This window comes from Pezoporus wallicus, unplaced genomic scaffold (assembly GCF_028554395.1).
Source record: "Pezoporus wallicus isolate ANWC-B61680 ecotype Strahan unplaced genomic scaffold, APGP_CSIRO_Pwel_v1 contig_4816, whole genome shotgun sequence".
NCBI lineage: Eukaryota > Metazoa > Chordata > Aves > Psittaciformes > Psittacidae > Pezoporus > Pezoporus wallicus.
The window spans coordinates 1,145,920-1,259,739 of record NW_026640990.1 but is presented as its reverse complement, the minus strand read 5'-3'; the positions used below and the strand labels follow the sequence as shown (position 1 = coordinate 1,259,739).

General features: G+C 39.9%; 2 protein-coding genes and 1 non-coding gene across 4 annotated transcripts; 1 reads left to right on the top strand and 2 right to left on the bottom strand.

Annotated features, from left to right (window-relative positions):
• Positions 1-1,642: 1,642 nt before the first annotated feature.
• TIMM23B (translocase of inner mitochondrial membrane 23 homolog B) lies at positions 1,643-20,614 on the bottom strand. The gene is made up of 7 exons (XM_057421609.1): positions 20,451-20,614; positions 19,882-19,940; positions 16,800-16,893; positions 16,500-16,584; positions 14,116-14,174; positions 11,004-11,114; positions 1,643-2,301 (listed from the first exon to the last, which is right to left on the bottom strand). Exons 1-7 carry the CDS (start codon positions 20,545-20,547, stop codon positions 2,186-2,188), a joined length of 621 nt encoding a protein of 206 aa, XP_057277592.1. The 5' UTR covers positions 20,548-20,614; the 3' UTR covers positions 1,643-2,185.
• Positions 14,786-14,985, bottom strand: LOC130605830 (small nucleolar RNA SNORA74). The gene has a single exon (XR_008973800.1). It is a non-coding gene; the product is annotated as a small nucleolar RNA SNORA74 (small nucleolar RNA).
• A 135-nt stretch (positions 20,615-20,749) lies between the features above and the next one.
• PARG (poly(ADP-ribose) glycohydrolase) lies at positions 20,750-89,600 on the top strand. 2 transcript variants are annotated; one of them, XM_057421596.1, is made up of 18 exons: positions 20,750-21,139; positions 24,222-24,288; positions 27,242-28,222; positions 30,448-30,631; positions 31,730-31,852; positions 33,181-33,264; positions 34,245-34,319; positions 51,404-51,496; positions 53,580-53,737; positions 64,102-64,181; positions 66,111-66,171; positions 66,839-66,914; positions 69,071-69,218; positions 74,913-74,991; positions 75,793-75,901; positions 79,161-79,266; positions 85,329-85,457; positions 86,191-89,600. In XM_057421596.1, exons 1-18 carry the CDS (start codon positions 20,962-20,964, stop codon positions 86,352-86,354), a joined length of 2,895 nt encoding a protein of 964 aa, XP_057277579.1. In that variant the 5' UTR covers positions 20,750-20,961; the 3' UTR covers positions 86,355-89,600. The 2 variants fall into 2 exon arrangements, 1 of the variants encoding a protein (XP_057277579.1); XR_008973795.1 differs by lacking the exons at positions 74,913-74,991; positions 75,793-75,901 and having other exon boundaries at positions 86,191-86,375.
• Positions 89,601-113,820: the final 24,220 nt, after the last annotated feature.

Below are 113,820 nucleotides of genomic sequence, written 5' to 3'. Positions count from 1 at the left end.
AAGCTTCTCGTAGCCCTAGAAACACAGCTATTTCAGAAAAATGCACCAAGCTCTGCCCCTGAGGCAAGCAATTCCAGGAAATCTGAGATTAAGGCAGACCAGGTAACATGCTAAGTTGTCTAAAGAGTCAGCCTAGCCTTAAGGTCATGGCAACTTTGAACTTACAAAAGCTTGTTCCTACAAGATCTCCTGTCCACCATTTGTTAAGCTTCACAGTTTTCCCACTTCAGCTGGTGGGAAGAGTATTATGTTATGGGTTACATCTCAGTCCTGGGTTATGTTTCAGTCCTCAAAAAGTTTCTAGAAAACTTTAAAATATCCTTTGCTAAGTTCCTGAAACTTAAAAGGCAACCCCTGCCCATCAGCCCCCAAAGCAGCCATCAGTCCTTCATCCAGCAGTCAAGCACGCACAAGCGTAAGTCCTATTAACAGTGATGAAGATATGGGTGGGAAGGAACTCACTGATGCTGATGGGGGAGAAGCAGCTCAGGAAGAAAGTGCACATGTCCTCCTAGTGTCCCAGGTGACAGCATTGCACAACTGGTGGCTATTTCTCCTTTCTGCACTCTGTGAGGACCACTACTTGGGTGGTACAGCCCTTGAAAAACGTGTGCTAGAAGATCTGGCTCTAATCCACAGCTCACAGAGGAACACATGGCTTAACAAGAAACAGCATTTACAAAGTGGGTGAGAAAAGGCCCATTTTCTTTTCTTTACGCTACATCTAGTTAAGTGTGGCATAAAGCACCTGCTGTGACCTGGTATCCAAGGGAAGCTAATTGAGTTCAACTGTGAAAGTTCATTTCCTACAGCACTTGCTCCGTAAGAAAAGCTTTTCTCAACAGCTATCTCTTCCTGAAAAGGCTGTGCTTCTTTTGGGAGGAAGGTAAGAGCTTGCTTCTGCTGTTTTTTTTTTTTTTGTTTTGATTTTGTTGGGTACAATGTAGTTCTCGAGCTGTTTCAGTAGGCAGAACTCAAAGTAAACACTCTGGTTTTGCATAAAGCTGTCTACTGAGCATCAAGTTTCTTGATTTTTTTTCCTTTGCCCTGCCTTCATTCATGCTGTTTAATTATTTAAAAATGAAAGGAATGAGCTGTTATGCAGTAACTAATCACCGAACTAATACACAACTTACTGTTTAGTTTATCTGCAAACAATGTTTGATATGTATTTTTACACTGGAGGAGGTGTAGGTTCACATGACTTCATTTTGCCAATAACCTACAAACATTATTTGGGACAAAAAGCTTGCCACTAATTAAAAATCCTGTAACAGAGAGTGAGAGAGGAGTCTTTATATGGCTTTGTATGTAGGTCTTGGCTAAATGAGTTCTGAGATCCTGGAGCACCCAAGTGTTCTGACAACCCACTGGCAGCTCCCCTACATCAGCAATAATACCTCATTTAGAAATAACCAGCTCCTTACTTACTAGAGCGAATAAGGGAGGGGAGTCAAGCTCTGGTATGCCTCATCACAACCTCACATCAGGAGACAATCAGCCTGACAGTTTGCTTCCCCTCACCCACTAACTCCCCCAGGATTTTATCACATTGGTCCTTCAAAACAAAACTAAACAAAAGTCACTTGATCAGGCACATTTGTCTTATCAGTAGTAGGAATAGCAAAGCACAGAGACAGTATTGCACAAGTACCACCCTTTTTATTAATGATTATGTCCCTTTTTACAGCTTACCCTGTGCTGTCAGAGTAACAGGCTTTGCCCTGTGCCAGCTGCCACTTAAGGCTCCTGCTGGCTCCAGCTGCTGGGGCAATGCATGTTGAAAGACTGCAGTGAATAGCTCTATGGACACAAACTTTATTATGCAGCGCTATCGTGGCAGCACATGCAACCAAACCTGGTAGCGCAGCAGTACAGCTATGGGACTTGAGCATGCCTTGTAGCTCTGGCCCAGGGCTAGCTGGTGAGCGTGTCAGGGAGACTATCTCGGTGGCCACTCTGTTCGCTTGCAGGTCCAAGAAATATTGCTGCCTTTCCAGCAACTGGCTGGCAGGAAGGAAAGGGCCAGTCCAGTTACGTGGTGTCAACAGGTTCTTCCCAGCATAGCTTCCTTCGGTTTCACACTAATTGTAAATAAAATAGGAAGGGGCACCAGACAGGTCTTGCAACTGATTTGATTGGTGACTATGCAAGCATGTCCTCTGTCCCACAGTGGCTGCCCTGCTCAGAGGGACTGCCCAGCTATGGAGTCCTTCATGTGCTCCCAGTTGTTGTAGAGAGCGTAGAGGCCAGTCAGCGTCAGACCTGCAATACCACCTCGTGCTATCCCACGCACTCCACCTGGAAAAGAAACACAGATTGAAACCCATTAAAGTTACATCTGAGGGAATGGTCAGCTACAGTGGCTTCCTAGAAGCTGTTCAAATGCAGAGGCACTTCAATGAAAGTTTTCCTTTTTTAAGTATCTTTCCAGAAAGGGTACCTGTGCTAATTCTATCCCCCCCGTCAAACCTACCTCCAGACTTGAGAAAGGTCATTCCTGATCCTGACACTAATTCTGCTGGTATGACTTCCTCTCTAACTGTGTTAGCACTACTGCCTCAGAACACTACTGCTGCAGAACACTTGAAGCAAAGGTGGCTTTTCCCAAGTCCTACTTTCTGTTCCATCTGTTCTCAGCACAGGTGTTTACAGATAGATATGATCTCTTCCTGGTTCAGGAACTCCTCCATTTGGTATTTCAGATGAGGAATAATAATAATGGTTGTCAGTTACAGTAACTGGATTTGGGGAGAAGGAGAAAGGGACAGGTGGGAACAAGCGAACACAACAGCAGCTGATACGGACATGACCCTGGGCTCCAGAGATTCTTGGAGATTCTTGCACAGAACTTATCACTGCTTTGGTGTCTTTGTAATTTTAAAATCTTTTTTGGGAAAAAAAAAAGTAGATGAAAGGGATCGATGGCAAGAATTTACTGGTGAATTCACTGAACACCTGCCTTTATCCTTGCTGCTATTAATATTCAAAATGACCATCCTGCAATGGCACAAATTGAGTCACCCAGGTGATCACATTTTTTAGTTATTTTTACTGCTCACTCAAGACTTGAAGCTTGGGCAAGCTGTGAAGGTAAAACAGGGCAAGTTTGGCTAATACCAGCAGCCAGTGCATCTGGCTGGAGCTGGGAGTCAGATGGCATCACAACTCCATTCCACCAGCAACAGCTGTGGTGTACAGGGACAGAAGTAGAGACTTCTGTTGCTATTCCTAAACATCAAAATGTCTCTATCCCTCAGTAACAGGAGTGCCTTGGTAAAGCTCCCAGAATGCATATAAATGCACAGGAACCCTGACAGTATGACCCTCAACACCAGGAAAACTTCAGAGTTTGACTCTGCAATGTTTAGCAATCATAGCTGAAGCAAGTTAGATAATGTGTCCAGTATACAGAACAAGGCCATGTTCTGCTTACAGCCAGATAAAGCCTTCCTGCTTTACTGGGAAAGCCAACTGGAACTCAGGTTCCTCAAACTTGAAAAGAAATGCATCTCAGTAATCAGTGATTATTTGTTTTTTCAATTATGAGTCATAAAGTTGTCTCACAGAACGGCAGTTAGGCTTTTAGTGGGGCAAGAAGCTGCTGGCGTCAGCTAGACCGAGACTGCACTACCTGTGCTGCAGGATTAAACAGATTTCATCAGAGCTGTTGAACCCACTCACATTGCCCAGGCATGCAATGGTACCAAACAGCTGCAGAAGCGATAGCAGAAGTTGGACTTGGTACCCAAAGTCATGTGTAGCCATAGCTCCAGAAGTTTCACTCTCAGACCAGCTGTGATGATTCAGGAGGTTTTTTGGATATAAGCCTGAGTTCACTGCTCAAACTGTTGAGAACTCAGCAGCTCTAAGAAAAGGCATACTGTTTATGCACCTACCTGCCTAAAGGATTTAGGAATGCAAATATAGACTTCTATTTTTGATAATTCATCCTGAATTTGTTGCATAAAAAGCTTTTCACATGAAGGGGTTGCAGCTGGGTACACAGAGCTAACCACATGCAAGCAGCTTCTGGCAAAAAGCCACAGGTGAAATTCAAAGGATACTTTGTGCAAGTATTTGAGATAATCTGTAAAAATACTTAGTCCTTGTTACTTTTGGGAAAAATGAATAAAACATTAGGGAGACTGATTTTCTTGCTGCTCATATTTAGGAAACAATTGCTCGCAGAAGAAACCCCCAGAGGGTCCTAACCATTATGGTATACAGGGAAATGCACAAGATGGGGGATATCCTTATAGGGTGCAATGCAGTACAGAGGTATGACGATTCCTGTAGACTCTTCCCTAAGCCCCCAAGTTCCTCTTCTTTCCTGCTAAAATCCTATTCTTCCTAGGGAATAAAGGTAGGCTGAAGGCTGATGAAGGATGGTTCCAGACTCTGTGAAGTCAGGATTGTATGAAAAATGTATCTTCTTTAATTTTCACAGCTAAGCACCTCTGCACACTTAAGACACAGTGCTGCTAAGAGGTACTGCTCCTAACACAAAAATGTTAATGCTTTCCTGTGCTGGGGTTAGCCAGGTCAGGATGGCAGCTCTTATCCACTTACAGTGTCAACCACAGGGCCAAAAGCAGTCTGCAGGTCTTGCAGACAACTTGGGGACCTTGCTGAAGACGTTTCAGTGAAGTCTGCTTCATGAACAGAAGCAGTCACTATAGGTCTTTACAGGGTTAGAAAAAATCCAAGAAAAAAACATGCAAGAGATGTTTCTTACCAGGTTCCCTTCTGCTTTGTTTCTGCTACATACATTATCAGCAAATTGTTCTGTAGCAGCTACACCTGGTTTCTGAACCACCCACAGTAATTACAAAAAAGGGAAAGAAAAAAACTTTTTCTTTCCCTAAGTGGTTAGATTTGCATTTGAGTAAATAGCTCCAGGTCTGTGGCAGGCTTCAAGCAGCAAAGCACTGCAGAATGCAGCCCAGTTGCTAGGCAGAAAATGTTAAACCCTCTGAGAAGATTACCTTGTTAAAAAAGTAAATTAAGAATTCTCCACTCCCACCCCAGCTGTGTTTGTGAGATAGAACATATTCCCACCCCTCCTCTGCAATCACTCCCTGCAAGCCTCTGATACAGAGTCTGCCTTGACAAACCCATGGTTGTAACCCTCTAATCTTGCATGTCTGAGCAAGATAACTTAAAAAGTTCCAGCTGATAGACACTTCTGAAAGCAGGTATTTTTGAGATCGGGCAACTTGCACAATAGTTGAATATTGCTGTGGGCTTCCAAAGCTATGTCTGATGCTCTCTAAGTGATAATTTAGTCCCCCGGTTTTAGCTGCTGCACCCTTTCACCACCCAGTATTGCCCTCTTCTATGCATTTGAAATACATTTCAGAGTACACTGTGTAATGACACAGCATTCTAATAGTGCAGCTTTGTATTTCTTCATGGCATGATCCACTCCTAACACTGAATTTGACTTGTATAGCAGGTAAAACCATTCTCTGTATCACGTAACATGAGGGCAAAACCTTCCATTTAAGACCTTACTGTCTCCAATTTCAGAATTTGTTACTCCACTATGCTGGGAGAGTTCCTGGAATGTTTAAAGCAAGAACCACCCAACAGCAAACATTAGAAATACCTTAACTGAAAACCCAGGCTAGGCCCACATATTTATGCCAAACAAAGTAAGCGTAATAGTCAAGTTGTGATTAGTTTTCTGCCTTCCAATCTCTCTCTGTTGCTCAGAATGCAGTTTCTTTCCATCTAGGGCTTCAAGAACAGGGCTTATCTTAAAGGTCTTGAATTTTGTACAAGGCAACATCAGTTTTGGTCCAAATTCAAGCACAGCAGTAGCTAACCAGACCCTCTGAACCATCAGGCAAACTTTTGTTTCAACATCTGTGGGTGGTCCTATGTCAGTAGAAAACTTGAACAGTTTCTTCCTGCTCCGAGGAGGGGTCATCTTGTGAAATCTTTTAAGTGTGGACAAAGTCTGTGGGTAGAGAACTTACTGAGGAAACTGATGAGCCTCTTTCTGGAATTAAGATATATTCCAGAAAAGCACATTCCACTTTCATACTGCTACAGCTAAAACAGTACTGTGGTTAAAATACAGAAACAGCAAAGCCTGAAACAGGGAACATTTCTTGTAGTTACGGTGGTGTGAAGGCTAAATTAGAAAACAAGTAAGAATTTACAATTTAATTTACAAGTCCACAAGTATCAAAGCTGTTGGATTTACTTTGCAAACATTATTAAAATTGCCTGTCTTCTGAGTGAAAGCAGCAGCACCTGACTGACAGGAGACTGCTTCAGCTACTGTAAATGGCAGTAAGAACCCTGCAAATCCTTGCAGCACTGAGAACTTGGTTCACTGTTTCTGCTTAGCAGAGCTGGGCAGAAAGCAGCACTGCTCTCAGTGGCCACATGTATTCTTAGTCACTAGCCCTCCAGTAACTAAGCTCTGGAGTACCTGCTTATACTTTGCCCTTCTTTCTCCCTTATTTCAGACAGAAACAAAATCCCTTCACTAAACAGTATGTGATTAATAGTCTTACAGACTACTTATAGTCTGTATTTGATTAATTGTCTTACAGACTATTTAAGATAGCAATCTATCTTAAAAGCAGATTTTAATAGAGGTTCTTAATTTCTAAAATGCCTGATAGCCCTGAACTTCAAAGTTCAGAAGCGAATCCTTTACTTCCTTTCCTCTAAATAATGCAGAAAAATAAGATATCCCAGGGCCATACCCGCAGAAGTCTACAAAAAGCTCCCCTTTCCCCCTCCCCACTAAAAAGAAACAAGAAAAAATACCAACTGTCTAGCCCAAAGAAAAACACAGGTTGAGCCCCAAAGGAGGAGGCTTTTAAAGATCAGGAAGTACTTAGCCAACACAACTGCCCTGAACTCCTACCCACTGAATGTCACAAAACTGATCTTTAGCTCTGGCCATGTTTTACTGCTAGCAATTAACCATTTAGCCCTTCTTAATTAATTCATAGCATATTGACTTTTCAGGGTTGTGTTCTGAGGTTAAAATGACAAGTACTCCCTTCAGCTACTGCTATGCAAGTCCCTTCTTTTTCAGGCACACACTATTTTATACTGAATTATGTAACATCTATTGTGCAAAAGGCATGAGATGCTCCATCTAGTATCAAGTTCCTACTGTCAGGAGTACAGTAATCAAAATAATTTAGTTTGTCCAACACAGTATTTTTGTTCCTGTTTTCCCTAACCTCAAGGGGGGTGAAACTATCTAAGAAAGAGTATCTATAACCTGTATAACCATCAGGTAAGAAAGAAATGTTATTTAACTGCCTTGCTTACTGAATTCTCTGTCAGGAATTTCAGTGAGAAACTACAGCTGTCACACTGGGTCAGATCAAAGTCTCACCTAGCTGAGGAGCTGAGGATATTTTTCCTGAGTGATCGACCATGCATGCCTGAGAAGGAGTGCAAGATCCTCAGCCAGCCCTACCTTTGTGACATGATGACTGGAACCATATGTGTTTTCAAGGTGGCAGGGAATATTAGTGACAATAGTGCATTTCTTGCTACTTTCAGAAACTAATACAATTATGAGAAAACAAAATGAAGATGCTTGAGTTAGGAAAAAAAGGTTGAAAACGCATGCAAGAGAACTAAATATTTGTTTAAGTTCTATTAGTACGTGTGCTTTGTAACATTTAGCAGAAAAAATCTAGCATAACAGATCTTAATTTTAGCCTTTGCTTGAAACTAAAGAATAAAGAACAGTATTAAATAGAAAAGTCATCCTCGTGGACTCAGAATATCAGACTGACTTTTAGCAAAACTCAAACAGGACTGACTAAGTTCAACAGCATTTCTACTACATATGTCACTGGCAAAGGAACATAAAGGTGTTTCTTTCACCTATCATTCACCTTTTACGCAGAACATTCAGTTTAAGTTGTGAATTCAAAATACAGTTTCCATGAAGTTGCAAGTTTAGTGTAACAAGTTAATACTGTACCCACTTTGCTACATTTGGGTTAAAATCTAGTAAGTAATCTTGATTTTAAATTTCATTTCAATAAATGTGAAACCTAGAGAACACTAGGTCAAAGGAATCAGCTAGTATGCTGTTTCAAGGCTCCTCAAATCAGTTTTACTTTCAAAAGCAATTGAAAATCTGTTAACCTAAGCCATACAGAATGCTGAGACAGATCCCAGGTAACACTTGATTTATAATGGCAAGTTAACAATATCTGACTAATTTCGAGGACTATCAGAGGTCTTGGGGACTTAACTGCTTTAGTCACTTGCAATGGGCACCTGATAGTGATTAAAGCCACTTCCAGTGAACACAGGGAGGCTGAACTTCCACAGTCTTCATCTGCAGACCTTTTAATGCTCTTCTATCTTCTCTCACAGAAGCTGTGTGTTAAGTAACCTTGCACAAAACTGCTCACAATCTAATGGTTTTAGAACATGCATAGTTTGGAAAGTCTTTTTTTGTTTGACTGCTGGCATTTTGGTAATGATTAACATCATTTCAAGGCCAGGTTGGATGGGGCTTTGAGCAACCTGGTCTAGTAGAAGGTGTCCCTGCGCATGGCAGGTGGGTTGGAATGAGATTATCTTTAAAGTCCCTTCCAACCCAAACCATTCTATGATTCTATAACACTTCTACAAGGATAAATTGTGAAAACTGGGACCAGTTTGGGGCAACAAACCTCAGCCTTCAAATTTTTCCCACTACTTTCTTCCATTCATTCACGCCCCTCAACAAAAGCTTAACAGTTTGTTTCAGAAATTCAGTTTAGGCTTTCTGGTGTACACAAGAGTATCTTTCGGAGCAACAGGGCTGCTGATGTGATTCTTCTATCAGTGCTATGTTTAAACACGAACCATAAAGTCATAATAAAAAACCTGTCATACTTTATACAGTTTCTTCTTAAATATATTCCTTATCTCTTTACAAAACAGAAATGATGGAGGTGGGAAATCTGAGAGTATGAATAGCACTGCCTCCAACTTTGTAGATTATGGAACAGCCTTGGTTTGAAATGGTGCGTTTCGGGGAGTTTGCAGCTGATGCGAAAATGTGGGGATTTAGAAGTGTCCCTGATAGCTTACAAATTTTCCTTTTTCTGTGCCAGCATGACATTCCATGTAACACAGGAAATGATTACAATCCTGATATGTCACAACTGTGAACTGATCATTTGCATGTGGCTGAAATATTCAAGGTTTCTTAGGTAGAGATACATATTGATCCTGCATAAAGGCATAACTTAGATGGAAGCTTTAACCATACAGAATTAGGAAGGGTATTCTGGCATAAATTGACAGGAGAAGAGGCATGGGAGAAACAGCAAGAAGGACAGAGCATGAAAGAAAAAAGGAAAATAAGACTGGAATTAAATTCTCAAACTGATGTGAATATAATCTTGTTCACTTACAGAACTAATCCTTGACCTTTAAAGGTATACTGTGCCACTCAAATTTCCTGCATATGGCGAAAACCACGTTTCTTTTGAATTTCTCTGCAATACAATTCATATGCCTGACACATACTTGAAATACAATACAGCTACTGACTACATTTACCTTTATCAGCACTACTATTGGCTGAGTAGATCCTATGTTACAAAACAAAGTCCCACTGTGCTTTGGCAAGAAAATTTTTTGTGGTGTCAGGTGACTGTGCATATGACTGGGGTAGTTATCCATGGTTGCACTGCGCCAGGAAATGAAGAATTACACATAGACAGCTCTATACTTCTCAGAGGTAATGGGGAAGCCTCTGCTGGAGTGCAAGATGGCAGTTCTCCTTCTTAATAACTTCCTGTAGGAAATGCTAGGCTTTTATGCTGCTACCCTACCCAAATGTCATTGGCCATCTCTTATATCACTCATGAAATTCCAAATAACAGCTATGCGCTCGTGCAAGGTTAAGTGCACAAGCTAGTATTTATGAAGACTACTCGGGCCAGTTATTTTTCGTTTCAATTAGTCTAGGACAGCAGGAAAATAAGACTTCTCAAACTGCTTTGGCCCAGACATAAAGCTGAGCTTCAGAAACACATCTAACTGAGCCTCGGTGTCTTAGAGGCTCAGTTAAATATGTAAAAGTACATAGGTTAATTCTAGAATTATCTCCTCAGTAATGAATCATACAGCCTAAACCTTTATTAAGGTACTTAAAACTAGTGTTTTTTTCCTGTGGGTAGTCAATCCCTGGTACCCAGCAGTCCTCTAAAAAAGATGAACCCTCCAACTCTTGAGCTTGGAATATGTGTTTTCCTGAAGAAACTCAGGCCCCCTCCTCTGCCAACAATTCAGTCTGCATTAGTAAGTAACCTTAAATCCATGCTGTTCTCAAATAACATTGTTAGTTTTGACCACTATGCAAAGATTAGAGTCCTACCCCAAGACAACTGTTTCACAAACAGTTAAGTAATAACTTCATACATGTATCAGTTTCTCTGTGTGTAGGGCTTGTTTTCAGCTCTGGTACTATCACATGAATCACCTGTAGTAAGTTTCACCTTGATGCATTCAAGCTGTGCCCTGTGTATTCCTCCTCAACCCCATTTCACTTTGGAAGGTAGCTCCCATTTGCTTGCGTCCACTCATGGACTTGAGAAACTATTGGTTTTATTCCTGCTGTACTTAAAAAACATGGCTAAGAATGAGCTGGGTATGTATTTTATACAATCTCACTATAAATCTGAGTAAATATCTGAATGTTAATTCAGCTTATATGTGTAACAGACATAATCTGGCTCTCATGACTGTTAGTCCTGTGCAAGTTGGAAAGAATCTGATTTAATTCAGCTGGAACTTCTTAAGTGCATGTTTTCCTTAAGTGGTCTTAGCTGGGTGAAAAACAATGTGTGGGTTAGGCGACATTGAACTTAATAGGTCTTAGTTCCCACTGCACCATTTTTACACTGCAGTTTTCAGAGCAGGACAGTATTTAGTAAAAGTAGTGAGAATCCTAATAACTAGGATAAAAGTACAAGAGAAGAAAAACTAGAAACATTTAGTTACTCTACCAGTGCTTTTGTACAGCATTCCCGTCAAGGTTCCAGCACCTATGGTATTCAGGTCGTCTTCTGCACCTCGTGTTTTTTCAATGATAACTCCAAATGCACTGTAAAGTAGAGCTGGAAAAGAAAAACATATTAAATTCAAGTTAACTGAATCTCTCATTCTCTGAGACACAAGGCTTAGAATCCAAGCTTGGTGTAACTATTTAGCCCATGCTTCTGAAGCACAGATTTTCTGTTTATTTAAAGAGGGGAAATCCTCAGCAAAATTCCATCTTTGGTGCTTTTTTTCCAGACCTATTTCTATTTTACAGATAATTTTTCTTTCTCCAACTGTAGTTTGGTTATAAAGTAGCATTCTTCATGCCTTCTAGTACTGCCTCAAGATATGATAAATATGTGATATAAAGAACTGACTGAAGTTTAAGCCCATTTTACTAGTTCAAATTCATCTGGAAGACTTTTGAGGGTTAAACTCTGTACTGGGAGGCTTTATACTGTCTTGTGTGGATGGCATGAAACTAAACTCAACACCACTTTCTAGGTAGCAGAGAAAATAGTTTCCCACATGTGACTGAGATGAAATATAAGTTAAGTGCAGCATTCAGATCATGTTATTAAGGGCTGGAATACAATGTGCCACATTTCCCTTACAAATGACTATTGAATTGCTTGGGATTTGACATTTACAGCTACTCCATCTCTGCCTGCATGTGAAAATTTTGTCCCCAGAGGGCCTTTTGCTTTCGGAAAACTTTGGGGACTGTCTGGAAAGGATTAGAAATGTGTGGGTTTTTAGTATGAATGCATATATAATCTATTGTTTTGAGGAAGGGTAAAGGCACCTCCATCCTCTCTCCTCATAATATATTCTTATTTCATGCTGACATGGAACAGTAGAGTATGTCATCATTTTACAGTGATAAAGACACTATGCCACTTTAATTCATCACTTGTCCTCCAAAAATTTGAAACCTCTGCGTCTGTTCGAAAGCATGCAACTCCTTCATAAGCAACTCTATTAATGTCAATGAGTTGAATGGTAGCATCTTTCTGCATTCAGCATAGGCAATGGTATTTTACCTTGTCTTAGTAGCATGTAGTATTAACAATGAGGGGAGGAAAAAGCTGAAGTCAACGTTGTTTAAAATAGTTTAACACAGATGTTGCTACCTCTATTCAGGAAGTGAATGACACAAATTGTTGGTGTCAAAAGGAATTCCTGAGGTACATAAATACTGTACAAGTGAAATAAGATGAAAAATAATACTTCAGCTGCTTGAAAAGAACTTCTCTGGTAGCTAGGACAAGGCACAGCTATACCAAATCCCAAAATACCAAGTTCTGCTTAACTCTATGACACAGGAGGCCATATTTTATAAGCAAAATAACAATTTGTTACTGGAATGCACAAACATTTTCTTGAGTAATCTTTCTTCAAACACAGCTGAAAAAACTGTTAATGTGTCACTTAACTTGGGACCTTGAATTGCAGTGTGCCTGCATCTCAGTTTTCAGCTATGTTTTGATTAGATTTGGAATAGAAAATAAGAAAAAAAAACAATCCCATCATAAAAGTCACTAGGCAGTATGCGCCTCCTAGAAGTGCCATTCAGAATCCCATCTCTAACCATGGCCTCTCTCTGATGCCTCAAAAGCTGACGTCTGAGTTAATCAGAAGGCTAATCTACTCTTTAGAAAGAAGAGTGAAACAAAATGCAATAAATGCAACTTAGCCTATGTTTTGATGCACTTCTCAAAATTCAAATATGTGTAGACTGGGTTATAACATGATGTTGTATGTGTTTCAAATATTGCTAGCTTCTCCTCTCTGCTACCACTTTGTGGAGCAATGAGTCCCATCATTAACCTTCAAAATATTTTTACCAGTTTTGGATTTCTCCTTTCAAAGTAACTGAGCACCCTTTGGTCTTTTAAGATTGAAGGGGGAGGTGGAGTGGGCAAAGAGCTTGTATTTTCTATGGCATCAAGTTACTGCACTGACTTTTATGAAATCATCTGAAGTTGATTTTCTAAGGCAACTGATGGGATTTTTATTTTCTGTCCCCACCCAAACCTTGGTTCACAGTTTTTCTTATACATCAAGCTTTTGTTAATTTTCTTTACTCTTTTTTTTTCTAACCCGTACTAGTTATAAGCAATGTTTATATTTAAAGTAGGTGGTATAATACGTGATTTTTCTAGCTAAGATACCATCATAAAAGGATAAATCTCTGCAGTCACTATCACATTTCTTCTTGTCCTGGAAGCAGAGATGGGACGCCTGGCCCGGGCTAGCCAAAGAGGTATTCCATACCACAGCACGTCATGCCCGGGGTGGGGGGTAACTGGGAGTTACCCGGAAGGACACGGGCTTCCGGGTGGGACTCGTTTCTTGGCCGGTGGTATTGTATTCTCTTCCCTTGTTATTTTCTCTTATCATTGTTGTCGTTGGTGGTAGCGGTGATGATTTGTGTTGTACATTGGTTGCTGGACTGTTCTTGTCTCAACCCGTGGGAGTTGCACTCTTTCGATCCTCCTCCCTGTTCCTCCGGGAGCGGGGAAGGGGAGAGCCCCGGGGGAGTGGGCCTCGATTGCTGTCAGCCCGGTACCACTCACTGGGAGTGAGTGAACAAGTTGTCTGGCTGGGTTTAAACCACGACAGTTCTACAGATGAACTTTTTATTGATGCTTTAACTGGAAACAGACATCAGGCAGTTGCTCACATAACCACTGAGTCTCTTCTTAGATTATTGAAGTTATTTCAGAAGTATTCAATTATATTTTTTGCCTGAAGTTGTGAATTACCTTCAATTTATTAACAAGTAAGCATTATCTCTAATTTTCAGGTATTCCTGTTATTCCATAGCTGTAGTTTTTTGTTTTAATATACTACAAATTTTGGTGGTTAATTATAGGCTTCTGGCCATGAATATTTCAAATCCTGTTTCAGCCTTTAATTTCCTTTACAATGTCTACTGAAATGCCTTCACATCCCAAGTAAAAAAACCTGCAGCTTTTCCTGATGGATGTCATAATGAAAATTTAGAGAATAAACTTCCCCATCAAACAGTTACATCTTTGAGTTGTTTTCCTACAAAGTCATGACTTTACTTACCTAGAGATCCCAGAGTGTTAGCCCATAATGCTCCTTGCCGTGTCACCATATTTAGAATTCTATAAAGGAGTTAAAAAGGAATTAAAACTTTCAGCTGTGTTTACACTGAGGCAGTATTTAAGATAGGTGTAATGTGTCTACACTACACATTTGATTAATAAAACTGGAATAATGAACCAAAAGCCCTTCAAAACAAAACAGTAAAGAAAAGCACGTAACTTATATACACGATCTCCTCTATAACAAGTACTACAAATAGCAATGAAGGCGATTATGAAAGCAAAAATTTTGTTCTGTCAAACCTTATGAAATTTTTTCTCTCTTTTCAAGTCAAACTTGCCCCTTACCAAGAATCCAATCTCTTCCCTTCAAATTACTTTCTAACCCTAGATGATAAATGCTCCTTATGTGGTTACTGCATATGGTGACTGAGAATGACTGGTACGTTTATGCTCACTTGGTAGAAGACCTCCAGGAAGGCTAGACTGATCTTCTAGAAGGTGCAAGCAATACAAGGACCAATGTCAAGGTGCATGGTGATGCCTGAATAAATGGTATGCTATTAAAACCAAGTCTGAACTAAAGCAAGTTGGGAAGAAAAGTAGCAATCTTATGCACTTCCATTTGTCACACTTAGCACTCAAAAGGTAAAGTACCCTAAGTATTTCTGTATGTATGCTTCCAGACTAGCACTAAAGAGGGAAAGCAAATCTTTAGTGCACTCTCAGGGAAGCACGTTGACACTTCTTTTTGGCATTAGCTGTCTCCAGAATGGTGACAACAGCAGCAAGAAAAAATGAATGATTTTTATCTCCCAGCAGTGTAACACTATCACAGGCATACTGCCCTGGACAGCTGACTACCACTGGAGTCCAGTTTATCTTTTAAAGCAATGAAAGTGTTCCACATCACATTCTTTCTGATTTGTATTCATTTTACGCTATCTTCTTTTTCTAATAATTTTCATTAGGAGACCTAGGCCATTACTGAATATGGTTAGGCAATGTACTAAACAATAACAGAAAACACTTTAAAACATGAGAAAAAAAATAATCCAAGAGACTACCAAATTGACAGCTTCCCCCTAATTATAACCCCAGCCCCATTTTGTTAACATTACATCAATTCTGAATTGATATTGATTATAATAACCATGATTTAATGTTTTATTTAATTATTGATTTAATAACCATGACACATTTTGTAATATTCAATGACAGGGAATTAACAGCAAAATTCAAATTAATAAAGAAAAATACCTGTGTACATTAAGTATAAATTTGAAGAAAATCTACCTAGGCAAGTATTTTCCCTGCATCTGATTAGGAAAACATGGAACTTAATACACTAGTTGAAGGTGATGACCTTCAACAGCCTTTTCCCTTGAAAAGCGTGGACTAACAGCACCATGTGCAGCGACTGCCACCTACTGGGCTCGGCCCATCGAAGGTTGCACTAACAACTTTTTTGCCTGATTTGGCTGATTCTGAGTATGTAAAATACAATTCTGTTCATCTAGAACATTATGGAAGAGTCAAAATTATGGTTGGGAATACCTCTAATAGCTCTAGAGAAGGTAAGGAAAGGAATGACAAATACAAAAAGATAATTTTAAAAGGAGCAGAGCTAGTAAAGCTATACCAGGAAATGGTAAATTCTTCCGCTAAAATTCCTTTTTTTCAAAGTTCTGTGGGAGTGAAAATGGTTTTCCCCAGTTATTCCACTCCTCTAGTTTCCTATGTCTTTTTCACAGGCACTGAAGTTTTCTCGTAGTTATGTCTAAACTACTAATAATTTTAAAAGAAGCATACTGCCAACAACAACAACAAAAAATCATTCCTATCTTAACTGCATTCTTTCAAACTATCAGGTAAGGCAAAACCATGGGAATGCCACAGGCATCCATGGATGCTGTAATCCAGAACTACTTCCGCCATTCAACACTTGCTCAGCAGCACGCGCCAATGTCATCCCTAATGCAAACTCAGGCAGGCACAGCTTCTGCATTTTTATCTCTTCCTGCTTTTGAAAAGTTTGGGAAAGAAGAGTGAGCTTGCCCTCAGATAAGCGACAGCAAAAAAACAGCTCAAAGCAAAGCAAGCTGCTTTGGCCGTGGGAATATTTCAACCAAACCACAGGTTTGACTTTGAAGTACATTTCTAGTAAACATCAAAGTAATTAATTCTCAAATATTTAATGTAAATCAGAGGACATACAAATTGTCACCAAATGCAAAGCAAAAAGCTTGAACTGAGCATCATTATAACTAAAACCATTTCATAACTTGATGAACACACTGATTCTCATTTGTCCCCACTAAAGACACAAAAATACAGGCTGGAGGAAACAACAAAGGTGTACTTTTTTTGAGACTGAACACTTACTGTACATTTCTAGGTTTTGACCACGCCATATTCTGTGTTTCTTTCAAGCCAAGTCGCAAGCCATTCAGTGCACCAAATGCTGCTCCTAGTTTGCATAATACCAGTTATTACTTTTGAAGAAGAAAGAATACTAGAAATAAATACTGAGGATAGACTTTGGTGTACAGACTGAAATAGCTCTTTTATGTAAGACAGGACTGCAGAACAAGATATTTACAATCTTATCAATTACAGTAGTACATGCATAGTATAGGTGTTAGTTACCCGGGCAGCTGGGAAAAGTGAGAAACACAAATCTACCTGTCATACAACATCCTCCAATGGTAAAAAAGGCCAGCTCAAATCTGCCTCGAGTTTTGTTGGCTCCTGTGGGCAAGATAAATTCATCTGTATCCTAGGGGGAAACAAAACAAAAGCTTTTGTATTTTCCAAGTGTACCTGCCTCAGAATGTAGGCCATATAAATTTTTTTCTGTACTCCATATAGTGAACTAAAGAAAAGACAGATACAATCAGTGCTTCTGGAAAACTGCTGTCTATACTAGCATTCTCTACACAGAATGGAATAAACTACGTGTATACTTTAAAAAGAATTAAAAAAAACCCTTGGAGCTGCTTTCCCCCCCCCCCCCCCCATATTTCATAACTTTTTATAAACGACACCAGGCAGCCAAATACGTGAGATGTTCGCTGTTTTTTAATAATTTGCTTAATTATTTCTTACATCCTGCAGGAGGCAACATAAGACTCACTGCTCTCTAAAAACCTTCATTGCCTGATTACGCAGCACTGAGCAACCTATACCGATGCAGTAATGCGTTGAAGTTTCCTGCTATTATGATACTAAAGGAAAACTGCCTTTGTACTGAAGAAGTATTTCCCTGCACTAAGTGACCTATTTTGAAGACATGAAAAAAGCAAGGAATACATTCAATACTGGTAATGATCAGGCATGAAATATGTGAGGTTGGTAGTTGTTTTTACTTGTGTATCTTTCTCCCATAGGGACAGGCTTGTGTTCTCCTAAATCATATTGCTCTAAAAAGCTGGAGAAAAGGGCTGAGAACTAGCATTTGTGGAGGGATAAGGTGGGCCAATGCACTCTCGGTATGAGACATTGACAAGATGCACACGTGCTAAGGTGCTAAAGCATTAAGATCTCTTTCTATGCTTCCATGCTTTCCAGTCATAGTATTATTCACCCCCAGTTTAACTGGTACATGACTGCAACAACTGCAGGCTCAAGTAATTACATTCTAAGGGCCTTCTTAGTCCATACTTGGCACTAAACATGGATGGCAATACAAAAAAAAATATACAACTTCTAAAATTCTACTTTATCAATAAACTGAACCTATAATGTGGTTTCTATCTTCTCTGTCACTAATTATTTGGAGAAATTCTATGTGTACACTGGTTATCAGCTTCTAACAGTTTTCCCTATTGATCAAAGAGTCAAGATGAAGCAATCATTGTCTGTATGCAACTTCTGTGTTTCTATACAGACAACAACCTAGGAAGCCCATCCTCGAGATTTCTGACAAAGGCTGGCATGCTATTTTATAATGCATATCTACCAAAGGTAACAAAAGCACTGCAGAAAACATAGTTTGCGCCTGCATCAATGGACTAATGAATAAAGTGGGTTTTAAAGTCATGAGTAGCATTGTACCATTTGCTGTTATGGGAAGGCCAGGATCAAAATGTAAGGTCCTCAACAGTAAGGCTGACTTCCCCTCTGCATTCTGAAAGCAAATGGATGGTCTTCAAATAGAGGAGACTCTCAGCCCTCCATGTGCACCTCCACATATAAACTAATTTTTAAACGCTCAGAGATTCTAAAATATTAGCTACATCTTTTTCCTTGAGCTTTTGGAATCACAGAATAGTTCAGATTTCAGGGGACCTGTGGAGACTGTGTAGTGCAACCTCCTGCAAAGCAGGGCCAGCAAGTGCTGGTTGCTCAGGGGTTTTTGCTTCTCCAAAGATGGAGACCCTGCAGCTTGTGTGGGCAACTTGTTCAAGGAAAAACATTTCCTCCTCATGTTTAAATGTAACTCCCTTTTATTTCAATGTACTTGCTAGTACTAAACATAAAGAGCAGTGAAGTGTGGCAACATAAAATGCAGCCTTTAGTGTTACGCCAATAGGTGTTTTTAGAATTGTTTTATATGTCACTCATGACACTAATGGCAATACTTTCTTTCCTTTTAAAGCAAGTGTAAAAAAAACCCCAAACTATTAGTACACACACAGTTTGTTCTAAAAACTGTTTTACCATTTTTAACATCAACATGTTCCCAGATGTACTGTACTAACTAAACAAGGCAACTTGAGACGGTATTTTTGGAAGAGGTCTAAATAATCACTAAACATTTTCTGACTACTCAACAAAAGCAGGCCAGATAACCACTACTGAATCCACTTCAGAGGTACATTCCCTATTTTATTACATGTTACGCTGTAAGCTTCTAGTGAAAGAGAAATATAAAAACCAGTCCCCACTAGTAGCAGTGACCAGGTATACCATGAAACAAAAGGTATCCAGATTAGCAGATACTATACAACTGTTTACCTTCAGTGCTACTTCTGCAAAATTTCACCTTCTCAGGTAATATAAGCCATATATTCATAAATGTATAGGAAATATTAACTAAGTAAAACCATTAAGACATGCACCCTTATTGGTTTAACTTACACCATTTCAGCTATAGTTAATATTGTTGAGAGGAAAACATTATAGGATTTGAAATTATTTTATTTTCCTTATGGTGGCCTATGGGCCATCATGTAATGTCAACTAATATTAAGCTGTGTATGTAAAATAGATGCATTATTGTGCAGCCTAAACCAGAAAGCTCCACTTTATTATGTTCTCCCTTCAACTGGGAAATGACATAAGGAAAGTGATGTGAAATTTGTTGCTGCTGTGATGACAGCTTGCATGATGACAAAGCCTATATAAGGTCTGGGGTTTGGCTGAACACCTCTGTAAACAGAAAACTAACCCATCAAGTGAGCGGAGTTTCTGGCTGCTGGTGCTGATTGAAGGAGCTCAATGGAGGATATGACAAATGACAGAACTTGTACACGCATGTGTTGGGGCTGTATGCCTCAGGACAGGGAGGAAGACCTCTGTTTTTCAGTAGCAGCAGGCTTACATTAACACAAGTCTTATTTATCCTCTATATTAAAGCTGGTTTTCTTCTTCCAGACACCATGGCACCACAAGATTTTATTAGGAACAATACTAGAAAAATCATTCAACTGTTCATTACTTCAAGATTTCAGTACACAGTATGCAACAGTACAGCAAGGTCTTCACATATGGCCATAAAAATAATGGAATCCAGTTCAAAAAATAGAATAAGCCACCTTCTCACCTGTACTAGATATCTGGGGTCCAAGTTTAAATATGGGGACAAAGGGCTCATTCCAGTTACTGAAAGAGAAAAAACAACAAACTTTAACACTACTTTTCCCAGTAAAAATGTCACATCCGGTAAGTTAAAGGGGGACTGATATCGTGTCTTGCGAAAGAAGTGAAAAGTCTGCTGTTAAGTTGCACAATTGATTAAAACGGCACCGACGGACACCCTCCGGCTGTCCAGGCAGCGCTACAGAGGCAGCACGGATGGGATGGATACAACGCCTCTGTAGCTGATGCCACTGCCGCGTGACCGGCCGTGCCGAACCCGGCCTCTTCCAGCTCCAAGCGCCGGCAAGCGCGGCTGGCGGAAGCGCTGCGGCCCCTCAGGACCCGCGCTCTGCCGCACCAGCCTTTTGTGCAGGCTCCGCCACCCCTAGGCCCGCAGGCATCAGCCGCCAGGCCCTTCTGGCTGACGGGAACTGGATACTGGCACCCACCTCCCCAGCCCTAGCCCCGCCACCTGAGCCGAGGGCGGGCGCTGCCGCAGGCCCCGCCGGTCGCCCCTTTGCCGCCGGTACTCACGTGGCACCCCGGCCAGGTCGGCGTTGGAGTACCCGACCCCGCCGGTGCCGAAGAGGCCACCGAGGCCGGTGCCCTTGGAGTTGCTGCCGCCCTCCATGGCGCCGCGGGGCCTCGAGCCCGCCGCACTAACGACCTCCGCGCAATGCCGTAAAGCGCGCCGCGCTGCTTTCCGGCCCTCGCGCCAGAGGCTGGCGGGGGTGGAGCGTGGTCGCCATGGTGAGAGGGGTGAGGTGGGCGGGGAGCCATTTTGCTGCGTGCGGCCGCAGAGCCGCTGGCAGCTTGTGCTGGACGCGGCTCTGCCTCGGTTTCGTCGTTCCTTCCGCGCCTCCCGCCGAGGGGGCGGCCGGCGGGACGAGCCCGGTGCTGCGGGCCGGAGGATGCGGAGGAGTAGAGCCGCTGCCGCCGCATTGTCGCACCGTCCCCGGGGGGCGGCTGCCGCCTGGCCCCGGCGGCGGCTGGCGGGCCCGCGCGGCTGAGGCGGGCTGGGCTGGAGGAGGCGGGCCCGCCGAGGATGAGTGTGGGCTGCGGGCAGGACCCCCCTCGGAAGAAAGCCCGGTCGAGCACCGCAAGCCCCGGCGGCGGCTTCCAGGGAGAACGGCAGCTGCCGCCGCCGCTCGGTCCCCGCCAGGAGGGGCCCGGGGGCAGTAGCTTCGGCGGCGGCAGTACCGCCACCGCCGTGGGGAACAAAGGTTTGTACTGGCCGGGGCTGCGCTCTCCCTGGAGCAGGGGCAGCGGGCAGGCGAGCGCTGCAGCTGGGCGCGAAAGGGGGCTCGTTGAAGGCCCGTGTCTGCCCGTCTCCCTTCCCTGCGGCGGCTTGGGCGGTTTCAGGGTGCCCCGGGGGATGGGATGGCTCTGCCCAGAAAGCCTGGGCAGTGCTGAACTTGCCCCAGCTTGGCCGGAACCTTGGTTGGCGGCTCTCAACGGGCCTGCGTGAGCCGCGGTCGCGCCTGGGGCTCGGCGGGAAGAGACGGCCGGGTCTAGTGGGGGCTCTGCCGACCGCTGTGTGCGGAACTAGATGCTCACTGCATCTCTGTTGTGCTTCTGTTCCCGTGATACGCTTGAGGGGGGGCAGTGTTTAATGGCGAGAGGCCGCTTGTGCCGGCGCACCTAGCCTCGCTGGAGCTGGCCTTCGAATCGTCTCAAACTTGGCTTCCCGGTGACAGCGTGTCTTGTGTATGCGACCCCAGTGGTGTGGGGCAGTGCGCGTTGCTTCCCTTTGGAGACGGCTTTGGGTACAGGACGTTATCCTGGCTTTGTGCCTGATTCTTTAAAAACTGTCAGTGACAGTGAAACCGTCCAGGTGAGGTGTGAGCTGCTAAAGGTAGTGTGTTTCGTATGTGAGAGCACAACTACTTGCTGCAGAAGAAATGATGTTCAGCCGGGCTATCATGGTAGGTAGAACTTAAGGGGGAGGACAGGAACCCACATGAGCATGTGGCTGCAGGCCTAGAGCGCTGCAGGTGGCGTGTGGAGCTCCTCCCACTGTGTAACAGTGCTGCGTAGAAAGTTCCCACAAGGCTTCCTTATTTTTATTTAGAGCTAAGCTTGTCAGTATAAAATTTTAATGCACAATACAGTACCTGTTTCAGGAATAGAAAAGAATTCAGGGAGGGAGGGGAAAAAAAAACAGATTTGCTATGGTCTTTGGTTGATGTGTTAAGCCTCAGTAACCTGTAATGAAGGTGCAACTTTGTATAGGTAATAGTGTAAAGTTATTATCTACACATAAAGTGTATGTACTCCTACAGAGAGAAAAATTCAGTTGTTTTCCTCAGTGGCAGTTCCTGAGGAATGGTTTGTCATATGGGAATGATTTGGGGAATCTTGAATAGAAATTTAGACACTACTTAAAAAAAAAAAAGAAAGAAAGAAATTTATGCCAGAGCCTGGGTTTATTGTTTACTCTGAGTGTAAGCAAATGTTGTCTTTTTGTTGCCTCTTAGCTTTTTACCACTTTATCTGTAGCAAAAAGAGATGTTAGTAGCATTAAACAAAAATTATGTGTGTTGGTCATAGAGCTTGAATGGCTAGTTGAATGCTAAAATTCAGACCAAAGCCATTTTAGTTCTGTTCTGCATCTGCTGCTATCCTTCTTTTTTGTTGTGCTAATGAGTAAGTATGCCTTCAAGTTCACAGCTGAAGAGATAGTCAGCTGCTTTTGAAGAGTCTTATTTGTCTCATGTTTTAACACGTCTCCTCTTTTTTTTTTTTTTTTCTGGCTGCTGCTTTCCTCTTTAGGCAATATGGGTTAACATGTCAAATAGAAGGGCTGACATTTGGTAAACAGACTAATAGACTTCAGTTTTAGTAAATCTTTAGAAATAAAGATGTTTTCATAAAAATCCATCAAGTTGTTGGTTTTGTCTCTGTGGGATGAAGCTGAGTGTTGAAAATTTGGATGGCTGAATATGGCACAGGTATCCTTGTGCCTGTAATCCACATGCACTTTGCATTACTCCCTGGTGACCTAGTCATACGGTAGCAGTTCTGCGCTGTAGTTTGTGCAGCTTCAAAAGAACTTAAAACAATGTAAGCATTTTCTGTTGATTACTTTTTCATTTTAGAAATTGATAGGGATACTTGGTAACCAGCTGTGGAAAGTTCAAGGCCTTGAATGGTAGCATTTATGAAACAATGTCTCTGAAGTTGCCCATGGCCTTAGCTATCTGTGCTACAAGTTACATAATTTCCATTTGCAGTAAAATGCTGAGTCTTTCCATTGTGACCATTAATAAGAATAGTCAGATCTGCTATACAGGATAAGTTTGCAAAACTATTGTTGCAGTTAGGGGGGTTACACATTTTCCTTACCCATTTGAAAGCAGTGAGAAAACACCTTGCACAGTCAGCAGCAGCAGGTATATAATTTCTCTTGGAAAGGGAACTAAAGTTAGTTGCCGAATTTTCAAAATTACCTTTAAATAACACCACAACTAAAAAACTCTTCTTATACTAATGAAGACTACCTTGCAGTTGTGAAATAACTGATTTTATTTTTTTTTTTCTCCCTATCCTTCTCCCAAGCCTTTAAATAATGTGCTGCTGCTGTATTGAGCACTTATCTGAACTGCAACATCAGAGAAATAAGACTGATCACATTCACTGGAGCTCTGTCATTGGCAGTAAATCTGAGAAAGTTGTGTCTTTCACATTTCGTTGCTACTTAGGGGAGTAAATGTTGATAAACTTTACAAGTTTATGAATGAAAGGGAAAAGAAAAAGTCATTTTTCTCAGCACTTGTTGCTTCTAGTGTGTACAATCTTTATATTAAGCCCCATGTTTCACAGTATGCTATGTACAAATAAGGTTCTCAGGTGGACTCCTAAGATGCTTAGTTGTTAGATTTTGGGGTTTTTTTTTTTGCTTTAAGTTATGTCATGTTGCCTCTTCATTCCAAAATTCAGCAGAACTAAAGGTGGTAACTAGAGCTGGAAAGTTCAGTTTGCCTTTTTTTCTTTTAAACTAGTTATTCACTATTTTGTTTAACCATATTGAAAAAAAATGTTGGATTAAAAAAACGCCACCACACACCAAGCCTGGCTTTTATAAAGATTATGACAGAAGCTATGGTTGCTGACTGATGTGAATTAAATATTGCATCACATGTAGTTTTCATAGTGTTAGTGCCTTGATGTTCCCTATAGTAGAGATGTTAATGAGAACTTGAGGTGTTTTTGTCTTATTCAAGTACAAGTTATCTTACTCATATGCAATCGTTTTGCAGTTTTATCATGTTTCATATAATAATGTAGTGAACTGTGGTTTTTCAGTTTGCAAACAACAGACAATTACCAGTTGGTTGGAGAATAAAGGACCCAAGACAACTGACTCCAAAAGGTAAAATGAACAGCGTATCTATGAAAAAGTTGTGTTGAGTGGGCCTGTGGGGAGCTCAAATTGCAGGTTGTTGGTACAGCTAGCTACTGAAGAAAAAGGCAACCCCATTTCTGCTGCTTTCCTTACCTTGGCACATCATCTTGAATATAAATAACTGACAGAGTTTCACTACAAAGTGCTAACTAGTCGCTTATCCCTCCCCTCTAGCCCCAGAACTTTATTGTTGACTTAGCTTCCTGAAGCACCTCATTGTTTAGGTGAATAAATACTGCTGCTCCTGCAAAGAAAAAGATTTGAACCTGTAGTGAGGGAAGGCAACTGCTGCATCCCGTGACAGTGAACCAGATAGCTGTAATATCAGACTATGTCCTTTAGTCAACAGTTGTGCTTTTATTTTTGTTTAATGTAGGACAATAACAATTACAGATTTTGGCTGGTGGTCCTGTATTTAACTCATAGTTCTGTTGTTAATTTACAGACAAAAGTCTGTTTTGGTCCATCTCATTGGACTGTGATTATAGTATAAGCGTGTGCAGCTTGACTTAGTTTGGGCCAGAATTTACAGGTGCTCAAATGTGTCTTCAGGTTGTTTTGTGAAGGATGTTAGAAAAGTTTTGCTGTTGAACAGCACCAGGTCAAGTTTGGTATCTTCTGCTCATGCAGCCTGTCAGGAGAAATATTTGCAAGGTAGCATTAAAGTTAAGCTTCTACAGAAGTACAAGGGGCTGAGGTACCAGCTTACAGGTTGCAGAAAAACAAAGATGTTAAGAAGGTGCTTAAGGAGGGAATGTTTTTGTTTTTATTTTTTTTTTTAAGATGCTCTATAGGGTATTTCTTTTATATGCCCTCCTCAGCCTTGCTGACAGATTACAGCCTAGCCAATTTCAAGTAGCAGGTTAGTCATGTAAGCATTTCATGTGCCTATCTATTGAAGTTAACATCACGATTTTAAATTGTCATAGAATCGCAGATTTGCTTGGGTTGGAAGTGACCTTCAAGTTTATCTAGTTCCAACACCCCTGCCATGGACAGGGACACCTTCCACTAGACCAAGCTGCTCAAAGCCCCATACAACCTGGTCTCAAACATTTCCAGGGATGAGGCATTCACAACTTCTCTGGGCAACCTGATCCAGTACCTCACCACCCTCAGAGGAAAGAATTCCTTCCTAATAGCTAATCTAAATCTGCTCTCTTCTAATTTAAAGCCAGTTCCCTTTGTGCTGTCACTGCATGTTCTTGTAAAAAGTCCCTCTTCAGCTTTCTCTTGGGCTTCCTTCAGGAAATTGAAGGCTGCTCTAAAGTCTCCCCAGAGCCTTCTCTTCTCCAGGCTCAACAAGCCCAACTGTCTCAGCCTGTCTCTATAGAAGAGGTGCTCCTGCCCTCTGAACATCTTTGCAGCCCTCCTCTGGACTCGCTCCGACAGGCCCATGTCTCTGTTGTGATAGAGGCCCCAGATCTGGATGCAGTATTCCAGGTGGGGTCTCATGAGAGTGGAGTAGAGAAGGAAAATCACCTCCTTGATGTGGCGGTTACAGTTAATTTGAATTTGAACACTGTTAGGTTTGGTGTTGTCAATACCTTTAAACAGTCACTTACTGAGATGGCAGCAGTAGCATAACTTTAATTTTTGTTCATCAGAATTTTCAGTGCAGTAACATATGCATACATGGGGATTTAAATTATCATAACATAAGCCCCTCTAAAATTGTTTTGTTTTTAAGTAATCTTCCTGTGGATAAAGTTCCAAGCTATCATCTGTTGATCCAAGCCCCTTTATTGTTTGTTTTCTTTTTGTTCTGTAGTGGTAAAGTTGTGAATGCTATCTCTTTATCCAGAGCACTCTTTTAGAAAAGAATCTGTTATCATTCAGGGAGGCAATTAGTGCCTTCAGGAATCTATTAAAATGTTCAGTTGCCTAATTTAGGATTGTATAATAATTGAATATTTTCCTATCTAGTAGATACGGGAATCTGGGCAGTGACCAGATATACAGAGTTCTTAGCATTCTTAGCTTGCACTGTTGATATAAAATGTTGTCAGAATACATTCAGAAAAAGGTATTGACAAAGTGATATATTCACCAAGATTAGTCAGGGATTTTTTAATATTCATATGGCATCTAAGTATTTTCATCAATACACTGACACAAAAAATTAGCAGGTATGTTGGAACTGGGTGATCTTAAGGTCCTTTCCAAGCCTAACTATTCTATGATTCTATGACTTTCTAATGCTGTCTTGGAAAGTTTTGTCTGCTCATACAAAACTCATTTAATTTCCCTGTGTAACCATTAGGACACATTTCATTCTTTGTGTAAGATGGCACAGGGCAAACTAGCTTATTTTTCTTAAAAATAATTATAATTGATTTAATGTCATGTAATTTTTATAAGAATTTCTTAATATATTTTGCTCTTATGCTTTTGCATTGTGAATATTTTTGAAGTCAGGGGCAGCTTATTAAAATAAGGAAATAATAGGATGGTTTTGAGACTGGACTACTGTGTCCTGCTCTTCTAAATGATGAATTTGTAGCTCTCAGGGAATGGCTACAAAACCATTGATTTTCTTGCTCACTCTATTTAACTGATTAAAATGAAAGCTAATGAGTACTTTATCATGACTTCTAATTTTTTGTCCGAAGAAAATAACTAAATAATAGCGTAATACTGTTTAGATTTTGAAATAAGGATAAGGAATCACTGGAACATATATCTAAGGTAAGCAACTGATTCATCATCCTTTGGAGCTTTGAAATAGAAATAGGTTGTTGCTGAGCTGCATTCCCCAGTAAAGTAAAACTTGTTGATCCTAGTAGTGCTCACATAGTGTAATGAGAAAAATTATGCAGTCTTTATTGTATGTTTATAATAATTCCTTTAAAATGCAGGTATATGTACAGGAATTCCATTTGGAGATAAGGCATTTAATTCTTTTACTTGCCTTTCACAGCTTACACAGCAAAATTAGTAACAATACTGAAGCAAATTCCAAGATGACTTCCATTAAAAAAGAGAACTTTTGTGAGCATGATGTGAAAAAGCTAGAGAATATTTGTCAGCAAAATTATTCAAAAATTTCTGTGGAAGTTGGTGCAAAGCATGTAAATTTGCCTCAGACAGGCAGCATGTATAGCTGGGAGGCTGAGGACAAAGATCCAGTCTTGGACACAGAACCTGTGAAGCGGATGCAGTCTGGAGACCTCTTTAAAAATGCCAACATTGATCAGATGCACAAAACTGGCAAGCAGGTTCAGAGAGGCTGTGAGGAAAGCAGTGATAACTGTACTCAGAGGAAATCATCATCTAGCCGGTCTTTGAAAATGGGAAATACAAAACTTTCTTCAAAAGACACTGAGACAGATGGACAAGTGTCTTCATGCAGTACACAGAAGCTGAAGACTTGCGATTCTGTCTGTTTAACGGGTGAACAAGAAGGGGATGTAGTTCCAGAAAGTCCACTTTCAGATGCTGGTTGTGATGCTTGTATATCTGACCTTGGGGGTCCTGGGAAACTGAGCAAATGTCAGAGCAGTTCAGGAGATTCACCTGCTTTTGAGAAAGAAAGTGAACCAGAGTCACCAATGGATGTAGATAATTCCAAAAATAGCTGTCATGGATCAGAGGCTGATGAGGAAACCAGTCCATTTCTTGATGATCGAGAGGAAATTAATATATCAAAATCCATAAACAAATCTTTTAGAATTCAATATGGGGATGCTGAACTGGAGTCAAGAAAATCGCGTTTTTCTGCCAAGGGCTGCGAAAGTTTTGAGGAAATAGATAATTCTGTTAAAGAGGATGGTCTGCATACAAAGTCACCTGGGATCTCTCCTGCTCCATCATCAGAACTCAAAGGTGCAAAGCAGAGTGTGAAAAGGGATTCCAAAATCACCTCTCACTTCATGAGGATACCTAAAGTTGAAGAAAAAAGGTAGTGTTCTGTCTGCCTCTTCATCTTTTTTTCGCGCTTCAGAATTTGGAGCCTGGATTGTGTAAAGCATTTTGCAAAATGTATGTTAAGACACAAAGACAGCTTTGATGCAAGCTTGAAATAACTTATTTTTTAGTGGGAGTACTTGTGTGTTGTTTTTTAAGGGATCTTTATCCAGTGCAGTTAATTTTATTTTTCTTTAATCATTAGAGATCTGTTAGAATTGGGAATTAAAGACACTGTAGAAAGTTATTTTCTTTTAATAAAGGAGTGATTTAAGACCATGAGGTTTTTAATACTTGAAAGTGAATGATAGTACAGGAATGCTTAATGGAGTGTATCTCTGGCATCCATTACTTCATTCAGAATATCTGAGGAGACCGACGTTTTTGTGGTTTTTTAAGTTTCATATGTCAAAAATACTGAATCTAGTTTGTTAAAGCATCAGTGCTACGTGAAATGAACGGCAATGGAAATGGAAGCCCTGAGCATGACCCAGACTTCACATGCTAGGTGTTGTGCAAAGACAAAAGGATAATCTCTGCTCTGAACAACTCGGATTTCAATGGGAGCTGAGAAAGTGAATAAACAGCAAAGGAGTAAGCAGAAACAAGTGAACTGTGTGTGTTACAGAACCATAGAATAGTTAGGGTTGGACAGGACCTTAAGATCATCTAGTTCCAGCAAGCAATTATCTCAGTAGAACTAAAATAGGTCAAGAAAGTAGTTTTTCACATCTTTACTGGGAGATCCTTTCTGGATGCAAGGAGCAGCACAAACCATACTGTTCAAGGAAATGAAGAGGGTGGCTAACTCATGCAGGAGCTTACATTTGAGAAATCTTAAGAGATGAGTAGGCTGATAGTGGAGTTGTTGGAAAACAAAAAAAGGTAGTTCCTAGGAAAAAATTAACGGATAAAGAATTTGCTAACAAAATATGGAAAAATGAGTCATAAAGTTAAAAACAATGGATTTACTCTTTTCACTAATTTAAATGAATTGCTGTTGTAGCAGAGCAGCAAAGGTTGAGGCTTATATTTGTCAGTGCTAGAGCATTGTGTATTATGATAAATCATGTTTCAGAAGGGAAACTCGGGCAAAAGTTTTGCTGTATAGCTAGATGGGAATCCTAGAAGTGCTTTACAGAATAATTAGTAAGATAGAGTATGAAGCTGTCAAGAGATTACCGTTTTCCTTTTTGGGGCTAAAATAAGATTATGTGAAGGTTATAAACCTCAGTGCCAGATGAAATAGTGGTACTGCCTACCGTGCTTAAGAGGGCAATTAGAAAATGTTAAAGCTTTTCTCCTGGTTTTTGTTAGACCAGGTCTACAGCAGGCAATAGTGTATCTCAGATCTTAACTTGTTGAGAAAGAAGCAGTAGAGTATCAAATACATTTCAGTCATCAGTAGTGCTATGCCAAAATTGCCCTCTGGCTCTCAGATGAGCACTTGGACCTGTACCTAGTGTCAAGTTATGTGTCGCCATTTGCATGTGATCGGCCAGGTTGGAGGCATTGTCCACATCTGAAGATACCAGTATATGCATAAACCGAACAGGTTGGACAACGTCTTTATCCAAGAGTGGAGTAAGTTTGCTAAAGGGAATTTAGAGGTCAAAGCAGTACCTCAAAGTGTAGGCTTTTAACTTGTTTTGCATTTCACTCTGAGAGTTTTGTCTTGCATGAGAAATGTGGTATATTACATCAGACATACAGCAGATTGAGATTTATCTTCCCCATATCATCTCAGGTATGCCAAATACCTTTGATCATTAAAGAGGATTAGATTAGTTCATCTGCTCTTGCATATATTTGAATTTTGCAAGTGTTTTTTGGATTGCTTTTCAATTTCTATTTCCATTGCAAGTATCGTATGTCTGGTGTGAAAAATAAAATCCTAGTGCGAAAGGGTGGTTAAGAAATTGGAATTCTTTTTGTTGGTTGTTTGTTTTGTTTTCTTCAGTTTGAAGAAGGAATATGTGCATCTGTGTATGCAGGTGTGTTTTCTAACAGTTGAAAAGGGCCTGCAGAGGGTATCCTGACAAATGCAGACCAGTGACATCCTGACAAATGCCTCCTGTCCCCAGGGAAAGCTTTGGCCTGGGATCGCAGCAAAGGCTAGCAAATAAACTGTTATAACTCTGGAATGGAAATTTGTGTGTTTGCCTACCAGGTTTTTTTCAGTGGAAATAAAATTTTTCAACATATTTTGTTTAACAACAGGAAAGAGAAGTGTGAATTCGAGCCCCAGAGGCCAGGAAGGAAGATTCCTAAATATGTGCCACCTCCTCTTCCAACTAATAAGAAATGGTTTGGGACACCTATTGAAGACATGAGAAGAATGCCTATGTGTGGGACTCGTCTGCCACATCTGCGACCCTCAGCCAATCATACAGTAACCATCAGAGTATGATCATTCAGTGTGTTACCTGAAATCAAATTTCTTACTGAATTGTTCGATAATATGAAATGCCAAATGTTAGTCTGGTAGTATTAGCAGGTTGTGGAAATCAGTGTATGCCATTCCTTGCAAGCAGACTGGCTGATTTTCCTAAAAACTGGCTTTTCTGATGCACGGGATTTAGGATATTAAGATCCAGAAGAAATGTAATTATGGTTTCACTGCCTCTGGTTTGTTAGGGACAAGTATTTTTCTTTTGCATAAGAGTATGTGTACTTCCTCGCCTGAGTTGTAAACTGGGAATTTAAATATGTCTTCAACATTGTCATGTTACATTCTCGTTTTAATATTCCATTTTGGGTTCAAGATACATGGAATTTTCAAGACAGTCAAGATATGAAAAAGACAATGAAAGATTTTCTATTAATTTTACCACCACATTTTAGATCAGATCTGATATATTTGACTTTAATATTTTGGAGTAGTATGCAGTCAGATAATTGTTGAAATAAAGCATGTGAGCAGAAACCTATGGAGTCACAGATAAATCCCAAACAAAAGAAAAGCACACTAAGTTTAAATGCAAGTTTTGAGAGAATCTGTGCTGCTGGAAGACCATATAGCAGATTAAGTCTGTAAGAGCATCATGTTATTTATTTTTACATTTCTGATGTTAAGTGTGGAGTACACTTGAAATACTGCTATATCTAAAAGGATTTCTCATCCTCTTCAGAGTTAGCTAAAGAATGTTATTTCTGCGCATGACTATAGTTGTATTTTAAACTACATTTTGAAAATATTTGGATGAAACTATGTAGATACTTAAATTCATAGTTGAGGAAATCTAGCTGATAATTGGACATAAAATAATTGCATATATTGCCTTTATTTTAGTGTGTTTCAAGAGGTCAAATGATAAGGTGGTATTCTTTTCACCAAGTATGACACAAGAGTTAACAGATTTTCTAACTGGTCAGTTAGAAGCTTTCCCCTTTTCAGAAAGGATGACTGTAGAGGAGAGCTTTTCTACCTATGTTTTTGTTTACTTTTTATTTATTTTGTTTAAAAACTTAAGAAGTGAGCTCCCCTCCTTCTCTGTTGCAGGTTGATCTTCTGAGGGAAGGAGAGGTGCCTAAACCTTTTCCAACTCACTACAAAGATCTGTGGGACAATAAACATGTTAAAATGCCCTGCTCAGAACAGAATTTTTACCCTGTAGAGGATGAGGTAAGATGAAGTATTTACAGTTGTGTAATCAAATAAGTTTGTTCACATATAGGTGAGTTTTCAGTTCACTGCATTTGTTCAGTTGGCCAACTGTGTGTATAGAATTGGAAAATCAAGTAGATGAACATACCTGGTCTGAAAAGCTGGATTCTGGGTTATAATGCTTCAGGCAGAGCAGAAGACTTTGTGGTGCTTGTTTTGTTACTGTTCCTTCTTTGTTCTGGGTTTCTTTTTCCTAGTTATTTTACCTAGTCGTTGATTATGATGTACATATTTATATATACTTGGAGTATAAACGTATACTCTGTATGTATTTCTATACTTTGCTGTTTATATGTTATATATATTGTGTGTGAATCAATTTGGAATACCAAGAGATGTGAATGAATTCGTAACCACATTTTGATTATAATTCTCTGTCAGGTATTGCTGATAGTGAGGTGTACCTGCTGTTCTGCTAAAACAGTAGTTGAGAGCTTAGAGCTGGCCTTGTGTGGCTTGTTGATGTGGTATTTCTTGTCACTGCTTGAGGCTTAAACATACAAACTGAAAAACTTTACACTGTGGCGAGTAAAATCAGTAGTGTGTTCTATAGCAAAGGCTGTATAATGATTGATACTTGAATCTGGAACAGAGAATTTTTATAGCCTCTAGGAAATACTCTCAGTCTTTTCATTTATCTCTTTTACAGATACTGTATAAATTGAATTTAGTTGATGTTTCAGAGAGAAAGTGCCGATAAGATTTTTGTTGTTGCCCGTTGAGCAAGAAGAGTTGTCTCTGCCTTGTGGTAGTCTAATAAGAAATGTCATTATTGCTTGCAATGGGCAATAAGACTTGTGTTGAGGAAAAATATCACAGAAAATACAAGTCTTAAATTTGGGTAGGTAGAAGAGTCAGCCACAGCTATATGCTTTTATAATCTGTGCCCTTATTTTTATTATGTTTTTACAAAGTCTACTTTATATTTTTGAGTTGTAGATTTTATAACTGTGATCATGTTTGGTCTGCAAAATCCACTTTTTTCACAAAGAATATAGAGAATGTCATTTGTCCTTGAGAATGCATGAGGAAATGCGCTGCATATGTGAAAGGCTCTTCATGAGATTTGTAACTTCTTCAGTTAAAAAGGAATTCAGGGAAGTAAAATGCAGTGGACTAGAAGTTGAAGTTCTTTAAAGTTACTCAAAATGTGGTTTATTTTTAAAGACCTTCACAAATAAAGCAAACTTTATTTAAAAAACTGTCAGGGAAGATAATTATTAGTAAATATGACTTGCTGTTTTGAGTAACTTCATCTGACTTTGTTTTGGGCTTTTGTTTTAAAGAATGGTGATAGAACTGCTGGAAGTCGATGGGAACTAATCCAAACTGCCTTACTTAACAAGTTCACTTGCTCGCATGATTTGAAGGTAACCTAGTCAATTTGAAATTGTCTATATACAAGTACATTCAGGTTCTCTGTGTACTATTAGTGATTCTGGCTCAGTCATGTTTTTTGAATCACTTACAAAAATGAATTAAAAAAATATCATGTTGTTCAAGGTATTCTCTGATGAATTAAATGTCTTAATGAGTCTCAAGTGTTACCACTGAATATATTAGTTATTTTTTAAACAAATTGTCTTTTATAAATCTACATAAAACTGTTTGTCCAGCAATATCTAATAGTTTGTGGTAGGCATAGCATGTAGGATTTTCGTATAACCAGATGGTAGGGTGATGCACAGGTGTGAGAGTTTGAAACGTTAACTGCTGACATCACTAAAACTGCAACAATTTAAGCTGCTGACAAAAATCTGTAAATCATGGAGATTAATGCTCTGTTGAAAACCCTTATAGTTCTCATTGGCTTTTAATGAATTCTGATTTGGATCAGCTTAGAATTGCTATAATGTTTTTTGTGAAGAATAATATAATTTAGATTATACCTGAAAGGCAGGGAAGGAGGAGGATGCAAAAGCTACAGATAAACTTTAAATGAATACTTTTTTTTAGGGTGATTGTTGTTCTAAAGGGTCTATTTAATTTGTTGTTCAAATTCTTTAAGCTCTTAAACTGGTAAAAAAATCTGCTGTATTGCTGAGGAATGCTTTTTTGGTATTTTTAAAGACTGTGAGCACAGGGTGAGTAATCTTTATGTTGTAGGCAGATCCAAGCATGTCTTGTCTTGTTTTGTGCTAGGAGGAAAAACCTGTAGACTAAAGCTTATTCAATGCTAAACGTAAAATAACAGGATTCAGTATTATGGAGTTGCACTGTATTAATCCAGATCTATGGATTTTGGTGGGCTCTGTGACAGGTTTTAGCCACTAGATGGTACTGTTCCTTCATAGAGGAAATTCTCTTAATAAGTATGTCTAAGCTTAATTTTGTTATGCTCTTTCCCCAGGAGGCTATACTGAGGTACAACATTGCTTATTCCAAGAAATGGGACTTCACTGCTCTTAACGACTTCTGTGAGAAGGTAAACCAAGTTGACTTGAAATAGGAAATAAAACAAAAGTGACTGCTTTGTCTATACATCTCAATGCTTTTGGCTTTATTTCCCTTTTCAAGAGTAAAAGTTTAGCAGTCACCTATGTGGATGGTTATTTGGCTGGTAACTTCAGTTGAAATGCTAATTAAGCTTTATAAACTGGCTTAATTTTAAATGTTAAGCAGATAATTTGAGTGCTTTAGTAACACCTGAGGTTACTGAAGGCAAGGTGAGAAATGCCTTTATGAAAACCAGACTTATTAAGAAATTGTATAATATTTTCAGTGTAATTTTTTATGCTTTTTTTAAAGTGTTGCTCTTTTTTCCCTTGTTTAAACAACTTTTGTGTTACAGTGGTATGTGTATAGTCTGTGTTTTGCTGGTCTAGCAGTAAAATTTTTCTGTATACTGAGATAATGAATTTCAACTTTAGAGCCTTTGAAAGGTTGGTGTGGTTTTCATGACGTCATGTTACCTTCTTGAAAAAAGAAAAACAAATAGTAAGTGATAAATGCAAGTTGGACTATTATTAATGTACATCCTGACTGAGGATGAGAAGCTATGCTACCTAAATCAGTATGGGAGATTAATGTGATGCAGTAGAAATTGTTGTATTTTTCTTCCACCAGCTCAGAAGTGCTTTTAAAACACGTGTGCTTGTTTTCTTGGAAGGGGCTTGCTAAACTGTATTGGTTGAGAGAGCAGTGGGGATAGGTATAACTGTATTGAGGTTCAGCAAAACTAAATTTGGTTTGAAATTAATTTCATTACTTGGTGTGTTTAAAACAGATGTCTTTTTAATTCATGTGATCAGAGGAACTGTTTTTTGTATTGCCTGTTTCCATTGCATATAGGGACTGTTTTGCAGAATGAGTTTTGTTTTGCATGCAACATGGTGGTGTTGTTACAGTAAAGTACCTATATGCCAGTGGTATCATATTTACTAGCTATGAGAGCTACTGCGTTCACTCATCTTGCCATTTTGGTGTTCCCTCCTCTCCTTGTGGGGGTCTCTGTTTTTCAGGCTGCAAAGAATGTCTGGATGGTTGAGGCTGTGGACATTTGGCCTCTTTGCTCCTGTTGACTCTTGTACTGATTGAAATGAACTTGCCCAGCTCAACTGTTAATAGAGAATCATATTTAATTTACTAGAATGTTTTAAAGTACTAGCACTATTTAAAAATCTGACTCAGAAATGTACCAGATTTGCACTGTATTGCTACAAACACAACTGAGCTTGTCCTAATGTGATCATATTATGCATCAGGGAGTTCAGAAACTATGGGTGATTAGACTCAGAGATCATCAGCCAGGGAGAGTAAATGATATCAGCTGTCTCCAGAGAGGAGAAGAATGATAGGGAAATCAACTATGTATTGGGTATCAATCTTTCACTGAGGGTGAAAAGGAAATTTCTGTCACCTGGCAATAGTGATGTATTTGTGAGGTTCCCAGAAGAAGTGAGGAGACCTGTTTCAAGATACAAATTTTTGGACCAAGGTGAAAAACATGTAGCCATATATATTAAATAGGGAACAGAGAAGCACTACAAGACAGTGGCTCCTTGTAGACCACAGGAGCAAAATCTTACCCTGGCTTTATCAAATATATTAAGTTTAGTGAACAGAATATGCAGAGGGGATACATTTTGTAGAGAGATGTAAACATCTTTTCTATTATGAAGGGATAGGTGAACTCTTCCAGTTCTGTAAATTAACAAGGCATCTGCTATCAAAGACTGTTCACAGTCTGCTTAAGTGAGCAGCTTTTGAGTGAAAAGCTGAGATCCTCTGCGGAAATGACCTAAATATACTAGCTGTAGTGCAGTGAGGCTTTTGAAATGACTATATTTGGGAGTTAACAATTAACGGCTTACAACTGGCTTGTGTATTTTCTTGTTTGTCTTAGGGTTTTGAGGGAGCAGGGTAACTGTTTCAGATTATGTTTGCTCAGCAAAAGTTGAGAGGGTTGGTTGAAAGAAAAGCTGATTTGAGTAATCAGCCCAAAAGGGAGGGGCAGCAGCTCAACAAAGGGAGAAATAATCACAAGTACTACAGAGTTTATGATCCTCAAATATCTATGTATATTCTTGGGTACTGTTGACTTCCAGTGCATTCTAAACTAAGAATTCTGTGGTCTGATTTAAAAAGGAGCTGGGTCTGATGTTGTCTATTTTCATGATTTTTTTGTATTCAGATAATTACTTCAATAGGTCAATGGGTCTGTGCTTAGTAAATTATAAAGTAACATTTGTTATTTTAAATTCTGATTCTGGGCAGATCTTACCTTATCTATTAATCTGTTAATGCTTTCATGTTTGTCTTAGGTTGTGTTTCTTGTTTTAGGCAGTTTCCTTCAAAAGTTACACAGTCAAAATGTGCATTATTTTAAAATCCTACTTATAAGATTAAAAACAGTCCTCTCATAATAATTACCAGTTTCTTGGATTGAAGTTCATTTTCCTTTAAGATTAAAACACTCTCAGATTTCTTAAAAAATCCTGGCTCGAATATATGATAGCTATTTCCTGTCAGCTATTTTCAAAATGTACCGGGACACACACAGGCTGTTCGAAGTGTTGTCAGGAGAGGGAGCCCTCGCACTATTTTAAAAAGGTTCTGCAGTTAACCAAGTGGAAGTAAAATTCCTGTTTGTGCAGTGAAGTAAATGTGGAGCTTGGAGGATTTTTAATTCTTTAAGTTCATAGCACCCATCAGTAATGTATGTAAAGCTCTTGGTGGTTTATTTGCTTGAGACATCTGACAGTTCTGTTGTTCTCTATAGAATTTCCACACTGTTGTATTGATTTGTTTTGCCATCTGTTTGCTTATGTTTGGCAAACAGGCTTAGGATTTATTCAAGTTATTGCTTAGTGGATGCAGATTGTTAGTGCTGACATTTTTCTTATTGTTGCAAAATTCTTGTCACTTGTAAGTCATCCTTGTGTCTGTTTCTCTAGAATTTACCTAGAAGACAGACAGCAAAGAGTAAACAACAAGCAGAAAAGGAATGGTGAGGAAACTGCTCTGGATGGAGCTGTCTTGAGACCCACAAAGTGTTGTAGATGAGCTTTATTTATTGTGAATGATAATAGGCTGGGAATGTATTACATGCTTTGGATCAATAGTGCTATGTGCTGTGGAAGTATTTTTCTTTCTCGTAGATTTGCCCTTCCACTTCCAGGCAGGAAAACTCTTTTGCTTTTTCCAAGTGCATGAAATAGTGTCTAGTGGGGTCATCAAAGGTTTATGTCTTAGACTAATCTGCTGCAAGAACAAATTTATTTAAAGGGAAAAGTAGAGCTTTATCATTTAAGACAGTCACATGGTCTGCTGCTTTAGATTGGGCCTGCTTGTTCTGGGCATGCTTTGTGTTTTCTGTATCGCTTTAAAGTCTCTTAGAGCTTAAGCATAATTCTTGCTAATGTTGTTTCATGAACTCTTCCTCTTATTGCTGGCACCTGTCTTGCTCTTTCAGGAACAGAGGAGTGTTTAAACCTGAAAATGACATGACATTGTATAAGGAGTGCATAACTTTCTTTAAAGGTGATCCTTCTTTTAAATTCAGGTTTAGTTGCATAGTATACAGGAACTTAAGTCATCAGGATTTATGTTGTGTGGCTTCAGGAACCTTCATGATATAGAACCTGTGTTGCCATTAAATTCTGAGCTCTCATGAGGTAAACCAGTTGGTGAACAGCCTCATAACTTGTTCTTGCCCTTTATAGTAGAGCAGTTTTGAAGAGTTACTTGGTCCCATCTAAAACTTGTAAGATTCAGGACAAATATTTAAGTTAGAAACAAATTACTGACAAAATATGTAAGGCAGATGCTTAAAGTGACAAAAAAGGAACTCTGCAGGCAATGAAACAATGGGCGCTTTTATTGGTCATATGGTTTAATTTCCTTTGTCTCAACTCCTTTGAAACCTGGAGCAAGAACTGTACGGTTACATCATTTTAGTATTGGAAAACAAGAACAATGCTCTATGCTTTTTAATTCTTACTTGCAAGCTAAGTTATACAGGCTTTCCTGACATGCTTCACTAAAAGGAAAGACTCAGATCCAGTCATTTGGTTTTTAGCCACTCTTCCTGCTTTTTTTTTTTTTGTATATGCAAAGCAGAAAGAGAAGGACTCATTATGTAAGGACTGCTGGCATTTAGAATCCCCTAATATCTGTGTTTAAAAAGCTACTTGGTGAAATTATGTCTGTATGCTATCAAGTGCTGAAAATTACTAGAGGCTGTACTCCAGTACTGAGGCATATCATTAAAAGACATGTCATCTCTGCTTATTACTGATGCATTGAAAACGGCAAATAGTTTAGACGTAAGTTTGATCTGTTAAGCATAGACTGAAGATTGGAGTTTATGTAAACTTGTGTGGCATACACAGTGATTGTCTCTGAGCTTCTGTGAGTCATCTGAAAAATGTATCGCAATACATCTTGCAGATGTTCACATTGTGTCCATAACTATTTTTATGTCTGTCTGAACTCTTTGAGCTTGAACACCTTGGTGGGAAGCTTGTGTCTGTGAAATGGAGAAGACACTATGAGAGGAGTCAGGAATGGTGTAAAGGTATGTAATAGCTTCCATATGAGGAACATTAAATAAGCTAGTACTGTTTGATCTTTTTATCTTGGCTAAGAGACAAGTGAGGATAAGTATAACAGTGCCATCCAATATAAATGTAAGAGAGGGTGAAGAGAAAATGACTATTCATTTGTCTAGTGCAACAGGGACATCAGATGGGTGTCTAGTTAAGGGACATCAGATGGGTGTTTCTAGCCAGGTAAGGGTTTCAGAACTAGACAAAAGTACTTATCTAGATGCTGAATAAAAGGCTGTGGAACTCCTTCTCAGTGGATGTAAAGGATGCTATGACTTTACATCAGGTTTTGAAGGGATTTGGAGAAATTATTGGTAGAACGACACCAGTGACATCTATGCAGATACTGTGATGGGCTCTGGTACTGAAATAGATTACTGCAAGTAAAGAGCATTGTAAGGAAGTGCTGATAATTACTTGTTTTACTTGCTGTTAGACTTTTCCAGGCATCTTTTGTTGATGGGGTTTCATGAACTTTTGCCCATTTTTGCATTCTTATGACTGTGCTGGATTGAAGATGAGAGGCAGAAGTTGCCTTGTCACGCAAGCCCCATTGTGGCACAGTACCAACAGGAGATGTTGCTGACAGAAGGGCATGGGGATCTGTACACTAACCTCTTCTGGGAGGACAAAATAGTAATGGTAACTGACATTTTTAGCTGAACCTCACTTGAAGGTACTTACACCTTTTAAAATGAACTTTTTCCAGGCTATGCAGGACTTGGTGCCTACTTGATGCAAGTCAGATATGCAGATATTCTCCACTGTGTAATGCCCAGTTTGCAACTGTTAGATTTGGCTTTTAGTATAGGAAAAAGCATGTGTGTGTCTGCAGTACTTGTTTGTGGATGTCTTGTGGTCTTCTTGTCTACTGAGAAAGCTGTTTGAAGCCAATCAATGTATTTAATGACCAGGATCTGCATATTTGCTCTTGATTCCTATATACATTCATCATTCAGGAAATCCTTTTCTCTTATGAAAGAAGCTCTATAACTCTTAAACTTGAATTTTTCTAAGAGGTTGAAAGAAACGTGATAATGCTCTTTAAAAAGACCAGTGTCTCTGCTGTCTAAACTGAACTGCAGAGAAGAGGCTTTGGCATGAAGGAAGAATGTACCAGACCACTTTATCTGTGCTCCTTTTCCTCTTGTTCCAGCCAAGCGTGAGCTCACTCATTTTATGGCTGTTAGCTTTTTTTTTTTTTATGGCACAAATACCAGCTTATCCTAGAATCTAATAAAAAGCTATGTAGCAAGAAAACAAGGTCAGTTGTCAAGCTGAAGGAATATATTGCTATTTTTCTTCACCCTTTAGTTGTGCTTTTACACGATATAGGATGTGGGCTATTAGAGTTTGTCTTACAGTTACAGCTTTAACTAATTTTGAAACAGAATTGGAAAAGAAGTCCCATTTCTCGCTGCTTTGTGTTAAAACTTGCATGACAATTATACTTTCTGGATCCTAGGTCCTTTTAGAAGTCCGAAACAGTCAGGATGCGAGGCTTGTTGCTGGCTGATTTTACATGCAAGTGTCAACCTGAAAATTTCTACAACCTCACTTAGTACCTTTTTCACATTTTCTATAACTTTGATTTAGAAATACCTAAACTTACATAATATGCAATACAAATATGTAAATAAGTTCATTTATAAACACAACTTTATATTTTCCATAAATATCACACATCTCTATTGCAGATGTTTTGCTGTTCCAAAAGTCTGGCTTCCTTTTCTGGAAAAAAATTGAAGTTGTATGAGAAGCTATGTTTCAGTTGGACAAATCATTACTATTTAAATTTTGGCCTAGCAATATTCATATGGACATGTGTATATGCTTTCTAAGATACTACTTTTTCTACTGCGGTTATTCTGCACAGATTCCAGAATATAGGAGAATATTCTTAAAGTGAGGAGTAGTGAAGCATATTACAATGAGTCTTGTTTGTGTTAGTCAGTGCGTTGCACTTAGGAATAATTAAATAGAAGAACAATCTTATATTTCACTGGACTATGTAACAAATGTGTTATTACTGAATTGCTAAATTGTGGCATAAACCTAGTGAGACATGGGGTAATACCTGCAGAATGTGCTTAGTGCATTTTTTTCCCAACTATATTTTCTCATTTAAATGTATGTTACTACATGGTATGACAGCATATTAAGCCTGAGCTAGGTAATTTCAGAAAATGTGTCAGATGCAAGTAGGTGAGTTAAGATGGAACATACTAAATGTTGGAGAACTGAGCGTAAAAGTCAGATGTGCAAATATTAGCAGTATGTCTGCTTCCTCTCTAAGAAGACTGGTTAAGCTTTGAGATCACTGAGTGGATTTGAATGAAATTAAGAGCTGTCTTTTCAATGAAATACTCCAATTGTAAAATTTCAAGCAGCCACAGGGCCACACAGCCTTTAAGTGTGTATGTGTGGTTTTAAGCTTAATAACCTTAATTTAATAACATTAAACTTAATAACCTTAAGAAATTTTGGAAATTACCTGGAAAACTCTGGAAATTATACTTCAATATTTTTTACCATTATTTCCCTTTTTCATCTAAAGGAAGGACTATAAATGCAACATCTGAAGATGATTTGACTGTAGGGTAGTCTAGATGGTTTATATGGTTGAGCTCCGGGTTTTCGCTCATTTGGAAAAGCCTGAACTGTTCAAAACCACCTGCTACTGTTAAGTATTGTGCATAGCTTGGGAGAATTTTATGTTCTAATAAGGTTTTAACCCACTCTTGTTTCCTAGCAGGTCTTATGAACCATGACAGTCTTTCCTGTATGTTTTGTTGTTTGAATGACTTGCTTGAAAAATGATTGCTGTAATCAGTGATCCTGGAATAGAAGGAATTTTAAAGTACCAAATAGTTCTGGTGACTGGGTTTTTGATAAATCATTTTTATAATTGTCTGGACAGTATTAACAGAAGTGAGCATTGTACAGAGATGTCAGCACTACAAATGTAGGCTTTTAAGCAAGAAACAAAATGTCCCAAGGCTGAAAATAGCCTGTCCATTGCTCCTTGCTGCATTTCATTTTAGTCCAGATGTTTTCAAACAATTTTCATTGCATCAGATTACCTTTTTAGAAATCTCAACTGAAAAGGTCCTTTGAGTGTGCCATGAAGGATTTTCTTTTCACAGTAGCAGAAAGGAATTTATTCCCATATTGAACAAAATATGAACTCTTCTGGGGTGGGGGAAGTATGCATCTTGTACACCTTCAAAACATTAGAAGGTAAGCATTATACAGGAGAAATGGCATTGAGTGCTGAATTACAGGCTTATTTGTAGTTTTCTGTACTTTCTCAGAAAAATAGTTGAGTATCTTTAAGTGATGTTTTGTAAGCACCATCACAACGGCTATTGCATCAGACTGACTCAGAATTACCAGGCAAAGGATGTCTATAGGTACTAGGTGCAGAGTTTTAATTATGTTGTATCTTAAGTGTTTTGAGATAATGTGGATACATCCTGAGGATCTCTTTCGGTTTTTCACTGCATTGAGAATATTCCTGTTTAAGAAAGAAAAAAACACATATTAAATATAATTGTTCTGGTTTTAGAAGCTATTTTCTAATATTTGCTTTTTGTTCTGTTTTGTGGGCAGGGGGATGATGAACAGATTTCTTTGCTTCCACTGGGCTATGTGTAAATCATCATCTGTCCATGCTCACCTATTTATCCCAAATGACTGAAACTCATTTTGGTTGTAGGACTTCCCCTACCTGCTTTGCGCCTTTAGAATTTTTTTCCCCATTTATTTTATATGTCTGGAGCAGTTAAAAAGTTAAAATAAGAAAACTCCGATGGTCAAAGTTCTCAAGAGATGCTCTGAAAAAGTGTCTGTGGAAGTAGGGATGTTGTAAAGAGGCATTGCCGCTGTTAGGATGACTGTGAAGGCATAAATGGAGTGTATTGTAACTGTATGCCTGATTTTTCTCCTGCTTTTTTTTATCTGAAAAACTGTATTTGTTTCTATTGCTTCCTTGTAGAGTTGGTTACTAGGTACCATGCATTCTTTATTTAAAGAGTGGCAAAGGTGGTGTAGTGTGTACCCTGGAAATGGTCTCAGGGTGTTATTTGGCCAACAAAATATTTTTTTCTTAAGATATTGGTTATTTTGAGTCTATAAAACTCACACGCAAAAAAATAGTCTATAGGTTTGTTGAAAATTGCAATGCTATTGTGTTATCTTTTCATCCTTCTTTTCCCCCTTCTGCCTGTGCTTGACTTGGTTTTTGGGTGTTTTTTATTTTAATGATTAAGAAAATAAAGGTTTCATAAAGGGCAATAGCTGTATTGTCTCATGAAGCTTTTAGTGCCAATGTTATTGGTTTCAGAAACGGTTGAATAAAGTTTTGTAAAAGTTAATTATATGATGTAGTCAAATACTACACTATGGCAGATGTTTTCAAAATCATGGCAGTATTTAATATTATCCCCCTCTACCCCCCCCCCCCCCCTTCAAGTACTGTGTTTAGAGAGCTAAGAGTTTTGAATGAACCTAGAAACGAATAATTTCCAGCCTTAGCTTGTGTCAGTCAGATGAACGGTACTTTTTAATCCTTGTTACAGCCCTGGTATAGAAACAAGGTCATTGTCCTTTTCACTACATTGTACTTCCCAAGAGTAACTCAAAAAGTATTTAGAAAGCAGTATTTAACTGCTCTTCCCAGGACTGTGCCACTGCTTTGGAAATGCTTGTGATGCTTCTATTTGTGATAGAGTTGCTTCGCAGGAGGGTACAGGTAGAACCTGTTGGTGGCCTGTAGAGTATGAGGATTGAGTTTTCACTTACTTGTAGTGAAAATGACTGAGGTTAGATTTCCAGTGCCTTGGAAGTATAAACTTGGCTTCTAAAACCATTGAGATGAAAAAATAAACATACTTTTTTTTTTCTGTCACATTTTATTTACAATGTTGAAAAGTTTGAGAACAAACCTGCAGTTTGAAACCTGCAGGGATGATACACCCGAGAGATCATTCCAGAGCTGGATTGGCATATGTGAATGAGCCTTCATGGGGGAGGGGGGGAATTAAACAAAATTGAATTAACCTCTGCCTTGTAAGCTGTCTTCTTTTTTTCTTTTGAAGTGTCAGTTTGTGGTTTTGATAAATGTCAGAGACATTCTTCTTCTCAAATAAGATCTTTCTCTGCATAATCCAGCATTACGAGCTTTTTTCTTCTTCCCTCCAAAGATTACTTTATCCTTCCTTTGGTTTCTAATCACACAAGTGCTTGAGAAATGGGATGGATTTGACAGCTAAGTGTGTTTCCTGCTGAATTAGTTTTATAAGGAAACTGAAAGAGGCAGATGAGAGTATTCTTCCCTGCTGTTCTGGTCATTCATTAACCTGATAAAATGGGAACTAACACACACTTCCCACCCTGTGCTTTGCTTCTAGATTCCAATCTTGTTTATATGTATAATATTTGACATTCTGACATAGTCTGTTTTACTTATCCATACAAGTTAGTGGTCTGCAGCCTAGTATCTCTGTCTAGGTATCAAGTACAGTGATAGTTGTGGCAGAATGTGTTTAATTCATCTACTCCTTGTCCAGAAGAAAAGGCTTTGTAGAGAGTACAACTTAGTGAAGCTTGGTTTGGGTTATTTTTTTGGGGGGTGTATTAGCTTAAATATATTAATTAGGTTTTGAAGTTGCTTGATAACAACTTGTTTAGGCTGTCCTCCTCCTCCCCCTGCCCCCAGCTGAACCTGCTGAGCAGTCTGACACTGATTTACTTTAAGGTAAAAGACATAAAAGTTATAGAGAGTGGCTTGGTTGCTTTTTGGGGCACTGAGGAGTTCTAGTCATGGATCTAGACAGCACCATGTGTAAGCAGTACACAAATAGCATATGAAACGCATGTGACTCCTGTATAAGAGAGGAGAGCATGTGCATAGAGGCTGCTCTGGGAGGAAAAGAAAATGAAGGCAACATTACCTAGTGCAATAAGGAGTACCCACATATTGTGATTGCTTAAGTATGCTCAAGTTTTTATGTAAGTGTTTTTTCAAAGGAAACTCTTAGTTGGGGGGGAATAGTGAAGGAGACGCTTCAGGCTGCCTGAGAGGTTCTTCTGTGGGATCCCCTAGGAAAAAAAAAAGTGGGAAATAAAATTTGTTAACATCAAAAAATGCACAAGAACCAGTATCTTATATAATAGTGCTAGAGCACAATTGAACTCTTATATCTCATTTGACAGTGACATGGGAGCCTTTTGGAAGGGAGCCACAGTCCCTTTGTTTCTGAATGAAACAAAGCATTTTAAATGCTTATGGGTAGAACATGACTGTTAACGGTTTTATAAAGAAATTAGTCCTTCAAACCTAGGTTCCTATTGCACTTGTTCCTCAAGTATATTTTTTACTTTTTTTCCTCAGTTCCTTGCTTTTCCAGATATCCTCACCAAAACTGCAAAATTACAAAAGCTGACCTATGTTTTTTCAGGAGACCATTCCGAGTTGTCTTGGACTTCATATCATGTTCCGCCTACATATTCAGTGTATGTGGCACTGAGCAAATCTTTCTCTTTGAGAATATGGATAGTATTATTTTGTTCACATATCCTTATTTTCTTTGAATTGCAGACTTGATTGCTACAACTCTATTTGCAATCCAGTTTTTCAGCTTGGAAGTATTTATCAGGTGGATCTTAACTGCCCTGTAAAAGTACACAGATACTATTGTGTTGTTTTTTTTTTAATTTGAGACAAATTGGAGACAGTGAAAAAAGAAAAAGAAAAATATTCCAGAAATGAAGAGAATGAACTTACTGTGAATAGAGTACATAAAAGTTATGCAGTTTGCCTAATTAGTTAAGGAGGCCATTACCATGTATGATATCTTACATTAAAATAATTAGGAAAGCTATTACTGGAAAGGCAGATCAGTATTACAGCTGATGGTACAGAGCACTTACAAACCGAAATAAAGTCATTCTAAGAAACTGCATGAGGCTTACGGCAGCTGGGAAGGAAAAAGTCAGAAGGTCAAAATCCATTAGAATTAGGAAGTAAGACACAATCTGAAGAAGTAGAAGTACTCTGGTGTTCCCCTTTATCCTTAAGAATGTGGTTCAGCTGGTCCTTGACCTGCCACATAAGTTAATATGGGGAAATAAACCCAAACAAATTGAAAGCGTTAAGACATTGCTGTTTTAGCATGCTGGTTGCCTGTTGGTGTGATGACTCTGCCTTCCCATGTGATAGATAGAGCTGTCCAAATTTGTGTTCTCTATGTGCAGTTTGTTTGGTTTGATGAGCTGTCAGATCTAGATTTAAACTCTCTACCATCACTGTCGCCCTGTGCTACCTCAGGTCCTTCTTATTAGGATGGTCAGGCATACTTGTTCATTACATTTTGGAAGACTGGTTTATAGTGACAAGAGGACATTACTTACGGCTGTGTTTAGTCAGGCCTCTTTGCTGCAGTATCAAGTGTTCATTTTGCAAAATTGCAATGCAAGTTTGGCCAAGAGCTCTTACCTCTGCTACAGCTCGCTGAATCATTTGCGTCTTATGAATTGGAGCCCTAAGTCATGTTCATTTAATCAGTCGCTCCAGTGTAAGTACTGATGAAATCACCACATGATTTCTTTGGCAAAAGGCAAGTCATGCTTTGTAGCTCTGATTCTGTATACTTTTCATATGGGATTCATATGGGGTATAAACCCAGCTTTTATTTCATTCCTAAATAATTTTTTGCATGATTGCAGGGCTATGAATAAAGTCAACAGTATAGGTTTGTTTTTATTTCAAATCCTGAAGGAAGCTGCAAAGGATATGTATACGTAATAAGGAAAGGAGAAACTGATCAGTTGTTTAAAATTGCTGCGATGCTTAAAATATTTTCCTTTATCAAAAGTTGACAACCTTTTAATGTAGTGGAATTCCTTAAGTTATAAAACAAATCTTAAGAATGAAAATCCAGTCCTTTCTCCTGCTGTTTGTGTACTTACAGCCTTTAAAAGAATTGTATCCAGTTTAAAGCGCGTTACTAAATCAATAGAGATTCCTGTACTAGGAGATTGACTTCAAAGTGAGATGCTTGTTGTAACAGCTTCATACTAACTAGAATATTACTACTTTTTCAGTGAGAAGAGTTGCAACTGGTAGCTGCCTTTGTAGCCCACTGACAAGGGGTTTGACTAGTTCTGTTTCACATAATGCTCACCCTGCACAACATCTATCAGTGTATGACTCTGGTAGGCTAGTTTGACTTAATGCAGAGGAAGACTTGCCCTGCCTCCCCCCTCCAGGTTATTTTCCTGTAGCATTAGCAAGCTGAAGGATCTCGGGAAATTATCAGATGAACATGGGTGAAAAATATGGTTGTGTGTGTTTGAGGGGGGTACAACACCACATCACTCTTTCAGCAGCAACAGGCGAGTATGTAATGCGTCTCTAAGTACTCTGGATTTTACCTCAGTAGAAATCACTGCTTTTTGAAGAGAGTTCCCTTTAATAAACCTTAATTTGATTCTGTGACCAGGTATTCTTTGTGCTTATGGTAGGCTCTTCCAGGTTGGCATTTGCATCGTGGGATGACTGTCAGATACAGGTGTAGTGTCAGCACTCCCCATCCTGGAATCCTCTTGCTTTCCTTGATGGATTGCTCTTTCTTGCTGCTTTTGAAGTCTGAAAAGACTGCCACAGATAATATCAGGCTCTGTGTTGCACTGAGCATAGCTGAGAATATGCAGTGGTTGGTTTACAAAGCTCCAGCTGTGGTGGTGTGTTGGTTTAGTGGTCAAAAGAGGATGAGGGCCAAGCAGCCAGGGGTTTGCAGGTGGGTTTTTGGTTTCTTTTTCATAGAAACCTGATAGGAATTTGTCCATGGGCAGAAAGGGTAAGTTATGATTACATGGCTATGCCCATGACTGAAGTTACTTAGGTTTTTGTTTTAGAAACCTTAAGCAAGGAAGGTTATGTATTTCTGGCCTACTGTTCAATAATGGGTTATAGCTTCAAGACGTAAATGGGAAGCATGGGACAGAATACTTGCCCAAGAAGTTGTTGGGTTTTTTTTAGGGAGAAAGTTTATTATGGAGAAAGGTTCATTTGTTTCTTTAGGGCTTTTTGTTTGTTTTAAATACAGCACCTGTAGTTGAACAACAAGTTCTCAAGTTATGTACTGCAGCAGCTATTTTGTGAAGCTGTAACATATCCAGGAAGAAACAAACTATGTTTGACCCAGAAAACTATTGATGTACTTCTCTGCAGTATTTAAGAAACCTTTGCCTAAATAGGGGGAGTAGTTAAAATAAGGGTGCTTGGGGTGTTTGGTGGTTTGATTAGAGAGCAGTCATAGTTAAGAGTTTCTTGGCAAGGTCTGTGAACTCACAGAGATCATCTTCTTAAAGCTGTGTGGTCCTTTAAGTGACTTGTGAAAAACGTAGTAAGATTTTCATGCACCCAACACTCTTCACTAACACACCCCCCTGCCCCCCCATTTGTCATTTCCCCATAAGACTAATCTGTCTGAAGTCAAATGAGAGCACTTCAGGGCATTAACAGTTCCAAAGTTTTAGGATTCATTAGTGAATGTCTAGTAAAAATCATGCATAGAAGTAATGTAGAGAGGAGAGTATATGCTGATACAACATCAGGAAGGTAAGGAGAAGGAGAAGTCAAATTTCAGAGTTTAAAAAATGACCTTTGTTTAACAAGTGACCTTTGTAGTTATGCATTCAGCATCAGAGCTGAGCTGTGCAATTGCTGGCCCTGCTTCTGTTTTGGGAAGAAATTGTCTCATACTATTATTCTGTTGTTTTCAAAGAAGCATAAAGAAAAGGTTGAAGTCTTGACAGCTGTGACAAAGTCCAGTGCCATAATGTGTCACCAGATAAGTGATACTGTATAGTCTGTGGCAGTCAGCAAAGCATAGCAGCCACTATTTATATGTCAGCTTTAAAAGAGAGAAAGTGTTACCCGAAGGGGAGAGAATATCAGAATTTGACAGCCTGGTAGACATCTGAGGTTAAATGCCATCTTTTGATTAGATTTAACTTACATATTCATTTTCTGTATTGAGATTTGAAATTCCAGCCTTTAAAAGCTCACTTTGTTACCTTATGGCACTTAAAAACATTGTGCCTAAGAACAAGAGTTTTCTGCTAGAGCAGATGATGCTAAAGGTTTAGGTCATAATTTTCAATTAGTGACTTATACTGTGTAAATATGTAGGTGCATATGCAGCCAAAAACAGGAAAGAGAGATGCATCTTGGTCATTTCTTAACCTTAAAAAAAGAAAGTTTACATTCAGTAATAATTTGTGTATTACTTAGATTCCTCCTCTGTTATACCAAATGACTTTGTTTCCTAAGCTTGCTGTTCTTTGTAAGTTCTTGTTTCAATTTAAAACTTCTAATCAAAACCTTGTTTGTATGTCTCCATGAGCAGCATACATAATGCATGGAAAGGAACTGTGTAGGTATTTGGGATTGTTTTATTCCACCACCACCCCCCCCCCCCCCCGCCTTCCCTATCATAAGTTGTTTGTCCTTTGAGCATTTGTTCATATTTTAACTTCCTGAGTAGTCTTACCACTTTGTATCACTTGGAATGGGAGTGAGTAGAGCAGAGATACTTCTATATTTATTGTAGTGGTCTTAGAAGAATAGAAGTTGGTAGTCTTCCAACAATACTTTGTTTGTGGGAAGCAGTATGCTTTGAATTAGAGGCACTGTATTTTCCTCTTCTCAACAAATTCGTTAGTTTTTTACATTCTGAAGTCTGTGGGAAACTTTCCATTGACGTATGAATTACAAAGCTTTGATTATATGACCAAAATGATCGCTTTCTGTGACAATTAGTCTTAAGTGTTGAAGAGACTAAGGTTGATAATACCCTGATGTCATTTCATCCATTCTGTCTGCTATTGGTTTTGCGTGAAATTGGTAATAAATCCAAATATTTTCTAACATTTTTACTTGAAAAATAATATTCTGTACCTTTAAAGCCACAGTTTCAGAATTTTAATGATTTTAAGGTAGAAGCGGGTAGCAGGTAGTTGTCTCAAAGACAGATTCCAGGGATGCAGGGGAAAGAGGGAGGCAGAGGACTGACCTGTGACCTTCTGTTCCTTAGCTGTAGTGCAAGTAGTGTGTTCTCTTTCCCTCTCCCTCTCTGTTTCCTCCTTTTTTTCTCTGTGTTTTGCCTTAAACACAGCACACGAATTTAACAGCCAGTCACATCTGATGCCTGGATCCTTAGATCATGGGAAAAATGTGCCACTGCACAGGAAGATGGAGAATGGGCATTTTTCTCCTTGAGTTTACTTCAGCCTGTTCACTGGTCAGGATATGGGACTTTGGAGGATATCGCACGCTTTTTTGCTGCTTTGCATATTGCAAAGACACTGTTTTATGTTACTTTTCTTTTTGCAGCCTCCCATTCATGTGGCTGTCCTAGCTTTTCTTAGAAGAGCACTGTCCACTGTAAAGAACCATTTGTATCTTTTAAAAACAGGGGTATGATATATGAAAGGGGATGTGAGTTCATCTAAACCCTGAGTATGTGATATTGAGCTCAGATCTGGCAGTTACAACTCAGATCAATTTTGGACTTTCTCTGAATGCCTTTGTTTTCTCTGATATGCTTTGGCAGCCAAACATATCAGCAGTGGGCCAGGCAGTGTCAGAAAGAGAATTGAGAATAGGACATGAAGGGTTTGATATGACTTGGTCTTGAGTTTAGAAGCTTTGAAAAGCCTTTTGAAACATTGGTGTGCCTGTTTTTTTCATCATTGTCAATTCTGGTGTTCCTTCTCAGGAAGAATGTTAGAGCAGGTAGAGAGGGGTAGCTAAAATAGTCATGGGATCAGCTATCTTACAGGGAGAGTCTGAAAAGATTGCAACTTCAGCATGTGGGACCAGACAGGCTGCACCCTTTAAGGTATGTAATCCAATGGCTATAATTTTTGACAGAATGGACAGTAAAAAGTGCTCAAAATAGCTTGCGTACTCTTCTTAAAAAGCATTTCCTGCTGCTGTGGACCACTGATCTGACCCAGCAGTGTTTCATATGTTCTTAACAGAAGAATGTCACAAGTATTTGTCTTGGACTATGACCTGAATATGAAAGTTAAGTAAATCATTCCAATACTTTTATGGATAGGTAGCGATTTTTATAAATCGAGAATTTGGTTCATTGCTCTGGAGAGTCAAGTGATAACTTAATCAGTGTTCCTTTATAGGGCATCTGGTGATCTGTTTTCTCAACTGCAACTGTGAAAGTTATTTCTGTGTTTCAGTTAGTAGACTATTGCAAGGTAAAATGCAGTGAGGTACTACCATAAAAAATGCTACAGATTTGCATGAAATTAATAGGACCTATTTTTTTCTATCACTTCTTTTGGATGGGTCCTGATCTCACAAACTTTTTGTACAGTTGTTATTTCTGAGGTAAAAACCTTCTCCCCCTCCCTTTATCTTTATTTTTAACAGGTTCTTGAAGATGCAGAGGCTCAACATTTGTTCCAGTCCATTCTTCCTGATATGGTCAAGCTGGCACTCTGTCTCCCTAGTATCTGCACCCAGGTAAGCAAACACAGCTAGCTCTGTGGCAGACCACTTTTCTGCAAACTGCAACTAATGCCTAAGGTCAAAACACCAGGATTGTGTTATGTTCTTAATAAAAGATAGAGTTTTTGTGTTGAATGTAGCTGAGGTCTAGGGAGCAGAATGGACAATGCACATCTATAATGATGTAATAGAACGTAAATATATCTCACTGTCATATTTTAAGCCTGAACTTTGGTAACACTTCCTATATGTTGAAGTTGCTTCTTGCTTTTCTTAAATGAGATGACTATGCAACCTTTCAGATTTGAAGATGACAGTTAACTGAAATACTTAAATAATCTTAAAGCATCTAATTTTTCATTTTAGAATTTTTTTGATCCTAGGAGACAGTATTTTCATTAAGCCTTCATATTTTATCTTAGCTGGAGCATCACAAAATTTGTGCACATACAAACCTTAAGTAATTCTTCATGGTTGTGATGAGAATCAGTGCTGTAGGTAGTAAAACTGATAAAAGTGAATAGGGCTGATCAAGTAAGTGAGGATGTATGCCGGATAACACATTAGCAGGATAAGGACTTGAGTTTGTAAGCTCCTTTGTTACAATTTTTTTAATTGATTTTGTTGGGCAGGGGTAAGGAAAGTTGCCAGAGTCCTGCAACAGATACATAATTTCAAACAGTATGAACATTCTTTAAAATTCTTTTACTAGTCACTTGATGGGGGATGTTTTTGAGAAAGTGACAAAGTTTCTGCACAGTCAAGCACAAGACTCGCAAGTTCATGTAGTAATCCCTTTTATAAAGATGATGTACTGTTAGGCAGTGTAAAATTATGAAAAACATGGTTGGACTCATTTTTTTGGTTAGGCATAAAACTGAATTTGTTCCAGTATAACACACTGTCCAAAATATTCCATTTTTATAGGCATGTAGAACACATTAGAAAGCTTCTTAGGCTTTTTTCCCCCCTCTAGCTGTGTGCCTTCAGACATCACAATAGAGCTTATTAATTAAATAGCCAGATGATGGAATGAGAATCAGTGAATGTGAATGTAGTAGTTATAAGAATGATGGAAAACTTGTTTGCTTTGTGGATTAAACAGGGCTGTATATTCAACAGTCTAAATTAGTAGCAATTTCTGTATTCACAACTAAAAAGATTAAAATGTAGCTGCTCAGCTTTCCTGGAGCTAGGCTAATGGTGATGGCTGAGAATACTGGAAGAAGCGAAAACTCTGTTCTCTTTCTCCTGTCAAGTGGCTTTACTGTAATTGGTACTGGACTTCTCAGCAGTCAGATTGATATCCCTCCCCCCCCATCCTGTTTTATGACATATTTTTGAAAATAAGTAAAATGCCACAGATGTGGTGAGCAAAAATTCTGTATCAAGAGGCTAAAGCCTGGTAAAATGGAAGATGTGTAACGCTTCCGGGGATTGTTTTTTTTTAGTTCCCCCAACTCCTTTGTTTCTTTTTAACTCCTAACTGAAGACCAGAGTGAAACTGAGCTTTTTGTCCATACTGCATATAAAAATAATAGATAATCATGCACTTTCTGCAAATATTGTCAGTGTTATTTCGTCAAGTAGGATGGAAAAAAAAATTCAAAGCAAGTCATAGAGTGGTGATCTTTAGTATGACTTCTGCATTTTTTTGTAGAGTATTAGGCATGGTTATTGTAGCTGAAAGCATTCCTTTAGGATTCTTAAGTATACAGCTATTGAAAGTGGGCTTTTATGTCAGGTTTTAGGATTGCCCAAGATTTGCAATGCCCCATCTATATTTTCCCCTCTCTATTCCCCATGGTATTGTTTGATAAGTTCTGTTTTCTTGGTCTTTTGTTTTGTTATTGATTAGAAATCTGCACTTCGTCAAGCAAGCTTTTCCTGAATTGTCTTGAATAAACTGTTCTTGACTTTAATGGTGCTGCTGATTAAAGGGTTCACCCATGGCCTAAATTACTCGTGCTCTAATTTAACAAATGTAATTTTGTGCTCCTGTTTTTTTCAATTAAAAACAGGTAAGCTAATTATTTTTCTCTCTCCTTCCCTCCTTTCTGCCATGCCCCTCCCTCCCCCTCACTTCTTTTTTTGGTAGCCAATACCTCTACTGAAACAAAAGATGAATCACTCCATCACAATGTCACAGGAACAGATTGCTAGTTTCCTAGCTAATGCTTTCTTCTGTACTTTTCCACGTCGCAATGCGAAGATGAAGTCTGAATATTCTAGTTATCCAGACATTAACTTCAACAGGTATGGCACTCTGGAGTAAATGAAGCTGATAACACTTCAATGAAAATATTATTGTTGTTATTTAGAGGAGAAACTTACTGTTTCTTTCATGTTTCTGTCAGTAATTTCAGTAGTTTGCTTGCTTTCTTTTTGCTTCTAAGTGACAAGAAAACTATGCAACTTAGTAAGAAAGGATGTCGTGCACAGGGAAGGTATGCTTAGCATTCCAAATTTTTCTGTTTTTCATGCATGCATATGTGCAGACATGTTCTTGCTCTGGCATAATTAGGCTGAAAGAATTCCCAACCTCCTCAAAAGCCATTCGTCTGCAAATGGGATATTTCAGTTGTGCATCAAGTGTCCTATATATATATATATTCAAATTCAACTTCGGTGTTTCCCCAGCCACGTTTCTGTTGTCTCCTTTGTGTTAGCAGGTCATGATCTGCACATAAAGTCAGATCAGTAAGACTTCCCTCTTCAGCATCTGTATAATCTCTTGTAGTTTTAAAGCAGTTAGAGCTGCACGTTAAAATAAGTTTGTCCTTTTCCTATAAGTTAACCTAATAAGGTTTCAAGAACACAGTAAGAATTTAATTAAAGATACTGATTTCTTAAACAAATGCTTACTCTTTTTTCCTCAGTGCTACAGAACTTACATAACTTACAGAAATTTTTCTTCACATCTTTTATTTTTTAAATATGCTTATTTCAATTTTAAATGGGGGAAGAGGACGAAGGTATTTCCTGCTGCAGAAATATTATGGTTCACATAGACTTGAAGATAGGAAATAAGAGTTTTTCTTCTGGGCATGTCCATACAAGTCTGTATAGATCAACCTTAAGTTTATTAGGCTGGAGCTTGGATTGGTTATTGATTTAGAGGCTTTCTTATTCCTCACAGTTAACATATGTAGTGTGTATGCTCTGAAAACTGAGATGATATACAAAAATACTGTTACCTGTGATCCAGCACACTCTGTGTGTCATAAGAGCAGTATTAGACTAGAACTTCCCAGAATAAATTGTAAGGCACGCCCATGTGCTAACAACAGTTTTGGTGCTTGCTGTCTTTAAGGGCTGGGAAAGGTCTCTATGCTACATATTTCAGAAGAGAGACTAGGGTGACCGTCTTGGTGTTTATTCCAGTAGTGCAGTGGGTTACAGAAGAGAAATGTGGGTGGGCATTACCGTACCATACAATTCAGCATATTTTTCCACCATTAGTTCATAAGAACAAATAAGTGAAAAGTACCATCAATGTATAAAAATGATCTATGTTCAAAGCAGTGAAAGAGGACAGTAAAGTTCTGGAAAGAGTTCTCTTTGGCTGCACCACCTACACACTTTTAGCTGAATTTTACGGTTGGTTTTGGGGTTTTTTTTTGCTTTTTTTTAAAGTACTTCAAGGTACCAGTGTTTGTAACTTAAGCATATTATAAATTGAGCAGTTAAATTCTTGCCAACTATGGAATAAAATGCTGTTAAATCACCGGAGTAAATTCATATTCTCTTCTGTGAACATTACACAGCAATGTAAATTCACAGTAATGCAGTGTGGTACTAGTGATTAACTTGGGACATACTATTTTGGGCTACTTTTAAACAAAAAAGTGTTGGCAAATTGTTAGGAAAATAGTTTCCTGTCATAGACTTAAATAATGACCAGTATATACAGGATTTTTTGCCCTATTCCAGTCAGTGCTCCTTTGTTCTCTGACTTGGCTTCCTAGCACTATCATTCATAGGAAGTTCCAAAAATGTTATTTAAAAGGAGTAATACAGCAGACAACCTTCAGGCCTTCCTCTTGCATTATGATTGAGGTAATGCTCAGCTTAGTCGCATAGTGTAGAAACTCATGTAAGTGCAAAAATATTGTTGCCAAACTGGAGAACAGAAAGGAAGCTTATGTCCTTTGGTTCTTGAGGGTTAAAAGTGGCTCTTCTTCAGTGTTTTCCAATTTAGGTGATTTTAGTAAGTTTCCTTTTTCAGTCCTTTTTTCATGTAACCATTTGTTGGACCAGAATCATGGTACCACACCACCACACCTGCTCCCCATGTATTTTGCATTTGCTAATAAGCATATTATTGAAGTATAATGTATGGTGTAACAGGCAGTGGATAAGAGGGGGACTGGAAGGATATGTTTGACAGAATAACAGAGAATCAGTGCAAGATATTGAGAATTTACTTTTATTTTTGGGTGTTGTTTTTTTTTGTTGTTGCTTTTTTTTCTTCTTGTTTTCCTTCTCCCTCTGTTAAGCATTTTCTGGTGCACCAGTGCTTGATGCTGTTACCACAGTGGTGATAGCAGGTTGTTTGAATGCTGGTGGATGAGCTAATAAGTACAGCTGATTGGAAGGAAGGCTGTTGTATCTGTTAGTGTTAATGTACATAATCAATGTTTTACCTCTCCTCTCCTGCCTGTTGGTCTTGCCAGATGAGAGGAGAAGAAAAGTGAGCATTCTTCCTTTGACACTGAAGCACTTAGTTTAGTAGTATGTTTTGACATTAACTGTCTATTTTGATTGTTCATCATGTTACAGACTGAAAGTCACCTGTGTATAATGAAATACTGAGTAATTTAATTGAATTCTTCCCTTTTGTACTTGGCAAGGATGGGCCTACTATGATTAAGTCATTAATAATATAATTCATTTCAAATCTACTTAATAAAATGGAATTTGTACTTTAACTTTGAGAGCTTTGGTATGTGTGAATACTAGTAGACAATACTAAATAGCATAAAATACTGCTTCTGTTCAAAGTATCAAGCTAAATTTAAAGAGTTTAATTCTTTTTAAAAGCACATTTATGATATATAAGATGGAAATAGATTGGACAGCTTTATGCAGAAATACCACATCACAAAAATGAAATCCATCCGTGGGTCCTGAAGGAGCTGGCGAATGAAGTTGTGAAGCCGCTGGCCTTCATATTTGAGAAATCATGGCAGTCAGGTGAAGTTCCCGGCGACTGGAAAAAGGGAAATATAACCCCCATTTTCAAGAAGGGGAAAATAGATGACCCAGGGAATTACAGACCAGTCAGTCTCACCTCTGTGCCTGGCAAAATCTTGGAGCAGATTCTCCTGGAAGGCATGCTAAGGCACATGAAAATCAACAAGGTGCTTGGTGACAGCCAGCATGGCTTCACTAAGGGGAAATCCTGCCTGACCAATTTGGTGGCCTTCTGTGATGTGGCTACAGAACTGATGGACAGGGGTAGAGCAGTTGATGTCATCTACCTGGACTTGTGTAAAGCGTTTGACACTGTCCCACACGACATCCTTGTCTCTAAATTGGAGAGACATCAATTTGATGGATGGACCACTCGGTGGATAAAGAACTGGCTGGATGGCCGCACACAAAGAGTTGTGGTCAATGGCTCAATGTCCAGCTGGAGACCAGTAACGAGTGGCGTCCCTCAGGGATCGGTGTTGGGACCGGTCTTGTTTAACATCTTTGTTGCTGACATGGACAGTGGGATTGAGTGCACCCTCAGCAAGTTTGCCGATGACACCAAGCTGAGTGGTTCGGTGATACCCTGGAGAGAAGGAATGCCATCCAGAGGGACCTTGACACGCTTGTGAGGTGGGCTGATGCCAACCTCATGAAGTTTAACCATGCCAAGTGCAAGGTCCTACACCTGGGTTGGGGCAATCCCAGGCACAGCTACAGGTTGGGCAGAGAAGAGATTCAGAGCAGCCATGTGGAGAAGGACTTGGGGGTGTTGGTGGATGAGAAAATGAACATGGGCCGGCAGTGTGTGCTCGCAGCCCAGAAAGCCAACCGTATCCTGGTCTGCATCAAAAGGAGTGTGACCAGCAGGTCGAAGGAGGTGATCCTGCCCCTTTACTCTGCTCTTGTGAGACCTCACCTGGAGTATTGTGTGCAGTTCTGGTGTTCTCAGCATAAAAAGGACGTGGAACTGTTGGAACAAGTCCAGAGAAAGGCCACGAGGACGATCAGGGGACTGGAGCACCTCCCATATGAAGACAGGCTGAGGAAGTTGGGGCTGTTCAGCCTGGAGAAGAGAAGGCTGCGTGGAGACCTCATAGCAGCCTTCCAGTATCTGAAGGGGGCCTGTAGGGATGCTGGAGAGGGACTCTTCATTAGGGACTGTAGTGATAGGACAAGGGGTAACGGGTTAAAATTTAACGGGAAGTTTAGATTGGATATAAGGAGGAAATTCTTTCCTGTTAGGGTGGTGAGGCACTGGAATGGGTTGCCCAGGGAGGTTGTGAATGCTCCATCCCTGGCAGTGTTCAAGACCAAGTTGGGTGATATGATTTAGAGTGAGGTGTCCCTGTCCATGGCAGGGGGGTTGGAACTATATGAACTTAAGGTCCTTTCCAACCCTAACTATTCTGATTCTATAAAAGAAAGAAATAATGAAATTTGTTATTTTATTCTTACTGATAAATTTACCATGGAAGTTGCATGGTGGTTGAATGTAGAGCACGAATTGCATTGACTCTTCTGAGGTCATCTTTACAGTTATGATGTTGGTTGCACAGTTTAAAGTAGTTTCTTATGGGGATGTTCATAATTGATCTTCTTTGTGAATAGTTTGTGGTTTATTATAGCACTTTCATAAAAAATACCTTCCTCTTGAAGTTTGTTAAAGAAAAGTTTGAACTATACTTTCTTGCATTTATTTTTTTATAAGATGCTGGGATGGATGCTATCCACTGTCACACAAGACTTTGCACTGTGGAGGTTTTTCTTCCCCTCCCTGTTGACCAAGTTATCAGACCTTTATCTTCACGCTATATAGAATTTGGTAATTTAGGAAGCTACCTAGGTTGTTATATGTAAAAGTAAACTAAAAGGAAAAAAGCTTCTCTTCTGCTGTTTTGAGTCAGTATTCAGGTTGACTTTCCCTTTGAAAAGGAAGGGTTTGTCAAGTACCCACTCTGCTTTTGCTGTGACTTTGACCTGCTACAGATCCATTCCTAGCTGTTTTGTCAAGTTACAATAACTCCTCTGTTTGCCTTTTTCAAAAACCTGCTGTAGTTAAACAGGACATGCTATGCATCTGTAGTAGTTCCCTTCAAAACAACTGAAGTCTTAACTAAAGTTAGTGTGTCTAATGACATAAGCATGGTAGATCTTTTTGGCACATACATTAATGCATGTTCTGGTCTGTAACCACTAGTATTCCACTAGGACTGAATTGCTTTGTCTAACAAACCTTTAAAGCAATCTCAAGTGACTGGAAATGAGGTGGGAGGAAAAAAAAAAACCCACTAGTTAAGATATATGTCTCTTATGGCATGTATAATGTATGAAAGGAAATGGGCAAACTATAGTATGTTTATGCAGGAGAATTGAAATTGAATTTACCAGTAATGCAATTGTCTCTTCATAAACAATATCAATTTTGCAACACTAATGAGTTTTCTTTGGGGAATAAATTATCCGATGACTTCGAGAGAACTTGGTTTTGGCAGAGAGATGCGTTGCTCTTCTCATGAGCGGTTCTAGATTTTCTGAGTTTGCAGGTACTGCTCCTGATTCTGTTATGCCTTACTTGGGTATATTTCCTAATTAGCCTTGAATGGAGTACTTTATTCTGAAAAATTTAAAATTTAACATTTGTGTGTGGTAAATGATGAAATCGTTTTTAAATAGACAACTTTAAAAGGACTTTATTCTTAACAAGTCTGGTATAATTACTTTGCTGTAGTGATTAAACCCATACTTAATCTGAATATTTTATTGTTAGTTTAGTAAAAGTAGTAATTTAGCCCAAAACGTAGCTGTACCATGCTGTAGGATGTCTCTTGGTTTAGGTCCTCATGGTAGAACATTTTACACTGCTTTTCTTTGGTGCTGAGTACTTGGAGTTAGTATCTTGTCATTTCACCAAAGTCAAGTATCAATCTGACGTATCTTAAGACTCCTAACTCACCAAGAGTTTTTCTTAAACAGAAATAAATACAAAAAATTATACAAGTGTATCATCAGCTATAGCAGTAAAGAAAAACACACTTTCTAATATCTGTGGTAGTCAAGAAATAGCACACATAGTTAACTGTGGAGACTGTAACTATAAACTTGTGTATTCACACTTTCGCAAACAGAACATGTGAAATGATGTGGATTTATGAATGGGAAATATTCTGTGAAGTATAATCCATATTGCAAATTTTTGCATATTATTACCACATAGATGGCTTTCTGAGTTTTGTGATAGGTTCCAAATTCAATATAAAGACATGATTATATCCTTTGCAAAAAAACAAAAACATTCAAAGGAAACCCAGCCTGGGGATGGGAAGATAAAGACTGGGGATGGAAATACCGGTATGGAATTATTTAACTGGGAGTTTAAAGCATATGACTGTAATGGTTCCTTCTGCTTGTAAAAATTACTGGAGCCAGTTCTTCAAGTAATATCAAGGGATCAGTTTAGCTCCTTGGGAATTAAATTTTACAAGTAAACTACTGTATTTTAATTATACATTAATCGGAACCAATGAATTTCAGAACTGTTTACTTAAGCTGGTTCAGCTTTTCCCCAGTAAACTATGTGCATGCCGAGGTCACTTTTGTGTAGCTCTTAATGTTATTAAATCATGTTGATGTTGAGTCAGTGGAAAATGCAGCCTTTGAAGTACTTTGCAAATTTGCTGCTTGCCTCAGCACTCAAAGGATTAGGAGCAGGTTCTTTAGAGCTGTTGCCTCCAGCTTTCTAAGGTGGAAATCTTGGTTTAAAATAAGACAATCTTGAATTTGTATTCAATGAGACTGTAAAAAACAGACTACTGATTGCACTTTAAAAATGCATTTTTCCACCCTAGAATTTTAGGGAAATGCTAAAGCAAAACAAATGCACACATTTTTGTAATAATTTTTTAAATAGCATAAACTATTGCCTTGTAACTCTACTGTATGTTTACTGACAGTTGATGAGAATTTTTTTAAATTGTTTGTTTTCCCAATCTATTTTATGTTTGACACTGTTCACATATGTACTTTCTTATGTTTTGAATTCTGACTTTGATTCCTCAATTCCTTGCGTGTATCTCTGTAGAGGTTTTTTATTTGATTAACATTGCTGCTACCCTGGCTGGGAAGCCAGAGATAAGTTTGCAGCTGTGTTTGGTGATGAGCCCTGCAAGCTTTCTTAGCTCCTGCATCTACTAAATTGAAGTTAGCTGCATGGCAATGGGAACATCTTGTACGAAGCAAAACAGCTTACATATGCAATTACCTGTAATATTTCAATTACTTTGACTGAAAGTGGGCTTGCAGTGCAATGCATTTGATTTACAGTGCACTTCATTTGGATGAGTTCTTTAATTGGAATTAATGGGTTTTGGCCTTGAGTTATTCTGTCAGGAAATTGATTATGTGGTTTCCACTTATTTTCGTGTGGTAGGTTGGTGTTTTTTTTAGAATATATGTCTCAGAGCTTGAAGTAGAATTTTCTTTATCTAGCTTTGTTCTTCAAATTAGAGATACTTGTTTCAGAAATAAAGGTTCTCCTGTTGCCTAATTGATTATTTCAGAAGTAAGGTTCAAGGTTAAAATGTTCATAACTTTGTCATGTTATATCCTCACTTAAGCTTTTACTGTTGCAGTCACATAGATGACTGGTTACTCTGTGCTGCACTTAAGGGAGCTTGGCTGCTTGCATGTATTGGGGGGGGAAGTGTTTGATTTTCTCCTGTGCTTCTGACTTTAGTATAGCCTGATGAAAGTCTTCTGAATCATTGATGTCCTTCTGTCCTTCTGATACGATTTTTCTGTGGAAATTTAAAAGACCATACAAAGCAATCAAATTCAACTGAATGAATATCAGTTAATCAAAAAATACTATGAGAGTCTAAGGCTAATTTGTGAGGATTTTCCATGGTCTGATTGGCCTTTAAGACAGACTGCTAATGTTTTAAACCACTTCAACTATTTTGAGTTCCTTGGTCTGGTTATATGAAAATATGAAAGCAATATACTAGTGTTTTGTATTTTTCAAGCATATATAATAAAAAGCATGTTTGCAGATAACCATCTGCAGTTTGCCAGTAATTTGCTTGTAAAGGAAAAGTCTAAACACACAAAATATGAAGTAAATCCAAGCATGTTCATCTAAGACTTGGAGTCTTCAACCTGCTGTAAAGGGTGGTCATTTTATTGAGTGTGTTTGGTTTTGGACAAACATAACTTGTGATGGATTCAGTCCTAAAACATGGGTGCAGAACTGGTGTTGCACATTTTTGTTTTTAGTAAATAATTTTCTTAAAAAAAATATTTTCCTGTATTTAGCAGTGGATTTTTGAAGAGGAAGTACAATTTCTGTTATGTCATAGTGAAGCAGTGAGCACTGTCAGGAGGGGGAGGTGATGAGAGCTCTTGGGCTAACTGCTGTATAAGATCTGATGCATGTAGTTCGTGGTTTCATATAGGTACTGGATCGAAATACAGATAATTTTGAATGCCGCAGTATTCTTCTATCCCCATTGTATGGAGTATTCCTCTGCAGCAAGGGATGCCTGTGCCAGAACCCAGAGCTTTCCAAGTTCTTCTGTGCTGCCCTGTGGTTTTTGCCCAGTTATATAGGGCTAGAACAGAAATACACAATACAGATATCTTTCCTCACTAGTAATTATGTAAGGTATTTTGGGAAATGAGATTTGTCAGAAGCAAATGAGCATTACTCTAGCTTTGATCCCAGAGGAGAAACAAGATAGGTAGTTATCACAGTGCTTAACAAAAGAGAAGCCCATACTGAATACTTCATATGTGAAAAAATAATAGTTGAAATTCCCTACTTGGCAGAGAGAGTTCATTTTAATGAACAGTTGTGATGCATTAACTTTGTTTCATCTGCCTTGCCATTGCCTTTTAGCTTGATGTGGCTTATTTCAGGCATAGTTTTTCCAGTTCTGGACTTCTGCCTGGTCTGCTAGTTATGCAGAATCATGTATCACCTTTGTGACATGCAGAGCTCTCTCCCAAGAATTTGCAACATGAGCAAGATTTCAGTTTGATGTAAAGAGGCAAAAAACTAGTAAAAGCATGACTGGGATAATAGGTAAATTAACCAGTTTAAAGGAGTTACACCAAATGAGACTTTCAGGTAAAAAGTCAGAATTTACCTGATTAATTGCATTTAGGCAAGACCTGCACACATGTGCATGCATGCCCACACACACATATCAAGTCTTTATTTTATGAACCCCTTATTATTGGCACAAGCACAGCCCCTTGATAGAAATTACATATTGGGCCATTTAAAACGGACAAAGTCTGGAGCTTGCTGCCTTAAACTCCTGATTGAGTATTCAAAGAATACAATAGTTTTCATAAAACCTTATTAATAAAAATTAGCTTCTGTGACTTAATATAGATTTTTGAATGAAATTGAACTCTTCAATGTGTATACTTCATAGGAATTTTTAAATACTGAAAAAAAATCTAGTTCACTTTGCTACTGAAAGCTACATTCATCTGATAGCATTCTGGTTTTAAAGGCAGGTTGTCATTCCAGTACATGGAAACAAATGAATAATGTTGTGTCATTCCTTTACTTAGACTGTTGCAGAGGAGTCTTACATCCTCGGGGCTTTCACTGTATTAGCCATCTTTTAGTGAATTTCCTACTCAAAGGATATTATTTCTGAAGTTGCCGCTGTTCTTCCTTGCAGATAAATTCCATTATGTATTGCCAATAACAATACCATGTCACTTTGTTAGAAGGGAAATTAAGTAATGCGTGTTCCAGTTGCTGGAGGATAGATGATGCAGTGAAAGTATTCCAGCTAACCTTAAAAGATTACATTCGCTTAATGGCTAAAAATAGATGCTTCTTTTTAATGCTTAGGTTTTTACAAATGAATGTTAGAATGCTGGTAGTAGCCCAGTGGATGAAGCCACTTCTGTTGGGGGTAGGTTCTTTTCTTTAGGAGCACTGCTGGTACAGTGCATCTCTTGAAAGTAATGTGTTTGCATTAATTCTCCACAACTCACTGAGCTGAAAGTAGGGTAAGACATTTGGATCTTGGAGTATTCAGCATACATGTCTTCACCCCTTGGTCACTTACTTTAATCCAAGCCAGTTTGTTGCAAGTAAGAATAGTATCTTTCCTGGATGTTTATGTTGAAATTACATTCTTTTGATATTACGAAATCCATGAGTGAGATAGACATTCATGTAACATCTTTGTCAGAAACTTAGCAGGTGAATGAACTTGTTACTCCTAAAGACCCATGGTAAAGAGGGTCTGTCTAGAGGGTGCTTTCCACAGCAGAGTATTTAATTACAAGGCTAATAGAAATACATGCGTAATGCTAAACGGTGTAAATGGCAGTAAGTAGCTTAATTACTATGGATTCTATCCCTGAAATCTAATTAATTGCTTTTATTTCTTTTTCAGATTGTTTGAAGGACGGTCACCAAGGAAGCCAGAGAAACTTAAGACCCTTTTCTGCTATTTTAGGAGAGTCACAGAAAAAAGTAATTTTTTTTTAACTACAAAACAGATACATGAAAAATTCAATCCCATTACATTTAGAAATGGCTGTGCAGCATTATAATGGAAGTGTCTAACAAAAGCCAGCTTGCTTTTGATATTCATATTAATGTCACTTCTCATATAGATGATACAATTAGATCTTTGGCACAGAGCTTATTGTATATTTTTCTCTGAGATATGTGGGGGTGTGTGCAAAATATATACAGATATATTTTCACCCCTTCTTATGCATATAAGTGCGTGTGTATATAAATGTATGTATAATGTTTGTAATATATGCAACTACTTGCTGCACGGCATCAGAGTGAGAGTGCAGAGGAAACTTAGCACCATATGTAGTCATTAAAATCACAGGCTTAAGGATTATGAACCAAGCTTCAGATTTCCTGCAGTATGCACATTTAGTCCTTTGACTATAATGTTTTAGTTCTGAGGGATTTCCCCTACTTATGTTGATACTTTAGGTTTTTTCTCTTCTATTGTCCCAAAGCAAAGCTGTTGTGAAGTTTGCCTAGTTCAAATAAAACAAGTGATAGCAAGACTCTTAGAAGTTAGCATGGTATTTTCCTTGGTGTATGTAGTCTTACCTTCTGTTGTTACCATGAATTTGAACATCTGCATAAGCCTTCAGAGATAATTTATTTTTCTGTGAACTGTATCAGAGCTTATATATTGTATTTTGGAGGAGAAGAGGTTTTACTGCAGTAGCATATTTCACATCTGTTTTAAGAATTTTTTTCTTTACATGTTACTATTTCACCATTGGCATTATATTCTCTCAGGAAGGTTTGTTTTAGAAGAAACGCAGATTAAAGCAATTAAACATAAAATTCCCCTTACTTGGTTCAGCCCTTCTTCAGTTCATTTTAGTTCACCACAAATTAAATGCAGCTGTATTCTGTTTAAGCTAGCAAACTTTCAGCAATGTCAATAGAACTAAATCTCTGCAGTAGAAAGTAAATCGACCTATGTGTGGAATCGAGAAGAGCGATATTGTACTACCTTTTTCTTAATATTCAAGTAATAATTATTTTTCATATAAACCAAATACTAAATTTATGCAGCTGTCCCTGACCACCTGTGCAAATGAGATCTGTTAGGAACATGCTTTATAAAACTACTGTATTAGATTTCTTAACTTTATAACTTTAAAAAGATTCTTGAGTGCTCTTTTCTTGAATTAAGAATTCTTATCATAACTTTAAAAGACCCCATTTCTTGTTCTTTTCTGTCCAAGGAATTAGTAAGACTAAAGTAATTTAGCTCTATAAATTGCTGTAATAATTTTGCAACTTTTTTTATTGTCAGCAACTTTTTTTATTGTAAATGGTAATTGAATGAAGGAAGGAGTCTTTTCCCTGAAATACAATGAATTCCTTTAGCACCCTGTTAGGGCTGAACATGGCTTGATTTGGAAATCCACTAACACTGCATCTTTATTGATATATAGGACTTCTCAGAAATATGAGCTGCTGCTTCATCCATCCATAGGTTGAGTACTCTGTGTTGCTTGTTCACCCTGAACAGTAGCCACCTCTATAAAGGTTTACAGTTTCTTTTTTACTCAGTGGCAGCACATTTTATTTCAACTATTGAGTCTTTCTAGTAGTGTTTACAAGTGAAAAATCACATAAGTAGTAGGTTTTTTTCTAGATCTGGAGAAAGAAAAAAATACTCAAACTCCAAAGGGGAAAGAGAAATGAGTATTTCGGTCTTCCCACTAGTTTTCAATTTGAACATGGGCTGTCAGGGGAAGATGCAGAGCTAGTCTCGAGGAAAGTTAAGCTGTTCTGTTTCTGCCAAGAATGTTGTTTATTGTAATTTTAAAAGCTTACCACTTAAAATAATATAAGGATGAAAGCTCCAGCAGTTAATACTTTCTTTTTCCTCTGGGGTTGGTTTACCTGTAGAACCTACGGGATTGGTGACGTTTACAAGGCAGTGTCTCCAGGAGTTTCCAGACTGGGAAAGGTAAGTCAAACATCTTGTTAATATAAGAAATTTCTTAAGTCAATGATAATTGAATCCCATTCATATGGTATTGATTTGGGCCTGGAAGTACTACAGAAAAGAATGTTTCATACAGATTATTATAGAGAGAAGTACAGAGGAAAGTAGGTGAACTGCCACAAGTAGCTCAAGTGTCCCGAGTTTTTCAGTATGATTATTTCTTTTTCTTGTGAAGTCAACAAGTCTTAAGTGAATTTTTAAAACAGCAGCACATTTTTGGTGCTGTTGCTTGAATGGGGAAAAAAAAGAGATGACTCGATTTCAGAAATGACAGGAAATATAATAAAGTATGGATAATAACAAGCATGAAAACACAGGTGTTACAGCTTTCTTGCTGGTTATCAAGGTAATATGGGACAAATTTTTGTGAAAAACAGAACTTCCAATTTCAAATTTGGTATTCATGGTGATAGAGGCAGAGAAACTGAACAACTGACTATGTTAGACCTTTTCAAATTGCTTCTGAAAGGCAGATGCATTTTCTTTAATCCATCAGGGATTTTTTTTAAACCACCTTCTGTTTAAAATGTGTAAAAAGTTTGGGTTTTAATGGGTTTGTTTAGAATGGATGTCTTTGTGTGGAGATTCTATAATCGTTGTTTTTGTACAATATTTTTTTCTCTGATAGATCTCAGAAGAAACTGTCTCGATTGCATGTCACGTATGAAGGCACCATTGAAAGCAATGGACAAGGTATGCTACAGGTAAGCACATATAACAGTAACTGTGACTTTGTCATGTTTTTGTCATACTTTTATGATATGCCAGCTTAATAAAGTCATTTGTTTATCCTCAATTGACTTAAATGACAAGATGTTATGCAGTGTAAAAGAAACATCAAAATTAATTCCATGGGCAGTCTTAGTACTGTCAGTGTTCCCCAGCTTGTCTAGATCTGCACATGTACCTGGTACAGAAAAGGCTGACAGAAAGTCACAAGTTCTGGACAGCTTCAGGTCTTTTGGTTCAAAGCAGTATCAAAGATTGACAAGATAAAAGTTTCAGGTTGTGATCTTGATGAGCTGTCAAGGGTTTCAGTTTATTTTTGAAGAATTATTCTGATGCCCTGGACAGTGACCAGGTCAGTGGTTCAAGAGATTTTATTGCTGCTGCCAGCACCACTGTTTTGGTCTGGGAGGCAGTCAGCAAAAGAAATGCATAAGGAGGATGTACTGTCTGTATGGAAAGGAACACATCTGAGTTTTCCATTTAGTTGTTTAGTTTTTGCTTTTCTAGCAGAAAAAATAAAAAGGAAAAAAAAAAGTCTGCCTTCTAGAATTCATTTACCAAAGAAATTACAGCTTCTTTAGTCAGGAGAAGAAGAGCAGGAGAGAGAATTGGAAGACTTTTCTATGATGCTTTTTGCTCAGATTATTAAGAACTCAACAACTGCTCCATAATAAACTGGTTTTGTGCTGTCTACCTTTTCAATTCTCACTCAGTGATGAGAGAAGGTTGAATTATGCCTTTTTGTGTACTGTTTCTCTTGCATTCTGTAAAAGAGTGTAAGATTATAGCTAGGAGGAAAATTATCACATCCTACACAATTTCAAGTCTTATCAAACAAAGTATCTCTCTCTGCTTAGACAAAGAATGCTTACTCCAGGAGGGAGCAGGATGATGAATGCAGTGCAGGAGTTCCCAGTGACCCCAGCCAGCCTCAGTAGGCTGGCTGGGACAAACAGATCAGGGGTGGTGACAGAACAGTTCCTGCTGACAGGCTGATGGACATAATTCAAAAACAAGGTGATGAGTCAGGTTAATCCTAGACAAGGTCAATCCTAGAGATCTTATCAGCAAGTGGGAGTCAGCAGAAGACAGGGCATGACAATGGTGTGTGTTTGTACGGGAGCCATGAGCTAGGAGTGAGGATGGGGGACCAAGGTGAGGATACTTAACACAGTTAAAGTGCATTTGGGATCCTGATGCACTGAACATCTGGGTAGCTTTCATGTTACTGTTTTGCTCAAGTTCAGCAAGTGTTAAACAACTTGTTTAGGTGTGTTGGTATTTCCAGGACAGAATTCAGGACAACTTGTGCTTTTAGTGGCTGGATTTAGACTCTGAATCCTGAGTCAGTTTTTAATCTACACAGATGTTCATGTCATTCCAGCAACTTTTGGTCACCTCCTGTAAATGTGCTTTCATAAGCTATATAAATAAAAAACAGCAAGAAGCCAACAGCATTTGAAAGATTTAAGTGGCTTAAAAATTAGATTTATATGGCCAGTTAATTTGTATAAGACAAATTCTTAAAAGGAATGTTGTCTATTTAAAAATGTAATTTGCAAAATATGCATTATTGCAGCAAAAAATAGTATCCAGAGCTGCTCTGTTTCAAGCAGAAACCTCAATGATCAAAATTACTTGCCTTGTTCGAATGCATTCAAAGAATTGATAGGAGATTCTTTAAGGTACAGAACAACTGGTATGGAGGCAATGCTAATCTAAAAATCCTTCAGTGTGGACCGCTGGGGCAGATTGCTATGACAGGACAACTTAACAGTTCTTCAGTGTCCAAAAAATGCATAAAGAGTACTATAAATTTTTTTCATTTTTCACATTTACTGAAGTGTGTTTTATTCTTAAATGGGTGCTCTTCAAAGAAAACTCACAGAACCTGGATTCAGAGCATTTGAGATGCAGAACTGTTTTGCTGTGTGATTTCTCACTTGGTTTAAGTTTTCTGAGAAGTAGAAAGGGACAAAAAGGAATGCTGTTAATCAGGTTTTGTATTTTTTAGTTATTGCAGTAGAATTCAACAGTTACTGAAGTTTGTACAGGACCACTTCCTTTGGTAAATGAAAGGGGGTTTTGCTGTTTGCTTTATATCATAATCCTTCTGAATATAATTTTTTAGGTTGATTTTGCAAACCGTTTTGTTGGAGGTGGTGTGACTGGGGCAGGACTAGTACAAGAAGAAATTCGTTTCTTAATCAACCCAGAGCTGATTGTATCGAGGCTCATCACTGAAGTCTTGGATCACAATGAATGTCTCATCATCACAGGTTAGTCTTTGCAGAAAACGTTTCACATCTTACTCTGGTTTTGTATATACAAAATATATTTAAAGTTGAAGTTTAAAATGTTTAAATAAAAGCATCTTAGAAGGAAAAAAGGACGAAAAAAAACGAAGCCAGTACTCATTTGACAAAGAGCTTCCTTCTTCACCCTACCCCTTAAGACCATAGGGCTGCTGCTATAGATCTTTTGTGTAGGACAGCAAGCAGACAGAATTTTTTACCCTATATAAATGTGTTTGTGGTCCTTAGTCCTAGCTAAAGAATATTGTGGGAGATACAGGTAAAAGCCACAATTATCAACTATTAGGTGGTCCCAACTATTTGCAGGTAATGCTCTGTAACATTAAAGCAGAGTTGTTTTTGTTCCTGTCTGGAATTTGTAACATTTAATGTCATCAGTGGGACTGAAAACTGAGAAGAGGAGCAGCCTTCTGGTTACCAAAAAAAAAAGTGGAAAAGGAGAAAATTCGCATTCATTAAAAGGGGTAGAAAGTCAGGAAATCCCTTAAAAATTTTGATTTTGTAAGTTACAACCATGTGGTTTTTTTACTTTTAAGTTAGTTATGGGTTTGTGATTACAACATCAAAACCTAAAGGCTCCTTCCATATGTTGTTGAGAGGCTGTGTATGGAGCTGTGCTGTCTGTCCAGTGCTTTGCTGGAAGTGTTTTTGATCTTGTTTCCACCTGTGTAATAGAACTTGGAATGTTTTATCATCCATTGGATCGAACAGCTAGCACCAAAACATGAAATGTCACTATTAAAAGTGGAGAAGCACAGGTCATGCTGTGTCTCAGTTCTATACCTGGGAACACAGCGAGCAGTTGTCATAACTGGCAAATGAAATGATGCTATAATGTTTGTTTGTTTACTCTAAAGGACAGCTACAATGAAAAGTGTTTGATCAGAGAGATCCTCTGGGCAAATATTGTAGTAGAATATTTATATTTTATATTTTTTGGTCTGCTATAGTCAAAATGTTGAATTTAGTTATCTGAGCTGCCTCAACCGTCAGGTATTTGTGCAGTTATTAGAACAGATTTCTTGGAAGAGTCCTTCCAAAGCACTTCTTTCTCTCACGTGCATGCACAGAAGAAATTTAAGCTTGGATCTTGCAAATCTTACTCTGTCCTGAGCTATTGATTGTCCTGGACAGCACATCTTTTGTTTTCAGTTTTATACTTGGTAATCTTTTTTAGACAGTGTTTTATTTTGGTTTTGCACCCTGTTTTGCTTTTTCTGTGAAAACTTTTTGATAAATTGGCTTTTGTGATTACCTTTTAACAAATGAGTCAGAAAATTCATGGCCATCACTGATTTCTGTTGTGTACTTTGGATATGATACTATAACAAGTTTAATATGTTGGAGCATTATCTTCTGGGTGAGGCTGTTCTGGGGAGAGGGTAAAAACACAACAGTTATAACTCTCTGTAGTAACTGATTAGGAAAAACACTAAATGACTGTTTTTAAAGACCTTCCATTCCCCTGGAAAAAAAAAAATACAATGATTTCACATGAAGGAATAAAGGTGAGGATGTTTTTTCACTGCAGCAATATTCTTTTAGTTTTCTTCAGTACTTTACAGTGTTTTGCAATCAGTATTTGTGATGCGGTGCTCTTCTCTAATGGAAATGGACATTCCATCATTTTCATTTCAGCCCTGGAGTTCTTCCACCTTGGTTCTTAGCCAAGTCTCCGCTGTGTGTCTCACAATCCTCTTGATAAATTACATTCTGTGTGATGCATCTTGATTCAGTGGCCTAATGGGTATAACTATGTAGCTTAAATTTGCAGAAGAGTCTGAGAAATTGGAGAGAAATTAAATTTGTTGTGATTGCACAGTATCTGGTTAAGATCACTGCTGTAATGAGTATGGAACTGGTCATGCAAACAGTTGAGTTCTTCAACACAGACATCTATGTACAGAAATGTCCACAGCTATGCCAAAGACTCCCACAGCTGCATTTCTGGTAGAGCTGTGAATAAGTGTCAGTGTGTTTTTCTTTCAGTTTGTTTTCAGTTTTCCTTTTCTTTTTCTACTCCTCCTCTTTGATTTCATGTTTACTCAGGCAATGCTGAGAGCAGATGAAGCTGTGTTCCATGTTTGCTTTAAATCTACAGACTGAACAACAGCCAGTCCTGACTGCATCTCAGCAATGCTTTTTCAGAGACCTCTAAGTGTATTAGCCATGCAGTAAATGGGATCAGATAATTGGTTCAGCTGAAAATTTACTCAGAGGGGAAAAACTGATTTTCAGCTGGATTTAGCACTGTGGCTTCCCAGAGGGTCAGAGCCACCTTGGGGCATCCACCTGCTCCTCTCTCTTGAGGGCCTCTCTGTGCAGGTGGAGATCTGCTCCTCTATTAACCTACATGTGCTGCAGGGGCATAGCCTGCCTCACCATGGGCTGCATCACAGGCTGCAGGGGCATCTGGTTCAGTGCCTGGAGCACCTTTTGCCCTCCTTCTTCACTGACCCTGGTATCTGCAGAGCTCTTTCTCTCACATATTCTCACTGTTGTCCAGGTTACCCCCCCCCCCCTTAAGTACATTATCCCAGAGGTGCTACCACCGTCATTGATGGGCATGGGCTTGGAGCTGGCTGGCATTGGCTTTATCAGACACAGGGGAAGCATCTAGCAGCTTCTCACAGGAGCCCTCTCAGCTACCAAAACCTTACCACACAAACCCAATGCAAGCAGGCTGATCATGCCACTGTGTGGAGAAAGCCTGAAGACTAGTGGTGACACTAGATAAGGATCAGAAGAACTGACTGAAAGGAAGAGAAGACCTTCCCTTCACTTTTTGCAGTAAATGTGCCTTTTTATTAGTGCGACTCTGCCATTGTGCTTTTCACATGTACTCTTTTTCATTGAGTGCTAGTGGTACTGCCTCTTCACAGGCATAATTACTGTTTCTTAAGAAATACTCGAGGAGCAGTATGGTTGAGTTTTTCCCTATCCCTGGGAGCTTTATGATGCCATGCAGGTCATATGCAAATGAAAAGCTAGACTATGGAGTCCAAGAAAGTTATTTTTAATGACAATTGCAATTCTTTCTAGATGGTGAGGTCCCATAAGCACTAACACTTGGCAATTTCACTGTTTGTCTGATGCTGTAACTATTACAAGTTTCACAAAGGATGTTATTTTTGAATGATATGTATGTTACTTTTGACTTTAGGTAGGCTTTTTCAGGGCTTGTAGCTTGATTTTAAAGTTCTAATGGAACTGTGCTATTATGCTGTAATTTTGGATTGGGTTTTTTTACCCCTTTATATTTTTATGGGAAGAAAAAAGATTCACCAGAACCATTAGCATATCCAATTTATCTTGTACTGCTTCTGTTTTCCCAGCAACTGCACTTTGTATCCCAGTAGGTCACAGGCGGAAGTGCTGCCAGTTAAGTAACTGGTTTTGTCTGACAGATTTCCAGAGCTTCACTTATGAAAAGATATCAATTTTCAGTAACTTTGGGTTTCTGGGACACGAGTTTAGAGTTTGTGTGTTTTTGTTTTTTTTTATTTTATTTTTTTAATTTCTCTGTTATTGACTTTTATATATTTAAAATCTTTTGTGTGTGTATTTGCTTGTTTCCTGGTGCTTTTGTCATCAGCCAGTGCACTTCCATTAAAATTAATGAAAACAATGAACCTTGATAAAGTCATCTTAATACTTTGACTGTCATTTAATCTATCCTGTTACAATGTCTTGATAATATCATCTTTTTTTTCCACATGCTAGACACCAAAGGAAATGCTTCCTTTTCAAATTTGGGAGTTTTACTAGGTTGTCCTATAACAAGAGCTCTCAGTAAAGTCACATATTTTCCTAGTCTGTCTTTTCTTACTTATTTGTTCAAACACTTTTTCCAAGCATGTCAGTCTTACAGAAGGTTGATAGCCTATAATTTGTTTAGAAGACTGACTTGTGACTATTTAAACTGCTCACAGTTGTTGTTTGTATGAGGACATGGATGTATGTAAATATATAGGCATATTCTGCCATCACAATTTTGGGGACTTTGATTTTTGTAACAGGAAGCAAATTCTTGAGGAGGAGTCTTTTACCATCCCACTCATTTCACATAGCAACTTCTCAAAATAGCCTTGAGTGGAATTTGTGTGTCCTCAGTATGCTTAATCATCTTGACAAATGTAAATAACTAATGAGTGGGTAGTAAGGCAGATGAGTTAAGGAAGCGCTGATAAGTCTCTTCAGTTAAAATGAATTTGGGTAAATGGGGAAAATGTCTTGAAGCATATGCATCATTTTAATCAGGTTTTAACAGCTTGTGTTTCCTATGCTTGAGACTACTGAAAACAGACATTCATATTCCCTTGTCTGATGAGGTTAAAATTGAATAGTTTTATGTTTCTGATTGTTCAACTTTTATTTTTATTTAGAGATTGAAAAACTTAAATTAAATTGAAACATTTGTATTTTCAGGGTATCACTGATATATGCAATAGTTGGCACTACTCTTGTCTTAGTAACCAGATGTTTTATGCTGTCAGTTTAGACACCTAAATGCTATTTTTCTGTTATATTTATAGGTGTAGATGGTGTCACTGTTTGCAATTAAAGGGTTGCTTAACAGCTGGGATAAACCTTTGAAAGGGAGATGGCATAGCACAGCATAATAGCTAAAATGACTATAGGTCTTAATGAGCTACTTCGTTACAGTCCTTAATGCTTGCCAAAATATTCCACTGGATTTTTTTCAAGGGGAAGAAACGTATGTTCCAGACCATGGTTTTATGGGTCCTTGAGCTTTCACAGAAGTAGCTTCTTGGTACCACTGTTGCAGCTGATAGCAGTGGCCTTTTGGTCCATTCAGAGCCATTAAACTGTGCCATCTTAGAATTCATGTCAGGAACCATAGTGCAGAAATCATGCTGATTAAATGAAAATAAGGAGAAGAGGTGCATTGGGTAAAGACACTAGGAAGCTTAGCAGTCCTACCTATCCTTCTGTAGGGCTGTCAAGGCACTGTAGGTCAACAAACTGGGTAACACTGGTGTGTTGGAAATCTGCTTGGTTTCTGACCATCAGGTTTTCTTTGGCCTTACTGATAGTAATTTTGCTAGGGAAATAAAACTTCTTGGAAAAATAAAATGTATAAATGTATAACTCACCACATACTCTTTTGAATCTCTTTATATTTCTTCTCGTACATCCTAAACTTCAGCCCAGATGTTTGCCGAATTGTGATGAAGTAGGGTTGCCACACTTTCCATAGCAGGGTAGCTATTTTATTATCGCGCTTACAGGCAGTAGCCTGAAAAAAAAAGGAAAGCAAAATGCTGGTGGTGCAAAGTCTCACAGTCTTTGTTAACCAGATACTAGCCAGTAAAACTTTAAAGATGACAGGCAGTTTATTGAGAAGCTATTGAACTTGAGAGTGGCGAAGTTGAAAATCTTGTTATATACTGAACAGCATATGTAGATCTGCACTTGTAATGTCCTTTGGTGAATGCTACACATTTTCTGTGGAAAAGAAGCTTCTGCTGGTTACAAGCAGAGTTTGTATTCTTGGTGTAGATATGAATTTTCTATTTTCTATTGCTTCTGAGAGCTGTGACTTCATCTGGAGATGCAGTGATTTCTGTGAAAGATGTGCCAAGTGCAAAAAATGTACATATTTTGTGTGCAATATGGAAAATCATTTCTTTTCAGGTACTGAGCAGTACAGTGAGTATACAGGCTATGCAGAAACTTACCGGTGGGCAAGAAGCCATGAAGATAAGACCCCAAGGTAGAGTTCCACGTAAATATTTCAAGTGAAGAAATAAATATTATATGTTTGAAAAATTGGTGCTTTAAGTATTTCCTAGTATTTGCCTTAATAGAGAAATTGACTGTTTGATCATGCTCTCTTCAGAGCCAACAAGCTAAGAAAGTTCTCATATTAATAAGGAGGTATTAGTGCTAATAAATGGTACCTGCCAATATGTCAGTTCTTAAATCAGCATGTTTTATTTTTATGTATTTAATCCAAACTGTTTTGAAGATACTGACTGAACTATGGATTGTAATGTCCCAAGAAGTTTGTCAATGATACCTCAGGTGCCACAGTACCTGATGCCTGCTGATGTGTGGCAATATAAGATCTAATCTCGTAGGTTTGAATAGAAAGCTCTAATGTCTTGAGTTTATTTCTCTGACAGTGTTGTTATAGTGTGTACACAAAATTATTAATTTGGAATAGAAACATATGCAATGTACTCTTTTTTAAGTGTTGGAAGAAGAGAGCTAAAGTGCTTTTCTTTGACCTTGTGGTGTTCTTACATGCTTAGTAAATAGTGCTGTGTGATTAGATTTGTTTCATGTTTATGCCTAAGGTCTAGCCAGTGTAAGAGAGACCTGTCTCATTTTTTATGATGTTTTCATTCCCTACACGCAAATTTTAAAAGTGCTCCATTGTCTGTTATGAGCTCACCTTTCCAGCTGCTTCTAACAGAGAAGCTCTGCAGGGAATTGCTAATTTTGGATCATGATTATATGGCCAGTATAAAACAACTAATGTCATCTACTTTTCTTCTTCCTTCAATTTTAGGGATGAATGGCAGCGACGCTATACTGAAATTGTTGCGATAGATGCATTTCATTTCAGACGTTTTCTTGATCAGTTTGGTCCAGAGAAAATTAGAAGAGAGCTCAACAAGGCCAGTAACTACTTTAAGTGGCCTACAGTCTAATGTTTGGAGTACCTCTTAAAATACTTTGGTATTGTTTATCTTCAGCTAAGGAAGTCCTTGCTTAGTTGTCTCTTGTAAAAGGTGTACTTTGATGTTTTGCTGTCCAATGTTAAAGCAGATGCTTGCCAAACAGAATGACTCTTATCCTTTATGCTATTCAGAGGTGTATTTTAAAATATAAATGAAGTTTGGATATGCATTTTGTTGGCTCTTAGCTTGAGGCCTTATCTTTCAACCTGTGCCAATGATTTTAAGGCCTTTACTGTTATTCCACACATGAATTTCATCTTCTAACAAGAGATGCTTGGTATCTATCTCCAGTTCACAAAGTAAATTCTTGTATGTTAACAAAGACAGCTTATGGACCAGAATGAAGGTCTTGCATGGCTAGGATAAGGCATAACTAGTAAGTGGCCTGTGGCATGTTGTAGTAATGCAATGTTATTTTTACTGAGCAGTTGATTTCAAGAATGCTTATACAGTTATACTAGTGTGCTTATATTTGCGTTCAAAACATGCTAGCAATAAAGTCTGTGTAGTGTGCTTCCGTATTTGGGGGTGCAGTGGGCCTCTGTGTTAGCTAGGGTGTTAAATATAAGAGCACAATACTAGTGTTATTAGGGGGGTATAGGATGCATTTGAAATCAAACATAGGGCAGTGTCTTGCTAATACTCAGAAGAAAAGGGAGTATACCTGAAAGCTCATCTCTGCCCACCCCTCCAGAAATGATGTACAGGGCTGAAGAGCTAATTTAATTTAGTCTTAAAACCTTGACTAAAGTAACATTCATCAGCTTGTTTCTTCAAGGTTGGTTAATGAAATTAGCCCTGAAAAAGACAGTAAATAAATTTTGTAAACTTCAGTGATATCTTTGTACAAAATTAAAATTACCTACTCTAGTGAATTTATGATCTGCCCACACTTTTCAATATTATTGACTGGGGTTGGATTTTTTAAAATAAATTATGGTAGATCCCCGCAACTTTATAGTGTGTTGGTTTGACTGATGTTGTTTGATGATAACTGATTGGTATTTAAAGAAAATTTTAAGCCTGAGTTAATTCGCTGTTTACGACAAAAAATAAAAATAGATTTATTGGAGTTCCATAACATTTTAGCAACTCAAGTATTTTTTTAACATGTTGTGGGTTTTTTTCCATTTAATTTAAAATCAGTATTAAGCCTAAGATCTTTCTGTGGGTGAAAACAAGGTGATGGAGTAAGATGCAACTCTTATGATTTAATAAATCAGAACTCAGTAAGCACAGTATATGCACACAGGCTTTGAAATACGAGTCTATTACGTATTCGTATACACAGCTCGGTGTCCAGAGGTTCTTTTTTCTGTTATTTTGTTACACATTAGGAAATTATTGAAACAAAGTGATTCTTCTTACAGCTTGAATTTTCTCATAAGCCTATATAATTTCTCCTTTATAAGATGCATTTATCTTAAAGAACCAGGTGTTCACTCTTGGTTAGTCTTCTCAAAAGGTAGCTGTCTGAGGTTGACCTCGTGTGTGATTTACCCAGAACCAGAAAACAAGATTAATACTGGCTGAAGTCAGCTGTTCAGAATAAGAAAAATAAAGTCATTGTATCTGACTTCATCATTAAGATTTGCAGATACATGTGGAAGAGATGTCACTGTTTCATCCTTGTTAGCCCCTTGAGATTATTGCCTGATAAAGACTCTCACTAGCAATAACTCTTCCCATTGTAAGTTCCACTTGCCAAATCCTGAGGAGCAACTGACTTATCATTGGGCTTGCCAACCCACTCACAAATGTCATTAAGCCTATTTTGATAGTCACCAATTGCAAAAAAGCTGCAGCTTCATATTTGGCATGAAATGCTTCCATCAGAATTATGCTGTGCATATGTTTCAAACAGTGTTAACTGTGAGAACTATATGTAATAGTTTTATATGAAAACAAATTGTAATCATCATACAACTTCTAAATCATTTATGATACTACATATTTGAAGTAGTGTACAACTTATAACCAAATTAATTCATGTAGTTCAAAAGGAACAGCTCTTCTGCTTCCCATATGGAAGCAATTGCTTTAAAACTGTACAGTAAGCTTTCATGTTCCTGTATTCCTAGATGAAACCTATTTAAAATATTGGTGCAATGTCTCTTTTTATATTAGTTTTATCTTCATCCTTTATTTGCTATGAAAAATCATACAGGAGCACACACTTGGATATTTTTCTTCATTGCTGCTGAAGTCCTTCCAAGAGTTTGCTGACTTCAGTATTGTGTCTGATGAGATAGGTTTTTGTTCTTTATGTTCTGGCAAGTTGAGAAATACATGCCTGTTAAGTAAAAGCTGAAAAGTGGCATCTTACTGCAACACCAGTCCTTCCCTCACTGGAGTGGAGATGGAGTTTGAAGAACTACTCTCCACACAGCCAGGCAGCTAGCTTGCTTGGCCCACTATTTTCATACCAGTGTGCTTTGGTCTTTAAACACACTAGTAGCTCTGACTTGAAAGAGCTCGAGGCTGCGTCCTGATGACGTGTAAGTGCTCCTTATGCAAATTCTGAATCATGGCATCTTGCTAAATTATGACAAACCATAGTCTGAATTTGCAGCTTAGATCAGATTGAGTGAAACTGGGGGTTCCACCAGACAATTGTACCTGTTCAATAATTTTTTGTACTGTTGAAAAGCTTCCCAAAGAGATTTATCCTTTTTTTTTTTTTTCCTACACATGGAAGCAGCTGCCTTTACTCAAGGTTTCTTGGTGACTTATGCACTTTTTTCTTTTCCCTCCTGCCTTCATTTATTACACTAGACCTGAACTCTAAGGTGCCATTTTGTCTTTTATTTTCAGTTTTGAGGAATATCAGTAATAGTGGACACAGCAGTTCAGCTGTCATGTTGCATGCTAAAGGGGCCAAAAAGCAACAAATGTGGTACAATCTTCTGTTAGTTACTCTTTGCTCTGGCTATCCTGAAAAGTTTCCTACAGCTGTGATAAAATCCCTAGGAGTCAGCACATGTATCTGATTTTTAGTTTGGATTCAAATTAGGCAAAATTTTTCTTCCTGTAAATTCTTTAGTGATTTACCTTAAATTTAAAGGAAGGCTAATAGGGTATTGAAGCAGCTTGAATTTGGTATTGCTAGGAGACAATACTTGTTTTCATCTTATTGTTTGAAAATATGGCACCAGATTGCTGTCAACTTCATCTTCTAACTCTTGTTTGCCTGCAGGCCTACTGCGGCTTCTTCCGACCCAATGTTCCACCTCAACATCTCTCTGCAATAGCCACAGGAAACTGGGGATGTGGTGCCTTTGGAGGGGACTCCCGATTGAAAGGTAAATTCTAGCACTAGTTAATGTCTAAATGAATCAAATAAGATTCTGATTCCTTTTTGTACAGTTAAGCTGTCCATAGAACTGGTTTGTTAGCTTTATCTTTAGGCCATGATTAACGTGGCCTTAATAAAAACGCACACTGCTTTTATATGCTATTTTCAGTTTAACGTTTGAGGTAAGTACATGATAGTGAAATGCTGGGTTTACAAGGATGTGTAGCACAGAAACCTTCAAAAGCAGGGATGTGCAATATTCACAGAAGAAAATGTTCATTGCAGTTCTCAGTCTCATAAGTAAGTTGACCTTTCTGGAGCAGTCGTCCAAGATTATGCGTAAAATTTGTATCTCTGCAAAGCTCTTGAAAGTATGTGGTAATTTGCAAGGCTTCACAAACTTGCTGGCAATGCACAGTGGTTGGTTTTTCTCCTTAATATATTACTGTTTGCCGGAGAAGTTTCCATTCACTCAGACATGCTTCTTTCTTTCCTGACATGCCTGCTATATCACTCACTTCATGTTCTTTTGGTTTTAATTGGAGTATTTATAATGCAGCAGATATCACATGCCAACATTCATTTAAGACTTTTTCCCATCAAGTCAAGAACTGATGGATCCTGACATTTAAATTGATATTCTGATTCATACAGTTATAAATAGAAATTTATGTGTTTGTTGTTTTCAAATATTTGGTGAGCATTTAAAATTTGCTTTTCTGAACAGCTTTAGGTAGTTACGTTGAGACAAACAGTCATCAGGCTACCAGCTTCATTAGCTTGCTTTCTTCATGTGTTTTATTCATTGAGCATCTATCTTTTTCTTAATGCTTACTGATTTCCTGACAGTTGGTTTCTGTTTTCCATTAGATAAAATTGTATGCCAAGTCCAGATCATCAATATCTGAAGTAGTATTTACTGCAGGATCTGATCCTACGCGATTATGATTGTTAGGAAGGTTTAATAAATGCTTTGATTTGCATAAAACCTCCTCTTGGATCTGAACTGTAATATCCTGTGGCTTTTGTTGTTGTTGGTGGTTTTTTTTTAATATATATGTGTTTCTGGGACATCTGATCTAAGGCATTATTTATTCAATGCTTGATGTGACTTTTATGGTAGGCATTCCTTACTGCAATGCTTTATTTATGTCCTCTCCCCATTACTCAGAGCTCAAAACTGAAGCATACTGGGAAAGACCACCAGAGCTGAGTCCATTTGGTGAGGTGGCTCATAAGAAAAGTCTTTAATGTAGACAAAGAAATGCATAGTGAGATGTGGTGCTTTGTAACTTGGATGTGGACTCCAGGCAGAACAAGAGCGTTTTAAAGACTTGAATATTCCCTCAGTTTTATTTTAACTTACTATTTTTAGTTTGAGCTTTCATTTATGTAACTTTTCCTCTGGTTTTGGATCAACCTTAATTTTTTCCCCAAAGTTTGCAGGAATTAACACTCAACAGCAAGTTACGGCATTGATGCTGTTACGAAAAGGTCATCTAAATGTATGTGTGTAGTCTCAAGTTTTCTGTTCTTTTGGTGGACCTTAAAGACAGACATTGGTTTAACTTGCACTTAAGTTACTATTTTTGCAAGCTAGACTTAATTTCTTAGTTGACTCTGAAAAATCAAGTTAATGAAAAGAATTAAATGATACTGATGTGCTATGGGATATGTAGCTAGTTGTTTAGTATGTGATATTTTTCTCTGCACTGATGCTGACTAGAATTACTATTGCTTCATTCTTTGTGTGTAAACTATGAGCTACAAGTACAGTAGTTTGTCATGTGCATTTTTGTCAGAATAGAGTTGCATTTGTGTGATAAACAAATAGTCTTTTCTAGTTCACAGATACCCCCTGCACAGCCATAAGTCCTAATGGTGTATAGGGTTATTCTGATTGCAAGTTCTCTCAACGGTTTCACTTCATTATAAGCAAATTTCTTGCACTGGAGAGTAATCTTTTACACTTCATAGGGAATCATAAATTCTTCATTTCAAAATACGTCTGAGAAAACTCGATGATGATGATCATTTTGGATCACAGAGATCATCAGTATCATGGTTTTACTGAATACAAATGAATAGCTTTTGTTGGCTACTCAGGCTTGACAGTGTATTGCAATGACAAAGTAGTTTTTGTAGTTTAAAGTCTTGCTTTTTCATTTAATGTTCTTAAATACACACCCTTGTCTTATCTGGATCTCTAACAGAGACTTCAGAACCACTTCAGTATTTGATGTAATTGAATATAATTGGATAAGTGCCATAATGCATTATGATATTCTATCATTATTTTTTTAGTTGTGAATTAAAGGAACATGATTGTGCATAAAATACGGTTTCACTCAAGGTCACAGAAGATGTAAAAACTGAAGTTGTCTTAAAGGAGTTAAAAAATGAATCTGGCTTTACAAATTGAGTAAGTGGTGTGTAAACAAGCCAGGTTACAGCTCTCTTAGGGATAAACTTTTAGTATAAACTTAAGACTTTTGGTACTAAAAAAGTATGTTTATACAATTGGGAGAAGTTGGAAGATCTTGTCTTGCTTTTGGGAACCAGAGGACAGTTTAACAATTACTAGTTGAAGAGGCGCTGTGCAACTGTCTGAAGATTGGAAAAGTGCTGTTTTATTGAAAATGCTAAAATGATCTCATGAGACATCTCATAAATACATAGATTTAACTTCTAACAAGAGTGAGAAAGTACTCTTTAGCTGAACTGGTGTTTTTATTTATCTGAGAAAATAAAGTTCAATTAGGAGGACTGCTATCAGCTTTTATGAGACCCCTATAAAATGAGTAGAAGGAGAGAAAAGCATGCATCTTGCCTCACATATGCGTCCAATGTTGATGTGCTACCATGATAGTACTGCGGTTCTGAACTTACCCAGTAGGCAATGACACAAGGAGTATTGGGTGTTTCACCCAGTGTAGCATTGCTGCACCTGCATTTGCAGAGTTCTACTCTGCTTGCCCCTGCTGTGTCTTTGGTGCTGCTTTCCTCCCACAAATCTCTGGACTTTGGCTGCAATAGTACTGCAGCACGGGAGCCCCTGGTGGTAACATCCTTTCCGCTGGATAAAAGGGACTGAACATGCAGGGCCTGTGAGGATAGCTGGGTCCCCAGAGGGATTTGTATTATGCTTCTACCACCCTAGCTGGGTAGTAGAAGAAAGTATGCAAGTGCTGTCTTCGGGTGCAAGTCCAGAAGACTTAGATAGGATCACACCAGCTAGGTGCAAGGGTCAAGAGGGCCCAAATCCCTCCAGACACCTCTTCCTGTGATGCTCCTTTTTCAGTAGCATGGTGTCGTGGTTTAAACCCAGTCAGACAGCTTGTTCACTAACTTCCCCCCCTTTTTGCCCTCCCCCTACTCCCGGAGGGACAGAGAGGAGAATCGAAAAGAATGCAACTCCCACGGGTTGAGATAAGAACAGTTTAGTAACTAAGGTATAACACAGATCACTACTGCTACCACCAATGATAATAATGATAAAGGAAATAACAAGGGAAGAGAATATAACACCTCACCACCAGCCGACTGATAACTTGCCCCCCCGCCCCAGCCCGACCAAGCACCGACCCATACCTCCTCCAACCCTGCAGTCTCCCAGCCCTTCCAGCTAACTCCCAGTTACATCCTGGGCATGACGTGCTGTGGTCTGGAATACCTCTTTGGCTAGCTTGGGTCAGGTGTCCTGTCTCTGCTTCCTCCTGGCTTCCCCTCCTCCCTGGCAGAGCATGAGGCTCACGAAGTCCTTGGCCAGACCAAAACATCATTGTTATCAGCTCTGTTCCCGAGCTGAAAGTCAAAACACAGCACTGCACCAGCTACCAAGAAGGAGAAAAATGACTGCTACTGCTGAATCCAGGACACATGGAAATGTCGCATGGTGTTATATATCATTGGTGCCCAGAAGACAGAAATTTTGACCCTTGTTCCGTAAGATTTACAACAATTCAAAATAAACAGTAGGATGTTTTTAATATCTTCTGTAAAGTGAAGCTGCATTGTTTGCTTGAAATGAATAATAAGATTCATTAGGTTTCATTCCCCTATGCAAGCTAGTTAATTAGACCCCTTCAAAGCTGATCTACTGAAGCTTTACCAAATCCACAGCTGTTTCAGTAGTTTGATTAAAATATCATTCCCAGATTGAGATTAATTTCACATGTGAATAATGTAATTTATAATTTTAGCTATGTGTTTATGAGTGTTGTTTGATTAAAGAATGCAGTATTTTATTAGGTCTCTTTAAAAATGTGAAGTATTCTTGAGCTGAGCTATGAGCAGCATTCTATTTAGTTTCCACTAGCAGGTGGTAATGCAGTGCGTACGCAATTTGATTTAAAATTGATCTTTACAAAGACAATATTAATCACATTTTAATTAACTCTACTTACTGGGTAGAAAGGGAAAGAATTAATATCGGAACTGCACCCATAGGCTCTGAAATAAAGCAAGCAGCAATAGATTAAGTTGTTGCTGGGCTCCATTATTTAGACTGTGGTAACATTACCCAAAATGAATGTGTGATTGATGGCATGTGTGACATTCCAGCCTCGCAGTACTGGTTGGTGAAAAAGCTGTGCTCCTGTAATTTTGGTGACACCTAAAAGGATCCTGGTTTCTCTTCTCCCCTTCCCTGTCCCTGACTGTATGATCTGGTGCCCGCCCTTGCATCAGCTCTGGCTCTGAGCAAACTCAATTCACTCAGCCAATTCTAATCTAGCAGAAAACAATTAGCTTTTACCCTTTTGTCATATAACTTTTCTGCCAGGTTGGTGAATGGAATTTGCTCTGATGAGCTCCTGAGAGCTGCAGAAAAGTCAGGAAGTGAGTGAGAAGGGAGAAAATGTAGCTGGACCAGAGCCACCTTCTCCAATTGCACTGAGTCATTAGCTCAGCTGGACCATTGATCAATACTCCAGATGATTTCTCGAGTCTTCTGAGGAATTGCTGAGGGAATTGTGGGTGTTTAGTCTGGAGAAGTCTCAGGGGTACCTTATCGCTCTCTACAACTACCTGAAAAGGAGGATGGAGAGAAGAGGTGGCTGATCTCTTCTCCCAAGTAATAAGACAAGAGGTAACGGCCTCAAGCTTTGCCAGGGGAGGTTTAGATTGGTTATTAGGAAAAATTTCTTCACAGAGAGAGCGCTCAGCCATTGGAATAGGCTGCCCAGGGAAGTGGTAGAATCACAGTCCCTGGAAGTGTTCAGAAATTGTGTAATTGAGGCCCTGAGTGACGTGGTCTAGTGGTGGACTTGGCAGTCCTGGGATAAAGGTTGGACTTTATGATCTTAAAGGTCTTTTCTAACCTCGTTGATTCTGTAACTTGAGGTGCACCTTGGTCCACTAAGCTTTATACAAACCTGGAAGTTAAACAACCTGAATTGTATTCCTGACATCACCACTCACTTTTTATAGGTTGGAATGAGCTGACATATTCCATGCTGTATACTTCTGTAATAGATAAAATGGACACCTTAAATTGCACAGTAAGAGGATGCAGAATCATAAGTCTCATCTTAGGAGCTAAAAGTTGGGTCAGGTCCTGCTTTGTGTAGCTTAACTTAGTGAAAGTTTGGCACCCTTCCTTCTGAAGGGTGGCAAAGAGTAGAAATCGTGATGTGCTTAATGGATGCTTTTTACCCCACTATTGGTGACTTGATGCAAGCAGCTTAAACCAGGATGTGAGATGGTGCTTCTGTTGTTTGTGCTGCCTCGCATGTTTATTAGCTTGTTAATGGCTGCAAGCTGCTTGAGGGTAGGCATGGACCAAAATAAACCCCAAAACTTAAACGCATTGTGTATCTGGAAACTAAACGTGGTTATCACTAGTGACTCCAGCACAGAGTACTTCCACACTGAGCTGCAGTGCCCAGTATTCTTCACTTTGTTTTAAAAGTGGAACTAATACTTGTCTACCCATTGTTCAAATTGTCTTGTAGCATTTACTTGGAGATGAGTGGTATGATTATTTGCTGTAAACTTCAGGCTGTGTTTTTTCCCTTCGCTAGATTGCTTTATCCTGTGTTCATGTGTGTAATCTTTTTGTTGTTTCAGCCTTAATACAGATACTGGCAGCTGCTGAGGCTGGACGTGATGTTGTTTATTTTACCTTTGGAGATGTGGAGCTGATGCGGGATATTTACAGCATGCACACTTTTCTCTGTGAGAAGGGCCAAACTATTGGTGAGCATAAAGAAATCTCATGCAGTGAAGAGACTTAACTGTCTCTAAATGGAAATTGTCCAGTAAGAATTACTGTCATCAAGTTCTGAACACAAGCAAATGGGTCTTGGTTCATTTGTACCCGTTTCCAGAGTGGGGAACTCTTCCGATTCAGGGTCAGCTGTACAGTGTTAATCTGTTAGAAGACTTCCAGAATCCTCTTCTAATTCACTGGTAAATTACAGTCCAGAATTTAGAAATATATATGACAGAAGATTTGCAAAAGTTTTTAAGATAACTCAGAATGCTTTAAAAAGGGAAAATGTGCTTGTGCATTCTTGATGTAGGTTTGTTTTACAGTGGTTCTGGCTTGATCCCACAAGATGCAGTCAGATGTGTGATAAGAAAAGTGGTGTATCGGTTGCCCCACTGTAAATGTTAAATGTCTGGGACAGAAGCACAAAGCTAGGTAGTTGGCAATACATTGTCAGTCATACACAAGCCTAATGTTTGGGTAGCTCGTGCAGAAAGCTCAGCAGAAAGTTGAGGAGCCCACCGTGTGTTCTGAACAAACTTGGAAACAGTCATGTTCCCTTTATACTGTTCTCTACCTCCTCTTTCACTGCTCATTTAAAGAGATGTTCCATGCCACTATCTCAGCATGAGCATACATTTCTGGTCTTTATTTGCAACCATACATTCTTCATATGACATGATCTTAAGTGGTTTTTAATTATTTCTTTTTATTTTAAAGGGGATATTTACAGGCTGTTACTGAGATATTACAATGAAGAATGCAAAAATTGTTCTACTTCAGGACCAGATATCAAGCTCTACTCTTTTATATACAACACCATTGAGTCCTATGCAGATTCTACTGATGATGATGAAGAAAAAGGGTTGTGCTTTGATGATTAAAATACTTGAATTTGATCAGAATATTGTTCATCTCCTCCCTCTGGTATATCATGTGAATTACTGGGTATAATTGGCTTAATATATATTGACTGCATTTGTAGTTATGTATACACTTAAAACCCCCACCTTTTAAGAGACAAAATTTTTGGGTGGTTTTATACATGAAAACCTTGTTCATGTGTGTACAGAAAAGATTTCTTTGATAAATCTGGTTTGCATTATACTTTGTTAAGCAGGACATGTTGTAACATGTTTGTGTTTCAGTCAAGAGATTGCTGAAGACCGTCAGAAGATTTCCCTGTATTCCATTGCCTTTATTTTTCAGAACTTGTATCTCGATTTCTCATGTAAACTGAGTGCTGGAGTACAGCCAGCCTTGTAACTCTTGGGGTGATGAAAGAGAAGTGTTGTAATGATCATTCTGATTGAAAATTGTCATAATTTGATAACCCCCTTAAGACTGCCACAATGCCATCATTGTTCTTAACTTTTTCATTGATTTAACTTAGTGTCCTGGGTTTAACCTAATTTTTTAGTAAATGGTTAAAAATGGGCAGATTCTGGAGGAGCTGTAATGCATTTCACAACTGCATGGTCTTCATTGAACCAGGTGTAAAAGTTAGCATGGAGAAAGAACAAAGTATGGGAGGGTGGGAAAATGAGAAATGTGACCAAAGTTAGAAGCAGAGAGAAACGTGTTCACATGAAACTCTAATACCGTTCTGTTGGTGCTATCTGTTACAACATTGAACAAGGTCTTAGACACGTTAGTGTATCTGAAGTTTCTCAGGCTTCACTGTTGTTGGTGATATTATTTGAATTAGGGTCTGTTAGTTGTGTTTATATTTTCGTATCAGTTCTCCTTTATTGTAATGTGCATACATGTGAGCATGAGATCTCCATGGGATAGCTTGAGTGAGGAAATAGAAATCACTTATCAGCTGGAGGAAAAGTCTGCAGGCAACACGTAAAAACACAAGTTAGGAGTTTGCACCTGTGTCTTTTTAGGCATGAAAATAACAACAATGAAGAGAAGGCAAAATATGTGTGAAACCTGTCCTATTACTATCTCTGTGAATACCAAACTAGTGTGGCTGTAGTTCCTTAATGGTTTACACAAAACTGTAGATACATCTGTGATAAAACTTCTCCAGGTTTATGTACGGAGCCAATCCAATGAAACTGTCTATTTGTGGCTTAAACCCAGTCTAAGTTTAAGCTCAAATTGCTAAATTTAGACTCTTCTGTGTTAGAGTTTCTTGTCTGTCATGGTTGCTATCACAAGTTTAGCAATGCAAGTGAAAACTGCAGCAGGAAATGTAGTGAGCTATGCCTCTGGTATCAGCAAATCCTTTTGGCTAATGTCAGATAAAACCTCTCCAAGCCTGAAACACAACCTGGTAATCAAATACTGGAAGCTTTTGGCAGTCTGGCCTACCATAAAGCACTTGCTGCTTGAGCTGGTCTGGTGGAAGCAATAGCACTTTGGGTCATTTATAAAATACCTTTGGAGTGCTGCGCCATTAATGCTAAGCAGCAGCTTGGAAGCATGTTGCTTGGAAGGTGACAGCAGTTCAAGGGTTTCTTTCTGTTCTTCCTACCAGCTGTAGCTTTCTCCACCCCCATTACAGGGAAAAGATTTGGGCTACTGTTTCAGGTGTTTTTCTGTGCTTGCAACTTGTGTCCTCAGAGTTAGCTGAAATATTTTCTCCTGTTCCTGATGTCCCAGCGTTGACTCAGATTCTGGCAATAGGAGTAACAGTGTTTTGTCAAAATCTCTTCGAGCATTTAGGTTCAGCTGTGATAGTGCTTCTAGAAGCATTGCCGATGATAAATGTACCCTGTTAATTAAGACAAGTGATGGAAAACTGGTGCTATCTGCCAAACCTCCTTCACCATACTACTCAGGATTTCCTATAGAAGAGGTGAACAGAATTTTTTCTGAAACAAGTGGAAGGAAATACAGCAAAAAGCCTGAAGTGGCTGGGTATGATCTCCCCTTTATTGTAAATGAATGCATCTTTATTAATGCGGTATTAATTCTCATTGAGATTGGTCAGGTATGAAAAATGTCCCAAAATAAGATGGCATAAAATTCTACTTCAGCTCTAGAAACAGAAAAATATATTTAACTTTAGAAAGATTCTCTCAAGATCATATTATAGGGTATCTGGTTAAGAGAGTTTTTGCAGTGTCAAGTGTTTCCAGGATAATCCTGTATGTTTTATGCAGCTTATGTTTTCACTGATACCTGATGGGGAAGATAGGCTTTTATTTGAGAGAATTCTTCAGGATAGGCCTACCTTACATTCCCCCCTCCTTCCCCCCATGAAATACGGTTGTATGGACAGGAGAAAAGGAAAATAACTTATTTTCTGTGTGATGTGTCATCTGAGTAAGAGTGATACATCCTGTATTCTGCTGTGTGTCCCTGATCTGGTAAAGGGCAATGTTGTAAGAACATTTTGAATACGACTTTGATTGCAGACAGGTTGAAGATTGTATTTTTCTTGGTTTAGTGGGGATTAGCTCTGGATAGCCCAGAGTTAACAAACGAGCAACAGTGTTATATTCTCATGACTTTCTAATTCAATAAAGAGCTAAACTGCCCAGAATGCTGCATGTGGGAGCAGGAATTTTGCATCAGCCCAGTATGTGTTCTGCATCTCTTTTCCTCCGCCTGTCACTGTTTATAAACTCCCTGAGTTTTCTTTAGCTGGAGGTGCCTTTTGGTGCTTTATTTGAAGTAGTGTGGAATGGAGACACAGAAGATCTCTTTGCGCAGCCCAGTAAGCTTCAGTTCCATTCTTCTAGAAACCTGTTTATGCAGTAGTCCCCTTCTTGGGTTTTGTATTCCTTTAGGGATGTTTGCTATATGATTTCACATAAAAATAAGATTCCTACCAAACTTTTGTTTTATACTTTTTAGTAGCCAAATTGAATGCTTAATATGAACAACAGGCAGTCATGTAGATTGCAATGTTGCCTCATAGTCACATGTGGTGTTGGAGCACTTCTGTAGTTTTACAGCTCTTGCACCTAAATTCCTCAGTTTTGAGGTGTTCTTATCTAATGAAGAGTACCCATTACTGTATATATATTAATTTATAAACCGTTCAAGTGTTCCTGACATTCTTCTAAACTTACAGTTTATGCACCATTATATTATATTGATTTTTCTGGATCTGTATGCTAATGTTTACATGATTTTGTAGGAATATGATTAAAAAATTCTGACTGAAGCAATACCGTGTGCATTGTCTTGTAATGTACTTCCCAGGGCAGAAATTCCAGCACATTTGAAAGCACATGGCACGATACTACAGAGATTTCTAGCAGTAAATGTAATAATTCAAGTATTTTGACATGTATAGCTAATTTGTTCTTACTGTACAGTATTGTAGCGGTTACTTCCATCTGTGTAGTGGTGGACAGAGGAAGTAACCACAGGAAATTGGAAGGGTGCTGGCATGAGTGTGAGATTTCTAATGTGTCCATTTGCATGGACAGAGATTTCTAATGTGGCCATTTGCAGACATTTCAATGCTATTTTCTGACTTGCTTTTGGTGAGAAGTGTTTGGTTATTCTTTGAACTTAGTGAAGGAACTATAACTAAATAAAAGCAAATAAAACCTGCAAAATATATAAATAATGAATATGCTGCATAAATGTTTGCATGGTTTGTAAAATGGCATCCTCCTTAATGAGAAAATTTAGATGTTCTTCAAAAATCTTAAGTTTTAATGAGTAAGGAACTAATTTTTTTCTAGCATTACATGAAATGAGGATAAAATACAAATTTTTGATTGTTCTCAAGGGTTTAGATGTGATGCTGTCTCTGGCTGCCTCATACTGGGTCTTTGCTCATGTTCAAGCATGGTTTGCCATTCCCGAGTTTAGATTTAACTTTCATGTAAATGGCCAAAATGATACCGTTCTCTATACGCAGCATATGTCTGAGTGCTGGATAATCTGGATATGGCAGACTTCTGGTAGTGTGATGCCTGGGTAGGGAACGGGTCATGCCCTTTGTGTTGAACCTTGTAAATCCCAGGTGGTGGGGTAGCAGAGGGTGCTCACACTCTGCCCCTGCAGTGGGGAAGCTGCTGCTGGTCTGTCCGGTCCCAGGCTGTCACTGGTCTAACTGTAATCAGCAAACATCCTCAGGAATATGCTTTATTAATTCTTAAAAGCCACTGGAGCCTGTGGAGATAACTCCTTGGGGGGGGATAAAGCACAATTGCAAGGGCTGCTTCCCCAGGGACTCTTTCCATTTTTCTCAATTGCAAGCCATTGGCTTCCCACCTGTGTCAGTGCTCAGATATAGAGGAGTCTCAGACAGTGGAATTTCACAACTTTTGACTTTTTTGTTCTTAACATCCTCTTGGCCTAGGCAGCTTTCTGTGACAGGATGGACAGATGGATGTCAGACCTTGGGACAGCAAAAGCTGTTATAAACTCCATGAGGTTCACCAATGTATTTATGTATTAGCCAGTGTAGGGTTATGCAATGTTTGCTCTGGATGGATAACTGGGTTTGTGGGTTTTTTCCTTCCTTTTGTTTTTGTGGTAGGTTTTTGTTTTGTTTTAAATCTGCAAAAATCTCACTGACTTTGTGATACATTTTTGACAAGGGTGACAACATCCATAAAATTATGGAAACTGCAAGATGCTAGAGCTGTCTGGAGTTGCTGGGGTTTTTAACTGAGAATTGAGTATTTATGATCTTGTTTTGTGCTAACAGTGTTTCATGCTCATTTATCATTGCTTAAGTGAGTGTGACCTGGAAGCTGTACAGGAGGTATCTGTCACTGATAACTCCATTACAGCAATACCATCAATTTCTGCTTAACGGAGCTGTCAGCTAGGGTTACATTACATGTTTCTGGCGAGTGACACTTGGTACGCGGTTAAAGGAAGCACTGGTATGTTCCAAGTCCTCTTGGTAACACTGTGATATGCTGTCATGATGTTTGTGGATATGCATACACTTTGCATTGCTTGCTGGCTAGCTGATATTATAGAAGCTTAAAGCTGTCACAAACTACAGGGTGTGCAGACCATTAATATGTAGTTAATCAGCTGTAAATCTACATGAGGACAGCAGAACCTGCGCCTGATGGAGAGAGAGACTGTGCTGTCTTTACATCTGACTGTGCTTGCTAGTGGCCTGGGGTCCACAATTCTCACACCTCAGCCCTTTTCTACATCAGATGGAAAATGATTGCACTGAAAATCTTTTCCACAGCTTATCTGCTCAACAACAAGAAAAAGACAGGTTTGGAATGGGGTGGGGTGTGGTTACCTTTTTTTTTTATTTCCTTTTTGAGCATCTAAGACAATGACGTTCAATTTTTCAGAGCAATGGAATACAATGAATGGATTTCTTCATTGGGTGTAAAATGGTAAAAACATGCCTAATTTAAGTAAAAATTGCTGAAAGGCCCCAACTCCTCTTTCTGCCCGAGTGTTGGTTTGTATAAAGCTCCTCTTGGAGGAGCCTACCCGAATAAGATTTTCCACAGACACTTCTTGTCTAACCTGTTCTCAGTTATATTCACCCAGAAGGTCCGGTTCAGTGGTGCCTTTGTTTTATTGTTCTTTAAAGAGACGCCTTCTGCAACTGCTTGGAATTCTTATACCTACTATAGCTGCTTCCTTTTGCAATCAATATTATCAAAGTGAGATTCTGCACAGATAAAAACTGCATTTGCTAAATAGGAAGGGAGCAAAAAAGCAGTGGAGTATGTTTGTATTTAAAGTCTGTGTTTGGAGTTCTGTTACCAAGAAACAGAATCTAGTGCTACACGAGTCTGGATGCACAACATACACGCATTAACACTTTATCACCATCCCTACATGGGATGACCCAGCAAATGCTGAAGTTCCAAAGGCTATTTTTGTAGGAAGGCAGTTATGACAAATTACAATGCTGCTTTAAATGTATCCTTATGTCATCACTTTTCTAATACACCTGACCTTGGCTAAAGGCTCCCGGCATTATTTTTGCCTGGAAGCACAGCATTTGCTAGATTTTGTGTAAGCTGTAATTTACATTAGGAACAACAGCTGGAGTATGTGAGAAATTAAACCTCTGTAAATCCTGGCTGGATATGCTCTGTAATGGCTACTGGGTACGGATTGGCTCTTCAGGACTGACAGGGATGAAATAGACTGTAAAGATCTTTCCCCATTACAGGAGTTTGACCTGCTCCACTCATAATGGAAATAATTTGTCAGATTAATCTGTTGTGCTATTTCTACATTAGGTGTTACATACAAAGGGACACTTGGGAATGGTCCTGACCTTGAACTATGGCGTTAGTGTGGATTATCACTGAGCAGGAAGAAGCTTTGTTTACTTCCATTTGAAAGCAGAGGAAACTAAATCAAATAAATTAATGTTGGAGAGTGGCTACTTCAGATTTAGATGTAGTTTATGTCATCTGCCTTTCAGATGCTTCAGAAGAACCTTCTGCCATGGCCTTACATCAGTGAGGACATTGCTTCTCTGCACTGGGCTTTCAGCTGCAAGTTGAAGGGACATGCTGAATTTGCTTATTTCTGTCATTCATCAAAGCATCTTGGCACACCAGGTGCAATAAAGATATTCTATAGATTAAAGTGTTTCACCATGGCACAGAGTTAATTTTGCTAATATTTGAAGACTTACCTTTTCAAAATTAAAGGGTAAGAAAATAGCTTTGAATAGCTAAATCCCATTATTGAATAATGACAAGATTTTCCTTAATGTACCAGGGATTGATTGGATCTAAACCAAAATGTCATGGAAATAAATTAAGATAATTCTAAGTGTTTCACACCTTTTCATATAGAAGATAAGGTCCTAAAACATTGTATTTGCAAATACAGAGCTAACTTTATCTTCAAAATGCCTGCATTGTAAGGTAATTATCTTAGAATCATAGAATCAGAATAGTTAGGGTTGGAAAGGACCTTAAGATCATCTAGTTCCAACCCCCCCTGCCATGGGCAGGGACACCTTATGCTAAACCATCTCACCCAAAGCCTCGTCCAACCTGGCCTTGAACACTGCCAGGGATGGAGCATTCACAACCTCCCTGGGCAACCCATTCCAGTGCCTCACCACCCTAACAGGAAAGAATTTCCTCCTTATATCCAATCTAAACTTCCCCTGTTAAATTTTAACCCGTTACCCCTTGTCCTATCCCTACAGTCCCTAATGAAGAGTCCCTCCCCAGCATCCCTATAGGCCCCCTTCAGATACTGGAAGGCTGCTATGAGGTCTCCACGCAGCCTTCTCTTCTCCAGGCTGAACAGCCCCAACTTCCTCAGCCTGTCTTCATACGGGAGGTGCTCCAGTCCCCTGATCGTCCTCGTGGCCCTCCTCTGGACTTGTTCCAACAGTTCCATGTCCTTTTTATGTTGAGGACACCAGAACTGCACACAATACTCCAGGTGAGGTCTCATGAGAGCAGAGTAAAGGGGCAGGATCACCTCCTTTGACCTGCTGGTCACGCTCCTTTTGATGCAGCCCAGGATACGGTTGGCTTTCTGGGCTGCGAGAGCGCGCTGCCGGCCCATGTTCATTTTCTCATCGACCAGCACCCCCAAGTCCTTCTCCACAGGGCTGCTCTGAATCTCTTCTCTGCCCAACCTGTGGCTGTGCCTGGGATTGCTCTGACCCAGGTGTAGGACCTTGCACTTGCCATGGTTAAACTTCATGAGGCTGGCATCAGCCCACCTCACAAGCGTGTCAAGGTCCCTCTGGATGGCATTCCTTCCCACCAGGGTATCAACCGAACCACACAGCTTGGTGTCATTGGCAAACTTGCTGAGGGCGCACTCAATCCCACTGTCCATGTCAGCGACAAAGATGTTGAACAAGACCGGTCCCAACACCGATCCCTGAGGGACACCACTCGTTACTGGTCTCCAGCTGGACACTGAGCCATTGACCACAACTCTTTGCGTGCGGCCATCCAGCCAGTTCTTTATCCACTGAGTGGTCCATCCATCAAATTGATGTCTCTCCAATTTAGAGACAAGGATGTCGTGTGGGACAGTGTTGAATGCTTTACACAAGTCCAGGTAGATGACATCAACTGCTCTACCTCTGTCAATCAGTTCTGTAGCCCCATCATGGAAGGCCACCAAATTGGTCAGGCAGAATTTCCCCTTAGTGAAGCCATGCTGGCTGTCACCAAGCACCTTGTTGATTTTCATGTGCCTTAGGATGCCTTCCAGGAGAATCTGCTCCAAGATTTTGCCAGGCACGGAGGTGAGACTGACTGGTCTGTAATTCCCCAGGTTATCCATTTTCCCCTTCTTGAAAATGGGGGTTATATTTCCCTTTTTCCAGTCATCGGGAACTTCACCTGACTGCCATGATTTCTCAAATATGATGGCCAGTGGCTTCACAACTTCACTCACCAGCTCCTTCAGGACCCGTGGATGGATCTCATCAGAACCCATGGACTTGTGCACATTCAGATTTTTAAGATGGTCTCGAACCAAATCCTCTCCTACAGTGGGTACAAGGTCTTCATTCTCACAGTCCCTGCATCTGCCTTCCAAGACTTGGGTGGTTTGGTCAGAGCCTTTGGCAGTGAAGACCAAGGCAAAGAAGTCATTCAGAACCTCAGCCTTCTCCAAATCCTGTGTAGCCAGTTCTCCTGAGAGCTTCCTGAGGGGGCCTACGTTCTCCCTAGTCTGTTTTTTATTTGCTATGTACCTGTAGAATCCCTTCTTGTTATCTTTAATACCTCTAGCTAAGTTTAATTCTAACTGGGCCTTAGCTTTCCTAACCTGGTCCCTAGCTTCTCGGACAACACCCCTGTACTCTTCCCAGGCCGCCTGTCCTTGCTTCCGCTTTTTATAAGCCTCTTTTTTCATTTGAATTTTCCTCAGCAGCTCCTTATCCATCCAAGGAGGTCTCCTGGCCCTCCTGCTGCACTTCCTTCTAGTTGGGATGCAACACTCCTGAGCTTGTAGCAGGTGATCCTTGAATATCAACCAACAGTCCTGGGCCCCTCTGCCCTCTAGGGCTGTATCCCATGGAACCTTCCTAAGCAGGTTCCTGAAGAGGCCAAAGTCTGCTCTCTTGAAGTCCAGGGCAGTGAGCTTGCTACACCCTCTTCTCACTGTCCTGAGGATCTCAAATTCGAGCATCTCATGATCGCTGCATCCAAGGCTGCCCTGGAGCATCACATTTCCAACAAGCCCTTCCCTGTTGGTGAGCACGAGGTCAAGCATGGCACCTCTCCTTGTCGGCTCCTCTATTACTTGCAGAAGGAAGTTGTCTTCTACACAACCAAGGAACCTCCTGGATTGCTTGTGCCGGGCTATACAGTCCTTCCAACAGGTGTCAGGGTGGTTGAAGTCCCCCATGAGAACAAGGGCCTGCGAGTGTGAGGCTTTTCCTATCTGTCTATGGAGTGCTTCATCCGCAGGTTCTCCTTGATCAGGCGATCTGTAACAGACCCCCACAGTAATGTCTCCCATAGCTGTATTCCCTTTAACCCTGACCCACAAACTCTCATTGGACTGCTCACCTGTCCCCAGAGTTCTATACTCTCCAGCCTATCCCTAACATAAATGGCAACTCCCCCTCCCCGCCTGCCAGGCCTTTCTTTTCTAAAGAGCCTGTAACCTTCCATTCCGACACTCCAGTCATAGGAGCCATCCCACCATGTTTCTGTGATGCCTGTTATATCATACCCCTGTAGATGTGCCCACATCTCTAATTCCTCTTGTTTGTTCCCCATGCTACGGGCATTTGTATAGAGGCATCTGAGCGGAGCTCCAAATGAAGCCGGCGCATTGGCTGGAGCAGCTGGGATATTTCTACATTGCTCCAAGCATTTATTATAGGTGCTGGCAACTGACTGGGTGTGTTGGAATGGAATGATGCTCTCCTCCCCCAACACATCTAGTTTAAAGCCTCCCTGACCAATCTGGCAAGCCTCCTACCAAAACTGCTCCCTCCCTTCTTTAGACCAGCTCCACCAGCCCCCACTAGACCTGGCCTACAAGCTTGGGTCCCGTGTTCAAGGCACCCAAACCCCTGACTATGACACCACCCTTTTAACCATTTATTAACCTGGCCAATCCTCCTAGCTTTTTTTAGGTCCTCCCCTGTATTCTGGAGAATTGATGAAAAGACCACCTGAGCTCCAGAGCCCCTAACCACATCTCCCAGGGCTCTGTAGTCCTTCTTTATGTTCCCCAGGCTACTACTATCTATATCCCTAGCACACCACATGTATTACCAGTGGGTAATAGTCCGTGGGACTTACTAGAGCAGGCAGCCTCTCTGCCACATCCCTGATCCGTGCCCCCGGTAGGCAACACACCTCCCTTGAGACGGGGTCTGGCCGGCAGACAAGTGCTTCTGTCTCTTTCAGTGCAGAGTGCCCTACTACTACGACCTGCCGCTTTTTCCTGGCAGCACCAGTAGAGATCTTCTTTAGCAGTGCATAAGCTGGCTGTTTCTGGCTCGAGTGCGCTTCCTCATTAGCCCCCTGCAGGACAGCTAAAGCGGTTCTGCGTGGGGACAGGGGATTTAGGGGAAGCCCCTCGCTTTTGGTTGTCCTTTTCCTGCTTTTTTTCGTTTTTTTTTTTTGTTGTCACTAATTCCCAGCTTCCCGGGTTAACGGCCTCCTTCTTTCCTCCATGAGCTAGAGGTGAAGCTCGAGGCCCCTGCGTCGTCTGGGCCGGGAGCAAGCATTCCTGCTTCCTCTCAGCTTCTCTGACATCTCGCAGTCTATTAACAGCATCCCGCAGCTCAGCCCCTGCTGCAGGAGAACCTCCACCAGGGAGCACCGAGTGCAGCCCTGCCCATTGTGCACCCTCCCCTCACCAGACCAGTGCAGGCACTCTCCTCTCTACACCCCGAGCTCTGAGCTGCAGCCTCCCCTCTCGTCGGCTCTGTCTGGGTGCCTACGCTGGCCACCGCCGGGGCAGCCAGAGCAGACAGAACTCCCAGACCGGGCCCTGGTCATACGACGAGCGCTCACCATGCCGCGCTCCTGATCGCTTGCGCTCCCTGGGGCAGGTTTTTACCCAGTCAGGGCTGGTGCCGCTGCTTCAGGCTCCGCCCCGTGTGAGTCAGCTGCTCGCTCTCGACAGCTGAGCTGCCGGCTCCCGGGCAGGTCCTGTCGATGACCTGAGGCTCCCTCGGTGGTTGTTGTCGCTCTGAGTTGAGGCTCCTGGACGCTGATCTCCCCCCTGCTCCGGTGTTGAAGGCGTTCTCTCTCGAGCTACTCTTGTTGCAGTTTTAAGTCATTATTTCACCTGTTGCCTGAGGAATTTTACAGCAGAGCAGCATTAATAAGGTGCCAGGAGTACAAATTTCATAGCTTAATCTCTGTCATAAATGGAACTCATAAACAAAGTGGTATTTTCATTCATAATTACTTGCCCTGCGGCAAATGTGGGTCAGGAACGAAGGGATCATTGATTTTACATTCTGTGGAAAATAAGAATCTTCATATTTTTGAGGAGAAAGGTAAATCAATCAGTGACTTCTGGGCAAGGATTGAACACGTGGTATGTAACTCTGTATGTAACACATTGTGAAGCTCAGCTAAGTGGCATTTATGCTTTACTGTTGGTGATGACAATTCCTTGGGCATTCATAATGAAAAAGAGACCTACTGATTGATTGTGTCCCCCCCTCCATTCCACCTCCTCCATTCCACCACCTCCCTGTACAAAAACACTCACAGCTGAACCCAGCAGATTAAATTTACAATGCAACTGATCTGGAGCTTTCCCCACACATCTGAAACTTGACTGTTTGATTGCAGGCAATCATGAGGACTAGGTATTTCTGATGCCAAATAAGTACCTCCTAAACTCACCTGACTTCAGCATCTGGGGCTCTACATCTTTTGACTGACTGACTGAAGTTTTTGAAGTGTTAAAGTCATTTGTCAGTCACTCGTGTGACAGCTGCAACTGCACCTTCTGCACGTGAGTTTTGAAAGGGTTTTGTTACCCTGACAGGCACCAGGAGCTCCCTTTGTCTGTTTGGAAAGCTTTTGGCCCCACTAACTTGAAGGGTTTCAAGGCTAATCAAATTACTGTTTGCTTTAAGTAAGCACCCCCTCTGTTTGCCTTATGATTACATGTGACCTTCAGATAGCCTCAAAATGTTAATAAATTACTTTGAGATTGGTTTCTGCTACAGTCCAGTAGAAGCTGCTGACAGATCTATGTAAAACTGTACCCATGAAGATTGTTCAATCTGTGGCCAAAATAATGCATTTATATCCTTAAAGGAGCAGGGGAAGGCTTTGCTGGAATTCTGCTGTTTAGAAAATTCATATAGTAACTGAGAGAACTGTGACTTGAGGGAGTTAAATGCAACCTCAGGTTCTGACCTCAAGCAATACTTGGCCAATGTTTTAAGGAATGGCATGCACAGGAATGTATGGAAGTGATGACCAGCATCTTGAAAACAACAAATGGCACCAGGTATTCTCTGCAGCCTTAATATTTCTCTAGGGCTGAGACACAACACAAGCAGCAGTAGCCAAAGTACCCTAATGTTGTATTTAGTAGATTGTGTCTTAAAGCATTTCCAAAAGTGAGTATTTGGAACACCCTCAGGTGGGGAAAATTCTCTGAAGTGTGCTGAGGGGGAGAATGAGGTGAGGGGTTCATGAAGGTCTCCATTCAGTGCTGTCTAGCAGACACAGGCAGCACCTTTACCTTATTCTGTAAGGTAAAGCACACAGGTGCCACAAACCCAGACCCAGCTCCTGAAAAATGTGTGTTTTGTCCCAGCTTGAGAAGGTGTAAATTCCTTCCAAAAGCCTCTTTGTTTACTGAAACGCTTGCTTTATCTCTCTGTTCTGGTCTGATGGCCTCGCTGCCTCTTGGCTCCTCAGTGGTGTCTAGCCAATGATCTCAGCCTCGGCCCGAAATGTTCACCCTGTCTGCAGGAGGAATCATAATTCAGCCTCCCGGCTTACTCCTGTTAAGCTTCTATCGCACACAGAGTGCCCGTGGTGACAGTGTGTGCCATCTACACTTAGTGGCTTTAGAGTATTTACTGAACTGTCACCTTCAAACTCATTTACTTGAGACTTGGTCTAATCACAGTCCCGAAAGTGACATGCAACCCTTGCTCTTCAGAGCTAGATCCTTCCCTTGCTACAATGTTGCAAGGGTGGTAATGAGCGTGGATTGTGATTTGCTAGCGGGACTGAATAAGAAATGACAGGTAGGATTATACTTCTCCCTATCCACAAACCTTTATGGAGGTTTTGATTTTTTTTTCTCCCCTTTAATTGGCTTCAGTGCCAGCCTTCCACAGGCAAGTGTGCACATCCAGGGAAGGGGTCTACATGGGAAAGGTCTGTAATTGCCTTGGGCTGCTACAGCAATAGCACTAAGAATCTAAACATAACATCATTACAATCCAAACTTGTTTCACCATGGCTTCTGCCTTTCACTTAATGATGTTGCTCTTCATGTAGTCTACTGGGCATTGAAGGAGATACTACAGTTAATCAGACTAGGATTGCACACAGCTCAAAATGTCTTAAAATGAAACTGTAACAATCCTCTTTTCATGTTAGTAAAACAAGCACCACCCAGGCACCCTCCGGTAACTGCAGAGAAGACTAGAGAGCCAGGCACCATTATGATGCTGTGTCCTGAGCACCACAACTGCCTCGTGTTAGTAGCACAACTGTAAGCTCAGCATTGGTGGGTGCAGACTTCATAAAATGGGAGGACCTGTGTAATGTAACAGCCTGAACTGCACATCGACCTGGTCTGAAAGGAATTGAGAGCAAAGTCAGAACAATGCATTCTGCGTTGATAAAGCAAGCACAGAACAACGGGCCAGGGACATGTTTGGGGTGAATGTGGCATTTTTCCTACACCACTACCGTTATTTTTTCTGAGAATCTAGTCAGAGATATGGTGGCTGCCAATGGATCCAGAGTCCAAGTGAAGCATGAACAGTACGCTCACCCTGGTAACTGAGACATCAGTTACATCAGCGCAGATGTTTCTACTTTACTGGAGAAAAATTGTACAGTAAAAGACAGGTAACAAAAATTAAGGGAAGTCTGGAGCTGTTCAGCTGTGAACAAGAATCACTCCCTAATACTGTCCAGCTGCATCCAGCACTGTGAATGTAAAGTTTTCGAATGGTTACCATCAGGAACATAAGAAACGTTTGTTGCTCTGCATGTGATAGATTCGATATTTACAGCCCACCCCTGAGCCCTCAGATAATTTACATTAACACTTCTGCTGAAGGTCCCTTTGGCTCAGGCACCAGAGGAGAAGGGGTTGGGGGCTGCAAGAGGAAAGTGTTAGAAAGAAATTATGAAGTTTTAACTGTACAACAAGTTTGGAGAGCAGCTTCAAAGGATCCCATTAAGAAACAGATACGGTGCCAGAACAGAAGTAAACAGAAAAGCCTGTTTAGTTATTGCAGAGTAACTCGGTAGGAACAGTGCATCTAAGGGAATTCTAGCTTTGAGGCACAACATGGTGTTGATTAGTGCAAATAAACCTCTTCAAGAGTCACCTTTCAGCAATTACAATCAGACACCTCCAATGTGGCTTCAAAAGCTTCATTAGCAAACCCTGCTCCCAGTGAGGGCCACAGATCTTGGATACCTTAGAAGCTTTAACTGATGGAAGAACTGTCTTGCCTTATTTATTTTTTTCCAATTTAAAGAAGTGGGAAGATAATTACACATTCCTTCATCAGGATAAATAGCATTAAAAATCAAAATAGATCCTCCTGAAGAAAACACAGCCAGTGGTATAGAATAAGAGATGAGGATAATTCTCCAGTTGAGTGTGATGAAGTCAGAATACCTTCATGTTTTATTTTCACCAAAAGGGGCAATCTAAAGAAAAAAAAAAAAACCAAACCCAACAAAAAACCCCACAACACAGTGTTGTATGTGTAGCTAAAAGAAAGCTATCAAAAATAAAAGACTGTTTCTCTATTTTTGTTAGGATTCTCTTTTGAATCTCCTGCAAATACTGAAAAGAATTTTCTAGCAGTCTTCTCCTAATCCACTGGTAAAATACTAAAAATAGTCTTTGAAATTCTCTTTTGGTTAAGGGAAAGGCAGCTGGCAGTCAACAGTGCCAAATGCTGGCAGGCTTTTTTGCAGTGATAGTGGGAAAACTTTTGCTGTTTCTCCTGCCAACATACTAACTTCCCATTACAATACTAGGACAAATTAAGTTCAGTGCTCTGGCTAATTTCAACATGAATTCATTATTTGGCAGCTATAAGAAATGTTGTGTGCCAGAGCTCCTCCCTAACCTACCTCTCTTATTGATTCACTTGCTGCTTTGTGTATGTGGTAATTCTTTGTTTACTCTGAGATTTTAACAACAATGCAGTGAGATACCAGAGAAATAATTACACCTAGAGTTGCTTTTGTTCTTGTAGTTGTAGTGGGCTAATTTGCTATCAAGGACCTGTGGAACAGTGATGTTGAAGTTGTGTTTTCCTGATTTGCATTCAGCTCTGTTTGTCTCCAACAGCTCTGCAGCCAGGCAAATGGACTCGTGCATTTTGATTCTATGCAGGAACAAGTTTGGAGAATAAAGTCACCTGAAAATCATCTGCTGTCCAGGATCAGTCGAGGAGACATCTTTGGTGATCCAATAAAACAGTATATACATCTAAGCTACTGTCTTCTCCAAAGCAATACAGCCTGAAGTTTTAGAACAGGGAATAATTAAAACCAAGATAGATGCCGTCTATGTAAAACTATCAATATGAGTTTGCGTGTTGACCAAATAATGATTGCATGCTTAACCCTAGATGTGATATGACTTCTGTTGTGAAGTTGGTGCAATTATAGATGCTTCAATCAGGTTTGAAGGAACCTTGGCGGTCATCCATGGCAGCTGCTGTTCAAAGAAAGGTCAACACTAGAATCAGACCAGACTTTTCAGGGCTCTGTTTGTTGGGTCTTGAAGGGTGGAAGATCCACAATTGTTTCTGAATCCCTGTTGCAGCATTTGTTTATCCCCTGAGAGAAAAGTGTTTTCCTTGTATCTAGATTGAACTAATATTTTCACTGTCTCTCATCCTCCTGCCATGCAGCACTGTGAAGAGCCTGGCTCTGCTGCTTCTGTCTTTTGTTTGCCACCCTCTCTCCCCCCCCCATCTCCCTTGTTACCCCTGCTACTGAGGCAAGGGCAGTCATTGCTTCCCTCCAGCTACTGGCTGTGCTTCTGTTTCCACAGCCCAGCATGCTGTTGGCTTTCCTCGCTGCTCCTCATTTAACCTGCCCAATACAAGAAACTGGGACCAGTGTTTATGTCTCCTTCACCATGGGAAGTTTGTCCTGGGAAGTCAGGGATATATCACTGAAACTTGTGGCATACAAAGCCAAGGCTTCAGCAAGGAAAGGGAGTAGAAATAACCCACGTGAGATTCCCCACATAATTTTTGCTGCAGGAGGTATCCGAGGTAATTAATATGCTTCTCTCATGTAGAACTGAGGAAGGGGAAAAGCCTGATACCAGTTGACAAAAAAAAAAAAAAGGAAGATAAAAGAGACTGGTGGAAAGCACTGAATTTGCTGCTAATTCATCAGGGTCATGATTTCACCTGTTGACTGGAGTAGTAGTAAAATGTGCTGAACATGGCTGTGTAGCTACTCCATGGAAGTATGCCCAGATGCTGGAACCCACTTGAGCCAACTGCAGAGAACACCAGCATGAAGCACTGTCTTGTGCTATTTCAAACAAGCCTTCTGCCAACACCTGAGCATGTGCCATTTTAGGGAGTGTAGTAAGTTCACCACAAAATGCAGCTACACAGCAGCTCAAAGCAGATATGTACTAGTGCTACAAAAAAAGCCCCATTTTCCCATTCAGTGCAGCTATGTCTACTAGAATAAAACTCCAAGCCATGGAGTAAGCCCAGGGAAGTTTGAATTAGAAATCTCACAGAGGAGCTGCCTGGCAGCAGTCAGCAGTTGTCAGTTGCTGCTAAAAGTAATTTGGTTCCTCCTAAAAACATGATAAGAACTCTAGGCTGAAAAGTGTGCTTACAATTAATATCTTTTCACAGTAATGGATGTAAGTGGAGCATTGACAGTGCAGGGTGTTTAACAGCAGGCAGAACGCTGGATACTGTACAGGGAGACTATAGCATGTGATGACAGTAGAGGATGCTGGGTTGGAGTTGTAACACCCTGACGGGGGGGGGGGGGGCGGGGTACGCCAGAATTTGTGGTTAACTTTCCCATGTGAGCTCCTGGAGTGGTAGAGCGCTCCTGGGGGGAAGGGTCAAAGCAGCTGTGGTCAACTCAAGTGACATACCCTGCCCAGGAAAGCTCCTGTGCTTAGGAGAAGGGGTTAATCTGAGTGCCTGCTGGGTTAATTTCAGAGTATTTCAATTGAGAGGGTTGCAGAAAAGGTGGATAAATGTTGTACAAGGAATTGGTGCAAATTCCAACTGGAGGAGTGTGCTGTTTCTCTGCTACTCTTTAGAGGGATTTAAAAAGTTTTTTAGCACTTGAAATGTCTACATAGGATAAGCAGCAAAAACCTCAAAGCCTCTCCACTGAAAACTAAATTAATAATTTGTTGGAGCTGTTTGGTCTAGGATGCTCTAAAGTTTTAAGCCTCAAATGTAAAAATTAAACAATCCTAATTGTTTAATCCTAAAAACCAGAGCCCAGGACATTCACTGTATTTACTGGTAGGTTCAAAGTCTGAGGATGCTTTACCATTTCCCAATTGCTTTAAGAAGAGGCGATACTTTAGATTTGAAGCTATGTTGCTTTGTAGTTTTCTTGTATAATAAACACATTGAAAAGTAAAGTCAAATGGATTTTCTATTCTTGGCTTAAGAGAACTTCTGGTAAACTTTGTCTGTAGTGGAATTACATTACCAGTAACAATGAAGAGTTGCCAAAAATACATAAATGTATCTATCTCAGGAGGGAAAGCTATTAATGAGATTGTCTTTAAATGAGTAATCCTGTATCCAGACCACCTCCTATGACATTACCCTTTGAAGAAACAAGCCTACTGAGCAGTCATGCTGTGTTGGAGAGACAGTTGTGTGAAGCAATTAACCACAGGAACCTCAATGCTGATTGCAAGTAGCTGCTGAGCCAGCAAGGAAAACTGATGTCCCAAACCCAAGTGAAGACAGGGGTAAGGCATTAGAGAGTCATGCAATGCCATACTGTGTGGAACAATTGGTGGGTCCACGGTGTGTTGCCAAAAATAGTTTGGTTCCAGTTCTGTTAAACCATGCTTTGGTTTGTCCAAACAGGTTGGTTCTAGTTTTAAGTGACACCTGAGATAAGATATAAAAGAGGCAGAAATAAGTAAGAAAGTATGTCAGATTCACACTGACATGCTGGAGATAATAAAGATAAATTTAAATCGTAGTGAGACAGTGAGTCTGTCAGTACAGTAGACAATTTCACATCTGATTTCCATTTCAGGGGTGCTGTTGTGACTATCCTGCATTATACACTTTATCCAGCGCAAAACTCCTCTAACATTGTAACACTTTTCCAGCGCAAAGCTCCTATAAGAATGATGCTAAGGGAGCTGGAAAACTTGGCTCTGTGTCTGCTATGAATTGCAACATTTCTAAGTTTTCAATCCACTGAGGGATTTTCATTCCAGCCAGTTTCAAAGTGTGACAGTTTAACAGGAACCAAAGCCAGGGTATGTATCTCCCTTTCGTTACTGGGATGGAGAGGTAAGCATACAAATGGACACACAAATGGACAGGTAAATTGGAAATTGTAAGAATTAAAACTAGAATAATGAGAAAATATCTTACTGTCCACCACAGGGGCTCACTGGAGAGCAAGCAGATGGGTGCATAGAAGGTATGGCTCAGGAGGTGCAGACTGGTGGCAACAAGACACTGAATGAAGAAAAGCCCACAGCAGTACGAGAAACAGGAGGGATTCCAGTTGAAATAAGTGTTGGGGAACTGGGAGTTGCTCCAGAGCACAGTAAACCAGAATTTTGCTGTTTCAAGCACACAAATTCACTTTGTGTGAGAAGGGAAGCGAAGCGAAGAAGCTAAACATAAATTCTGTGAATTTGGGCAAAGCCTTCAGGGAACAACATAAGGATTTAAAACATACTGTAACAGCTTGGTTTCTATCGAAGCATATTTACGCTGTTCACTGCAATGGTATTCAAAGTGAGACTTGACATGTAGGTTTCTCTCTGAAGAGGGGAGGTCTGCTTGTCCTCACTGTAATTTTTAATTGAATTTATGTTCAGTCAGCATAACATGATTGCTCTAAAGATGGCTTCTGTCTGCTCCTAATAAGGTTAAAACTCAGTAGCTGCAGCATTTCACAATATTTCACCACTTGCCAGAAGGCTCAACCAGCATCTGGCTAGCTGCTAGTAACCGGTTCAGCACGCACTTCACTGGGGGGGGGGGGGGGGGAGGAAAAATAATGGGCTCCCCCAGCCTGCCTGGACGTCTCCTCCCTGTCCTGCAGCGCTTCCAGTGCCATCCCTCTGCACAGTCTGTTCCCTGTACTAAACACTGTATCCAAAAATGTTAACACACAACCGTTCACACCTTCTCTTTGCAGTATTTAGTAGCTCCTCAAAGATGCACAGCTGCCAAGGAAACTGCTGAGATGGTAACAGGGCTTTTGATTTATTTATGTATTACTGGTTTTTTTGTGTGTGTTTTTTTGTCTAGAAGAAATGAATTTTACTTAAATCAACAGCTACAATAACCAGTAAGTCTCACGAAAATCTGTGTGACCATTAGGAGCTGAAGTCCCAGATGGAGCCCATTGTGTTGCTTCCTAAGGTTTTTGCTTCCCATTTCTGTCCACCTGGCCCTGCCAAACTCATTTTTGTGAGCACAAACCAAATTATAGCTTCTCTCATCCTTCCTGTCAAGGTGTGCTCAGTTTCCCATTATTCATATCTTTTTATTTACCCAGGGAATTATCAAACATTGGGATTTATGTGATGGTGTCAATATTTACCTGAAATATACGTGTCTGTTAGACGATTGACCTTGGTTGTATGTACTGTGTAACTTGATTAAGAGCAGGTAAATAACAAATATCTTGTGCTCTGAATTATTACAGAAAATGGACAGACATTTGTAATTTGAAGACATCCAGGAGAAAAGAAGACTTTAAAGATATAAATAACAATTCTGCCAGCAAAGAACACTTGAAATTGTATTGTCTTGTGTTTTATATTTGGCCACATACCCTGGGGCAATAAGTCACTCAGATAAAAATGCCTCAAATGTAGTTCCAATCATGTTGCCAAGGTCTACTACTTTCATTCTGCTTTATTTACAAATTTTGGAGAGAAAGTGTGAGCATCCTTGGAACATGTTCCCTTCACAGCTATTCGACTGGTGCTTTTGTTTATACTTATATTCTATTTGTAATGAAAACTATAGGGCAGGGATCACCAAAGGACTTTATACGTACACATATGGTTTAATGCTACCCTTTGCCATTAACATCAAGTGCAATTACTTTCTTTGGGCTTGTATCTTTTAATGCCTTAACATGAGGAAGGTGCAGCACACTTATCTTCAAGGCTAGGATAATTTCTCATGTCCCTGTGATGCCTCACACTGTGCAGTTGCAAAGGTGTTGGTTTCCATCACCAGTTTTCTTTACAATCCACTGGAAATCGTGTAGATGGATGTTCATTTTATCCTGTTTTCCTTCCTACCAGGTACATCTCCTGTTACAGACAGCCCATGGCAGGTGGGTCACATACCCCAGCTGGGGCGGCATCCAGCACAGCAGTGCTTTCTCTGTATGCTGGAGGAGGTGACTGAAGCATCCACAGGGCTTCGAGGAGCGCACGGCTCCTTGTTGGAGCACACCAGTTCCGAGTCACTCTCCCGCCTCGCACCTCGTCTCGGAATGGACCGGGGCGAGCTTCGCCCCGAACATGGCGGCGGCGCTGAGGGGCGGGGGGCGTGGCCTCGGTCAGGAGCGCGGCGGCCTCTCCTACGGGCCGAGGTGCCGTGGACAGCGCCCCGCGGCCCCGCCTCGCCGTGACCTCACCGCGCGCACCGCGGGCAGCGGCCGTTGCGGCGTGCACTTCACGTGACGCAGGTAGCGGTCCCCGCCCCACGGCGCCGCGCCCCGTCCCCTCCCGTCCCCGGTCCCTCGGCGCGGCCTGTGCCCCGGGCGGTGCTGCCGCTGTCCACGGATGGGCCGGAGCCCCGCCGCTCTCGCAGGTCTGTCAGCACCGGCGCGGGGCAGCAGGCCTGGCGACCAGGTCGGAACCGGCTTGTCTCGGCTCAGCAGCAGTAGGCTCTGGTGGGCGCGGCGGGGCCAGGCCCTGCCTGTGTGAGCGTGCCATGCGGTCGGGGTCACCGTCCCCCGCGCGGGCTCCTGGGGGGATGAGGGGGGGGCGGCAGCCGCTTGCCGCGCGGTTGCAAGAGGGTCGTGCCGCAGGGCCGGGCCGGGCCACGCCACGCCCCGGAGCGCGGCCTTCCGGCGGGGCGCCGCGGGTGGGAGTGAGGGGGGAAGGAGGCCAGCCTGACTCGGCTTCCGACAATGCCTCAGCGCCCTCGTAGCTGGGAGCACCGTGGCAGCCTAGCTGGCTCTGGCCTCTGACCGCAGCCAAGGTGAACAGGACACTGGCGTGGAAAGGTTTTGCTAGGTAGCTGAGGAAGGACCTAGTCGTGCGTTATGGGCTGGGACATAAGACTAAAACTGATGCCTTCCGGATGTTTCCGCTCTTGTTCTTTTACAACATTGTGGTGCCCTAAAGTCTGATGACGTTATGGTGGTCATTTGGTACACGTGGAAGGTGTTTTTCTTGAGGTGAGAGTAATTTACCAAGTAGTTTAATTGCATGGAGATGCCTCCGTTGCCCAAGACTTGCAGTGTATATGTCTTGTGGTGAATGCACAACTTATAAACTTCCTTCTGGTCAGCTCTTTTGGGTGGAAAATTACGTTTCTTTATGCAATATTGGACATTCAGTGCTGGAAGGAAAAGAAGCGTGTAGCGTGTGGAAATACATATTCTTGAAGTCACCTTATTTGGTAAGGATATTCCATGCCTTTCTAGTTTCAATTATCCATGACAGGCTTTTGAAGATGGTGTATTATCTTCATCCGTTATTTTCACTGTCAGCCTTGTTTTATTAGAATTACTCAATCTTAAGAAGAGCTTTAAGAGTGAGTTCTATGGGGAATGTAGGAGAAAATGGCCATGATAGTGGATGAAGAAGCATTCTTGTGGAATATGGGCCAGACATATTAATGACTAACTCTGCAGAGCATAAGGAACATTTGTCAGCATTGGTAGCAGGACTTCATGTGTGTGTTCAGAAATTCAGTACAGGTACTGGCAATATAAGGAGAATACTTCTTCATATGATACTAGTCTGTGCAATATACTTATGTTTAAAGTGGTCTTGGAAGTTTATTCAGTGGTCTGGATAAACGCTTCACTGTCAGAAGTGTCATGCTGTCTCTTTTCCATATGCTTCTATTACCCTCTAGAAACCTGTAATTCACATTAGGTCACTTCTGAAGCTGAAGTGCCAAGGTGAAAGCTACCTTGTAGCTTGAGACACAGGTGCCATACTGCAGAACAGCTGCAGAAATTTTTGGCTGCATAGGGCTCTCATTTACATCCAGCATTTTCATGGTGCTTTGGTGCTTAATTATCAGGTTGTTCTTTTGGTTCACTGTTGCTTTCTTATTTTTGACCTCTGGTAGAGACTAAATTACTATCTTCCTTTAGGTTGCTCTTAGCTCAGCTTGATTCCTTGCCAATCACTGTTTTCATTTCAGAGTTGACTTAGGAAACATAGCAGAGTGAAACAATCTGTTTCTGCCTTCTGACCTGTTGTCCTGTGTGCTGATTTTTGACTGACGGTCTAAAGGCTGAGTGGGTTGGAATGGTCTATGATCATGCTGGTGGTCTCTGATTTGTTAAGCTGCTGACAACTGACATATGTGCTAAAGAGCAGTGTGTACAAAAGAACTAGGAAGAAGTCAGTTTTGTTGAGTCAGATTAATCTGTAACTGAAATCTGACTGGAATTTCATGGTTGGTGGCTTTGTCCATTTTTGTTTCGTACCTGCATAAAAAAGGAGGGATTACTTTTTTATGAGGTGGGAATAATGTCTATGATAACAGTTTTCTTCACCTTTATATCATCACAGGAGTGACGTAGCCCATATCTGATGTTATAGATTGCGTATTGAATAGTTACAACTTGAGATATGGCTCTGACCCATTTTGAAATTTAAATGGAACTGGAAAAAAGTGACTGGTGTCACTTTAAAGCTATTGCTTTATTGCTATTATGTATTACGCCATTTGCATCCGTTTTCAAATCTCCCTGACAAACTGTTGGTGTTTTGCTATATGCTTATTGCTAGCTGCTAGAAGAAAGATCTATACATTCTCCAGGCAGGTGTGTTAGGAAGAAAGAATCTGCTTAAGAAGCTTTCTGTGGTTCTGAGTTACCACCTGGGCTTAAACCACGACAATTGAGAAGAATGTTTCTGTTGTCCCCTTCTCTCTCAAGTCTTTTCAAAGCACTTTAAATGTGGGTAGATAACCGTTTAGGAATGAGTGTCCACCCCTGACGTATGTGTGCAGAGTTTGGTAGTAGAGGGTGAGGTTTGTGTGGAATAAGGTAGACAGAATAATAATTTCTATCAGAATGGGCACAGACACAAAGTCCTAAGTGCCATGGTGACCTCCCAGTTCTTGCTGTTACAATGTCTTGAAATCTTACCAAGTTCTGCAAAATTACATGGTGTCTACGTAGTGGGTTTAGTGCTGTTATGTCTTAGAGAGAATTATGTATACAGACAATACATTAACTCTGTCAGTGTTGTCCCAGTTGCTCTGAGCTTTTGCAGGACCTAATCTGGTTTCATAATGGTCCTGATAGTATTTATGTTCCTATAGTTGCCTCGGAGCCCTAAACATAAACAGGGTGTTGACACAGGAGGAAATCAGTGTTGTAATAAGCTCTGAATCTGTGAAATGGGAAATGACAAGTGAATGTAGGTAGATAGGAAATAATGCTAATGTATAGGGGATTCAGCATACCGGTAGCCTAACCATTGCCAATTTGCTGAAAATGCCAACTGAGGAAAGAAGAGCATGTGTTTTGGGTTTATTTGTAGGTTTAAAGGAGGATTGTAGTTTTTGGTGGTACTGCTATGGGAGAATGCTTTCCATGTATCTGAACACCATGGAGTATGTGAACAAGTGCTTGTTTGGAAAATTCAGTAAGTGGATGATGGCAGCTGGTGTTACGAGTTAGAAGCCAAATTTGATAGTGGAGGAGAGTGCAGAGGCTGCAGGAGGTTTGAAAGAGGAGGTGAGAGAATTTGGTGTGGTAAAGAAGGAAAGTTCAGTGCTGGGATGATGCAGTTAAAATCAGCAATGAGGGAGGGGATCCAGTAAGCAGCTTTCAAAATAGATGTCGAGTTAAACATGTCACGTTAAAAATATGATGCCAGAAAAGAGTGTGCAGCAGTGCTGTCTTGTTCAGTAGGAGCCTTTTTTTTTTAAGGTTTTTTGAGACCTGTATTAATTTTTAAATTGGATGTTGAAAAATGTAGCTCTTCCTATCCCTTAAAATTTTAGGCATTTTAGAAACATGTCTTTCCCTTTTCAAAGGGAGAGGAGGAAGAGAAAATAATCTAATGGGATTTATCTGCAGAAAATATTTATACAGAATATTAAAGATAACTGTTGCTTCTGGAATTAAAGATGAAATAATCTTTCCATGCATTGTGGTTTAACCCCAGCCAGCAGCTGTTTGCTCATTCACCTGTCCCCTCTGTCTCACAGGGGCATAGGGAGAACAACAGAAAAAAAGATAAACTCATGGGTTGAGATAAGAGCAATTTAATAATTGAAACAAAAGAAAGTAAAATCTAATAATGATACTAATACCAAAGATAACAACAACAACAGTAACAATAATTGTAATGAAAAGGGGAGAGAGAGAGGAATAAAACCAAGAGGGACAAGTGATGCCCAAATAAAAAATCATGGCAGCTAGGTGAACTTCCTGACGACTGGCAAAAGGGAAGTATAACTCCCATTTTCAAGAAGGGGAAAACGGATGACCCAGGCAGTTACAGACCAGTCAGTCTCACCTCCATGCCTGGCAAAATCTTGGAGCAGATTCTCCTGGAAGGCATGCTAAGGCACATGAAAAACAACAAGGTGCTTGGTGACAGCCAGCATGGCTTCACTAAGGGGAAATCCTGCCTGACCAATTTGGTGGCCTTCTATGATGGGGCTACAGAACTGATGGACACGGGTAGCGCAGCTGATGTCATCTACCTGGACTTGTGAAAAGCGTTCGTCGCTGTCCTGCACAACGTCCTTGTCTCTAAATTGGAGAGACATCAATTTGATGGATGGACCACTCAGTGGATAAAGAACTGGCTGGATGGCCGCACGCAAAGAGTTGTGGTCAATGGCTCAATGTCCAGCTGGAGACCAGTAACGGGTGGTGTCCTTCAGGGATCGGTGTTGGGACCGGTCTTGTTCAACATCTTTGTTGCTGACATGGACAGTGGGATTGAGTGCGCCCTCAGCAAGTTTGCCGATGACACCAAGCTGTGTGGTTCGGTGATACCCTGGAGGGAAGGAATGCCATCCAGAGGGACCTTGACACGCTTGTGAGGTGGACTGATGCCAGCCTCATGAAGTTTAACCATGCCAGGTGCAAGGTCCTACACCTGGGTTGGAGCAATCCCAGGCACAGCTACAGCTTGGGCAGAGAAGAGATTGAGAGCAGCCCTGTGGAGAAGGACTTGGGGGTGTTGGTCGATGAGAAAATGAACATGGGCTGGCAGTGTGCGTTTGCAGCCCAGAAAGCCAACCGTATCCTGGGCTGCATCAAAAGGAGCGTGACCAGCAGGTCAAAGGAGGTGATCCTGCCCCTCTACTCTGCTCTCATGAGACCTCACTTGGAGTATTATGTGCAGTTCTGGTGTCTTCAACATAAAAAGGACTTGGAACTGTTGGAACAAGTCCAGAGGATGGCCACGAGGGGACTGGAGCACCTCCCATATGAAGATAGGTTGAGAAATTTGGGGCTGTTCAGCCTGGAGAAGAGAAGGCTGTGTGGAGACCTCATAGCAGCCTTCCAGTATCTGAAGGGGGCCTATAAGGATGCTGAGGAGGGACTCTTCATTAGGGACTGTAGGGATAGGACAAGGGGTAACAGGTTCAAGCTTAAACAAGGGAAGTTTAGATTGGGTATAAGGAGGAAGTTCTTCACTGTAAGCGTGGTGAGGCACTGGAATGGGTTGGCCAGGGAAGTTATGAATGCTTCATCCCTGGCAGTGTTCAAGGCCAGGTTGGACAGAGCCTTGGGTGACATGGCTTAGTGTGAGGTGTCCCTGCCCATGGCAGGGGGGTTGGAACTAGGTGATCTTAAGGTCCTTTCCAACCCTAACTATTCTGTGATTCTATGATACTATGAAATACAACGGCTCACCACCTGCTGACCAGTACCCAGCCCAACCTGAGCAGCCATCAGGACCTTCTGGATAATGTCGCCCAGTTTATATAGTGGGCATGACATGCTGTGGTATGGAATACCTCCTTGGCTAGTTTGGGTCAGGTGTTCTGTCTCTGATTCCTCTTGTCCCCCTCCTCACTGGCAGAGCATGAGAGAGTGAAAAGTCTTTGATCGGAGTGTTAAGTGCTACTGAGCAACAACTGAAAACATTGATGTGTTATCAGCATTGTTCTCAGACTAAAGTCAAAAACACAGCACTGCACCAGCTACTAAGAAGGAGAAAAGTAACTGCTGCAGCTGAACCCAGGACAGTTCCATTTGCTAGCCCTGGAGCTCGGAGTAAGTGCTACTGAGCAACAACTGAAAACATTGATGTGTTATCAGCATTGTTCTCAGACTAAAGTCAAAAACACAGCACTGCACCAGCTGCTAAGAAGGAGAAAAGTAACTGCTACAGCTGAAGCCAGGACAGTTCCATTTGCTAGCCCTGGAACTGATGGTGGTCCACGTTCCCACGATTCATAGAACCATAGAATCTTGAGAATGCTGAACACCATCAGTTCCAGTGCTGGCAAAGATTCAGCCCTTATTGTTCTCCTCATTGTGTTAAAAATAACAGGGAATCTGCTGTCCTTATTAAAAAGCTCATTGGAAAGACAAGATAAATGTTGCTAGTTAAGAAAGCAGATTTTATTGAGTCTTTTCTAGGTGTATCACTGATTGAAGGCTAATGCTGATATGAACACTTAACTAACAATTATTTGGCATAAATTTGAAGTAGCAGGCTTTTTTTAAAACCACTGCGTTTGTGGTTGATGCTCTTCAGTGAGTCTACCTGTTTGGCTTAGTAAAAGGCCTCAACTTTCTACAACCAAGACACAGCAGTTATGGTTGCCAAGAGCTCCAGAGAAGTCAGCGATTAGCAGATTCATTTGTTCCCAGGGAGCCAGGGCTCAGGGAGCATGTC

What these genes read in the sequence shown, in the direction of transcription:
- TIMM23B (XM_057421609.1), bottom strand. Translation starts at nt 20,547, where the DNA reads ATGGAGGGCGGCAGCAACTCCAAGGGCACCGGCCTCGGTGGCCTCTTC. An exon ending in ACCCCAGATATCTAGTACAG is followed by an intron (nt 16,894 to 19,881) that starts GTGAGAAGGTGG and finishes GTTTCCCCCTAG; the next exon opens with GATACAGATGAATTTATCTT. An exon ending in TGGAGGATGTTGTATGACAG is followed by an intron (nt 16,585 to 16,799) that starts GTAGATTTGTGT and finishes TATGCAAACTAG; the next exon opens with GAGCAGCATTTGGTGCACTG.
- PARG (XM_057421596.1), top strand. Translation starts at nt 20,962, where the DNA reads ATGAGTGTGGGCTGCGGGCAGGACCCCCCTCGGAAGAAAGCCCGGTCG. An exon ending in TCCCTAGTATCTGCACCCAG is followed by an intron (nt 51,497 to 53,579) that starts GTAAGCAAACAC and finishes TTTTTTTGGTAG; the next exon opens with CCAATACCTCTACTGAAACA. An exon ending in ATGGACAAGGTATGCTACAG is followed by an intron (nt 66,915 to 69,070) that starts GTAAGCACATAT and finishes ATAATTTTTTAG; the next exon opens with GTTGATTTTGCAAACCGTTT.